The 120,672-nt window shown below is 36.1% G+C and overlaps 12 protein-coding genes across 25 annotated transcripts; 5 read left to right on the top strand and 7 right to left on the bottom strand.

The window, feature by feature from the left end:
- Nucleotides 1-498: 498 nt before the first annotated feature.
- Nucleotides 499-21,609, bottom strand: LOC105161985 (SH3 domain-containing protein). 2 transcript variants are annotated; one of them, XM_088880467.1, is made up of 27 exons: nucleotides 21,452-21,609; nucleotides 21,041-21,304; nucleotides 20,603-20,665; nucleotides 20,409-20,501; nucleotides 19,667-19,895; nucleotides 17,520-17,626; nucleotides 16,606-16,665; nucleotides 15,277-15,377; nucleotides 12,923-13,017; nucleotides 11,813-11,833; nucleotides 11,624-11,719; nucleotides 11,391-11,511; nucleotides 11,065-11,244; nucleotides 10,728-10,924; nucleotides 9,153-9,421; nucleotides 7,493-7,594; nucleotides 7,225-7,401; nucleotides 6,918-7,106; nucleotides 5,897-6,138; nucleotides 5,662-5,808; nucleotides 4,826-5,072; nucleotides 3,504-3,632; nucleotides 3,271-3,414; nucleotides 2,281-2,331; nucleotides 2,034-2,204; nucleotides 1,799-1,858; nucleotides 499-1,168 (listed from the first exon to the last, which is right to left on the bottom strand). In XM_088880467.1, the coding sequence occupies exons 1-27, from the start codon at nucleotides 21,455-21,457 to the stop codon at nucleotides 1,094-1,096; spliced, it is 3,636 nt and encodes a 1,211-aa protein (XP_088736593.1). In that variant the 5' UTR covers nucleotides 21,458-21,609; the 3' UTR covers nucleotides 499-1,093. The 2 variants fall into 2 exon arrangements, with proteins under 2 accessions (XP_088736593.1, XP_088736594.1); XM_088880468.1 differs by having other exon boundaries at nucleotides 20,603-20,662.
- A 1,340-nt stretch (nucleotides 21,610-22,949) lies between these two features.
- Nucleotides 22,950-28,597, bottom strand: LOC105161984 (serine/threonine-protein kinase STY13). 2 transcript variants are annotated; one of them, XM_011079876.3, is made up of 3 exons: nucleotides 28,311-28,597; nucleotides 26,645-27,639; nucleotides 22,950-23,504 (listed from the first exon to the last, which is right to left on the bottom strand). In XM_011079876.3, the coding sequence occupies exons 2-3, from the start codon at nucleotides 27,538-27,540 to the stop codon at nucleotides 23,165-23,167; spliced, it is 1,236 nt and encodes a 411-aa protein (XP_011078178.1). In that variant the 5' UTR covers nucleotides 27,541-27,639; nucleotides 28,311-28,597; the 3' UTR covers nucleotides 22,950-23,164. The 2 variants fall into 2 exon arrangements, with proteins under 2 accessions (XP_011078178.1, XP_011078179.1); XM_011079877.3 differs by lacking the exon at nucleotides 28,311-28,597 and adding an exon at nucleotides 27,999-28,182.
- A 2,629-nt stretch (nucleotides 28,598-31,226) lies between these two features.
- On the bottom strand, nucleotides 31,227-38,575 carry ECT10 (evolutionarily conserved C-terminal region 10). The gene is made up of 8 exons (XM_011079874.3): nucleotides 38,243-38,575; nucleotides 37,135-37,172; nucleotides 36,860-37,037; nucleotides 35,902-35,981; nucleotides 35,299-35,808; nucleotides 34,252-34,722; nucleotides 33,501-33,713; nucleotides 31,227-32,038 (listed from the first exon to the last, which is right to left on the bottom strand). The coding sequence occupies exons 1-8, from the start codon at nucleotides 38,295-38,297 to the stop codon at nucleotides 31,793-31,795; spliced, it is 1,791 nt and encodes a 596-aa protein (XP_011078176.1). The 5' UTR covers nucleotides 38,298-38,575; the 3' UTR covers nucleotides 31,227-31,792.
- A 1,006-nt stretch (nucleotides 38,576-39,581) lies between these two features.
- On the bottom strand, nucleotides 39,582-44,954 carry LOC105161981 (protein DAY-LENGTH-DEPENDENT DELAYED-GREENING 1, chloroplastic). Of its 4 annotated transcripts, none has more exons than XM_011079871.3 (7): nucleotides 43,864-44,954; nucleotides 42,851-42,936; nucleotides 41,768-41,941; nucleotides 40,898-41,012; nucleotides 40,646-40,743; nucleotides 40,219-40,406; nucleotides 39,582-39,971 (listed from the first exon to the last, which is right to left on the bottom strand). In XM_011079871.3, exons 1-7 carry the CDS (start codon nucleotides 44,476-44,478, stop codon nucleotides 39,964-39,966), a joined length of 1,284 nt encoding a protein of 427 aa, XP_011078173.1. In that variant the 5' UTR covers nucleotides 44,479-44,954; the 3' UTR covers nucleotides 39,582-39,963. The 4 variants fall into 4 exon arrangements, with proteins under 4 accessions (XP_011078173.1, XP_011078174.1, XP_011078172.1 ...); XM_011079872.3 differs by having other exon boundaries at nucleotides 39,582-39,994; nucleotides 40,271-40,406; nucleotides 43,864-44,953; XM_011079870.3 differs by having other exon boundaries at nucleotides 40,271-40,406; nucleotides 43,864-44,952.
- A 2,044-nt stretch (nucleotides 44,955-46,998) lies between these two features.
- LOC105161980 (3-ketoacyl-CoA synthase 10) lies at nucleotides 46,999-49,493 on the bottom strand. The gene is made up of 3 exons (XM_011079868.3): nucleotides 49,098-49,493; nucleotides 48,293-48,877; nucleotides 46,999-47,585 (listed from the first exon to the last, which is right to left on the bottom strand). The coding sequence occupies exons 1-3, from the start codon at nucleotides 49,491-49,493 to the stop codon at nucleotides 47,037-47,039; spliced, it is 1,530 nt and encodes a 509-aa protein (XP_011078170.2). The 3' UTR covers nucleotides 46,999-47,036.
- A 2,693-nt stretch (nucleotides 49,494-52,186) lies between these two features.
- LOC105161979 (uncharacterized) lies at nucleotides 52,187-67,601 on the top strand. Of its 2 annotated transcripts, XM_011079867.3 has the most exons (25): nucleotides 52,187-52,521; nucleotides 52,813-52,936; nucleotides 53,087-53,149; nucleotides 54,434-54,535; nucleotides 54,637-54,805; nucleotides 54,974-55,072; nucleotides 55,184-55,333; nucleotides 57,957-57,996; nucleotides 58,320-58,377; nucleotides 58,473-58,555; nucleotides 59,020-59,118; nucleotides 59,284-59,399; nucleotides 59,500-59,618; nucleotides 60,148-60,218; nucleotides 61,681-61,786; nucleotides 61,976-62,115; nucleotides 62,265-62,423; nucleotides 62,509-62,612; nucleotides 63,472-63,647; nucleotides 64,379-64,568; nucleotides 65,041-65,140; nucleotides 65,959-66,127; nucleotides 66,563-66,645; nucleotides 66,756-66,832; nucleotides 67,188-67,601. In XM_011079867.3, exons 1-25 carry the CDS (start codon nucleotides 52,450-52,452, stop codon nucleotides 67,357-67,359), a joined length of 2,841 nt encoding a protein of 946 aa, XP_011078169.1. In that variant the 5' UTR covers nucleotides 52,187-52,449; the 3' UTR covers nucleotides 67,360-67,601. The 2 variants fall into 2 exon arrangements, with proteins under 2 accessions (XP_011078169.1, XP_020549534.1); XM_020693875.2 differs by lacking the exon at nucleotides 52,187-52,521 and having other exon boundaries at nucleotides 52,856-52,936; nucleotides 53,087-53,145.
- An 868-nt stretch (nucleotides 67,602-68,469) lies between these two features.
- On the top strand, nucleotides 68,470-72,848 carry LOC105161978 (uncharacterized). Of its 2 annotated transcripts, XM_011079866.3 has the most exons (6): nucleotides 68,473-68,958; nucleotides 70,231-70,284; nucleotides 70,716-70,796; nucleotides 72,043-72,112; nucleotides 72,226-72,314; nucleotides 72,470-72,848. In XM_011079866.3, the coding sequence occupies exons 1-6, from the start codon at nucleotides 68,776-68,778 to the stop codon at nucleotides 72,602-72,604; spliced, it is 612 nt and encodes a 203-aa protein (XP_011078168.1). In that variant the 5' UTR covers nucleotides 68,473-68,775; the 3' UTR covers nucleotides 72,605-72,848. The 2 variants fall into 2 exon arrangements, with proteins under 2 accessions (XP_088736784.1, XP_011078168.1); XM_088880658.1 differs by lacking the exon at nucleotides 70,716-70,796 and having other exon boundaries at nucleotides 68,470-68,958.
- A 530-nt stretch (nucleotides 72,849-73,378) lies between these two features.
- Nucleotides 73,379-76,380, bottom strand: ROS3 (RNA-binding (RRM/RBD/RNP motifs) family protein). The gene is made up of 4 exons (XM_011079864.3): nucleotides 76,100-76,380; nucleotides 75,490-75,711; nucleotides 74,842-75,297; nucleotides 73,379-74,743 (listed from the first exon to the last, which is right to left on the bottom strand). The coding sequence occupies exons 1-4, from the start codon at nucleotides 76,292-76,294 to the stop codon at nucleotides 73,700-73,702; spliced, it is 1,917 nt and encodes a 638-aa protein (XP_011078166.1). The 5' UTR covers nucleotides 76,295-76,380; the 3' UTR covers nucleotides 73,379-73,699.
- A 1,288-nt stretch (nucleotides 76,381-77,668) lies between these two features.
- On the top strand, nucleotides 77,669-83,365 carry LOC105161976 (Zinc finger C-x8-C-x5-C-x3-H type family protein). Of its 5 annotated transcripts, none has more exons than XM_011079863.3 (11): nucleotides 77,671-77,831; nucleotides 78,767-78,980; nucleotides 79,150-79,247; nucleotides 79,348-79,443; nucleotides 79,687-79,780; nucleotides 80,120-80,349; nucleotides 80,452-80,558; nucleotides 80,635-80,848; nucleotides 81,151-81,226; nucleotides 81,499-81,668; nucleotides 83,078-83,365. In XM_011079863.3, the coding sequence occupies exons 1-10, from the start codon at nucleotides 77,788-77,790 to the stop codon at nucleotides 81,535-81,537; spliced, it is 1,212 nt and encodes a 403-aa protein (XP_011078165.1). In that variant the 5' UTR covers nucleotides 77,671-77,787; the 3' UTR covers nucleotides 81,538-81,668; nucleotides 83,078-83,365. The 5 variants fall into 5 exon arrangements, with proteins under 5 accessions (XP_088736328.1, XP_088736329.1, XP_088736327.1 ...); XM_011079862.3 differs by having other exon boundaries at nucleotides 80,632-80,848; XM_088880203.1 differs by having other exon boundaries at nucleotides 77,670-77,831; nucleotides 80,120-80,558.
- Nucleotides 83,366-86,202: 2,837 nt separating this feature from the next.
- On the top strand, nucleotides 86,203-88,720 carry LOC105161973 (leucine-rich repeat extensin-like protein 2). Its single transcript, XM_011079860.3, has one exon. The coding sequence runs from the start codon at nucleotides 86,307-86,309 to the stop codon at nucleotides 88,443-88,445; it is 2,139 nt and encodes a 712-aa protein (XP_011078162.1). The 5' UTR covers nucleotides 86,203-86,306; the 3' UTR covers nucleotides 88,446-88,720.
- A 366-nt stretch (nucleotides 88,721-89,086) lies between these two features.
- DET1 (light-mediated development protein 1 / deetiolated1 (DET1)) lies at nucleotides 89,087-99,530 on the bottom strand. Of its 3 annotated transcripts, none has more exons than XM_020693809.2 (12): nucleotides 99,146-99,530; nucleotides 98,073-98,500; nucleotides 97,749-97,977; nucleotides 96,973-97,131; nucleotides 95,893-95,961; nucleotides 95,690-95,746; nucleotides 91,070-91,150; nucleotides 90,673-90,837; nucleotides 90,419-90,514; nucleotides 90,122-90,221; nucleotides 89,894-90,009; nucleotides 89,087-89,419 (listed from the first exon to the last, which is right to left on the bottom strand). In XM_020693809.2, the coding sequence occupies exons 1-12, from the start codon at nucleotides 99,215-99,217 to the stop codon at nucleotides 89,396-89,398; spliced, it is 1,596 nt and encodes a 531-aa protein (XP_020549468.1). In that variant the 5' UTR covers nucleotides 99,218-99,530; the 3' UTR covers nucleotides 89,087-89,395. The 3 variants fall into 3 exon arrangements, with proteins under 3 accessions (XP_020549468.1, XP_088736558.1, XP_088736557.1); XM_088880432.1 differs by lacking the exon at nucleotides 89,087-89,419 and having other exon boundaries at nucleotides 89,716-90,009; nucleotides 98,073-98,321; nucleotides 98,419-98,500; nucleotides 99,146-99,526; XM_088880431.1 differs by lacking the exon at nucleotides 89,087-89,419 and having other exon boundaries at nucleotides 89,716-90,009; nucleotides 99,146-99,526.
- A 12,034-nt stretch (nucleotides 99,531-111,564) lies between these two features.
- Nucleotides 111,565-113,693, top strand: LOC105161972 (glucan endo-1,3-beta-glucosidase 5). Its single transcript, XM_011079859.3, has 3 exons — nucleotides 111,565-111,600; nucleotides 111,854-112,263; nucleotides 112,338-113,693. The coding sequence occupies exons 2-3, from the start codon at nucleotides 111,932-111,934 to the stop codon at nucleotides 113,518-113,520; spliced, it is 1,515 nt and encodes a 504-aa protein (XP_011078161.1). The 5' UTR covers nucleotides 111,565-111,600; nucleotides 111,854-111,931; the 3' UTR covers nucleotides 113,521-113,693.
- Nucleotides 113,694-120,672: the final 6,979 nt, after the last annotated feature.

Below are 120,672 nucleotides of genomic sequence, written 5' to 3'. Positions count from 1 at the left end.
AGTCGAGCAAACTTCGTCAATGGATTGACGATAAATTACCTGATATTGTGTTATACATAGATAATCATTATACAAATTTGAATCTGAATATGAGAATGGATTGGATTTATTAGATTTACATGATCCGAGAGTGTTCATTGTGCCAGAAACCGTGATTGTTATGTATATCATGAGATTCATTTAGATGTCATTTTGATCAATTCGAAATAGCTTTGCCTACCCAAACTTGTTGATATTGAAAACACGACTTAACACTGATAAACTTTGACTCCTCAATATCGTTTGTATTAAACACCGACCCACAAAAAACCAGAAAATCACTTCCAGAGAGAAAAACTAGCCTGAACCTGATTCAGTCGAACTCACATCCATATGTGAGAACCAAATTTACACTTGACATAACAAGGGGAAATCACAAGCCATTAGCATATTTGCAATGCCAACCTAGACTCGTATAACAATTTTGTTAGCCATTGTTCATAGTTCGTACAGCTCCAGTTCCAAATGAGACGACATTCAATTGATAAAAATTCAAAATCATACCAAGTAGTAGTTTATGACTAGTACATTTGGTAACTCACTCAATTGATTGAATATAGATACAAGCAAAATCCCACATGACGTGTGAGGCTTCTGTAACAATGAACTACTCATGTGCAGATGATATGGGAACAAAATTAGCAACACTACTCATCTATAGAGGCTTACATAAACAAGCTGACAAGCTGTCAATAAACATACAGGGGAGAACAAAATAATGAGTGAATTAAGACTGTTAGTATGAAAAACCGGGCACTTCCAAAGTAACTAGACGAAACCAGCAGAGTTAGAAGGCAACCAACTTGATGTGACCATGGTATAACAACAAAAGGGCGATACGAATTAGACATGCTTCGGCTTACTCAATATGATGGTAAATTGATCTCAGCTGACGATACACAGATACTGTAAAGCAAGGATCTGGTAACTATGGGTGGTTTCTCCACTAGACAGGCTTTGCTCCATGTATTTCCAACAATTTATAACAGCAAAGTGATCTTTGTGTAGTTTAATAAGGCATTCAACTTGGGCAAGACCAAGTGCAGACTCAGCATTAAGATGGACTGACATACAGCACAGGAACCAACCCAGCCATTTTCCCGTCCCGGCCAGGACGTTTCTTCTTGACCTGCAGCAGCAAACATATCAGGAAACCAAACAGAGGAACACCAACTGTTGTATCACATGAATAAGGCTAAATGAGAAGCAGGAAGAAACTTAGGCTGAGAAACAATTTTTCTCAGTTTAATGGTAAAAGGGATCCACATTGCGCAATCAAATAAAGAATGCATTTTAATGAATAGAACTAGTATTGTTCCCTAGAACCAACAATACTTGACTGATTATTGTTGATAAAGTCAAAACATGTACAATGGATTAAAATGGAAAATTAAATAGATCGGGCTAAAACTAGGGGGTTTAAATTAGTCGTGCTAACTGAGCCACAAACTTGCAGGCCTAACGCCTCAAAACTAGATTGGATATGTAAAATGAGCAACAAAAGTTCAAGATTTACTCAGACCCCTGAGCCAAATACAATGAGATTCAATGAAGCTCAAGTTTTTTATAGCACTAAAATTGACAAACTGAAATAGTTTAAGCTTATGTATCAGGTGCTGCAATGAACTCAAAATATCAAACCACAACCCTCATAATTCCAACAAGTCATCACGGAAAAAATGTGTTATTTTGGGAAATAACTCAAAAAGGAAACATGCAATCTGCATTGGGAATGTATCAACTTGCATCATATACTCACATAATACCAGCCATCTACTTCATACTCAATCTCAACTTCTTCACCAGCAGTAAGATTAAGCTGCAAACAACACAAAGCTTAACATTATCATCCTGCTAAAACCAAAACAAACACCTCGAATGTGTAATGTAGAACAGACAAAACAGTATCCAAGAACTGTTAATTTTCCGATCTTGAGCAACTGACATTCAGATTCAGCATATGCTGACACTAGATGCAGCTATGTTGAACTCACCTCATCATCGCCACCAGCACTGAAGTCATAAAGAGCTGACCCAAACTGTGGATTGCCTGAAGAAGGCCGTCCTTCATCGAGACTATGGGAAATAGGGCCAGCTAAGGGATTCTCAAATGACTCGCGTCTTTGATGATCAGGCGACGAATATGGAGGAGGTTCTTCTCTTATCTGCAAGAATGCATACGTTTAAACATCCTTTCACTTTACAATTAAACTGTCAACAAAAGAGGTCCAGAATATCAACCGGTGAGCCAGGAGCTTCATATGCACTATATCTACTTCCACTAGACCTTTCCTGCATGAGCAACAAAAAAGTATCATATCTTGTGCAGGCACATTTATCTAATCTTTTGCACAGACAGGGTCCAATTCCAGAGTGGCACTTTTTGATGTTGATATCATTTGAAAATATATGTAATTCATTTCTTGACAGGAACAAACATAAGATGTACAGAAATAGAAGTCCAGGGGCCAGATAAAAAGCTCAGATAGGGTAACTACATCCAGGATGATTGATATCTCCAGAACATGCAGGCTTTTTAGTTGTATAATAAGTTAAAACAAGATGGAAGCAGAACTACATAGGCTTTCTGAAAATTGTTTCAGATAATAGAAAATGAATCTATAAGGAGGGCAACAGGCGAAGGTATCTTTATGTGACAGTATACTCACAAGGGTCAAGGAGAAGTAGAAAGAGATGCAGCTTTGGGACTTTAAGATGTATACAAGATTTCTTGTGCAGGTAGGTGGGTGCTAGACCAGCACATTGCTCTACGAGAACCACACAATTCCAAGCTTAAGAGACAAACATAGGATTCAATCTCCAAGGAAAAACCCCTGTACAACTTTATGATCTAAAGAAATGAAACCTTTTCCAGGATCAAATATAAGATTCAATCACTATGCATCTGAGAACAGTCATTTGACCATTATATTGGCCTAAGTGAAACCATCCCACATTTCTATTAATTCATTTTTTTTAATAATTATTATCTTTTGGTGTGTCAGTCAGTTGGAGTGTGTTTCTTTTTCTTTTTTTGGTTGGGGGTGCAAGGTGGTGGTTGCGGCCGCAGTGGTGTGGATGGAGAGAGTCTGGTGAACAATAACTCACACTAGAAATGCAACCCCCATGTATGTAAATTTGAACAATCATCAACTTTGTCAGGCTAATTGTCAAAAGCCAATCAAAAATTATCTGAAGGAATCAAAAAGAGTTTGATTGTATTTCCCAGACCTTGAACTTTGAAGGCCCATGAGTAGATGGTTTTGAACTGAACAATGATGGATAGTTCATTCCCCCAAAATGGGAGGATATGGATGTCTCAACGGACCCTGTTGAGTCTGGAGATGAAGATCCAGATGATCTTGCATCATATTCCTGCAGAAATAAGACAGATATAAGCAAGAACTTGCTTACCAGGTTGGAATTAAGATACCAAGACCATGCAACATATCAGGATGCCTTACCTCCCTTTCTGTCGTTTCCAAGAGAGTCTTTGCCCACATATCATCATAACTCATAGAAGGTCTGGAAATGATGTTCTCTTCCTCAACATCAGGGGCATCAGTACCAGCACCAGCGAGAAATTCATTTACCTAATGTACAGCAAATATAAAAAGAATGTTAAAAGAGTTTTCACAGAAAAGGTGGGGGAAGCAGTTGATAAATATCTTCCAAATAAAAGAAAATTAAGAAGTTTGTTTAATTCACCAACGATATTAACTTCTGTGGTTGATTCTAATTTCCCCTAGATAATTTCCTTCAAGACAAAGGAGATAGAGTGCCAGTTCCTTAAAGTTGTTATAGTCTTATGAAACTTGTTGACTTAACCAACTTCAGTAAGAGTAGTTCACGAAAACCCAGAATGATAAGTAGGATTAGCTAAAAATAATAGAAGGTACAAAAGGAAGACAATGTTATATTTCTCTCGACCATATCGAATTTTAAACTGCACCTGCTGATATAACTGCCTTTTCCTAAGAAATAATTCCAAAGGCATTCTTCTATTGTTTCACAGAGTGTAAGTTGTTCAAATTAGAACTTCAATGTTATTAGAAACTCTGTGGATAACTGTGTAAGTAAATGTGTATAAGATAACAAACGATTTATCCAAGTCCATTCATTTTAAATTGTGACTAGTAGAGATGATATTCAAATAAATGGAAACATGCTTTAATTCTAATGAAATTTCTATGCAAGAAGATTATTTAAAAACACCAGCATAACCAAAATAATTGCCAAAGTACACACGTGAATAAGATGATCAGATCAGTGTCCCTCTTTTCATTTGCAAGACATTGTGCGCGTATGTTATCTAAGAGAACATAACTTCAAGGGCCCACAGTTACCAACCTATTAGCCATTATTAAAAGCAAGCATGACATAGCTCACCATATTAGCAATAAGATTCAGATTACAATATGATAAATGCCTTCATGCACTCAAATCAAGGATGACTAACTTCGTTCGACTTCTTAAAGTAAAAGAAGTAACTAGGCAACAATTTCTTGTCCAAACCGATCATGTAGTTTTCCAAATGAATCTAGAAAATCATTATGGCATCATATTTGCAAAAGTTACTCAAAAGGTGACCGGTCAAATTCATGAACACATGGCTGCCTTCAGCTGTTAGCAACCAGCACGGTAACAGAACTAGCCAAAGAGCAGGCAGTGACCCAATGCTTGACAAAATGCTAGACATTTTGCCATGATTTGCTGAATTGTTTTGCCCAAATATACTTAAATTCAAGCTACAGCAATCAGATTTAACAAATTGATCAGATCTTACCCTATTCATGGCAGGTGCACTATCATCACCAAGATTTGCAGCCCAAAAATTAACAAGGTCGTCATCAAGTGCATCTGGCTCAGCTGGCTTTGTTTTTGTTTTGGTAGTCTCGAAGAGAACATCTTGAATCCTCGTCTTGGAAGTTTCATAAATAAGGTCAGAAATCCCTGTGGCAACAGCAGGATCATTGAGGCCTGATGATGCACTAATATTATGCCGAGTGCGATATATGTCGATGAGTTTTGCACTGTTACAATTGTAAGATCAAATAAAGTGAGAAATAGTAAGAATGATTTCTCCTCCCTGGGCTTTCTGTCAATAACATAAACACAAACGGAAAACCACAGAGATTAAGCAAAACAAGGAACTTTAAAGGAGGACTTAGATGTATTAAAGAACACTGGTCTATGTTTACCAAAATGATGTCTAAGAAATAGTACATTTCAAAATTAGTATATACTCGAATATAATCCAACTCCAACTATCAATGAGATTGGTGGCCACATACAACTGATGGCAGAGAAAAGAAAGACTATTTGTTTCTTATCATTGTCATGAAATTTACATAACAATTCAATCGGATAACTCCCATGTTGCATTTTCTTATGATTCCTAAGTCTGGGATATTAGTATAATGATGATGGTAATTTTTCCATAACCACTTGTGTGCAAAAGCTACATTCCCTTCTTACAATTATGATATTTCTATCAGTTCTCCTTGAAGTTCTGATATATTCCACCTTTAAATGCACTTTTCAATATCTGAGACTCATCTTTCAAGTGAAAGATTAAAGTTCAAAATTACCAGCTATAAGGTGAAGCAGAAGTGTAAGTACCTTGTTGGCCCCAACGGAAGATATTTTGCTCTTGGGACATAACAAAAGAGCGAGACAAGATCTAACAACCTCTCATGAGTTTCATACAGCTTCTTGAGTTCCTCATCTGTCCATTCTTTTTTGGCATTGTCATGATTGCGCATCTCCCTGAGTATTCAAGTTTACAAGAACTTCTGGAATTAATTTTCATCAATATGGTCACAACTGAAAGAAATACCAAATTCTCACTCCTTACTTTATGAGTTCATCTTGTGCACTATACATTTCATCTAGGACTTTCAACATAGGACTTATTAAAGATCCAAGGCCTGTACCACTTGCTCCCTGATCTTCACCATTACTAGTATGCATATCTGAAAACTGGGACTGCACACCACCTTGAGCCAAAGTATGCAGAAATTCATAGATCTGCAGTCTATAAGGCTCACCAGATCTAATTGCCATAGTCGTAAGAGCTTGTGCAGCAATGATCCGAATCTGGGACAAAAGAATAGCATATACACAATATTTCAAAGGCAGTTTTCTCTGTTGAAGAATTGACGAATCATGTGCAGCAATTAGTACCTCAATCTTTTTTCCAAAACATACTTAATGGATCTAACTACAGAGAAGTCAATAACAAGTAACCTTTCGAAAGCAGGACTATTGAGTACTCCAATCATTTTCTCAGGACATATTTAATGATGCATCTAGCCACAGAGAAGTCAATACAAAGTAACAGTTTGAAAGCAGGATTACTTAGTAATCCACCTTGCCAGCTGAATTACAAGTCAGACAAGTCATTTGCGAATCAAACTAGATCATGTTAGCCTGGTTCCATTCTAACATGAGTTATCACTAAAAGTAGAGATGTTATTAACTTTATCAATCAAATCGTAAGCACATTGAAGGACCAAAAATAACACTCGGGCCATATTGGTGGAGAACTAAAAGGACTCGCTACATTCAAGCTCCTCCCTCCAATAGACCCAGACGACATAACTTGCAAATATTATGTCAGGTGTGTGGTCACCGGATACTTTTGAACCATTCCTTTCCAGTTATAATGCATAAGCTTTCTCATCAAATGCTATTGCCATGCCTAGGTTGTTAACCAATAGCAACCTACAATTAGTAATAAAATTATCTGCTAAAACAGCGCACATGCTTCATAGCTAATTATCACTGGATCTTGATGAAGATGGGTCAAAAAAGGTAACCAATTTCTAGAGCTGCATACAGGAATGGGGAGGAAAAGCAATGTACAGAATACACACCTCCCAGCTGCCACTGAAAGCACACCTTTGGAGTCGAGTCAGAGCACCAGCTAGTGTAGGATTTCGGGAGCTAGCTGCAGCAACCATTTTGTCTGCATCCAACATCATTAATGCAGTACCAGGCGGGGTTGCCGACTCCCAAGCATATTCAGAAGCAGCATAATTTGCATTTTCTCCAAGGAACCAAACCTACATGCCATTGAAAGACATATTCCCGGATAATAAAATCAATTGTGATTTGATGAAGATTGACATTTGAACTAGTAAATGAACGTGCAAGGTCATATTACTAGAGCAAATTACTTACCGCTGCTTGAACTAATCTCTGCAAAGCAAGCGCCGACTTTGGATCAGATGCAGATACCTTATCAATTGAGGTAAGTCCCAAGATTGAGCCAGGTTGAGGAGGCGGCAAATCAAGAACTATTGTAACGGCTTCCAGAGCTGTGTGTTTTCCATCTGGTCCAGCCCCAACCAAACAAGTCTAGCAAACATAAAACTATTAGACAAAGAGTTTACAATAAACATTACTGCAAAAACAGCTATAAGTTTTCCCACTGGGTAACTGAACATACTTTCCACAGAAGTTGTAGTACATCAGCATCAATTTTTCCTGGAACTTTAGTCGCAAATATTCTTGCAATTTCAAGAAGAGTGACTGCCATATCTGGTGTAGCCTAATAATCCAAAACAAGAAAATGGAGGTAAGAAAATAACATGTGCATATGTTGAGATAAAACAATGTTTAACTTAACTCTGGAGTGTTTAAAGCAAGCATCATCGAGCACAGGTACAACTACAAATAAGCAACTGCATGCAGAAATCTACTTTGAAAACAATGCGCCAAGTCAAAAAAGCAATATTTACGCTACCGAGGGATAAAGAATACAGATATATATATATATATATATTATTCGTGGTCCATCATATGTACTATCCATATTACCTGCATTTCATTCTCGATTGCAATCTTTTTTATTCTTTTTCCATATAACTTAAAATTTATAAAGGATCAATCATCTGGTTAAGACTATCACATGCTATCCAAGGGAGTTCAACATTCTCTACGTATACAGAGGTGTGAGAAGCTGACCAGATTATAAGCTTATAAGAGGACACTATAAAAAGGAAAGAAAACTCAGGAACTTTTCCTAAAATAAAAATCAACAGAAAAAATTATATTTCACAGGGAAGGTCAGCAAGGAAAACATATCAATCATGCGTGCATACATACATAAATGTCTCAAAGCATGCAAGGGTTTGTTTGCTGCATGCTTTTTGCTGCAAAAGCATCGCTAAGAAATGAACCTCAATCTCCCTACTGCCGAGTAAGAAGTAATATTCATAGCATAGCTACACAACAAGGCCAATCCTGCACTGATTTTGTTTTAATCTATTTTAAACCAGTTTCTCAACAGTCAAAGAGTTGCTACAAGTAATCATGTTCTCTAGATTGATCAACAACTCGCATTTACATTCTTTTCCAAACCAAACCATGCACTTTCAACTTCTTCCAAGCTCCAAAATTTATACAACATCACATTAAGTTAATTATATACTGCACTCTAAAGCTAGACATCCCGTAACACTTTCATACTAACACCTAAGATGGATAAATCCTCTAAAGCTCTTGTATTGAAGTAAATGTAATGTATAGTGAAAAATGGATCAAGCCAACAACTAGAAAATATGATCATGAATTAGGGGTTCCAACAATGGAGCATCGCCACAACCACCTCTTTTCCATTTGCCCAATTCTACAAGCAAGGAACCCTGTATAGACAAAGCTAAGTAGTGCACTCAATACATTAGATGTATCCAAGTGATACAACCAATGACCATCACAAGAAAAATAAATGTTGTGCAAAAAAGAAAAGCTTGAAATATGAGAGCACGATATCAGATCGTTCCATCTTTATAAACTACCATTCACTAATCATGATCAGAAAGGTGAGAATATTCCAAAGAACTAAAACTAATTGAACCAAGACTATAACAACTTGTGCCAGACATCTAAGAAGTTGATATGAAGATCTCTAATTAATTTTGTTCTTTTTCTTCCAAACTGAGATAAAAACAACCTAGAAAAAGAAGACAAGCAAAGATGTATTTAGCATACAGATGTGGACAACAGTAAATATACAAGTAACAATCAGGGTGAACTAAGAACCAAGAAGAGACCAAAAAGATGGTGTCCAAAAGGATAAACCAGGACTTTTATAACAGGATGCATACCTTGAAACGAGCATGCAATGTGAGTAATATATCATTCAACAAAGTTGCTGGCCAAGATGGATCAGAGAGCTCAGATGCAATGATGGATTCCAATTCATCAAAAGATTCATATGGACTTTGCATCCATATCAGTGCTTTAATCACCATTGCCCGCACATAAACACATTCACATGCAACAGTTGTCCGCACGACCTCCATAAGTGAAGCCAACATACCAGCAACTGTGTCCTTCTGACCCATACCACTAACTGAGGCGACTCTACGATGACCTAGCAGCAAAAGGTAGAAAACATGAAAATAGTATCCACTGGGGGCAAGAAAGAAAATTACAAAGCAGAGATGATTCATCTAATCATATCTTAAGCACATAAAAATAATTTAAGCACGCATGCATAAAAGAAATTCAAGCACTTGACAAAGACAACAGGAATGACTACTTTATGCTAGAGAATGATGGTTTCCCTTCCAGTACCAGCTTCACCAACTCCAGAACAGAATCAGCAATCCAGCCCCAAAAATCATGGGAAATGATGAAGTGAGCACAATTCAAGGCTCAAAAAGCAAGAAATATTCATTTAAAGGAAAGAAAGAAAGAAAGCACTTAGTCTTTTTAGGAAGAACATGAACTTTACACTGATGGAGGGGAGAGAAGTTGCTACATCCCCATATTAAAGTAAATGATTTAGGCAATCTCAGCATTATGAGGTCTGATTAAATTGAGATGTTCAGCGGAAAGACTGCAAAAGTAGGAAAGCCTGTACTATACACCGAGGGACAGGGAGTTGCTACTGAACTATCCGACAAGACATCCAGTCCCCATACAACTTCTATTTTACTTCAGTTCTGCGCAAAAAGGGACTTCAACAGCTATGAACTCAGCAACAGATTTCAGGACCTTTGACTATACACTTCAATATGAATTCAAAAAAATTTGGATGCTAAAAATTTTGAGATGGACATTATTTATTTACAATCATCTAAGACAACTATAAGGTTGAAATATGTACAGGACAGGATTTATGCATATCCAGGACATTCCTGCAGTAGGTGACAATTTTTAAAGAAGATAAGACACGCATCCACTTTGAGCATTAACATCCCTGCTAACCCAGCTTTTATCAACTTGTAAGCCATAGCAGCTGCTTCTTAGAGGGTATATCTTGCATTCATCATGTTTCGAATGTCACAGAATAGAACTATAGATCTTTCACTACATTTTTATACTATTTGTTCAGGTTCTTAAAAAATTCAATGGCACCGTGATCCTTTCACTTCCAATTTTATATGTGCTTGTGGTCTAATAGAAGCCTGCAAGCATACATATCAAGCTATGTGAAAGCCAGCTAACAAAGAATATGACAATAGCCATGTCATGAACCTGTACAAACAGGCATGTGGAGACTATAATCACCTCCTCAAGTAGCAAAGTGAGAGATTATCAAGGATTGGAGACATTGATATATCATTTAAAAAAAAAAACCATGATCAACTAGCTTGATGCAAGGAAAACCTGTCATCCTATACTCAACAGTTTACACTTCCAACAAAATATTTACAGGCAATTGCAAAAACTACCTTCAGATGGTGCAGTTGGATTTACATCTGAATCATATGAGTCATTGTTTTCCGAAAAAGTATTAACTTCAGCTCCTTCATCAATATCCTGTAAACCTAATGCAAAAGCAGCAGCACGACTTTTTCCCATCTCCTGTACAATCCTTGCTGCTGCATGCAATACAGGCCGTGAGAAACTTCGGAAAGAGCTTTCCAACCTGTAAATAAACAGAAAAAGGAACCAAGTACTGCTCAACGCTTATCCTATCAAAGGCTGACTTTATTATGTATAAAAGCATTTAAAACTTCTTGTAGTTCTGCAAATTTATCAAGGCATGCAGTAAAAAAGGACTATGACCTTCGCATCACAAGTTTGATCAGTGGTTGTGGACGCCTCGTCTTTGATGATTTATCTTTCGTGGCCTTTGATGGAACTGCATCTTTTTCCTCAGAGCTTGAGTCCTTAACAGAAGATGAATCTGGAATCCTGAGAATTTCTCTACTCAGACGATACCAGCCAGCAGCTCTTTCCTCAGTACTTGATTCAGCGAAAAATAACATAAAAAATCAGAGGCATAAATGGAAGAATATGCAGTTATCAGTTATACACACAGTTAATCATCATAAATGGAAAACCAAAACTTGGGGGAAAAAAGTTGAAAACTGCAAATGTATCATATGTACCTCTCCGAATTATCAAATTTACCAAGTACACAAAGTACAGCCTCAAAACAAACTCTTTCACTGGGATCCAAGAGAAGTTGATACAGCACGGCATTAAACTGAGACTTGACATCTGGACGTTCTGTGCTCATAAAACACAAAACCTCATTAGAATTTAATCAAAACTTGTACTCATATTTCTCTGGGATTCTGAGACTCATGTTAAACCAAAGTTCAGGATTTAACATATGTACCATCTAATGCTCGAGCTCGGGACACCGTATGGCACAACTTAGCAAGTGCAACTCTAGCAAGTACGTCATGCAAATGGAGAACATCCTGCAGTGCCCCTGATTTATAGAAACTCTGATAAAGATAATTGTACAAGGAAATTCAAGGACGGTTTTCACAAAAGGAAAGAATCCATGGAATATCGACCATACCACCAGGTTGCACATGTTTCCCTGCAAACACCATAAGATATAAAGATGAAAAAAATCAAAAACACTACAGTGAGACAATCAACTGTATGAATGTAATGTCATACAAGTACGAAAGGTCATTTTGCAGCTAGGCACCAGACGTCAACAAAACACTTAATGCAAATTAGGTCATGTCATTGAGAGTTCAAGAATATTCTCCCTCTCAAATCTGCAAACTATAACTTTACTAGTAATCCAGACAACTTAACCCATCTGCAAAATATAAAAAGAACTAATATTATGTACTTGGTTATGATTATATTTCTGTAAAAGAATATATCAATCAAAACTTATAAATTGTTTCAAAGTCAGCAAAGAAACTTTGGATTAAATGTTGAACACAAATGAAAATGTCAAAATAATTATAGGATATTAAGTTATTACCAAATCAAACATGGGTAGGTAATCTCCACGTGTTGCTCTATCAAACAGTATAGATTCTGAAAACTGATAGTAGGCATGCCCAGGCTTGGCCAACCTCGTGGACTCTATCAGATTGTCCTCATGCAACAATGGCTTTTCACTAAGAGGGGCCATGCCATATGGACAGGTATCCCAACACATCAAAATCAAGTGCAAAAGGTGGTTCTGAAAAAATATGGCTTCCAGTTTCTTTCAATAAAATAAAGATTATCCATGTGGGCATAAAACTAAAAGGGGGCACTAGTGGTTATCCAATTTAGAACTTATGGCTAACTCAATAAATTCAAAGAACAGTAAATGCAAATGATTTCCGGTGCATGAGCAGGGAATTGTTTTGTCAGTATCCAGTTTGAATGATTTCTTTGGCTCTAATTAGTTTTTCTTCTCTCGAACCACCTTCTACAGTGTTCCATTCAATTCTAAGATAAATTAACATGATCTAAATGCAAAAGTAGCATGCATCTTCCAAAATCTTTGAATAAATAGAACAATTACTAAAGAAACTTCAGAAAATTTCAAGCATGTTCGCCTACTTGACAATGATAATTCCAAGTCAAAAATCACTAACAGCTATCACACTGACATTATCAAAATATAGTAGATGATCCTGGAATAAGATTCACTGAAGCTTCAAAGTGATCACTTTACCTAACGCCATTGCAACTGCATATGGATCTTTTGAGGCCAATTCAGATAGAATTTCCAGCGAATGCCTCACTGCAATTGGATCGGAGAACGAAACACTGCAATGAAGTATGAAATTATTGCAAATTGGTGTCAAAAGGTACAACAAAATGAACATCCAGTGGCATAGAAATACTAAGTTGCTGGCATGTCCCTGGAAGACTTCATATAAGGAGCAGCAAGACCTAAAACACATTGTCTCGATATAATTGATAAAGGCAATCGAGGGGATAATATATCAAGCATCATATTGCATTTAGACTCTGTTCTGGTGGCTCAAGAAATCAAATGTTACTGAATTTGAAAGTTCAAAATATACTTTACAATGAAACACCAAGTTTCTCTTAACTCTCATACAAATTATACCCAATGCCATTTTAAGGACTGGTTTCTTCTCATTCCATCGTGTCTCAACAAGTCCAAGTAAGAATTACCAAAATATAAAAAATCAAATAGCTACATTGTGTTATTTAAAACAATGAAAGGGTCCTCATCGTCATAATGACTCAAATTTTTCAGCATTAATACTGATTGCAACTCTTTCTCAGAGAACATAAGATTCTTGCCTGTGTGACTCTTCAATATGTCCGGTTGTCCAGATCTGATTATACAGTTATAAGTTCATTCAGTCGTCATTGTTCTTTCGGAACAGCATTTGCTATTTTGAGAAGTATTAGACAATTTCCCAGAAACTTCAACTGTATAACAAATCTATACAAGATGCATAAGTAGCCAGGAACAGAAGAAACTCTACCATCGCACAGTGAGAATCTTGGACAAAACTTACAACTTTGGAATCAAATTGTAGAATAGGATCTAAAAATTGATAGAGAAATAAGTAACAGAAGAACATTTACGGACAGATAAGAATAAGAAAAGGAGATATACAATTACAACAAGCCTTCCCCAACCTAATGTTCAAGCCTACCAAGCTTATACATATGTTCTACTCTAGCTAGCCAGTTTCTAGTTCGGTCTATATATCCAAAGGTAAGATTGATGGTCTAAATGCTGGTAAGGTATTCTAATGGGATGAGTAGTTACACTTATACTGATCTTCGATAGTACCTCGAGTTTAATATTAGATTCACTTCTTTACGGTGTTCTAATGATGATAGTTCGCCCTGTCAAAAGCTTACAGCATGTCATCAATAGGAGCTTTTTCATGATGAGATGCCAAATAAATAAAACAAAATGCACAAAAGACATGAATAAGTTCAAAGAAAACATTATTAAAGATAAATCTTATTTGGATTCTGGAGTCAAATTAAAGGAAATTATGCGCAAAACGATAACATGAATGAATAAGATGTTACAAAGGCGTGACTAATCATGTCCAGAGATTTTCTTTTCCTTTTGACTAACTCCTTAGTCATGTTCAGAGATGACAGATATGCATTCAACTTCAGCGTAGTAATTTACTTCAGGTTGGAGCTGAAGCTTGGAGTGAAGCCAGGCGCACGATGAAAGAAAAGGGCCTGGGCGGCCTAGGTTTTGACTGGGCTGCCCAGGCCCATGAATTAAAAAAAATTAAGTTAATAAATCCTAATTTCCTAAATATAAACCCTAAAAAAAATTAACTTAATAAATCCTAAGTTAATAAACCCTAATTTCCTAAGTTAATTTTTGGCGTGTACAGCAGTACAAGCTCTAATTATGCTTATTGAATCTTTGAAATTGATGTGATTTTATTAATCTTTGACTGCTTTAATTGTTCTGTTAGTGTTTTTTTTTTTTGGATGATTTAATTATATGAAGTTTTGTTATGTTCAATTTGTTGTTTTATATGTCTTATTTAACTCCTTATACATTAATCTAATCAAAATAATACTAATTATATAAATACTTAGATTATTTCTTATATTTGCGCCATCCTTTGAAAAGGCGCGCGCCGCGCCATGCACCGTGCGCCATGGCTCCAGGAGCCCTTGGCGCCATTGTGCGCCGTGCGCCGCTGACTACAAGTTCCTAGACAGTCAACTAAGTTCATCTTGTCCTTCAGCAGTACTCCTTTCTTTCCACAATCCCGAAACATCAGAATTGATTGACGGTGAGAGTATATATTAGAAAATTATAAATACTCCAAAATAAGATATCATATGCTAATATATATATTGACCAACAACGGCAAAAGGGCAACCAACATTAAGGTGGAAAATGAAGATGCAGAGAGCTTCATCAATCTGAATCAGGATAAAGATGATGAGATGCCAGTAGCAGATACCACATAGCAGCCTTAATACAAGACAGATAATTTAATATATGCTAGCATCTTATGAATCTGTGTACGTGTAATTAGAGTAGTAAGCTAAGCTAACCCTTGCGCAGCACGTTGAAGAAATGCCGGATTTCCTGGATCTAAAGGGAGTCTTCTCAAAGCGCTTAAGGCTGCATATTGCAAATTGCTCCGAATGATAGACTGACAAATTGCCATCCACAGGGAGGTAAGAAGAAGATGAACCCATCACTTAAATAGCCATGACAACATCAAAAAGAATTATAACATCATTGGAGAACATAAAAAACAAGTTTATTAATGTGCACATAGATATAGTTAAGAGCCAAAAATAAGCCAACAAAGATCTCTCCAATTAAATACGCATTTAAACAAAGAGAGGTTAAAATAATGCAGCATACAGCTGAACTCACAGAAAGCATACAGCAATTAGGTACTTAACAATCCAAACAGATAGTTTTTGCATTGAGATGAAAAATTCAAAAACCTGACACAATATATTAATGAACTTGGAAAACTTTCAAATGGTATTAGGATAAATAATAAAGATCAAAGATGGGATGAAAGATAAAAGAAATGGTTCAGGCTCATCTTTTATTCAGTTCTACGTGAGTTGCAGATAATTCACGAAACACCAGTTAGCTATCTGAGAACCCATGGGATCCCAGAGCACAATTTAGAGGAATGGCTAATTGTCTTACGCAACCAATTGTTCCAGAAGGCCAAATTAGGAAGATCCTACCATGTCTTGTTTGGAGACATCTATTATCCACCATGAAGAAAGAAACTGTGGAGTTTATTAGACCACGATAGGCTGAAGTGATGCTTCCTTTGTTCTTGCAATAATTAGTGCGTAAAAGATGTGCACAAGATCCTGCTTTGTACAGTGGATGGGAAACCACTGAGACCGCATTCTTAATACTTAATAGGCTTGATATCTCTTGCATACTTTTTTCTGAGGACCATTACTATGAGTGAGACAAGAAAAGCAAAAACTTTTGTGGGAGTATAAAATATCTTCATGCAGTCCTTACACACCATGTCCGTGAAGACCAATACATGAGTCTTACAAAGAGCAGTGATGAAGAAATGAGGGTTTAAGAAGCAATCTGTTGAATATAAGAAATCAAACCATTTACAGTAGAACTTAAGTAATCACTAGCCCAGAGGAAGATGTGTGCTCTGAAATTTAAAAGCTGACGATGGTCAGTTGGATCCAAATTCACAGTATGACGCAACTAAAGCTTGGTTTCAGGCTATCTTATGATGACAAACAGTAAGCATGTCTAAACCAGAGGTGAACATAGATAAAAATGAAGTATGGCAATGGCAAGATAAAGAGATGAAATAACCAAGAAAAATCCAGAAATTAAAACCTAAACTGACAATATACTGAGAAAAATAAGATTACCTCCTTATCACCTCCCTTTGTCCCAAATATACCCTTTTTTCGCTTCTGCGGTTCAGCAACCTGGCAGTCAAAATGTTATGTTACTATGCAGAAACTGATGTTTTGCTCTTAGCTTCTGTGGTACTTACACTGATCTCATTGAATATAATATAACCTAAGAACAGCAGGTGAGTAGTATATAAATAACAGCAGCACTAATAATGACCACAAAAGGATCAACAAGAAAATAACCACTGAAGCAAAATTTCGAAAACAGCAGCAGCAATCAATGTTAGTTACAAAAAGTTCACTGATTCACTCCATTGTAACTGTTGCTGAGATGGAATAATGAGAACAAAATATCAAAGAAAAGCTACCCTGCTAAAAGATTTGCAAGACGCATTAAAGTTTAGCCCTTTGCTTCTCACATTTAATCATCATTCCCATATGGCATGTCCAGCATGTGAGAATAGATTAATTCATATGAACTTTTCGAGTTCTTCTTTTTCTTTTTGTAAGTGTTTTGGGAAATAGATCTACATCATTATTTATTATCAGCGAAACATCAATGGTTAAAAATTTTAATATACATATATAGCATGCATGGGTGTAATGGGTTAGATGATACAGTTATGTTTTGTGGTGATTAAATACTTTTTATGTATATTGTATGTGTGTAACTGAAATTATTTAAATATATATAAAACAATACAGTGAGCTAGCATATTTTAATCTTAGCCTCTATCAGGCATGATTGAACAAATTATTGTAATATGCAGTAAGAAATATTAGAAACTAATTATTGCCAAATCAAAAATGATTTCAATAGAAAAGTTATCAAATGTTGTCGTATATTTACAGATTAGAAAGTAAGATACAAGTTAAATGACTTAATAACCACAATCTGGATAAATAGGATAACAGATTGAACAAACCTTGTCCAGAATGCTGAACACAATTTCGTACAACCTGGATAGGATTTCTGAGTTGCTAGAAGGAGCATAAGTAAGAGCCTTCAATGCTTGCAATCTCCGAGCATGAACTTCAAGAAAAAATGAAGAGAAGTTATTACCAATCTTCAGATTCAGGTAAAAGGCTTAAATGAAACTTGAAGATTTCAGACTACCGAAGTTATCTAAATGAATTAACAAATTATGAAACTCATAATGCCTTTTATTATGAATATCTATAGAATTTGAAATACAGGAAACTTCAAAGAACAGAAAAAGAAGAAGTTTATTTCAGGAATTAATTAAGTGACCATATAAGTTAATGTAATATCAAATCACTAAACAAGCCGATTGAGGAGCATGGCATGTCAGACAGAAGGTTCAATTGGTGCCTTAACAATGTCCATCAACTCCATTCAAATAAAAGCTCCTCACTCGACCACCGGGCCACCCCGCCCCCCCAAGTCCCCCCCCTATCCCCATGCAAGCCAAAGTCTCAGCTTCTAGAAACTACCCGCCAGAAAGAGTGAAAGACGATTCTCCCATTCAAATGCAACCTTGCAATTTGGATTGTTCAATGTGATGCCAATTTCCAGTACCCTCTTCGATAGCTTTTCTCGACCATAAAAATACTAAGTCATTGACTATTTTGTTTTTTTCCTGCTCACCTTTTGGACCTCCTACTGTCTCACCAAACATCAACCCCGCTGGAGGTTAACAATCCTCCCACGGGCTCCAAGGTCCATCTTTCACCAAGACACCAATAACCAGCCTGATACATGGCTTTGCCAATACCATGCTTCTTCTTCCTCCAACCACTGCATACTCTCATTGAAATTTCCAGTAACCCTCTCCATAGCATTTCTCGAACATAAAACTACTGATTCATTGAAAATTTGGTTATTTCCCTGCTCACCTCCTGCACCTTTTACTCTCTCACCAAATATGAACCCCACTAGAGCACCAGCATCCCACCACAGGCTCCGAGGTCCATCTTTCACCAAGACACCAAATAACCAGCCTGATACATGGTTTTGCCAATATCTTGCTTCTTCTTTATCCAACCACAACATACTCCATATTACATTCACCAGCACAGACCCCCACATCCAGTCCCAGAATGACAACTTTAAACAGTATCACATCCACCATCCTGGTAACTCAAAGATGTCATCTTTTATTATCCCTCCATGGCCCCACAACAAACACAAGCATCAGATCTTAGCTCCATAAGCAGCACTGGTGGGGCTATAAGATCTAAATGGAGCAAGATATTGTCTAAACACGGTGGAAGAAAAAAAATTATCTATGCCACGGGTCTGTGATTCTGATTGCTTCTGAAGTTGCTGCACGACGGGATTTAATAAACGAGTCTCTCCATTCAACCTAAAATGTCAATTGAGGCAAATTAATGACCCTCTTACCAGTTATTGCAATTGAATTTATTCTACTAGTTTGTGATTTCTCTTACATAGAGTTGACCTAGGGGGATGAAATTGACAAAAATTATTTAAGCCAAGGTTAAAATTGGCAGCTAGGTTGGTAATAGGAGGCTAATGGAGCTAAGCGGTTGCTAGAGATGCTTTAGAGTAGAAATGACAGCATTATCTCTATTGGTTGAATAAGAAAGCCACGCTTGCTTACAAGCAATAAAACATTAGAGAAAAAGAAACACAGTGTACGTACATCAATGCGAATGACTAATCCCAGAGTGATAGTCAACAAAGTGGATAACAGCACAATGTCTTTCCGTAGGTATAGCTCTATTGGTTGAACACAACAATGATCAGCTGTTGATGCTGAATAATTGGGTCCAGAGTGATGGTTGACACAGAGAATAACAGCCCAATTTCTTTCTTCACTAATAAGTACTGGAATTTAGGTGCAAGGACAGCCAACTTAAAAGTTTCTATTACTATTTTAAAGTATTCAAGATAATCATCTAGCATTATAGGAATGGAAATTAGGTGAACCAGTTGCCTATCTCGGAATCTAACGAATCTTTGAAGAATTTAGCTAACAAAATTTTATTGAAACATGTGATGTTGTATGTAAAGAAAAATATAAATAGAAACAAAAGGTAGAGTTGCAAAATGCTAGGAGAATAATTGTGAAAAGGGCTCATCACTTACATTCAACTTCTTCATTTAAAGCCTCTGAAGTTAACCTGTCTACTACTCGAGGAACAACATCAGCTCTTGTGACACCACCACCTGCATCTATGTCAGCCAAAGCATCCCAATTTGGAGTAGGTATGCCACCGCCTGGGCTTAAACCTTGTGCCCCAGAATCTGATAAAATTCTTGCCAAGTAGTAATAAACATACCGCAGTACAGTCCTATCCTCACATTGCTGGTCAAGCTAGAGTTTACAAAAGAAAAGGACAAACCAGTTACTTTTCATTCTAAGGGGGAGAAGTTTATCAGTATAAGCAACTTGCAATACAATTGACAAGATGCACCACAACGCAAAAGAAATACCATGGTTTTCTAGAATAACTTCTTTCATCACCAAGTGTTGTAACTGAGTGTTTCATTACAGTTAAATCAGTAGGTGCCTTCCATAACATGACTTTGTCAATCAAAATAATTTGGAGCTCTATAGGTAAGAACTCGAAGAAAGCAGTCAATCTCAAAGCTCAAGATCAAAACTGATCATTATTGAGCCAGACAAACTAGTGCTTATAAATATCTTATTTCAAGCTTGATCTGGAAAATCTCGGCAAGTCAGTTTGTATGTCCCTAGTCAAAGACTTAATAACGACTGCTCCCAGAAGCAATTTATGAAGTCTATATAATAGAACAAACCCTATGTGCACTAGTTTTATGAATAGAACATAGAAGTCAGAGAAGACTAGCTACAGAAGAATCATACCATTAAAAGTGACGGGGCCAATGACGGGTCAACAGAGTTGTACACAGCAAGCTTCGGAAATACATGATGAACCAATTGCCTCTGGGAACTTTTCTACAGATACAAAGAACAAAATAGAAAACACTATGAAAATAATTCATCTGGAAGCAAGAGAGAATGCACTAATAAAATGAAGAAATAGAAACAGCTAATACTTGATCAGACGTAGCTGCTAGCTCATGAATACTCCTTGCAAGTTGTGCATACGACACAGGCTGCTGAAACCAGATAAAAGAGTCAACTATTGAACCAAATTGTTGCATCTACACTGAGTAATTATCACTGTGATCCAGCACCAGCATAGACATATATGACTGATTAATGTGTTAAATCTCTGTAGCACAAATAAACACAACAGATTTGTAAACTTGCAACTTTTACTTAATTCAGAATCAATAAGCCAATAGGTCAGAAAACGAAATTAAAAAGTTCAAAGCAGATGAATACGTCCCATCCATAAAATCTCAGGTTCATTTCAACGTTAACGCATTACACATAAAATAAACCTCTCAAATTCAGAAATCACCAAGTAAAACGCAATTGCACCGGCACTGTCTAGTTCATTGTCCAAAAAGACACACGCCCAAAAATACCTTTTTCTTTTGTCTTTGGGGCATAATGTTGGCTCGGACTGGGTGGAAAGCAGCCTTGGCGGCAGAGATAGTGTCACTCTGGATCTGCATCAGAGTCCCCCTCTTCGACTTCCGCTCGACAACCATCGGCATCGGCGCCCCTGGCGCCTCCATGTTCACCGTCGAATCCATGGGGGGCGGCGCCGTAGCCGAAGACGCTGGTGGAGGCTTGGACGACGAACCGTCCGACGTTATCAGATCCATGAGCGTGGTGCCCGATGAATCCTAAAAATAAGGAAAGACAGAATTACACAATATTCCCAAAAACATAAAAGCGATCAAGAAACTGGAAATGGCTATTCTTGATTCCTCTGTTTTGCAAATCAAGAAAAATTATGAAACGGAAAAGGGAGAGAGCTCTCAAACAATTACCGCCATGGATTTTCGCCTCGATGAACAGAAATCTCTTGGAAGAGCAGAGATAGTGATGGAGTTGTTGCTCAAGTGATCTCTCTTCTTCTTGCTTGCTTTTGAATTTTCAAGAAATCGAAAAATGTTACTAACGATCTCTCAGACTCTCAGTAGAAGGAATATAAGTTAAACATTTAACATTGTTTTTCATGAATTTGTAAATTACCATCTTCTCCCTTCACTTGTAGAAAAAGTATCCAAATACAAGTAAATATTAAATAAATTAGAACGAGCTCTTTTGAATTTAATATTAAAATGATATTAAAATATTAATTATAATTTTGTTCATGTAAAAAACAAAAAATATATATATTAGAATAAATTGATAATTTTTTTATAATTTTTAAATTCATCTATTTCGTTCGATTTTTATAATTATAAAAAAAATTACAACAAATTTAACAATTTTAAAACTTCATCCAAAAAATTATATAATTTCATCAAAAATTATAAAATGTTCGTAATTTTTCAAACAACAAAAAAATATTTGTAATTATATAAGATTCTCAAGAGAACTCGTTGTAATCTACACCACTAAATTTTCTACAAAAAGTTGTCTTTTTCCAAATTATAGTATGTTAGCCCAACTAATTGGTCCGAAAGAAAGGATTATTCGACGTCAACTTTTGAATTCAACATGACTTTTGCTCAAAGTTACAGCAAAACTAAGGAAATCTACATTTTGCTATCAATATATGGTACTGCTGTTTCTTGAAAAGTTGTAAGGTTTTCAGCAAAAGAATAAATTATGATGAGATCTTCTAAAATCTGACAAAATTACGAGCATTCTTTTATTTGCATTAATAAGTTTTCAAGTAACAAGAGAATATATAAAATTATGTTAAAGTTTAAGAGCATTTGTTGTAATTACACTTTAAAGAAAAAGATGATGATACTAGAATATTTTATTTATTGTTGTTCAAATTCAAGTAGATATAGTACTCCAAGACCTGAATCAAACTTGGTCAAAGGCTATTACAAAGACGAATGAATGATATCTGACCATTAAATATCATTACATCAATCACTAATTTCACAAAACCAAAAAGATTATTAAAAGACAAGCTCTCACATAAATAAAACAAACTCATCTAAAAATACTAAAACTAAAAACCAACACCTCATGCTTAGAAAGTCATAAAATCTAAGCATCTTGAAAACTCACTTCCTACTTAACTGCTAAAAAAATGCAACAGGAGATCACATCTTTGTGCAAGTGCCAGAAGAATAGATCACCTATACTGGTAGACGACTCATATATGAAATGATATGATTGCAAGTACGGAGCCATATATTAGAGGTGTGATATCAATTGACAAGAGTCGCCGAGAATAGACCTGCAATATCCAAGATCAAAGAACAAGAACGGGCACTCGCTGGAAGCCTTTCCTGAGACACCTGCTATAGTTGCTCAACATAGATGGAACTAAAGACGGTAACTATTAGATACAACACAAGATGCATAAATACACATCAAATCTCCTCTATTAGCACTAATTCAGTATCTTAAATCCAGAATTTTAGGAAGAAAAAAAGACAACACAAAACAAGCAGTTATCATAGACTTTCTCCCCTTTTTCTTTTTCTATCTTAAGAAACAAATTAAGCCTGATACATACACAAAGCTGACACAAAATCAGTTCCCCTTTCCAATTCTTTACTTTATTGTCTGCATCAATCAGTAGTCATCGGTTGGCTCATGCAGCACCTGAAACGAGCCTTTCTGACGGTCGTCATGATGTCAGTCTCCGCAGCTTCGAGCATCCTGACTACTTCACTGAAGGAAGGCCTAACATCGGGATTCCCATCCCAGCAACGAGTCATGATCTGGCTTAGAACCGGAAGGCAGTCATTGGGAATGGTCGGCCGGACACCTTTGTTGACAACAGCAAATGCTGCCTGAACAGCAGTCATATTCTGGAAGGGAAGCATACCAGTGATAAGTTCCCACAGCACGATACCAAAACTATATACATCAACTTTCTGGGTGTAAGGCCTATGCTGGATCATTTCCCTGCAATTTGGAGCACCATTTACCAAATGTGTTGCTGAACTAGAGACTTATCACAAGTGCTAAGAGTGCCCATAAGATAAATAAAAGAAAGAACATGGCAGAAATTCGAATTATCCATGTTCAGACCAGTCAGTAAAAGACTCAATAAATCCCCACTGCAACAAGAAGTTCAATCCCCAGAAGACACTTTTTGTAAACAACTATGCATGATTGTTTCCAGTACGGAATGAACAAGAGATTTTTCTGGAACCTATGCTTAATATTGTTACAGGGTGAACTTATCTCTTCATTTAATAAAATCTAGGAACACAAGCCAAATAACTAATCACAAAGCAAATATGATAGTTACTGCTTATGATGTATCAACATGGACCAATACACATTAAACCATGATTACACCAGAATGACACAGAAAGGAATAACAGTAATAGAAGAAGCCCGGGACTTGCAACAGGGAAAAAGATATTATACTTGAGTTCTGAGCAAGGCTCAGCGTACACGTGCTGAGATTGTTCTCTCCAGTTGAACGGCAGGCATCTTTCAGTACTTCCATTCTACGCAACATAAACTAAAAGGAGCTGTAGAAATGCTAGAAATGTGTTCCAAAATGCAGATTGTGCAAATCTCTATGAATTTTCTATAATTCACCGAGTAGGTAAAATGTAGTTGGTTATTTCGGCAATGTGAAGAAACTAATTTGGACGAGACAACAAATGCCAGCTTCACACCAAGCGCATAGGATACTCCAAAATTCCAAACAAAATCATCTTCTATCGCTGTTTCAATAGCTAGACAGTATCCACTCGCCAACATACTTAACTTTTTCATATGTTATTCTTACTTCTGTTCCCTCTAATAGAATCCTCCTCATATTAGACAATATCCATATCTCCAGTTAACCGTTCAAGCTTTAGGTTGAACCTTGGTGTATTAATGACCAGAAGAAAGTATATCATTTTGGCTTTGATTATCTCCACATTTTCTACAGCATCTTCTCCCACATCAGTCAGTGAGATGTAAAAATCTCTTCGAAGTCCAATTTTGATTCCTCTTATCAAATAAATTTTCCTTCTATGAAATCATAAGGGGGCAACAGAGGTTAGCTTAAGACAAAAACTTCACCAAACATCTGTCTATTCTTAAAATGAATCTAAAATTCAGAGATCCTTCGTTACGAGATTAGATATACTTACATCCTTTCCTGAATTGCTGCTTCTGTATCTAGTAGTTCCTTTTTCTTTAGCCGTGATTTGGCATCCCTTCATTCTAAGTGTATGCACAAGCACGATGGGTTAAAGAAAAAATATCTGGTGAATCTTCAATCTTTCAATATGCAAATTGTTTCTATGTTCATAGAAGAGTCAGACAAAAGAATCTGCATCACTCTTACAAGCTTCTGTACATATCTTATCAAGATGCATTGTATTGGGTCCAAAACCTTGTAATTACCTTAGGTATATCTCATCAAGATGCGTAATCTCAGGTCCAAAACCTTGTACTACATCAACTCAGTGTCTTTCTGAAAATCTGAAAGTTACCGTAGACCATAATCTAAAAAGACTAAATACAATTTTTATATTTAAAACTACAAGACAGTCCAAGAGGAGATTTGAGCTGCATCACAGCTCACTTGAAAGCTATCCAGATGTATCTAGCACAGCACTAAAAATTGAAAATTTTCTCATGGGCACGTTCAATACATGCAATTTGTGTCAAGGATAAGTAATGCATAATATTCAATGTACTATGTTTGAATCCGGTATGGCCATTCAGGAAAGACACTTGCCTATGGGGTAGAACTTGCTTAAATCCCAAGCATGGGAGGAAAAGCTGTCCAATTATATGGGTAGCAGCCTATATGCCAAAATTTTTATGCTAGTGTTGAATTAACATGCTGCATGAACCTATCATATTTTTTAAGCTTAAACTTAGGCGTTCTAGTTCCTCATGCCCATGGAAACAAGAGTAGAAGCCTAAAAAACACAAATTGAGGTTGAGCTAAGAAAGATTAGTGTCACTGAAAAGCATGCTGGTTATCCAGAAAGAATGACTTTGTGCTGCCCATCCACCAAGGCATCTGACTCCTCAGCAAACTTATACTTTGGGTATTCTAAAAGAACTCACAGCATGCAAGTAAACCATCAAATATAGCCCATAGCTCTAATAGGATTTCCCTCAATCAGATGAGGAGACCGCAAATGAATAGGCTAAGCAGAAACCACCAGTAGAACAAGAAAGCCTTCATCCTTCACAAGACAACCCTGACTTGCGACTCGCCAAAAATGCAAAGACATGATCGTGGACATGCATCACTGTCATTTTGCAGTTTGATTTAAAATTCAGAAGCAGTTCAGAAAAGGAGACTATTCTGACAGCAGAGATACACTGAACTGTTTTCATACCAACGCACCAATAACATATATCAAGAGAGCAAATTGTCAGTATTTCCCTGCACTTAAACTGCTTACCAACTCTCTCACTCCCATTCAGAAAAATAATGTCAGCCAACCTAGAAGCCATACAAGAAACAATTATATGCTCTTCAGTCTTTGGACCATTGCTGGAAGGAAATACCTGGATTTTACAGAGCAAGTGCATAATTCTAAATTATCTAGCTCATTGGTTAGATCTAACTGCCTGACGGTAAAAGGCATGCAAATTGATTGTAGAAAAGCATATGCCAAACACACTTTGGAGATTTAAAACCTTTCATTTTCTTTCTCTTTGAAGGGCTACAGAAGAAATTTAGTAAAATGGAAAATCCAAACGAAGAACATACCAGAGCATATATGTATGTATGTACACACATGCAAGCTCACCACATTCTTACAGGCAACAGTGGAGGTACAAGAACATGGAACTACGACATGTATATGTAAATAAAGGCATGTCAAATACATTTGATTAGGAAGACTTAAAATAATCTTCTTAAGAGAATAATGAAACTCTAGGAATGAGGAAAATATTCAACAGTCTTCTAAGATAGCATGCATCGAAATACATGGAAAATTAATGAGTACAAGCAGAAAAAAGGACAGAACCATTCGGTGCACAAAATGGATGCAGGTGCTAAGACCAATAGCATAGCAATAAAATGGAAGAATGCACAAAGGCGACAAGAACAAGAATTGGACACTTACGGGGCCATCCAGCGGTATGTGCCTGTCTCTGGTGTCATTCCTTCAGTCTGTACTTCAATACGCGCTACTCCAAAATCCGCAATTTTAATAGACTTGTCAGCGGCAATTAGAAGATTGTCTGACTTCAGATCCCGGTGAATCAAGTTTAACCCATGCACGTATTCCATCCCTCTCGCAACATCCAAGGCCTGCTTTACAGCCAATTTCAGGGGCACCGAACGATTCTGCCGCTTTGTCAAGAATTGACGCACTGAACCTCCCTTAGCATATTCAGTCACAATACACCAGACCATGGGTTTGCGGCATGCACCAATAAAGCGAACAATATTCGGATGCCTCAGCCTTGCCAGCATCATTACCTCCTGTTGAAACTGCTGCTCCATCAACTGTGCCCTCTCCACATCATTCTCTGGCTTCTCCAAAAGCTTTATTGCAACATCCTCACCATTATATGTGCCTCTGTAGAGTTTCCCAAAAGCCCCCTGAGCAAAAGCAGGCCCCATGTTCAGTTTCCTCAAGTCAATCGTCCACTCGTCATAATTACCAAGGCCCTCAGTAGGATATCGGGGGTCCATCAAAGCTTGAGCCAAGGCATCATCACTCAGCCCATGAGACACTCTCCCATGATTGACGCTAGCAGCAACAGAATAATTTTTAACACGCTTGAGTCCCTGGTGGCCCAAGATGCGAGTGTGTGAATCATTAGATCCAACACTGCTGTTGTCCATCGACATGGCAACAGAACCTCCACCATTGCTCATCTGCAGGCTCCCGTAACTATCAATTGACATATTTGACCCCTCATTGAGCTTGCGATAAAAATTTTGGGAGAAATCGTAATTGTCATGGTTATTGTTTAGGCCTATAATTCCAGTAAATTTTGGACCCTCCAACATTGTCTAATCTTCTATCAACAAGTAGCTGTAGTTTGGAACCCTAAATACTCTATATCTTCTGCATCAGCATTTCCCAGTTCAGCATCACTCACCAATACCCTACAAATAATGACAAGGAAAAACGTTAAGTAACAATAAAATTTCTACTGTACCTTTTATCACAGAAAAGGTACACGCCGATCAACAATGAACTAGAACCCTCAACGTGAAACTAATCACGCATAAATTATAATCTCTACGGAAAAAGTTTAGGAGCGTTCCCAACGGATGCCTTTAACTCCAAAAGCTTCCTAATATAAAAAACTACAAACCAAGATTACATTAAAAGCCGCCCAAGATATCCTCCAAAACTTCATCCAGATTAAAACCTAATTAGACTTATTGAGCTTGCAATAAATTTCGCACAAATAAATTTGAAGTTAAAACAAAGTGAATGATCCAGCCCTCGTTACATGTACCTCTAATCTCTCTCCCTTCTCTTCAGTTGACTACAATTACAGTCAACTTCAAGTCGTTTCACCATCAAAACTTTCACTAAACAAAGCAAAAGTCAAGATTCAAACTTTAGCCCAAAAACCAAACTTCTCGACAACCACAAAAGCCCCCGGACAAGAAACAAACCAGCTAAAATCCTCCCAAAATTAAACCCCATAAAATCCCACACAGGAAAGAGAAACGAAAAAAAAAAAAAAACAAATCATAAACCCTCCAAATTGGTAAAAGATTCAATGATCCGAGGCCAAAATCGAGACACGAGCACAAAAACACACCTCGATAAACAAGGGCTTGACTTTACTATTTTGACGGCTCCAGACAACAACAAACCCGATAGAGCTCAGCGGGAGTCCAAGCGAATTTACCACTCTGCCCCCCTACTCCCCACACACCTCCAGCTGCCACAGAGCAAACACGCAAACGGTGAACACAAAACGACAGCGTCCCACCGGCGACAGTTTCTAGAGAGAGAAAATCGAAGCAGGGAGAGAGAGAGAGATGAGAGACGAGATAGAAATGGAAGTGTATGCAGAGCTCTAGTCTTCGTCTCCTTTACTTCTTTCTTTTTTTCCTAATTTATTTATTTACTACGAAGGGGGAAGGACTTCCAGTGTACCCGCTCGCTCACATAGTTACCGTGCACTCAGTGGGGCCTAGTGATAAGCCTCATCCTGGCCGTTCAATACAACGAGTGTAGCTCAGAAGGGGTGACGGGTGTGGGACCCGTTAGTAGAACCGCCTCCCACGTGCCGGTCAATTAGTCTACTACTGGTGTGGGTCCCGGAGTATGGTCAATTTGACTGTCCATGAAGAAACAAGAGATACAACTAGTGTAGCTTAAAGTACATCATCTAGAAGCATGAGACCACTTGTTTTGCGAATGCCCATTTTTCACACGCTTTATATTTATACTATTAGCCATCGTGCCAAGCTGTTTTTATACTTATATAATAAATACTTTTTTATATTTTCAAATATATAATTCAATAAATTATATATAAAAAAAATTAATGTAGAATATGATCGATACAATAAATAAATTTGTACAATGATGGTAAGATGATGTATAATCACTTTTGTGGGGAAAAAAGTAATTATAATTATTTTTTTAAAATTATTTAATTAGAAATATAATTATCGTATTTTCTGTCTTTTATAAAATTAAAAGTATACTTCCTGACGTCGTTATTAAATTAATAAATTATAATTGCACCCTATGTTCAGTAGCCATTTTTTATACAAGCACTCCATCTTGATGCATTATATTACACGGTAACACTTTCATAAGGGGGTTATTAATAATTTTATAAAAAATTCAGTGCGTTTGAGTAATTGAGCATAACATTAGGGGTGTTATATAATTTAGATTGACCTTTATTTATATATATCTATATTTTTTTATAATTGAAGAGCACATATTTAGTGTCTCGATTTTTTTTTGTCCGTCATTTTTTTATTTATTTAACTGACTTTCTATTCCATCATTATCCTTTGATAGTTATTGTTCTTCTTTTATATATTTTTATTCATTTTTTTTATCACCATTTTGTTATAAACTTAATATTAACATATTATTTGGTATATATATTTTATTATGTAATACAAAATTTATAAATAAATTATTTCAATAATACCAAAGAATTACGCAGACACACACGGTGAACCATAACTTACTAGTTTATTAAGTGAGAGTACCCTTCTGATGCCTTACTTGTTGGATTGATTTTATTATCATAATTTTCTTCTTCTTTTCGTAACAGTCAAATTATCAGTTCTTCTATTTAACTTCTTATAACTTTTTTATTATTTTTTTAATATTTTGAATTTATTTGATTAAAATTAAAATATAATCTTAAAATAAAAATTAGTTCTTAAAGAAAATTATTCAATTATGTTCATTCAATTGAATGTGCTACAAGCACTACTATCATATAGTTTAGTGGGATCATTAGGTATCTTTGTCTGTTATCTAATTTTTACGTCCAAGTTTTCTTTCATATCTCTCTCCAGTTCCTAAAATTTATTTTATTTGTCTCACCAATACTTAATTTAATTTATGTAATCTGCTTTTCAAAATTAGTGAAGCTTTAAGAGAAATGCCTAAATCAAAATTATATTTAAAAAAGAAACTAACATTTTTGGACTACTACTTAAGCATTTGAGTGGAATAATTAACTCCTAAAAAAATAAAATAAATAACTGGTACAAACACTACTCTCGTTTGGTTGGATTACGATGACTTGCATTTTAATTTTTCAAATGTGATATTCCTAACCCCACTCTTTCTTGATTATTTGGTTATGAATGTATTTCATTATTGAACTTGGTTTTTAATTATGGTAAATTACGACGAGTTTATGTAAGATTTTTCATAGTTGCAATTACCTCTTGTTGTTTTGAAGCTACATAATATGTTTGGTATTAACATTTGTGTAATAAATACCCTTTTATGATAACCCACTATAAAAAGTATTTGTTAAACGATCATTTAGTATAAGAATATATTTATAAATTTTTTAAATAACAATAAAGTATTTATGATTACAATAAACTTAATTTATTTGGGAAATAGAAAAACAAAAAGGGGAGGGGAGGGTGTTTGGACATTTGGTGAGGGGTGTGGGGAGGAAAGTTAGCCAAAGAACCAACCAGAAAGATGCCACTTATCCAAGAAGGCAGCTTTAGAAGCTGTGATTGAAGTCTTGAAGACAGAACAGGAGACACATGCAACAAGGCCTTTTGAGCTATTCCGTGCTAATGTATAAAAGCACAATCACAAACCAAATATATTGGGTGTTGCTTTTTGGTGAATTTTGAATTTTATTAAGGAATAAATTTACCCAAAAAGAAATTTTAAAAAAATTCCATAAAGGGTTTATTTTGTTTAGTGAAATGGTGACAAAGTTATTGAAATCTTTTTATCTTTCCAAATTGTTTGTTACCTAAAGTAGATTTTTCACACTTAACAACTAAAAGAACTCTGAATCCAACTATTATATCTTATTTTGCCCTCAATAATTAGATACAGGAAATGAAGGGACTAAATCAAAACGCACCAAACTACTGATCAAATTCAGGCCGAAATACAGTGTTCTATCACATAAAGAACACACATAGAGCAGGCTGGATTGAACAAAGCAGATCACTAGAGATTCAAAGAAGAATAGAACTGTAAAGGGATCCTAATCAAATAGTGCACAGAACTACAAGGTACTCTTTCATCTTTGATAACTGTAACAGGGTACAAAGTGCTCATTTGTTGATTTCTGTAATCATATATACCTGCATTCCTCATTTAATTGTCACCTATTCTGAGGCTTATACAGATTGTTACTACAGAGCAACTGCAAAATAATTGCCCCGCACTCAATAAAGAAAAGCTAAAAGCACAACCGGTAAGCATCAGGCATCAGAGATTCATAATCCTCCTATGCCTAACACCACCTATCTCAACTAAACAACAAATGAGAAATGGCAAAAGAAAGAAAAAAAAACTAAAGAGAAGAAAAAGAAAGAAGGATGAGGTCCTTTTCCCCGATATCAGCATGCTATTTTCACCTACGAACAAATAGTTACCAACTACTTGGACACAGCTATAGAACAATGGAAAGGATGGAGGAGCAAGCAACTGCAAAGATGACAAGCATGATTGGGATGAAAATTTCACCTCACTAACTCCAGTCAGCTAAAAAGGGATTCCCAACTCCTAGAAGCAGTTGCAGCCTGCTATCTTCTGAAGATATTGTTACACCAAATCTCACTTAGGATGGTTTTTACCCCCCTCCAAATGAAGAGTGTTAGCCAGGTTGTTCGACAATTGATTTATTGTCTCCTTAGCAAGTGTTACGGTTGGATTACCATTTGCACTGGCTCGCTGTTTGGCCTTTCTTTCCATCAAGGATTTCTCTCTCTCTTCATAATAGTTGAAATCATCAAGAAGGGATGTCTCAGCTTCATGGCTGTGGAAAATTCTTAACATTTGCATTCCCTGCTCAAGTTTGACCTGAAATGACAATTAAGTCAAGAAGGCATAACAGGAGTCGTGATAAGGATGTGAAGAGTTACTTTACTGTAACAAAAAGCAAGAAAATGTATAAGGCTAATAAACTTTCAACAACTAGTCTTGCGAGAGATAGGTAACACTTTATATTGGTGGTGCATATGTGGAAGATGAATGAAATAAACAATCCAGTGAGCAGAGATAACATAAAGATCCTACAGCTGGTAAAAGGCTTCTTCCTGAACTACTAATGCCACAAGGCTGAAAAACAAGTAATGTGATTGAGATTAGTAAGCAAATTTTACCAAATTGTCATGAATGGTAAGAAATGGTCATCCAAACCCTCAAATGCAACCCATTTAACTAGAAGTTTAGATTCTGGTAGGATGACCTCATTTGTCCTTTTCAAGCATAATTCACTTAATTTACAATAATTCCATCTCGTCTCCTTTCAGTAACCTCAAGTAAAAACAGTTAGCTTTAGGATGAAAATGGAGCATTTTATGTGTGCTAACACCTCAATATAAATGTATACATATAATTTAACGTGACTTAACAATTATAGCCCACCCCTTCAATAAATTTCCCATAGACCACTTTCCTTGCCCCCCAGTTCGCACCAGCCAAAGAAGAGTCCAGCCATTTTGCCATTTTCCCCCTTGTTATCTCAAGTACCGAGCAAATGTCCCATTACCCCCTCCACAATTCCATCCAAATCTCCCCTCATTTTGCAATTCCAAACCAAACCCACTCTCTTCCAAGCACAACAAACACACACATATAATGCATGTGGTCGCATCTATAAACACACATAAATATGTGCGAACATGCTTTTAGTAAAACATCAACTTGAGATTATCATAGAGATTTAGCAACAGAGGGGAAATTTTGGAAGGAATGCATATACAATTGGCCTCATCATCTCCAATAAAACCTCCGAGAATTTTGGGAGTGGAGAGTATGAAAAACAAACTGATGCAATGTATAAAAAAGAGGACATGATTTTTTAGACCAAGAAATTTCATGTAAGAAAGGAGAATATATAAAATTGGCCTTCTTATGTCCCATGACAAACGCTGGGAACAGAGGGAGAAAATAGTATGAATAAAAGAATGATGCAATGTATGAAAAAAGAGTGCCCAATTTTCTTTTAAGAAAAGAAATCTCATTTAAAGAGAGGAAGTCTATAATGCCTTCTTATTTTCCTCTTACTTGGTCGATCTCCTCTCCCCTTAATTCATCTCTAATCATTCCGGTGAATATATTTTGAAACAAATAGGAAATCGACACAGAAACAACTTAACATCCCCAACTTGTCTTGAACTTAAGTAATTGAGATTGAAGATCATCTCGGTTTAACAGTTTTGAATGGCTTACAATTTCTGGAATAAACATTATAAGCTACATGGATCTGGTTATCTAATAAAAACTCGATAGAGTATTGTATTTTAGAAGATAACAATACCTCTTGTGAGTCTCGACTGTGAGTAACAGGCTTGTTGTCATTATTTACAAGAAGTATGTGCCTGAAGCAACTATTTGGTACATCCTTGATAATATGCCATTTGATAGGAAACTGCCCACTCCACCTATCCTGCTGCCAGTAATCAGCATTATTCTCAAAGTCAACTGGCCCAATCATTTCAGCTACCCCACAAAACTGTCCGCTAGCATTCACCTGTAGGTTTTGAATTAATTTCAGAAAGATGAAACAATAAAAGTCACCTATGCACAAGCTTTAACTGACAAATGATGTGACACCAAGCAATTTCAGGCTAAATTTATAATTTAAAATGAAGTGAAAGTATTTGAAGTGACACCGCAATGCTCAACTCATCATGGAAAAAGAAACTGTAACAGTATGCACATTGATGCAATCCATAAATCACAATACAGCTCAAAGGCACCCGTAGATATGAATTTATCGCATATTAAACCTAGCAGAAAAAAAGATATAATTATTAGTCCATACAACAGTGGGGGCCTATAAATCATTTGAGCAACACTATCACAACCGCCATCAATGAGCAATGCATGTTTCAGTCACACAGAAGAACTCTCTGAGGACAACACTGCCATACACTTATATTCAGCTCATCTTGTCGTAAGCGAGATATATGTTTTCCAGTTCTAATTTATCTCTCTCCTCAGGAGATTACAAGTAGGAATAGGTTCACGAGTGCAAGTACAGTCCCTTAAGAAGTTCAAGAACTTACTGAAAAAAAGAGGAAAACTGGGCAAATGTCTTTCATTTCCTTTGCTTCCCGATAGGCAGCATCCAGTTTTCTGTTTCCAAGTGGAGTGCTGGCCCAGATGCTGTATTTTATACTTCTATGGATATTGTCCTCGCTGAAAGACTTAATAACAAAAAATTTTGCATGTTCATAATCAGTTACAAAATTTGGGGAATTAAAATGATTAACGTGAAGCCCGGAAGCGGATTCGACATCTCTAATGCCAGATGAAGATCCCTTGCTTTTTGGCCTCAAAGCCCTCGGTCCTCTGTTCCGTTCACTTGACATGCCAAGGGCATTGGTAGAAATACTGACGGTTTCCTGATCCTGTTCACGTCTTCCACCTCTATCAGTAGCAAACCGGATCTGGCTATAACCATAAAAACTTGGGCTTTGGTAAGAAGCACCATGGCCAAATCGTCTAGCTGAGGAGTTTGGTGTCAGCCCAAAACCCTGAAATGGAGCCACCATTATACTAGCATGAAGAAATCAAGGCTAGAACAGAGACCCTCTCCAGTTGGTATAAAAACAAACTTAACTTTCATTCATTGATTAGACATCCTTGTTCCCGACAAGTAATATTGGCGTTACATATGAATATGAAAAATGAGGAAAGGAAAAAAAATGAATGAAAACTACAGTTGTTGTAAAGAACTACATAATGCCCGGCTGAGCAACTGGTTGGCAACACAAAAATCAATAGAGGCAAAAAATTCACTCACAGTGTCCCTATTGGTTCTTTGTTAAAATTTCCATTATGCTATGCTGTGCATAAAACAGCTACTGAGGTAAAAGAAGGTGATATTCTGCATGTATGATTTATAAAGCAGAAATTTATTAGTTTGCTCTTCCTGGCGTATCTCGTGAACAAGCCAGTGAAATTAATTTGAAGCTTCAATGTAGATACTATGTTCACAGTGCAAACATAATCAACAATATAACCAAAAAATAGAAAATGCACAGTGTTCTTTCTCTCTCCATGTATGTGAGGATGTACTATATACATGCGTGTATAAACATCAAACTAACCTGTCCAACATTTTGTTCATAGGATCCAAGTATGCCAGTTGGTTGAGGGTATACATTTCCAGTAGGTAAATGTGACATGAACTTGCTAGCATCTAAGGAACTTGTATGACTTGGCAATGGTTCACTGGATCCATGGACACCAGGGAACTTATAAAATCCAACACCACTACTTCCAGAGAGATCCCCTCCACCAAAAGATCCAAAAGGTACATAATAACCCGATCCAGGCCCAAAAGTTGCACCATCAATAAAATTTTCTTGGCTGCTAGTCCCTGATGGCAAGAACTCGGTCTGTGGAGCTGGAATTGCAGAAGTAGCAGGTGGTGGGCCAGGTGAAACTGGAGGGTAGTATGGTGGTGTTACAGGCATTTGATGTGGAGAGAACAGCTGACCATCAAACATTATTGGAGATAGAGGGCTAGCAAGTGGAGGAAGCTGTCCATATGCCATTTGGGAGTCAAACCCATATCCCGGGGGAAAGAAGAGTGAAGAATTGTCATTGTACATTGCCTTTAAAAAGATTAAAAACAGCAATCAGTATTTGCAGGCTTAGAAAAAAAATAAAAAATAAAAAATAATGAATTGTAACAAAATCATCTATACCCCCGGAGGTATGACATGCAAGTTGTTGGGATTAACATAGTTTGAGTGTTCATCCCAGTTACCGCTCCCATTATTATAATCTGGACAACAGAAAAGTCAAGATTATAACCCAAGCATGGAAGTAGAGACAAAAAAATTAAATATGCACTAGGCAACAGAATAGTTTTCACTACGTGGCGCCTAATTGTCCCCACTTATGCTATTCTGCTTTTGCCAACCTCCCTTTGCTGCTCTCAGTTATTGTATTGATGCCAAGCAATAGCTACCTTCCTCCTTTCAAGGCACTTCTTTAGCCATTAAGCAATGAATAAAAAAGTATGTGCTGCTAACTAGCTTTTCCTATTTGATTTTTCCTTTTCCTACCAGAGGCTTGAGAGAAAAGTTAAGCCCCATGACAAGGAATTACTCTGTTAACGGGAAGCTTCAATCGCCATTTCAGCCTAGCAGTTTATTTATGCCTTATTGTTGCACATATGGAAACTATGAACTTTGAAATTGCCAAATTTATTAGGATTCTTGTATTTTCTAGATATTATAAGTTCTTGCGTTATTAGGAGCTGGGAAAATTAAGTTGTCATAAAGTAGCAGTTTGCCGATTCTGAATCAATGAGGACTTTGTACAGTCGAAGGCAAATAGCCCTGGACAAAGAAATACATAAATAAATAAATAATTTGAATTAGATTTTTTTCCTAAGACCACGCCAAGTAGCCAATATTTCTGCTACCCAAGCTTACATAACATCAAAGGTTATCAACAGAGGAGAAGAAAAGGAAAGCTTCAAATGCAGCAAATTTAAGGCAGTTGATTATGACAGGGTTTATGCATCACTAACATAAATGTCATATTTTCATAAGTCACAGGATTGCTTAGATAGTTATCCAGCAAAAATGAATATGTTTAATGTTTGCATAACTTCTGTAAATTAACCAACTGGGTTGAAGACTACTAAGAACTAACCTCCATAGTAATAACTCTGCTCCTGATGTGTAGCTGAATTTAACGGATATGATGTGATAAGAGCTCCACTTGTTTCTGATGTTGCAGGCTGCTCTTTGGCATTTCTTGAAGCCCCTGAGATGGCTGCATCCGGAGAAGGATTTGCTGAAACAATCCTTTCATCTTTTGGCGAAATTGACTGATAAATAGACACAAAGGGATATACTAATGAAGCACAGAATATACAGATCTAACCCACAAAAACCAATTAAACTTATGAAACTCTGATAACAGACCTGTTCCGTGACATCATGCAGCTCAACAGCTCTGTCACCTGCATCCCCCAGGGCAACCCACAGTTTGTCAAAATATAAGTAGCACATTCACTAGCAATATCCAGAAATACTACATATCATAATCATGAAACTGAACAATTAATTTCCAACATACTGCTCTAATGACTAAAAGTATTCCAGAATAGTCAGTCATTCATAGAACGTGAACCATCTAATGGGAGATGATGAAAATGCAGCTGAAAACAAGAACAGACGAATGGAGAAGTGGATTAAAAGTGCAAAATAGATCTTCAAACCAAAATAAACCTGTCAAGTACATAAACATATCAAAATAATAATTTGCCACTCAGAACGAAGATATCATCTTATAGAACAAGGATGGCATGTCAGATGAGATTTCCCCCACTGGTGGTTAAACCAACTGTCGTAGAAATCCACTAATATGCAAACACAAGGCATTAAAAATTTATGGATCAGGTATACAGCATAGAAGAAACAAGCTCATCGAAGCGTTTGAAAATTATGATCTAACATTAGACTCAGTCCTTCAACTTCCTTTAACTTTAATCTTTCATCTATTGCCATATATTCAGTTCCTAGTGAATTAAATAGTTCCCACCTGAATCACATAAGAAAATCAAATTACTAGTTTTATTTACATATAAAAATTTGCACTGCTCTACCACATAGGTGAAATCAGAATTGTTAACATACTAAAATTTATCAGACTAAACCCAGTAAACTAAAAGTAAGTATAAATCACTCTTCTGACAAAACCCTAAAACGTAAATTTCACAGTGAGGAACTGAGCACAAGCAAAGCAAATTAGTCAAAGAAAATAAAGCATTAATCCAAATAAAATGAGCATAATTTTCCAGTCCCTCGGAGTATCTTTTCAGCCCCTCGATTCAGATCCGATTCACTTGTCAGTGCACACAAAACAGAAAACCCCTAAATTAGACACTTGATATCCCATACTCATAACACCCAAAATTATAGAAACTACCAAACAACTTCAATTGAAACAGAGAAAAACTTATGCAATCATCCAGACAAAAAACATGTAAAATACAAACAACCAGGAATAACAGTAGAAAAAGGAACGAACCATTAGACGACAGGGGGGCTAATGGATCGTGACCACGCTGATTCGCGTCTTCCATTGAACCCAAACCAATTACACCGAATATAATTCCAATTAAATTAAACAAAAAACAAAAAACAAGCAGAACTCAGATCTATCCCAAATGAAGTTCAAATTGAACCTCAACGAAATCACTTGAATCGATCTTAACTATCTACGCGTGACAGAAACAACTCTTATCCTCCAATAATTGTTGGAATTCATTCAAGTAGCGTTGGAATCTTGCAACTGAAAGGTGCTTCGCGGGAGGTTTTTCTTTTTTAAAAAAAAAAAAGAAACAGGCAGGAAAGGGTTTTAGATACATGAGATATTTGTTTAATGAATATAAGTAAAAATTAATCTTGATTTTCATTTTATGGTAATAATAATTATTTAAAAGACACCTGTGCAATTTCATTTTGTCCTTTTTACAGAAGGTCAAAGGAATAATAATGCAATAAAATTAATTGTCGATTGATAGGTGAATAATAATGCAACAATTTTATAGGCACATGTGAAAAAGAACAGTTGAATTATCTATATTATAAAAGAAAGTAAATTTTGAAATTTAGTGTAATTAGACGTAAACATATAGTTTGAAAAATTACATTTAATACTTATCAAGTTTGCTTCAGTCTAATAAATATATTCTTTTATTAGTTAAAATTCATTAAATTTATTGATAGTAATAAAAAAAATTGAATGAAAATCGATGTTTACCCTTGACTGACTTATTAGGTGAAAATCGATGTTTACCCTTGTCTGCATCAAAATTAACAATCAGGTAAACAATCTTGTTAGTACTTTTTATTTATTTAAACTAAATAGTTTAGAATAAACGAAAAATACTCATTTTGATGAATATTTATAGTATATAAAAAAACATTATTATTCTTATTTGATAAATATTTTTATTATAAGATTTTTAAATTTTGTATACACTAAAATTATATTAGTATAATATTAATTTATTTATATTTTAATACAAAGTGAAGAGAATGGTAATTCAGTAAAATAATAAAAGTTAGAATTTTCTCATCAATTTGTTTTTTTCATACTAAACAAAGAAAAATATTTGAGATTTAATCCACTTCCAATCATACCAAACAACTTAAAAAAAAAAAAAAATTACAATTCTTTTCGTCGCCCTCCCACTTTTCTATTCTTCTCAATTAAACCAATCGAACCCCTAGCAAGTGAAAAATCAAATCCTCCAAAGAGAAGGAAATACTCTAGTATTGACAATTCAAATGAAATTTCAGCTATTGATGTTCAATCAAATATTGAATTATTTAATTTATTTTCAGATAAGAGGTGAACTGAATTAAATAAAATAAAACCATTTTATATTTGAAAGCTTAATAACTAAAGTGATCAAATACATTATTACATCAACCTATCAATTAATAAATAGATAAATACCAATTAAGAAATTATAAATACGACCTACTAACAATTAACGACTGTGGAATTAATTAATTTTAGATTCAGACATTGGAGGCCATCTCCACTTTGAAATTTGACTTCATTGGCACCCAAAGACTCATACTACATTGATTTAAACATAGGAAAGATATCCCACATTGCACGTGATTTTTTGGTTTTGAATGACAGCATTGCCCCTCGAAGATATAAAAAATTCCTCCTAATGTCGCTTCATTTCCTGAAAAATATTGGCCACCTTCGGGGATAATCTTGGCAGAAATTTAAACATCTGCAGAACAATATGTGTAGTTACTACACAGTGTTAGAATAACTGTAGGGGGGAAAGCAAATGAGAACTCGAGACGACATAGTAAACGACATTACTAGCACTACATATCTTTGTTCATAAAAAAAAATATATATATATATATATATATATAAATATATCATATATATACACCCACCCACCCACACACATACATAGCATATAAGAAACCCGAAAACCATTTGTACTTTCACAGGTCTGAGTTACACACAATGAGCAAAGCGTTGCAAGTCTCGAAGGATTAGTACGGACAGGAGACATACCCAAAGCTTCACACAAGCATCAATTATAACTGGAACTAGGCAGACAAATATGGTTATGGCAGCCTGATCCACCTCAAATCCATAATGCTCAACTATAATCTCTAGCAACGTCTGCCAACCAGATTCAGAATGGTATCTGCAAGTTTTAACCGAGAACTTAGGCTTAAATTAGAAAAAGCATTGATCGTCCTGGAAACTCACTGCATTATTTTACTAGAAAATCGGACAAATTTTTGGAACAGTGTCAACTATCAAGGCAAGTTCTTCATAGACTTCGACACTTTTGGAGCATGTACAGTTATTGTAATGACAAAAGCAATTAACAGAGGGCCATAAATTGCTTTATTTGGAAAGGAAAAGAGCATAGCTTATTACCCTAAAAAAATATCTGTAATGAGTATTATAAGAAATGCCTTCCCGGTGTCTGAAACGTTGTTCACTAACTTATAGCCCGTAAATTTCAACAAAGCTACCTGCAGAAGTTTAAGTGAAGTAATAGACCTCATCAAAAGCAATATTTGTCACTTAAAGATATAGCAATTCTGTCTCTCATACTTTGGATATCATAATTTGCAAAGAGAACTTGGAAGTGAAAAGAGAATATAGGAAAATTTGATAACGGCTCACTTGATTTTGATAGAAATATAGAAGAATGAATAATGTGACACCAAACACCATATCTGACCAGATGTTAGCAAATGCTTTACGGTTCTCTAACCTCCACTCATCTCGAAGCTCTATCCTGTCCCAAGAAAAGCATAATCAAAATAAAAATATTGGGAGAAGATAAAATGTGTTAATCAGCTATTGGTTGAGGAAATTAATTCAAGGGCATAAAACTGCCAAGGTGATCAGATATTTTCACTGAAGTTATGTACAAACTTAACGGATTCAGTGGCACAAAAATATAGCTACAACTATTAATTCTTTGTACAAAATGTAAGTTATGATTCGTGTTACAAAATTATTATGGAAAGTATGCCAATTTCTTTTCTTTACCGCAGCCAACACAGAAAATTTAATAAAATTGAGACCCCACATGCTATGCTCTAGAGGATGAGGAATTAATCTATACATTTTAAAATTGGATAAGTTCATAATTCTGGGAAAACATAACCGATTTTGTCCAACTGGCTTTTGGATAATTATAAGATGTTTTCAATTTCCACGGTTCAAATCCTAGAGTGGTTACGACAGAATGAAGATTGCAAAGAACATGTAAGACCCAAGGCATACAGAATAATAATCAACATGGCAGCGTTAGGAAATGTTTTCCTGGCATGACATTTTGACTCCTTTCAGAATTACTAGTGTTTCAACAGAGACAAAAGCCTCCCACTTTCCAAAAACTTGGTTAGGATCACCTTTACTTCATTAGTTTGATCTTTCATATTTTTAGCCCAAGTTAACTTTCTCGTGAAGTAAAAAATTTAGAATGACTGTAACTGCAAAAGTATTCTTGAAAGATAAAATGTCAGAGCACACCATAAAACTTACGCTTTATTTCGTAGCTCCAAGAAAAGCTCCTCATCAGAAAGAGGTGGAGATTTTCCAATCTCTACTTCAAGCCGATAACGTGCTTTCTCAGTATTCAGAGCCCTGACCATTTCAAGCTTTTGATTTTTCCTCACATCAAGCATCTGTGCAGCAAGTGGTACAGTCTTGACATATCTGTGCAAGATGGAGAGGTGAGACCACACATAATAAATATAATTACAAGATGTGAGCAGATTTTGTAGGCCCTGTTAGTTGGACATAATGCGTGACAAATAGTGACTCTACAAAGAGGATAACGATACTATATAAGATACTGTCATGAAAGTTGAGCATGAAACTTGGTTAAAATCACATTTCATGATTTGTCACAGCAGACATGTAAATAATTAAATTACTTAAGTTCACTTTATCTATGATTGGAAACTGGATAGTTTTGATGTTTGGGGGCACCCCTGCAGCTGATAACATAAACAAGTCCATGCAGTGTATAATTCTGAAAGTATCATAAGGAATGGGAGTAAAGGCCGTTAAGAGGAATTTTTGGTTTTTGCCACCCTACATTAGCAATTGCAAGAAGAGCAATAAGTTCCCACAAAACCAATGTCTTGATCCGGAACACATGTTGAAAATCACAACAATAACAGCAGAGTAAGAATATATGAACTAATACAGGCGCTGCATGAGCGCTCCACTCAATTTGCTAATTTGCCCTTGAGTATTATAATCATAAAAGTCTAACTATATGCCAGTTATAAGCTAGCAAGAATACTAAGATTTGACTTTGATGCACAAAGTACTCTGTTTACAAAGTTTATCTATGCTGATAGTGACCTTTTTTTTTTTATCAAGTGACATGACTGCTCTTCTACAGCTACTTTTCATGGTAAGAACCATCTTCGTGAGATTAAGCCATTGACTGCGTTACATTCACTAAACGCATTGATTAGGTCATTTCTTTCGATGAATCAGGGTATTATTGACGGATTTTCTGATGAGAGTACGAACTCTCTTCTCATCCTCAAACAGTGAAAAGTAATACTTTACGGAAAGAGAACTTAATATGAGTCGGACAATAATACATACCTGTCCAAGAAAGGCACAAGAACATAGTCATGAACCAAGAAATCCAAAGTCCATGGCAGAATGACCAGCACTGCTAAAAACTTAGCCTGAAACAGGAATTGTCATTATGAAATTGGCCAAATAAGATTCCACCAAAAGATGCAAATTTTACGGGTGATCCAAAACACTAAAAACTAAACAGTATGACATGAGATATGATGACTTAACTCTTGAGACCTAACACTGGAGAAATGAATTGAGATAGTGCATTTAGAAATATATGACGGAAAACTATCATTATTTAATCATAGAACAACACAAAAGTAAGTACTTTGATGCTTAACAGCTCAGTTCGGACATTTTTAAGAGGCTACATATTTAAGCGTCTTGTACATCTTTCAAAAATGAGTTTTACTCATATTATAACAACCTTCAACATACCATAGACACTGAACTTGATTAATCTCATTAATTTATGCATCCCTCTAGCAAATAAGTTAAAAAGAAAAAGAGAACGAAACATTTTTTAAACTTCAGGTCGTCCACCGAGTTTCACCTTTCCAGTGTACAGCTTTGTCTAATGCTATATATCTGATTGCCCATGGAAAAATGTAGCAAACAGCCACATTATCAGCCAAATCTTCAAAATGGACAGGATTTGGAACTGTCTAGTAACTACAATTATATTTCAGCATCCACATGTTCATACCGTTTCCAAAGTGGTGAGAGTGGATACAGGTCAGGTGACTACAGTGAGGATTTCACTTAGTTTCAGAGTCAATACAATAATCTCCAATGAAGTTAATTTAGGTTTCAAACTAAGAGGTTGAGATAATCTGGTTAGAGAACTACTGTACTTCGTTATTTACTCAGATGTTGGATGATTTGAAAATTTGCTTATAAATTATGACCTAATCACGTCGCATCCAACTCGGAAAATCTTAAGGTCATCTGCAACATTAATCTATACATACATACAAAAGTTTAATGGAGTTTTGCAATGCCAATAAATTAATTTCTTCAAAATCGCTCACCGATTTCAGCGAGGCATAACGGAAAACTTGATCTTCATACAAAATGTCATCATCTTCTCTGCCCAGAACTAGATCCCCCACCGACTTAATCAATCCTCTCTCAGAACGCAGTTCAATAAATGCTTCCCCCACATCATTTCCAGGTCTTCCAACTGCACCATTTGAGTTTTCAAACCAAGATCCCCCATTACCAACATCATCACTATTTGCATCCACAAGCCAGTCCTCCCACTTCCTATTCTCTTCATTCTTTACCTCTTCCTGCGCTTCCCTCAATTCCACCATTGCCTCAACTCTCCTTTTCCAAGCCTCAAACTTCTCATTCTCCGACGAGTCATCATCACCAGAGCCCCTCTCTGATTCAACTGCATCGAGCATAGCATCATCCTTCAAACCAAGCCAATTCCCATCCTCATCAAAAAAGAATCTCCACCACCAATTTCTCCTCTTCCCTTGACTTTTCCGAGCATACGGAACCACCCCACCACATCTTCTCCTCCTACAGCTCAATTGAACCGAAGAAGCATTGCAGTATGAAACACAATTCCCAGAGACCCTTTTCTTGTCCAACATTAGATGTTGGCATAAGACCGTTGAAGTGCTCATGAAGAACATGTAAAGAATTCCACATCTTTCAGCCTCATAAAGCAGTAAAGACGCAATCTTGCTCAAAAAAACTCATCAAACGTGCAAAAGAAACCATTGCGTCAATCAATCAAGCAGCTGGTATATGCATCATCACATCCCAGCAGAGCACCAAAATTTCCAACCCAAAGGAGAAGCTATACTAGTTCATGTTTCTTGAGAAAAAAAAAAAAAATTAGAAACGTGATCCTGTGAAGCTGGAAATAAGAATCAAGCACATGAATAACCAAAACAGGAAAAGAAAAGCAAGTACAGAAGTTGAATGAAAGCAACAAATTTGTCGTGGGCGGGTTTATGTGAAGGGGTGGAAGAGGATAAACGACTTTGGCTTGATTCTCTTAAATAGAAATCGCTTTCTTCTGTTTGGCATTTTTAACCTTTTCAGAACGAGGTTTTGTAGCTGCGGTGTAAGCGTGACCCAAACATCCACCCCTGCTGTTGTACCTGACATTTTTGCTATCGCGTAAATAGAATGACCTTGCTTTCTGGTATTTAAAAAAAACGTAAATTACATTAATACTTCCATGAAGCTAGGTTAAAATATATAAATGTTTTTTTTAATCTTTTTTATAAAATTAGCAATGATGGCACACGGTTCTCGCACACATAATTTTATTTGATATAATACGAGAAGATTGTAGATCTGCAATAATCAAATAAGATGGAATCAAATATAAAATTTATATATATTTATATTTTTAACATTTATCTAAAACTCAAACCTGATCAAAATATCATAATTTTTTTATAAATTGGAGAAAAAAGTGTTATCTATCTAATAAGTGAATATATTGTGTGAATCTGTCTAATATGGATAATAATACCAATAAAACAACTGAATAGGTGCTCTGAAAGCAAAACAGATGAAAGATAAAAAAATATATGCATGTCTAACTAGGAGAAAAACTATATTAGGCATTAGCTGAGTTACCTTATTCCATGCACAAGAAAAAAAAAAAAAAAAAAAACAATCTATAGGCATTAACTAAGTACAACTATTGGAAAATATATTTTCTTAGCAAATTTTTTCTCCATTTTCAAGTAACCAAAATGTAAGGTCATAGTTCTCTTTTATATTTCATTTTGGTGTTCAAATAGATTGCTAGGTACTACATCTGAGTAGCAATTGAAAGAGCTACCACCTAAAACGATTTTTTTTTTTATGAATCATTCAAAAGCCAAAATGAGTAGTAGAAGCAACACTAAAACAGGAAACAAACTTATATATATCCTCCTCGGAGCCCACATCAAAAAATGCCAACAACCATATTACTGTAACACCAAATTCAATACTCTAAACCACAAAACAACAAAAAAATCAATCCCATATTAACACATACCTAACGTCCAAGCACAACAGGCCACCACAGTGGCATTTAGCTTCAAAATTTAGTTTAGCTTTGGGTTGCTTTCTTTGTGTTAGGAATATTTACTTTTAGATTGATAATGACTTTAGGTGCTTTTCAAAATAGTTGTTGAATCACACTCAAAATATTCAAATTTTGAAAAGTCGAAGATTGATAATACTATAGACGACCACAAAAATTGAATGCAATATTATAGAAACAACATATTAAAAATAACATATACATATATAACTTACATTGACTAAAGCAGCATATACTAATTAAAATACCTTTACCCAAAATTTGAAGGCAGTCTGTAAAAAGAAAGAAACGAAAAAGGATTATCAGGCTATAAACAGGGACTTTCTTTGTGGGTGAGGGACTTTGTTCTTCCCTATCAACATTGAGGCTTTTGCTTGTATAGGCAACCTTCATCAATTTAATAAAGAAAGACCCATTACAATTGACGTACTTTCATGGTTAAAAAATAAAAATAAAAATCAAAAGTTAGAAAATTAGGGAAAAACATTCATAAAAAAATTACACAAAGCCAATGAAAATAAGTGAACATGTCTTGTAGATCTCAACAACCACGCCTGCTCCTCTTTGTTTTCCTTTTCTATTGTCACAACTGATGTGATTAAATTTCAAAGCCACCACGGAAGTCGATTTAACAACTCCTAATGTGGTTTTGGCTCATATCTCTCCCCTTCTTCTTCACCATCATTTAAAGCACCGCCATTAGAGATCAAAGCAAGATAATTCAAACTCCACTGCAAGAAAGAAAAGGTTAGCTTAGGAATGTGGGTTTGGAAACTGATATGACGTGAAAGAGGCTTTAGGGATATTTGATAGATATGACAGATAATGGGGATATTTTTGGTAGTTTACAAAATTTGATGTCATTGTGTCAGTAACTTCTATTTGTGAGTGTAAAAGCGGTTTCTTTTTTAGAATAATATAGATTATAGCTAAAACTACTGATGTTGTAGTTGTAATTACAATATTAATACGAAAAGCATGAAAAAATTCTAACTAAATATTTGTGTTTTCCCATAAATTATATCTGAAATAAAATAAATCTTTCTTCAGCCTTTTTTCTAATTAATTGATTGTATTTCTTAATTTCTTTCCAATGTTTATAGTATAAGATACATACGATCCCCTCACAAGTTGATGTATTTAGTTCTCATCCCACGGCTTCCTTTTCATTTGCCTAACAGTTCGAACAGCCTTCCACACCACACTATTACACTTCAATCCAGACCCAAGCGCCAGTTGCCAAACCCTATCTCCATTCTTGATCTTGTTTTTGGCTTCCAAATAAGCCAGTTCATACCAAATGCTACTGCTTGAGGTGTTGCCGAATCGTTCCAACGTCTTCCTCGATGCTTCCATGTACTCGTCCGTCAGCTCCAAGTTGTTCTGTATTTCGTCCAGCAGTTTCTTGCTCGTCGCCAGTATGCAGGCGTGCTCGAACGCTAGCTTGTAGTCGGGAATGTAGGGTTTGTCGGTGCTGGTTTTCTTGAAAAGTAGTGACTTGAAGAAGTAGAATTGCTCGGAAACCGGCAGCACTAGAGGGCCTAGTGTGGTGATGTTGGCCTTAAGGGCATTCCCCCCTTGTTCTATCACATCTTTGCTCACTGACAGGCCCTCCTTTCCTTCCGAGTCTTCCTTGAGTTGTATGCTCTTGAAGCTTCTTTCATCCATTGCTTTGTGAGTTCTTACCAACTGCAAAATCAAATTTGGATTGAAATCTACATCCTCTTAAAATAATAATAGATACAAAATCCTTCTAAAAAGAATATGATAATATGATGTTTGAACTTTGAAAAAAGAAGCTCACTGCTTCCTGCTACTATTTAACTCATTAGTATTGGAGTAAATTATAGCTACCTTCCTTGAAATTTGATATAATTACACTTATCTGCTCGTTGTTTGAAAAATTTCAAATACTCCTTAAATGAAAATTGATTATGTATTCCCCAAACGATGAGGTATATATTACTACTTTACTTTGCTGTATTTTTTTTAAAGAAGAAAAAAAAATTGTTTGGACAAATGTCAAAAAAATTGAGAGTGGGTAAAGTAAATAATCATAAGACATATTATTCCATAAATATATTTTAGAAAATCTAAAAATATATATATAAATTATAAAAAGAGAATTTTAGTGCGATAATCATAGAAATTGGATGAAAATATAACATAATGAAGTCATTGCTCGAGATATATTAAAATTAACAGGTATTTATAAATAATGAAAAAATATTTATACTTATGCCAAATTTATGAGAAACGTTTGTAATTTACCATTGATGTTCTTATGACCAGCATTGCTGCACCCTCCATACATTTGCTGATTATTTATGTGTTATGTAAATTTGTTAATCATAACCAATTGTGACAGGTTTTAGGGCAGTAAATGTATAGATTACCTGTTTCAACTCATACTTGGAGCGCCAGCGATCCCGACGGCGATTCGAGAGCAACACGGCGGCGGCCCCCATGCGGAGGAAGCAATTCGGGAGCAACATATCCAGCTCATTCCCACCATACCAAGTGGAACCGATAACTTCGGTGCTTACTATCAAGGCGTACGAGCCCGGGTAGGCGTTCAAGAGGTCGTCGGCGAGATCGACGGCGTTTATGCCAGCGGCGCAACCCATGCCGCCGAGATTGAAGCTCTGGATTCTGTGGCTGAGCTTGTAGCGGTTGACCAGCATGGCGGAGAGAGACGGGGTAGTGTTGAGGACTCCACAGTTGACAACGAGGATCCTTATATCTTTAGAGCGGATGTCGGTTGCGGCGAGGAGCTCGTCCACCACCTCGAACATCGCCGCCGCCGCCTCTTCCCTGCCCTGCTTCAGGTTTCTTTTGTAACCGGGCTGGAAGACTACTCGGGGCAGGTAGGTTTCGTCGCCTAGGCCGGAATTCTTGAGCACTCTCCATTGAAATTTGATTGATGTGTCATTGAATTGGCCTGATTTTTTGGCTAGCTCTATGTATTCTTCTTTCGTTATCTGGTTTTTAGGCCACAAATTGAACAAATAAAAGATACTCAAATGGTAACGTTGGAAAATTTTTATTGGAATTAGGTTTAAATCAAGCTCTAAAATTCATACATACAAATATTATTAAGTTCTCTATACGGTAATTACTCGTGCTGTAATATTTATTTCGATTGATCGAACTTAATTGTGTTGAAATTTTAAATAAATTAAATAGGTATCCGAGACATACCTTAAATTCATTTGGTGGAAGGTAGCATGCAAAGTCAACCAAATAAGTAGAACGAGGAGTGAGATCAAGACAAACATACACAAGCAAGCACAGGAATCCCAACAAAGGAATCATGTTCATTGAGTTGTAATTCTTGAAGGAACAAACATCCCATGTCAGCTTTCCAATTTGTGTACCAAAGGCCACGAGGAGAATCGAGACGCCCGTGAGATACATGCCATGGTTAATGAGATAGCCGTAGCCAAGCTTCACGTGCTTTAAGTTGACAGAACTAAGAAAATCGGGCAATCCACGATGGACCCGCACTGAGAAACTTGGGGAGCCGGCGTCCGGACCGGACTGCTTGATGCCCCGGTCAAAAATTTCTGGTGAAAGGAACTCCTGTGTTGTTGCCATGGGCATGGGAGCTAAAGTCTGGTGCAAAATGTGTTGCAAGTATGAGGAATGTCTAAAGCATGAGAAGGGAATTGGAAGAGCGCCCCAAATGTCATAAAAAACAATGTTGTTTATGAAGTGTAACGGAATGAAAAGGGCATTGTTGCATGAACCCCTTCGCGACAGCGGGTTTGTAGGGAAATTATAGAATTCGTGCGTGTTGACAATGTTTCCTAACCTTACATAGCCAGAGAATATTTCATCTCTTTTATGGGTAAGTACTCTTCCTAGATTGCCAATCCCATATAGAGCTTAATTTAATTGACCCCTCTAATATTGCAAAACGAGCAAATTACTCTTTGATGATAATTTATCTTTGTATATTTTTAAAATAAACCAATTTACCTCTTTGTCGTATGGTGTAAATTGTTATTTTTTTTTTCACAAGAAAATAATTTGTTCATTTACAATATCACATGAGGTTGCTTACATTTATCCCCATATATGTATATGTTGAGTTCGAGTTCGAATATTTTATTGGCAAGTTGTTTTTGTGTACATATAATAAATAATTTTTTTATATTTTAAAATATATTATTAAAAAATATATATAACCCAACAAATAATGTTTCCAAAAAAAAAAAAATTAACTTACGATATTATAGACACAACAAAAGATTTTTGGTGTACTTGTGTTAAAATGACGCAGAGTCTCTTTTGTAATGCAAGAAAAGGTAATTAATTACAATTAATTTTTTAAGATAATCTAATTAGGGGTATGATTCTCATATTTAAAAATTTATGATGCAGTCTCACTAGCCATCATTTGTGAGTGTAGGTGATTTTTCTTTTTTATACTAATCATCATGGTACACAACTTCTGCGTGCATGTAATAAATAATTTTTCACACTTTAAAATATATTATAAATAAGAATAAAATTATTAATTGAACAGTTGAGTTAATGTAAAACTTAAGGAGCTAAATAAGTTAGTTAACTTATCATACGACAGTCAATTTTTCGAATTACAAAAAACAAAAAAAAAAAAAAAAAGATATGCAGCGATATCAAAACCGTCATTTTTTGTCTATAGCACTTTTTTTCTTTTTAGTAATAGTATAGAAATATAGATACCATAGTGTTATATTTTGTGGTTATTTAATATATATATAGGTACCATATATATAAAAAAAATAAAAATACAGGATTTTTTTTATCTTTTATTTTCGACTCATTACAATTATAGATATAACAAAACAAATACTACCATAAAATTCATCAACTTAAGACAAGATTTTAACTAATTGTCTTTGTTGCACCAAAAACTACACGAGACACTCTGTAGAATATAGTCAATGTTCCACCATAAAATATATCAAAATAAAACAAGAATTTAACCTTTAAATTAGAGAATAATTGTAATGTCTCAAATACAAAGGCACCGTAATATTTAAAGTAAATTATAACAATCTCTCTTGAGATTTGTTATAATTATAAATATCATCTTGTTGTTTGAAAGTTTATTGATATAACATTGATTATAACGATTGTTCAACAAAAAGCCTAGTCCGTTAGTCTGTGCTAGGTTTTCATTCAATTTTTGTTATGAACTAACCAAAATGACCTTATGAGCTAAGATTTATATTTTACTTATTTTTTAAATTTTTTTAATTTTTTTTATGTCTTAAGTGAATTTTTTTTCATTCATCTCATTCATTTTTTATAACTTAAAATTCAAAACATCCATGTAAGGATTACATACATAATTTCGTAAAATATCATGGAATATTGATAATTTTTCAAGCAATAAAAATATTTCTTAATTATTCTAAATATCAAGAGAACTTATTGTAATCTACTCTACATGCTATTTGATTCCGTCCATAAATCTGTTTAATGACGGTTATTTAGTAAAAATCCTCTAGAAAATCTATTTGCCTTGGGCAAACTCACTGAATAAGACGAAAATCCATGCAACTTTACCTAGATCGTGTGCGACTCGATCTACTAACCTACAACGATAGTCGTTGATGTTTCATCTAAGGACTCCAAGATTGTCACGTGAACCCGTATGGTCAATTATAATTAGCTCCTATAAGTACAGGCTGTTTCAATTTATAAGGTATGCATTAATTACAAAGATGTCTATCTCCGGGACCCCAATGATCCCAAAAATCAAATTTAGCTTAAACACCAAAGTATTATATTTATGAGTCACGCCAACAAACCTAACGATTTGCATTATAAACCAACCCAATTAATCATCCTGATCAAAAGGTGTAGGAAATCAAACTAAACTTCACTAAAGTTGTTAGATCATCATCGACCTCGACTCGAATCAATATTAATCCCTTAGTTTATTTTATTCATGTGATTTTTCATATGTAGTTTCTTTTGTCATGTGATCTATACCAAATAAAATTCAATTGTTACTCATTTATTTCAAGAAGATACAAATTCATAAGAAGTCTACCGTGTTATATAATTAAGGTTGCTTTTTGTTTTTTTATCTCATATTATGCATTTCGAGTGTGATGTGCAGTGCACATATATCGAAGAAATGCGCTTTAGTAAGTAACACGACAACAATGGATTTTGATTGTTGCAGTTTGATCTGTAACTAAAATCGCAATTCACAGACCTAAGATGTTGCCTGATTGAGGATTGTTATTTTCGGTTCTCAAGATGTGCCAAAAAGATGCAAGTCGGTAATCAACTTGCCCAAAAGCGAGTTTATTACCACACACTGGTACACTTCAGATAATTGGAGGAAGAGATACCGGAGAGGAGCGTGGCCTGTTTTTTCTGTTCTCTCTGGTCGCTCTAGTCTTTCTCCAGTCATTCCTCCCTCGCATCGCTCTCTGCAAAAACCCCGATCCATCGCTGCATCGATTGAATTCTGGGTTTTCTCCACCTACCTAGATTCTATTTGAATTTTTCAAAATTTCAGAGCTAGTAGAAGGTGAATAAAAATTGAATGTGGAGATCCGCTTCCATGTTTGCCCCGCACATTTCTCGCTTTCTCTCCCTAGTCCTGCTTTCCCTCTTGGTGAGCATTTTCTTTTACATTTTTTTTTCTTTTATGTATCTTTTGATGACCTTTTTTTTTTTAATTGTATCTCAATTTTGTTGGAATATACTAAATTTACACTAATCTGAAATGTTGTATTGTTTTCTATAAGTGTGTACTTGAGTGTTTGAATATAGGTATAAGTTAATTACAACCATTTAGTTACTGAGAAATGGATGGACGAGAGAAAAAAAAAATGAATGTTGAATGCGTTTGAGTGGAAGTGTTGATACTGTGATGATCTTTGTTGTAATATCTTTTTGGTGGCAGTTATTGGGGGATAGGTCAAATGGGGCTCCTTTCCAGAATCTTAGAAGCGGGAATTCATCCGTATTTTCTCTGTTTAACCTCAAAGAGAAAAGTCGGTTCTGGAGTGAGTCTGTCATACGCAGTGGTATGATTTTATTCTTCTGTGTAAAAACCTTCAATATTCGTATCAGCATGTATTATCCTTATCCTTTGGTTCAGTTCATAATAATACACGGCATCTTCTTCTTCTGTTTTTTTTTTGCCACTATTTGATTGACATTGATGGTGAGTACAGACTTTGATGATTTGGAGTCATCTAGCCCGGGCAAATTTGAAGCCATCAACTACACCAAGGCAGGTACTTATTCTATGTAGCAATACATCTCTTTAGGGAACGACCAAGTTCCACAAGATTGTATTACTTGAGCATCATGGCAATATGATTGACCTCTCATAATTGTGTCCTTTGAGATGTTTGAATTCAATGATTGAGCAGTTTCCGTAAATGAATTGTATGCCAAAACCTTTTATTTTAGCCAGAATTTTGTGATTCCTTAAGTTATTCTTTCTCTAAAGTCTGAAGCCTTGATTTGTTCCTTGGAGCTTGGAGCTGCTGCTTCTTCTTTGTATTTAGTTGAATTTCACTGGCATGACAGGAGAGATACATCTATGAACTTATCAAAAATTAGTCCTAAAAAGAGTCCAACTAACGAACCAGGGACATTAACTATGGGATTGTTGATTTGGTGACTAGTTGTTTGAAACATTGTTCAGATTTAGTTTCAACCACTTTTTCCTTCTACAGTGAAGAATGATACTTGTCACATGTGTGCATATGCATGTGCTACCTTTTACATTGAATTGTAATCTAGTTTAAGATGGTTTGCTTATTTGTTTGTCTCCGAAGGAAGTGAAGAGCAATACCTTAGTTCTGGTTCTGTTTGACATTGCTATCCAAATTATAACTACAAATTTTAAATTATTACTAAATTAAAAAACCTAGTGTCCATTAGTTTACATCAGGCAGTGCAGGATTTTGTGTATGGTTTAAGCAAGGTGAGCTTACTGCTCAGCAACTTCCTGAAAATAACTATAAGTATGTGGTGCATTTAGACACAATTGTTGTAAGTATGGCAGAGAGAGGGTTTAGCAAGATCAGGTTGCAGATTTAGGAGCAGTCTCTTATTCCTTTTAGTTTTAGCCTAAAATATGCTTAAGAGAATTTGGTGCCAACAAGAGAAGAGTTGTTTACTGCATAATAAAAATTGTTATACAAATTTGTGGACTGCATGTTCCAGAAAGGTCAACCGGAACTCTTTGTCTACTTCGCCAATCTGTTAATGGATCAAGGAGGTTGAACGGTTACCTCACCATGTTCCATAAGGGATCATTTTCAGGAGTTCTGGACTTCTGGTCATACCATCTTCCGATGCATTATTCTGTCTCTAGACTGATAACTCAATTTACAATTTAATCAGCATTTTTGCAGTTTTGATGTAGGGTATTCTGTTGCTCAAATTTTACTCATTGACAAACAATATTGAATTTTGCATAATTGGTTTCTTACTCATGCATACTTTTCATTGTTATTTCACTTAAATTTTACTTCATCTGAGCTTAAAGTTTATTTTTCTTGGATCAGGTAATATTGCAAATTATTTGAAGCTTTTGGAAGTTGACTCGATGTACCTTCCAGTGCCTGTAAACTTTATTTTTATCGGATTTGAAGAGAATGGGAACAAAGGTACATTGAGATGCTACTCAATACATTCGGAAAGCTTCACTTTCAACCACCCTGCCATTTTCAAAGCAGTGTGTAACTTTCTCCCATTATTTCTTCTTCAGAATTTAAGCTAAACACTGAAGAGTTAGAGCGCTGGTTCACAAAAATTGATCATATTTTTGAACACACGAGGGTTCCAAAAATTGGAGAAATCCTGACACCGTTTTACAAGATCAGTGTGGATCGAGAACAACGTCACCATCTTCCCCTAATAAGTCACATAAATTACAAGTACTGCTCGCATATTAATTGTATTCTCCTTCAATTCTTGATTTTCCTTGTATATTGATTGAAGAAATTGCATGCCTTCTTTTCTGGAACCTATTGTTATTGGTATTATTTATTATTGTTTGTAATGTATCTATCTATCTATTTATTTATTTTTATATGGAGCTGTAGCTTTTCTGTCCATGCCATCCAAATGGGTGAAAAAGTCACATCCATATTTGAGCGTGCTATTGATGTCCTTGGTCGCACGGATGATATATCTGGTACCAGGTACTTTAACGCTCCTTGAACTAGGTCCAGACTTGAAATTTTGAGGTATTTGTTTATAAAATAATTGGTTTGTCCTCATTGTTTGTACTCTTTGTTTGCTTCTCTGCAAAGGGATGATGGAGTAGGTCATTGGCAAGTTGATGTTGATATGATGGATGTTGTCTTCACTAGCCTTGTGGAGTATTTACAATTGGAAGATGCATATAACATCTTTATTTTGAACCCAAAGCGTGATGCCAAAAGAGTTAAGTATGGTTATCGGTAAGTCTTCTTGAAATAGCTTTTGCATGATTATGAGATTTGAGCAGTGGCGATCAAGTTTTAGCTACACTAGATACCATTTGCAATTTTGTTACTTTTGAGCAATGGCAAAGACATTTTAGTATTTTCTCCTTCAGTAAATTATACAAAAGAAAGATAAAAGGTCTAAATTTTTAAACTGAAAAGACTCACTTTATTAAAAACGTGATTTGAATCTGGATGGCATTCTTAACACGATGATATCTGATTAGCGCATAAGATTTGAGTTGGATATTCATTGAGAGATTACCATTTTGTAGGGTAATGTGAATATCCCGGTAACCAAATAGACAAAATATAGAGGTGGCAAATGGGTAACTGGGCCTTGGCCTAAATGAGTTGGGTTAAAAATTGGTTGGGTCCAATATGGGTTCAAATGTATGGGTAAAAAGTAGATAGGGTTGGAATTTAGAAATGGGTTGGTTTGGGTGTGGTTGGGTTCAATGCAATATATTGAATTTTTGAAAATTGCCATCATTTTCGTATACTAGTTTAAGAATATACTAGCGTTTAGCAAGTTATGATATCAAATTAGATTTCAATATAATTAAAATTTTCAAAATATTGCACGGATCAAATAGAAGCAATAAGAGTGTTCAATGTTTGGTGAACTGACTTGACTGAAACTTTAACTGAAACATTTGAGTTTGTATTCAATTAATTTATAGAAATCTTGAATTTTATTTTGGTTTATCATACCATACCAATACTAAAATATTATATATATATATTTTATTTAATTTTTATGTACACATATAATTTTGATTTATAGTGTTTAATTAACTGATTCAATTTTTAGTAAAAAAATTGATTTACTGGAATATCAAACTAAAGTAGCAAAGAATATTTAGTAACTACCAAAACTGAACTGAACTCGTTATCCGGTATGGCATTTTTTCCAGAATTTTTTATACACGGTCGATTTGATTTTACTCAATGAATACCTCTAAACATTAACTTAATAGTTAGAAATTTGATGTCTCTCATGCCATTCTTTTTAAGTCAAATGAAAATATTATAGTAGAATCTTCCTTCAATTGCATAGTATTATTAAAATTCATTATTCATTGGTTAATAGAAACTAGATATGACGAACCCATTTAGAACAATTAGGAACCATATAGGACGTATGATCTAGTTTGACTTAATAAAGCACAATCCATATTGACTTAAGAGTCCTATACACAACCCACATTGGGCTCAAGTTACATTTTGTACCTATCGCAATCCAAAACTAGGTGGGTTGGGTTGGAAGCATGGGCCTCAACCCATTGTTATCTTTATGCATGCAGGTTGCTGCTGTGTCTGAGACCTGATCTGAGAAGACTTGCACCCCCTTGCAATAGGAATTTAGGCTTGATAACAACGTCTTTTGCATGGCCTTTACCCTCAATTCTGTTTTTTATGTTATGTACATCTTATTAGTCGAAGCTCAGACTGATGAAGCTGCTTTCTTCACAGCTCTTCTTATGAATAGCTTGAAAAATCACGCTTCTGGATACATTTTCTAACATATTTATTTGCAATTATGGTAGCCTTTGGACAAAGGATATCATTAGTGACATTATATGGCATGGGGCAAATGAGTGTATGCTTATCTTTGAGGAAACTGGGGAAGAATTTCCTTCTACATTATGCTTCCATCCATTCTGAGCAGGTGTATTATGTTGAAGCTTAATACTGTACGAGTCTCACCCGATCAGTTATGAGTCTAATTAATCACAAATACTGTCCACACAGTGCAGAATTTCCTTCTAAGTTATGCTTCCATCCAAACTGAGCAGGTACACCTGTTGAAGCTTAATATGAAAAGAGTCTCACCCAATCAATGATGAGTCTAATTAATCACTAAAATCTTTGTTGTCTTAACATTAAGTTAGCATTTATGTCTGCTTGACAAGTAAAGCGCTCCTCTCCATCTTGGGGCCAATAAGGAAGAATGACTATAAATTTAGATGATTCAGGGGTGCATGGCTTCCTTGATCATATACTGCAGTTATTCTGAGCTTTTACAGCTTGTTATGCTACTATGGGTGTGTTAATAGTGACATATTTTTTTACCATGTTCTATCACTCTGTGTACCATATGATGCCTTCATTTTGGACATGCTAAGACATGATATTAATCTTTCCAGGCAAATATCTGAAGGTGTATGCTTAATGGGGGATTACACGAGTGGTTAAGTCGGTTATAATATATTTGGCTTTAAAATGAGTCTTCAAGATGATTTTTAGAGTGGTTATGGTGATATGATGCCAACATCTGGATTTAGTTTGTTGTTTCTTGAGATTGTAGGATTTTTAATGAATAAATTGTATTTGTGATAGCTACCAAAGAAAGAGATCTCATTCCCAGCCTTATAGTTGCAAGCATGAATTCACTTATTTTATAGCATCTCTTTGATTTGTTGCCTGCATGTTAGATGGATGTATTACTCTTTAATTCTGCAGGTAATTCTGTTTTGACTAATCTTTGTTCATATACTTAATATCCATTGCTTCCTAAGGAAAAATCTGTGTTGCACATATTGGTGTGTATTTACTTCACCAGGTGTCTTTTGTTTACTTTGATTTCATTTTACAGGAGAGGCTTATCTGAGTCTGAAATAAACTATCTGAAGGAGGTATATTTTATGATTACGTAGTGCACTTGCTCTCCCTTTTCATTATATATATTCATTACACTCTCTCTGTTTTCCATTTCCCTTCTGATAATGTAGCACAATAAATTTTTACTCCAAACTCATAGGATCCACAAATTATCTATATATCAAATTACTGTGAATCATTGTTGTATCTCAAGTGAGGAACCCGTTTTCTACCAGTTTGCTTGGTGTTCTGCCACTTTGAGCTACCTATTTCGACTTTTGAACTATCTGGCTTTCGTTCCTATTTCTTTCCTTTATGCACTATCTCATTCTATCTCTCCTGGTATTAATTTATGCAGAATAAGGCCTTGCAGGCAAGAATTCTTCAGCCTGCAAGTATTCCGGAGAGTGTTCTTGGTGCGTAGAACTTGCCTTTGCATATCGGTCTTTCTCTAGTGAGATGAGATACATAGTTTGCAGTTGCTGATTTATACATTTGATAATCTTGCCAGCTCTTGATAAGATCAAAAGGCCTTTGTACGAAAAGCATCCTATGGCAAAGTTCTCCTGGACTGTAATGGAGGAAACTGACACGGTACATTATACTCCTGCATAGCTTTGTCATGTATCTATCTGTGACTTACATAAGGGAGAAATTCCAGAACTCTAACTAACTAGTTATACCTTAATTAATTAACTATAAACTTGTAGACCTTCTGAAGTGGCAATACAGGCAATATCCCCTTTTTCTTTGCATGAGATTTTTTCTTAATTTGAATGCTGGCTGAAAATCTATTGATAGTGCAATATGAGTGTAGCTTTCATCTGTGTGTTGATATAACACTTTGTGGCAACTCCTGCACCATTGAGGATAGTTCCATTTGATTAAGTTTCTAAGAAACTACTGCATATTATCTTTGATAAATTTGAGAAAGCAAAATGTGAGGAAACAGATAGAGCACGTCGGTCCATGCTTTCTTCCATTTTCTGCAAAAAATCTAGCTTTCCATGTCATGGCTTTAATTTGTCTTTCTTGGATTTATCTGTAACAATTTTCAGATAGAGTGGTATAATAAGTGCCTGGATGCATTGAACAACGTCGAGAGGCTGTATCAAGGGAAAGACACAGCTGATATAATACAAAGCAAAGTTTTGCAGGTATATTCCTTTGTTTGTTCTGTTTTAGGGATGAAATATTCATCACAAAAGGCAAATCCTTGCTTCACATCGAGAATTGGCTGTGCCTGCATGGATGGGATTCTCTAGGTCTTTTAGCCATTATATTAATGAAGTTTCTAATTTGATCTTTTCAATTTTGTGCAGCTTTTGAATGGGAAATATAATGATTTGAAGCTTATCTCAGAAAAAGATTTGAAGTCTGGGGACTTTAGTGGCTTTCATGCTGAATGTCTCACAGATACATGGATTGGAAACCAAAGGTTAAATACATTTGTTTTCCTCCCTCCCCTCTCACTTGTTTATTCTTCTTCTTTTCGGTAGGATTTCAATTCTTAATTGTTTGCAAATGGTATATGTCAGGTGGGCATTCATTGACTTGACTGCGGGCCCTTTTTCATGGGGACCTTCCGTAGGCGGAGAAGGTGTACGCACAGAACAAAGCCTACCGAATGTGGAGAAAACAATTGGTGCAGTTGCAGGTATAAGTTAATCTAGTGATTCTGTCTATTAGGTGTAATTAGTTGAACTAATTGATCGCATGGTGCTGGGATTTCCACCTGCAATATTTCTGCTGCCTTCCGTGATCATATTCATTTCACACGAATAGTTATCTGGATTTTTTATGGGCCCCTGTCAGTATGGAATTTGAGGTTCTTAACATTTTTGTTTCATTTCCTTGTACGATGATGGCTATTTTGAGTTGCCTGCAAATTCTTTGTGTCAATCACATACTGTGGGAGGCGCTTCAGATATTAGCGGTCCCTAGCCATGTTATATATATGTAGTAATTGAAAATGATGAAAAATGTCAGAGTTGATTTTTCTATTAAGTGATTGACTATGGTAAAAGAATGTTGGAGTTGATTTTTCTATTAAATGATTGACTGTGGTTAAAGAATGTTGGAGTTGATTTTTCTATTAAATGATTGACTGTGGTTAAAGAATGTTGGAGTTGATTTTTCTTTTAATTGGTTTTGACCTTTCAATATTCCTTTCCTAATACATCCAGAAATTTCCGAAGATGAAGCAGAAGATCGCTTACAAGAGACAATACAGGAGAAGTTTGCTGTATTTGGTGAAGTATGCATTTATTCGATTTTATTATGGTATTGAATAATATGTGAAGAAAATGCTGTGCATATAGTCGCTGGTGATAACGATGATAGAATGTACAGGAACATTATTGCTTGCGTTCTATGTGAGATAAGGTTCTTTTTCAAATATACTTTTCCTATTAAAATACACTATGTCATTTATGGATGTCATCCTTGTGGCTGAGTTTAGTAGTATATGAAGTACATACACTATTTAATTGAGGAACTCCTTAAAGAAATAATGTCAGAAAAAGGGTATAGCCTTTGCACGCATTTTTAATGGCAGTCTTCGAGATTTCCAGCACAAGTATAAAGAGTCGAGAATTTAGTTCAGCATCTCTCTCTCTCTATATATATATATGTCTGTGGTTATGTGTTTTCTTTTTTCTTTGTTGGTTTTGGAATAATATGACACGTGACCTCTAACATGGCCTTGTACTTAATAATCCTTCTGTCCCGAACCTAGGTTCTTCCTTTCCTGGATGTTCTCAAACGAGACTGTTTCCTAACATAACTGTTATTGCCCAAAACTATCCACTGAACTAAAGTAACAAAATAACATCATCATTATCCTTAACCACTATTTTTGAGGTCTATTAGTTAGAAGTTAGAAAATACACACTCTTCAACCCTAATATACAACCCGTGCCAGGTCAAACTAGCCTCATAATTTTGGGATGCAGGGAGCGTGTTGTATCATTCTACCTACCAGGTAGACATACGAGCTGATTTTTAAACTTAGGATGTTAGTCCGACTGGCCATGGTGAAGTACGATTGTCTTGAGTTTTTATATATCAGAGTGTAGTTGTTGACATGAGATGAACCTTTATGTCATAAGAATACTGCATATTACCTCTGAAATCACTGGCATTAACCATCTTATCTGCGAGGGCAACTGGTGGTGTAAGTAAAGAAGTTACTTTGGATTGGGAAGTTGGTCAACAGCTATTTGATGAATTGATGGTGTAAAGGGTTGACCAGACACAATGTGGCTTCTAGAGAAAACTTGAACTAAATTTATACCTATGAAGATTCTCAGAATTTTCTCGTTATCATTGCTTTATAAAAATTATGGATGGATATATTTGAGATTGAACATTGTCGTACTCGCTAAACATTGTTATCAGGATTGCTGAAGGCTGCATTTTGCTTTATGGTTATTGTTCTTGCTATATTTCAGAAATGTCTGAAAATTGCCACACTTGTAGATATTGTTACCAGGATGAATATATTTTTCTGGTTATTATTCTTTGCCATGTTATAAGAATTTGTGTAAACTTCTATTCAACTTTTGTTGTTGTTTGTAGAGGAGTATATTTTTGATTTCTTGGTATTTCTGTATAAATTTATAATCACTTGCTCATTCTTTGTTTTAGATGTAGTGACAACTGATGAGCTATGAGTTTAATGCAAATTTTGACCATAGCATGTTTGTCATTTGTTACAGAAAGAACATCAGGCTATTGATATCCTTCTTGCTGAAATAGACATATATGAGCTATTTAGTTTCAAACATTGCAAGGGAAGGAAGGTCAAGCTTGCACTTTGTGAAGGTAATGCACTTTTGCTTGACCTGTAGCTTTCACATTGGCTGTCTTGGTTTCTTGGTATTAAAACTACTTGGATAAATAAGCTATTTTGCCAGTCAGTTAAATTTGTGCAGTGTTTATTTTACAGTTTGGCATAGTTTTTATCATGGACCAGCCACTAAACTAATAACCAATTCTATTGTAATTAAACAGAGCTTGATGAGCGCATGCAAGATTTGAAAAATGAGCTCCAGGCTTTTGAGGGTGAGGAATATGATGAAAGTCATAAGAGAAAAGCTATGGAGGCATTGAAACGCATGGAGAACTGGAATTTGTTCAGTGATACTCATGAGGTTTGCTATTCTATTTCTTCTATATTTGTCATGTTCCCGAATAATTTATGGTGGTCCCGCTTGAGCTCCTGTTAAATTGCTGCATATCTTCCACCCTGTTCTGTCACTGGGAATCAATTTGTCATGCTGACAGCCTGTGGATCGTGTAGGACTTCCAAAATTACACGGTTGCACGTGATACTTTCCTTTCACATCTGGGGGCAACACTGTGGGGTTCGTTGAGACACATAATTTCTCCCTCTCTTGCAGATGGTGCATTCCACTACTATGAGACAATTTCCTTTCAGTTGTTTTTCATCACTCAAGAGGTAAACATATGTGGATAATTAAGTATTCTGGAATTTAAGAGGGAGGCATTTCAAACTTATTTTTCCTCTGGCTTTATCCATGCAGAAAGTAAGACATATTAAGCAGTTACCTATTGATCTGAAGAGTCTGATGGACGGCCTTTCATCGCTGGTGTTACCTTCACAGAAAGTTCAGTTTAGTCCACACATGTATGTCAATTTTGTTGGTTCTTTATGGATAGTTTTCAGTATTGTATGATTCCTACTGTTTATTGTCATTTCCTCCATAATAAGTACCTGCATGTTATTGAGGGGTACAAATGTTGCAGGCATGGATGAACCAAAGTGCCCCTTCAATAGTGAGCCATTTATGGTTGTAAAATCTGCACAAGAAATGTAATATTCCATAATTGCAAGCAGCAGCAGATGAAACATAATAGACAATACACTTTAAAGAAATGTATAAGTGTATATGACTGACCTGATGAATTTCTAGTACCTAGTTCTGACAGTTTTTTCTTGAAATAGTTCTACATCATATATTAACTGAAATTGAAATATAAATGCATAATTGGGTTTTCCCATCTAAGTGAGTAATTCATTTATGCCTTTCTGAGAACTATTTTAAGAAAGCATAATTTGACTTATATATTTATTTGAAATATTTAACATGAAATCATATTCATTTGATGAAGAATCTTATGGAAGTAGATATGGTTGTTCAGTTTGAGAAATTGGCGAGAAGTACATTCCTGAATTTCTTTTGTCGGAGATTACCGAAAGTTTCAACCTTTATCTTGCCCAAGAGAAGAAGAGATTTATGACGTTCATCATGAAAATATAATATGAAATAAAAAGTATTAGAGCCTGCAATGTATTATCATATATTCACTCAGCAAAAACCTTATTCTACACATATCTATGAAGTTCTTGAACATGAGAAATTGTTGATGTTTTGAGCCTGCTGCTAGATTATTTGTTGATACCTTAATGATAAATTTTGAATTTTTATGGTGATTGTGATAGAACCAACTATTGCTTTGCTTAGTTGATTTACTGTTTTTCATAGGTTACCACTGTCCGAGGATCCTGCTTTGGCGATGGCATTTTCAGTGGCTAGAAGAGCAGCTGCTGTACCTTTGTTACTTGTGAATGGAACATATAGAAAAACTGTTCGTTCATATCTTGATTCTTCTATTCTTCAGCATCAGTTGCAGAGGCTAAATGATCATGCTTCCTTGAAAGGTTTAATTGCGTGGCAGTTTACTTGTTTGTTCGAAATTTTATTTGAATGAGCTAGTTGTGCAGAAGCATATATGTATACTAGTTTGCCTGTCTACAGACTACATAATAGCTTTTTGGCTTCCATGAGATCCCTCATTGCTTTCTTCATTACCGGAGAGAAAGAGATAGGAGGTTGGTTTGTATTTTGGTCTCCCAGTTTAGCTAATTGTATGCTTCAGAGCAGTTTGGAACATAATTTATCGCATGAATGGTGACACTGCGATAAAAATGAAAATTTTGCCCCTATAGGCAACTACTTGGTGATGTTAATTGATTTTTTTCCATCTGAAGCGTCATGCTTCTTTTTGTACAGTCTGAGGAGATTTACTTTCTTGTTAAGTGCATGCTTGCATCTGGACACTGAATTGGTTATGGTTGTCAATTCTGGTCATTTAAATGGCATGAGATAGTTCTGGATGATTAGCTTAAAATAGCTTCGACTCTGTTTTAATCAGGTAAATAGTAGATACATTCCCAAGGATCTTGGTTTTGGTATGAGACTTCATTTTTCTCATATGATTATGTGTATTTGGAAGCACATTTATATTTATTAAAGAGATGCTAAAGATTTTGTATAATATTGCTTTACAACTGTCCTATGTTTCTAGCTATTCAAAGGTTATTATTATCATTTAAAGCTTATGTAATCATGCTATTTTCAGTAATGTACTGTATTTTGTTTGGTGATGTAGGGTCGCATGCACATAGCAGGTCTACGCTGGAAGTCCCTATTTTTTGGTTCATTCACGGTGATGCTTTACTAGTCGACAAGCATTATCAGGCAAAAGCGCTCTCTGATATGGTTATTGTTGTCCAGTCAGAGCCATCATCCTGGGAAAGCCATCTGCAATGCAATGGACAGTCACTTCTGTGGGACTTGAGGTTAAGTAAATTTACTTAAAACTCTCATTGGTAGAGTTAAATAGATGAGTAGATTCACCACTCAATGACTCTGTCGAAGTTCAGAAATTTGATCATTGCATCAAATGGAAGCATTTCTTTACACCTCTTTGTGCTGCCCAATGCATAATAAAATGCTTTACTTTTGATGATGAAGCATGAATTTGTAACAGTAAATTGACCTTGATATTGTCAGCCTTCCCAGTATTTTCTTTCTTGAGGCTATGATAAGATAGTAATTGGGTGGATATCTTTGGTTGTTCTATTGCATATTGAGATTCAATACAATTGAAAGACAATTTCTCACAGTATATGATTTTCTTAATTTTTATATCCCTCAAGGCTGTTCACCAAAATTTCCATGGAGGTTGGTTGGAATCTTGTATTAACTTACAATTTGTCTTTGCTAGTAACGAATTTGCAATAAAGCACAAGCAATTCTTTTTTGCTACAGGAGGCCTACAAAAGCTGCTCTAGCTGCAGTCTCGGAACATCTCGCTGGGTTGCTTCCTCTTCATCTTGTTTATAGTCAAGCCCATGAAACTGCAATTGAGGTAATAACGTGCTTGCTGCACTTCATGTTAAATGTTTGATAGTTCTAGATATTGCAAAACGACTGCTTGCGTTGAACAAAGTTTGCAAACAAACTTTGAATTGTATGGAAAATATTCATGAGGTTATAAGATTACATAATGTAAATTATAAACATATCTTATGAAAATAAGTACATAGGTTCTTTTCTCTAGCTTGGTCCTTTTAGCAAGCTACATATCCAAAAACCACCAGGAACAGGAAAACAAAATTGCAAGGAATCCCAAAAATGGAAAAATTGGATCTATGTTCAACGGATCACACCTAGCAAGAAAAAAAGTATTTTGTTTTGGTTCAGCCTGTCGTCACATGTGAAATAACGGACGGTATATCTTTAGCAACCGCTTTTCCCCCGGGATCTGTTGCAGGAAAGGGATAATGTGCAACTTTGAGTTGTCAATTATATCCTTTATGCATTTGATAGTATCTTATTACCAATGAAGAAATAAACTTTTTAGATTCATTGCCAACATCTGCTTTCTTGGCGCAATAGCACCACTGTTATGCTCAATTTCAAACCCTCGATTTTATGTTAAATGTCATGCCAAGTTGTATAGAACATCAATTTCATTTGCCTCTAGTTCTCCGTAAGATTCACAAAAATTCTATGAAAATGCTCCAGTCCTTGGTTGTTGTAATTATATGGTTCATTGTGCTCACTTTGCTCTAAGTCTGTTTGGATGTGTTTAACCCTAGTGTGTATGCATGTACACTAGACAGGATTATTTTTTTCTTGCTTGTTTATACTAACTTTATTTCTACACATCTTGTTCTGCCTCAGGATTGGATATGGTCAGTGGGTTGTAACCCATTGTCTGTCACCTCCCACGGGTGGCATATCTCTCAGTTCCAGTATGATACTATAGCTAGGAGCTATATACTCACAACTCTTGAGGAATCAATACAAGTTGTGAATTCAGCCATTCATCTTCTTGTCATGGAGCGTACTTGTATCCTTTCTTGTAGTCTTGGTAGAAGCCAGGTTCATTAATTGAATTAAAAATCCTGAAAAATAGCCAAATTTCTCTAGATCCTTTTGTATATGAGTGTTCATGAAAATGCTTTTTGCTATAACCTAATGCCACAAAGAGGAGTTATAGAGCTTGACCTGTACATATAAAAAGTGCCACTAGTGCTGATGGTAACGCTGTCGTATATGATTATCGCTAAAGCTTTTTCTTTTGAGTGCAAACTAGGCTTCATGCGTGGTTCATCAGCAACTCTTGAACCATGGTAGTTTGGTCATGACAAACGTGGACCTTTTTAATACTCTTAAAAGCAAATTTGGTTTTTAAGATTGTTTCTGGATTTCTATATTTGGAGTTCCTCTTAAATTATCTGTTTTGGAATAAATATTTTCATTGTTGATACTAAATGAAATTCAGCAGAACAGACTTTCAAGCTCTTCCGTTCCCAGGAGCGTGAGTTGGTGAACAAGTATAATTATGTTGTTAGTCTCTGGAGAAGAGTAAGTGCCTCTAAAACTGCATTAGATTGTACATACTCCAGATCAGCAGTACTGTTTATAGCTAGGCAAATTGCTAGATATTTCAAACTTCCATTTGGGTTTTCTTTCAGATATCAACTGTTACTGGCGAACTACGATATACCGATGCCTTGAGGCTGCTTCACACTCTAGAGGATGCATCAAAAGGGTTAGCATACAAAAATTACGTTTTTCTCTCTCTTCATTACCAATGATATCTGTTAATATTTAAAATTAGCTCCAGTTATGCAAGTATCCTAGTTTTATAAATACTCGATCTATGTCGGGCTTCAAGTTATTATATGAACAAGTTTTACTTCTTCCTTTGACTGTTGGCATATTCAGTGATGGAACTTATCATTTAAGAATATTGATGGATACGGTCTTTTTGCTGCCCAGTCTCCCACCCCTTATCCAGTATTTTGCTTTTCAGTCAGCAAAGAATAGGGTGGAATTGTGCATGAATCAATGCAGTCTACTTTAATTTGCACTACTATTATGCTCACAAGATTTTTTGTCTGCAGATTTGCTGATTACGTGAATGTAACTATAGTGAGCCTGCATCCGATTCACTGCACTAGGCAGAGGAAAGTCGAGGTTGAGTTTGACTCGACTACAATTCCTGCCTTTTTGGTTGTTATACTTATCCTTTGGTTTGTATTAAAGCCAAGACGACCAAAGCCGAAGATCAACTGACAACATCACTGAATATATGCCGCAAAGTCGAGCACATGTTCTTTAGGCATCAAAAGGGGAGAAGAGCACATGCCACCTTATAGTTGTTGAGAACAGAGGATAGGCCTAGTTAGATTTTCAGAACTGTTCTAGCCGTAATGAAGGGCAGCTTCTCTAATTGTAAAATTTTTTCATCATACAATATATAGATTTTGCATTCCTCTGGTGAAAATTTTTAAGAGATTTTGCAGTTTTGTGATTGAGGGCATGCCTCTTTTACTGCGGCAAAGCGTTTCTGTGTATTGGTTGTGATTTCAATCATAATTCTCTAATGCCAAGAATGCAAGACGACTCCTAACAAACCCACCATCTTCCCAAGATCCAAATGCCTCAAACATTCAAGTAATGTTTTTTAATGGTTTTGCCAATACTATCTTCATTAATCTTTATCCACCTAATGGTTTTGCCAATACTATCTTCATTAATCTTTATCTACCTTTTTTTCTTAAAATTTTTCAAAATATATTTTAGATCTTTCTAAATTAAAACGAGGGGTAGTTTAGTTGTCGAGAAATTAAGGTCGGGAATGTTCCCAAACAATGTGTACATATTAATTATTTTAATAACAGTTGATAATTTAATATAATAATAGTTTTTGAATTATATATATATATTTAATATAGGAAGACCAACAGTACTTTTTTTCTTGAATGAACCAACAATAGTTATTGATTGATCATATATATATATATGTTATAGGTAATCGGTGTATATTATTACTAATTATTAAAATTGATGATGTAATATTCACCAAAAAAAATCAAATGAAATCAAACAAAGTCTATAAATTCTATATGTCTGGTGGATAGATTTAGTCATTTGGCTAAAGTTTATTTTTTTAAAAAAATTATATTCTCATATATAAGATGTATTTATAGTTTATAAGACATCAAATGTTATTTATAAATAATTTAAATTATTTGGATAAAATAAGATAATAAAATTTATAAGATGTTGTTATAAATAAATTTGTAGTTAATCTTGAAGGTATTTGTTACAAGATGGTCTAAATTCTTAAATTACATATATTAATTATCATTTGAATTTGATGAAAAGCTTATAATTATCAGTTCAAGTCATAATGAAAAGCTCTCCTCAGACATGACAAGAAAGATCCAGAAGCCTCCAGCATTTCTCTTGTTGAACTTTTCTGAGGATGCAGTCTTTCAGATTTGTGTCAAGATTGACGCACAAATCTTGGAAGCTGCTGCTGTCGCATTCTCTCTTTTCCTTCGCGAATCACAGCCTTTCCCCGCTCCTTAATCTTTCAAATTTCTAACAATTAATTGATTAAAACAATCTGATTTATTGTGATACTTGGTTGTTTCTCTGTTGTTGTCTTTTGTCCCACATTTCATCTGTGATCGAATTTGAAGAATGGAGGGAGGTGGTGCGGCGGCTGCTGTATCGGCGGAGAATGCGCCGAAATCAGCTTCATACACGTACTGGGTCCGGGAGGTGACCCGTGATGCCGCACCTTTACCCGTGCCCAAGAAGATTGACCCGACGGACCTCTGTAATCAACCAAACCAAACCCATCTCGGCTCCGCGTGGAATCGGGTATGATCTTACCCATTTTTGTTGCTGTTCTTCGGAATGCGTTGATTGGTTCGATTTGAAGTCCATATGATTTTTAATTGTGTGAAAAAGTTGTAACGAGAGGCTTCTAATGTGATCCTAATCGTATTTTGAGTGTTTGAATGCCAGTGATGAGGAGGAACAAGCACAAGTCCTTCCTATCTCAATATCTTTTCGAAGGAAAAATAAATGATATTCCAATTTACAGATTTCCCCAGTTTACCAAGTGATTTTTTCATTATTTCCTCTATTCCCTTCATTGTGAAATCTCCATTTGGTTGTTCAATTCTCATAGGAATTTAAAGGAATCACAACCTTGATGAATAGTAAAGGAGTTGAAACTAAATTTGTATTTGGGTTGCTAAAAATTTGTTATTAACATCTGTTGATGGAGGATTCAGCAGAGAGAGGTGAGAATGAAATGATAGATGCATTCATCAAGGAATTGAGATAGATACCTGAAAACTCTAGGATGGTTGAGTGGGCATGAAGAGAAGAATTGAAATAGATGGACCATTAGAATTTTTTAAGTGCTATACCAATAAGGACTTCAACAAATGGCCACAGGAGCTTTTCTTGGCTCTTGCTTCATGAATTTTGAAGAACTTGAAGCACTTTGTGATCGTTCATCTCTCTGTGCATGGACTCACCAAAAAGCAGACGCATAAAAAATACATTCATGCATGCACATGGTGTCTGTACTTAGAATGGAAATGATGTCTTGTTGCCATAAGCATATGTTCAGTTTAGGAGGCAGAAACTATCTGTTAGTCAGCTCTTAGCTGCTATTTTCTTCTATATGAATTTTGCCTTGCTGTTTGTGTAATGTTTGGGTTGTAGTTCTTGTTAGGATGTTATTATTTACATATCTTGTCTTCAAGAAATCACCAAACCGTTGCCAGCTAATGTCTTCTTCAGCTTTTACACCTGGTGTTTGCCTCATGCATGTTTTACGGCTCTTCCTACGAACACTTAATGTGCATTCCACTTATATATGACTGCATTTGTATTAATTTTGTCTGCACACATATAGGTGGTATTATGCAGAAAACAATTGTTCATGTTGACCGATACATTAGTTCTAGTTTATGTCTCAAGGGTCTGGGAATAGCCACAGTGTTTTACATCTGTACCTGCATGTCAAATTCATGAGCATTAATTTGACCGCAGGTTTATATGTTTGTTCTAGTCTCATACTCTCATTTTGTTTATCTTGTACTTTGAGTTCTTATTCAATTTAATTACTATTTGCAGGCTGGAACATGGGAGGAGAAAAATCTGAATAAATGGGCAAGTGATAGGATTAAGGTTTGGACAAAGCAAACTTTTTTTTTGGTTTAATTTCTGTGGATTGGTGATATTCAAATATCTGTATAAATAAAAATTGATTTCCTTTGGTCAATCCTAGAAGTCTTTTTTGAAGTCTTGCATGGACTATAGTAAATGACATTGTGCATCGGTTACGATGGACTATGATTTCTATCAAAGTTGTATAAACTAAAGCATGAGGTAATTGAAGAATTATCTAAATCCAGAGAAGGAAATCACCAAGGTTTCCAATTCTAAAAGTATTCTAGGATATATTCCAAAATCAAGTATAATCTTGTAAAGCTACTATCACATAAGCAGTTTGAATTGTATCGACTGTTATTTCTAGTAACTCTCTATTTTAAATTGTTTGTTGGTATTAATTTCATAATAACATATATAATCATGACTTTTTCGCCGTTTCATTGTAGGAGTTGCTTCCATCTATGAGGTCCCTGGAGTTCTCTAGTGGCAAGGCCGAAATAGCAGAAGTCACAAGATGCTCCGGGGATGTAAGTGATCATTAAATTATGGGATAATTATACTCTCTTTTTCTGAGATTTGTTGCAATTATACATAGACCCCATGTGGTTTGGGAAATTATATCTATCAATTTTTAAGTTTGCTTTTGTCTAACAAATATGTCCCTTCATTAGTTAAAATTTACCGAATTTGTTGATATTAACAAAAAAGTAAAAAAAAAATCTGTATTTACTCTCGATTGATTTATTGTTGATTTGTTGCAGGTCAAATAAATCTTTTTATGATCAAATTACTTTCATACGGTAATGCACGTGAGGAGTTACATCTTCACTATTACAAGGGTATTTTAGTCAGAAAATAATTATTTGACTTGCAATAAGTCAGTAATAAGTCAATCGAGCATAAATATCAATTTTCATTCACTTTCTTTGTTAATATCAATAAATTCAGTGAATTTTGACTAGCGGATGGACTTATTCGTTAAATGGAAGCAAATCTCAAGAGTACTAAATTTAATTTTCCAACCCACAAGGGGTTTAAGTGTAATTACACCAAACTTCAATGGAGGGATGTGTAATTAGCCCTTAAATTATTAGATGCAGAAAGATAATGTTTGTTCTTGTAAGCTCTGGGGATTTGTTTCCAAGTAAACCTATCGAATGTCAGTTATATTATGTTCATATACCAGCCATCTGCAAAGTTTTACTCCATAGAGGTTGACGCTTTAGTGTTTAAAGTGTTCTTGACCATTTTCTTCCTTACCATTCTTAGATTAACTATAACAAGAGAATAGGTGTGGTTGTTTTTGTAGAGTATGCCAAGAAACCATATAATAAGTTTGGAGACAAATAACTTGGTATGTTCTGTGTACATTTTTTAATTATATCAGCACTGCAAGCTGAGAAGTGAATGTAATCGCTATATGTGATTATTTTTTCTTTCCACCCTTATATATTCTATAAATTTAAGATTTTTGGGGGTCGAAAAACCTAATTCAATCATTTTGAGATGCGTCTTGGCTGTAATTGACCAAGATGCTCATTGTTGAGAAATTGGATAATGATAAAACACATACCTAATTATTCGGTTTAAATTTTCTTAACCGAAAATGGAGAAAGAAGAGAGGAGGAGATATGATTTAATTGGTGAAAGCATTGTAGAGTACATTAACATATTTGGTAGAGTAAACTGTTGGGCAATTTAATATTAGGTTTCATTACTATCCAAGGATGATCTCTTGTTGATCAGGCAATAATATTTCAGTTTATCTTGCAGGCATTTTTGGTTACAGTTAGAAACAAGAAACGCGTGGGCTATACCTATGAGTTAACATTAAGAGTGAAAGGTAACACTTCAAAAATTTCCTGGATTTTTGAAATTGTTTGACCTGTTTCTTCCTGGTTCTATAATATTATCTTCTTCATAACACTCTATAATGGCAAAAGTATGTAAACTTAGGGGAATGGTGTATTGGAGGGGAGAAGAAGAATGTGAAAGGCCACATAGATGTACCAGAATTCTCTTTTGGTGAGCTGGATGACTTGCAGGTACCATTATATACTGGAAAGAAGAGGGAACTTAAGGGTTCCTGCCAGAGAGGCATTCCATGCTTTCTACAAAATAGTTTGTGGCATATCATTTTCCTCTTTGATGCCAGGTCTCCAGGAATTCAATTGTTGTAAGACTTGGTTTTATTTTGCAGATTCAAGTAAAACTTATTGAAGACAAGGATATTCCGCAAGAAGAGCGGCAGCAAATTTGCCAGGATTTAAGATTATTTTTGCAGCCTCTTCGAGAGAAATTGCTTCAGTTTGAGGAGGAACTCAAAGCTCGGTAGGTTGATGAATCCCATTACGTACGGTGATAAGACCGCCGGCTCGCACGACAAATTAATTCACTTTGCTAAATGTTGTAGCTTTTACAAGCACTCTAGAAGCAGGAGTGTGTGTTGTTGTTCACGTCATAGGATCTTCTCAGATTCTTGTAATGGACAATGGAGCTTGTGATCACTTTTGTATCCACTAATTGGTTCGTGCAGAAATACCGTCTAATTTAGGGAGAAGTGTATTTCCTGTGGTGTTCATCCCGTTTTTTACATGTTCTTGCATAGCCTAAAATCCTCTTCCCTTTAACATAACGAGAGTTTCAATCCTGCTTTATGGTTTTAGCAAATATTAGAATCTGATTCTCAGAATGTGTGAGCGTGTTATCAAGACTTGTTTCCTCTCAATTATGCAACTTTGTCAAACAGAATCATTTCATTAATCATCTGGGGCAATGAAATGATGTATCCTACAATTAAATTCCCATCATTCTTATATCAGGTGAAGTGCAGTGAGGTTTCCATACCAAAGAAAAAAAGAGCTGCAGTGAAGTTCAGGAGACCACAGAAGCACCTGGACTATCCCTGTATGATATAATTAGGAAAAAAGATGCAGTGGTTCGAACTTGATTTTGCCATGCAAGCTATATCTGTTGTGTACAAGAACAAAGTTGCAGTAAAACACTATAAAAGATATCATGTATGAAAAGGTTTAATCAATGCAACGAGTTGAATTCTAGACCATTAAACTGCTGTGGCACCTCAAAAATAGCAGCACTGAGACACCGATTTTCCCTGATGGAAGACTAAAAAATCCACAATCACTATATTTAATTCCTTGATGTGGCTTTGATATGATACAAGTGGCATAGTGATTTTCATACAAATTAGTGAATACTTTACCACTTGACGGCTGTAAACACGACAGGATCCGCCAGTGTTTCCCTAGGAATGTTTTAAATCTATTGACTGCCAACTGTTGAAAAATAGCTGATGAAGTTGATCATCTAGATTCAAGTCTCTCAGTTATCAACTTTACGAAGCACTGACCAGATTTTCCTAGACCATGGCCTTTCCTTGAGTGAATCTCTTTCCTTCCCCAACGTCTCATTAATTCTTAACCGATTCTTTTCCCTTCCCTTTTTTCTTATAGGAGCTACTCAAAGCTGCTTTATTTTTCGCCCACTCTTTCATTGAAGCAGCACTCCTCATGAAGGGGCAAGTTTCACTTATAATACTGTCTCCCAGAGCTCTATTATTTGGAATCAGGTAAGTCTCATTCTCTGGAGCAGAGACCTCATCATTCTCTTTGACTATTTGCTTCGAATCAGAATTAGGTGGTTCTCCATCTGGACCAGCATGCTTCTGCTCCTTGGCTAAAGTATCCACATTTCTTGGAGTAACATGAATATCTTCACTAGCTCTTTGTTGAGGTTTACCAATGTCATCAATGGGAGAGTTTTGATCCTTGCCGACAGATGTTAGCTGCTTCACATTTCTCCAACTTGAAGAATCAATGCCATTGAATTGCTGCAACTCCTGTTTTCCAGAAGTTACACCAGGCATAATTTGTGCGAGGTTGAATTCCCTGTTGTTTGTATCCCCAACCAGTTGTAACCATGATGACTTGTGCCGCCATGAAGCCCCTCTGCCTGATTTATCTTCAATTTCACATGGGTTAGTAGATTGAACATCAGAAAGTTTTTCCAATTCATTATCTTCACTTGATTGGTCTTCCTGGCCATCCTTCTCATCGAAGTGGGGTGAGGGTGAGGCAGTAAGAAGATCAGATCTAGGTTTGGCTTCAACTTCTGGACTGGGCCCTGGAAAAATATCGGATATATGGAAAGCAGTACTCTCCTTTTCACTGACCAGATCTTTCCATGCTGTCTTACCCGAGCTTGCCACATCACAACCTGATGGTATGGAACCTGACTCTGTGTCTGTTGGTTGAATGTTTAAAGCAAACTGATCATCTGTGCTGTCATGTGGAGCTCTTTTAGTTGCCTTTCTTTTAGAAGGTACAGAATCGGTTGAGCAACTTCCATGGACCGATTGCTTCCTCTTCTTGTCAGAAAGAAGCTTGCCTTTCTCACTTCCATGCTTTTTATGAATAGAACTGCTTAAAGACTCTGATTCTCTTGCCAAAGAATCCTGGAAATTCACAGCAGAAGAAACTCAATCATCACAGCAGATGCAGAATTGCAGAAGGAAAAACAAACATAGGACGGTAGTCATGCTTCGAATTGTACCTGATTTGCAGCAATTGTCTTCTGTCCCCAATCCCCAGATAATGCAAATCTCTTACGTGGCTGGCCCACTATGTTAATTACAAGGTTATCTTCATCACTCACTTGATCTTTATCATTGTCATCAACTTGGAATTCATCAGCATAAGCGACATTACGGTTTACTTCCCCAATAAATTCATCCTCATTGGGAACTGTCTTTGAGCAGTTCTCCTTCTCCAAGAGCTTGTCTAGTATTGATTTCATCATATTAAGCTCATCCTCATTCACCCCATAAGTCTCTGTTTCATTCGCCCTATAAGTCTCTGTCTCATGGGCATCGGTACAATTTCTCTGGGCTGACTCAGGAGTTCCAGAATGCTCCTCACAATCACAGAAGTGGATGGGAAGAGGAGGAACTTCAACACGTTGGAAACTGTACTTGTGCTTGCCTGACCCTCTAAGCGGAATAGGTTTAATCTTCAAAGAGAGTAGCACAAATAGTAAACGTTGTATCAGCATATGAACAGTTAATGAGTAATGGTATGATAATGCTATAACTCAGTACCAGGCCTAGACTACCAAAAAATCATGACCCCATAGGAAAAATAATGCAGGGAAGTCACAAAGAAAAACAAGAAAAGCCATATACTTTATGTTTAACCAAACTACCTTCCGTAATTTGGGAAAGAATATATTGAGTTGCATTTTTGCAATATCTTGGTCTTTCAGGGGTTTCTGCAATGTATGCACACTTTCATCAACTTCAACATTGCTGGACAATTTGGTCTCAAGCTCTGCATCTTCTGCCCATTCACGTCTTAAGCGAAGCAGATAATGTTCTTTGGCCTTTTCGAGTTTAAGTCTTCCCCCTTTCCACATGCAACCATTATACTGCAGCATTTACATGTTCCAATGACGAGGCATGAGCACCATTACCATGACACAAATTCAAGAAAGTGAAGTAATTGATTATGCTATAGCAGACTTAATAACAAGACGTCTGAGGCTAAAGTATCCACTCAATTCAAAAGAAGTCGTTCCTCATATTGTTCAGTCTCTACAACATTTCTCACAGATAGAAATCATTCAAACATTGAGCCACGAAAACACAGAGCAAGAAATTAAGCTAAATAATTATCAACGTATTTTGCTCAACTATAAATTTGTACACGCAACATCGTATACACGCAGGAGACACCCACATTATGACGTATCAATACATCATAGTACACACATATACATGGAGAGAAAGAGACACATATACACACAGCAAACATACCGTACTGAAAAGCTTGGCGAGGCCTTTATCTGAAGCGGGTACGAAAACCAAGTACGCAAAGCTCCGACCTTTGCTACGAATAATTTCTACGGATTCCACGGCGCCCAACAGCGGCGAGGTGAAAGTCTTCCTCAGATCATCTTCCTGCACACTCGATCCCAGTCCCCCTACATATATCCTCAATCTCTCTCCCATTCCGTCAAAAATCAAACGGTCTTCTATTCTCTTTCCTTCTCCTCTTCTTTAATCCTGTAAAACCCTAATTCCCATATTTCAATCCCAGACCCAAAATAAATAATTATCTTTTAAAACAGAAAAAAAAAATTAGAGTTTGCTGAGCACGTGCATCTCACGTGTTCAGGCCTTCATGCTTCAGTCATATCTACCTTATAATCTCTTGATTGAGAGGTGATAATTTAACCAATTATTAAATATATTTAATCTTCCATTGTGGATTCTTCACTTTGTATACACATAAAGTGTATACATTCAATTTGGTACTCATACTAGGTTGTAATTTATAAACACAATTATGCCCACAAGTTAGATGAAGTCAGAATCAAGTACCTCAAGGTTAAATGTCTCTACTCATATTATTATTTTTTAAAATTTCATATATTTACAAAAGGAGTTTATTTTATTGGTTCGTTTGATGAAATTCTACTATTATTACAAGGTTCCCGATAAAAAGTTAAATAGTTTGAATTTTACGCGTATAAATAGCTTGAATTTCTTTTTATTTTTTTTTCTTATATATATTTTTTTAAAGTTTTGGCTACCAACTTCAGGGATAGGAACACTGTGGGTAAAGTTATTGCAATATTTGCATAAAAATAGTTTTCATAGAGTAATTATCACTGTCTATGAACCATAATCATATATATTTTTAATTACATTTTAATGTCCATTTTATGCAGAAGACATGAAAAAAAAAAACCATAAAGTAAAAAATACATGTTTAAGAAAAGAATATGATATTTGTGCATTATATCATTTATTCAATACATATAAGTAAAGAATACAGCATAACTATTACTAAACATTTTAATTTTATATTTAGTTAGTTATTTATTCCATACATAATTTTTTAATATTATTAAACTTTTTAGTTAGTGTATTTTTTATTTTTATTAATTAATATCATAAAGTTTTTGTTTGCAATTTGCCCCTGCCATTGAGCAGTTTATCAATTTATCGAGTGCAGACGTAATTTTTTTATTTCGTCCACCCCATCTTTTTCTAATAACTTTATGAATTAAGATTTCTTGAAGACTACGTTGTGATAAAAGCTAAAATTTGTAACTTTCGATCATACTATTATTATTTTTTTATCTAATTATATATTATGCCTGATAAATAATATCCTAATTAATCCATTAATCCTAATAATAAGTTAGTTTCGGAGTTGAGCTACAACCTACATTCGTATAATCAATTATAAAATAGTAAACTCAAGAAACACTCTTTTTAAAATTAATTATTTCATAATCAATTATGCGATGATCGAGCCAATTGGGCAAATGCATTAGTGATATAAATCAATACCATAATTTTAATTGAATTTGTTATCAGCCCAAAGGCCCAACAGTGCGAGCCAGTTTTCTCACAACTCTGTACTACCCAGTTTCAATATTCCCTCCCAAACTACACTCGATTTGACTGAATCTTCCAGTTTAAACCCTAGAATCATGCCTCCAAGGAAGGAGCTCTGTAGGAATTTTCAGCGTGGCAGGTGTGTGTTTGTGTTTTCTAATTAATCATCGTCTGCACCTCTTTATGTTCCTAATTGTTTCTGGGTTTTGGATTCTGTTAGTTTAGATTGCCATCTTAATCTGTGATTGAAGATATCAATATACTGTTGGTGGAAAATTGAACTTTATGTTTCAAGAAGGATTAAGAGCTGTTTCGATGTTACTTTGTCAGTACATTTGTTGCCGGATTCTTTGTTATAACTTAATTGTAGTACTATAAAGCTTTGTATTTTTCTTGTTTGCTAATGATGGTGATTGAATCGTACTTTGCTTACCTGGGCAACTTATTGTCTATCTCCTTTTGTTGGGAGCTTGATCGGTAGGAAATTGATGATATCTACACTAAGTCAGTGGTCACATAAAGTTTAAACTTTTTTGCCCGTACAGTTGAAATAACTGGATGGGAGGGGGTTTTGGACCAATAAAGACTCATAAACTTTCATGAATGTGCTTTGATGTTGAAGGATTCTGAATCTTTCAAATAAAAGATAGTATCACTTTATACTGCAAAAGAGCAATATCTCGAGGTCAAAAGGAAAAGGCCTTCAGCAACCGCAGCACCATCTTTATTCAACTAAAAAGTTCAAAAGAAGGGAAATTCCTAGAAGACTTCATGCCTTATACCAAACTAGCCAACTATCTATCTCCAATATAGATTGTCACTAAACAAAGATCATAGAAGAGTGAGATATTGGTAGCTATCAGTTTCCTTTTGAATTTGTGTAGCATGAAACTATAGTTCTTCATTGCACTCTGTTACAAATTTTCATCTTTATGGTTTCTATGTTTCCTTTATCAGCTACTTAGATATTTTATATAGTATGTTGCATGCTATTGGGGACAAATATATGACTGGTTTCATAGGTCTATCGATGCATTCATGTGGCATAATCTAATTTTTGGGTGTTTCTTCCAGTTGTCAGTATGGTGATCGCTGTAAGTTCCTTCATGCCTCACCCTCGCCCCAACAATCAAAAACCAATCCTTTTGGATTTGGCATGCAAACTAGTGCAACATTTCAGCGCACAAATCAGCAACAACAGATGCCCAACCCCTTTGGTTTTGGTGTTCAGAACAATAATCAGCTAAGAGGGGCCAATAATTTTGGATCTCAACCAAATCAATTCAAGGTTCTCCCCTGCTTGATTATCGCTTCTTATTGCTCTTGTACTTGGAAATGACATGTGAGTTCGTGGCAGGTTAATCATCTTTTAAATTGCCAAGAGATTTGGTTTCTAATACATTGGTGTATGCCATGTACTCATAGTTGTTGGTTTTTGTTGATTTCTTTGGCTCCAGCCATTCGAGAATAAGTGGACTCGTTTCTCTCCCATAAACAGCAGTAGTGCCTCTGCTTCACGGCAATCTGAAAATCAGCCACAAGCTCCTAATCATAAGTGAGTGAATCTATTTGGTCTTCAGTTTTTAAAGGTTATTCATTTCTCTATATACTTAGCTTATATGGGATTGATGGATGTGGTTTTGATGCATGCAAAGGTGCACGGATTCTGAGTCCTGCAGACGCGTGATAATGGAAGATCTTGAAAATGAGAAGCCCCTGTGGAAGCTTACTTGTTATGGTCACAATAGAAAGTATGTTCCAACTTGCTTCATGCCTTCATCCTACATGACATGCATTAATGTATATTTATAGATACTTATGTTCTGGCAACTTATTTTGGATGACTTATATTTCATAAAACAGGAAAGAAACCTAATTACTTTGAATATTATTAGCAGTTTATCGTACATCTCAACTTGCAATGTTTTTGCTGTGATTTTAAGTTACAACTCTGTTTTATATTTTTTATGACTAGAATGGATTTTCATTTGCAGTGGTCCCTGTGACATTGTCGGTGACATCAGCTGCGAAGAGTTGCGTGCGTTAGCATATGATGATGCAAAACAAGGAAAAAGCTTGCAGTTCATTGTAAGACAGTTGCATTTGCTTACTTGTGATTTCATCTCTCAAGAAGCTTTCATCTTGAAGATATTGGTAGTATACATTAATAGAACTATGTAGTAATATAAGCAACTATAAGTATCCTTTTGAGAGAGTTTGGACTTCAAATTCAGTTTCAGTGGTTTCATTTTTTGGGTTTATGTTTAACATTTTCTGATCTTAACGATTTTGGCTAGCATGCCCAACTTCTTTTAGCAATTTCCTATATTGAGGTCTTATCATACTTGCGTTGACTTTCTTTTCTTCTTTTCATGTTCTAGAATCAGTTAATTTATGTTCCTTGGTAAAATTGGTTCTTGCTTTCAGATTGAGAGAGAAAGGAGCTTGCTAAATTCCAAGTTAGTCGAATTTCAGAACCTTGTACAGAAACCTCACACAGTTTCCCCTTTTGGTACTCCTAGCACTCAGAATCCATTTGGTACTCCGAGCACTCAGAATCCATTTGGTGGAGGCAGTTTAAATGCTCCTAATATCAACAATGTTGTGCCTCCTCCAGCATCAAATTTTGGTCAATTGACTGCATCCCTAAATACAGGGTCTGAAAGGAGGGAACTACTTTTTTTTTATTGTTTCCATTATCCATTTGTTTGCATTTGTTTGGCTTACTTTGAATTGCTCTCTTTTCATGCTGCCTCTAGGTCTGCTGCTGTGCCTAATTATACCTTTGGGCAATCAAGTATCTTCCAGAACAATAGTCAGCCGTCTAACATGTTTCAGATGAACAATTCACCTTTTAACAGTTCAGGTACTGTTTGGCACCATTTTGTGCTGTCGTAGTAACTTAATCTTCATGCACTGATCTGCTGCGTGCTATGTAGTAGGCACCTCCGGTAGTCAAGTTCCTCAACAATCGGTTCAAAGGCCCTTCTTTGGTTCAGCAAGCTCCACCAGCAGTGCAATAAATGCTCACAGCAATCCTTTTTCAACTTTTGCGAACATACCGACAGGAAGTGCGTTTGGTAAACAGTTGGACTTTGTCTCTAATGGACCCAATTCGGCTTCAAGTGCTATTGGACAGTCCAGCATCCAGCTTAAGTAAGTTCTCCCACTGATCTTTTGAACATGCTTCTCTTGTATAGTTGGAAACTAATTATAATGAATAGACCGACCGCATTAAAGTGCTACAATCTGAACTTGTGCGCCAATGCTGCATTTGGATGCAATGCAAATAGAGAACTTTTCATCTTAAGCATCTTTTATTATTATGAGGGGCACCATTTTGTCCAATAATATGGTCACATTGGATTTCCACAGACCTGTGTACTGAAAATAGTTAGTTATCGAAATACTAGTTTCTTGCTTTTTATGTGTTATAACTGCTTTTATTTCTCGTGCAGTGATAACTTGCCAGCAAATCCTAATGTGGATGATAGCATTTGGACAAAAGCTGAATGGAAATGGAATGTTGGAGAGGTGAACAGTTACATTATGCTTTTATACATGGATCGAACCTGATCTTAGGTTTCCTTGCTCGGGAAATAGGGATAGATTATTAAATTGATTGGGTGCAGACGCAAGAATTGTGAACCTCATCCTAATACTAAAGCATTGTAGAACCTCCATGCAAAATTTTTGGATTGATTTGGCATCTGATGATATCAAGCATCAAATTCAGGACTTTATACTGCTGATGATCTGTAAACAATCATATTGAGTTTAATATACATCCTAATTTAATTTTTCAGATCCCTGAAGTACCACCTCCAGATATTTATATTCACTAGAGTTGGTGATTGGACCAATACCAAACTTCATGAATCATCCAACGGATGCAAACTCCAAATGTTCTTGAAGACTGGATGGGTGGAAGGTTGCTGGATTGAAAAATTATGCCACCCAGATGATTCCGATACAGGTACTAGTATGTCATCTTTCACACATGTATGTGTGCCAGAATTTGTCGAGTGGGGGGTGGGGATGTATTCTAAATTCTCCAAAATCATACATAAGCTGCAGATTTATGCATGGTATGATTGGAAACTGAGGAATTTGTGGTCTAAGTTTGGTAGCTGCTAATTGGTGATCTTTGTACGTAATATCAAATCAAGAACGACACAGGTTATGCATGTTCATCAAATTTACAGAAAGGCGCACATTAGCATTTGAGTTTTTTCGTTTAAAATTGAGGCTTGGAAATAATTGTATCAGTATATATTCATGTGTTGACGTTTATAAAAATGTGCTAATTGTTATTTTGTTCAAACAATAATTGTGTGTTGTAGCTCAAGTCTGGTATTAAGATTTTCTAGTGTTGAAAAATTACATTGAAATTTGTCCCATTCGTGCTAAATGTTATCTTTATTTTTCAATTATAGGCATGGTTTTATTGTCATTTATTGCATAGTAGTCAGTGGTGCACGGCGCACAATGGCGCCAAGGGCTCTTGGAGCCATGGTGCATGGTGCATGGCGCACGGCGCGTGCCTTTTCGAAGATTGTCGCAAATATAAGAAATAATCTATATATTTATATAATTAGTATTATTTTGACTAGATTAATGTATAAGGAGTTAAATAAAACATATAAAACAACAAATTCAACATAACAAAATTTCATATAATTAGAACGACCAATGTTGAACCATTGAAGGATAGAAAAGTCCTAAAGATTCAAATGAGTCCTAAATAGTTTATCAAAAAAGAAGGAAAATAAGCGGAAGAAGAAGAGGTAGCCGCAGAGGAAGAACCGAAGAAAGAAGAGGCAGGAATGAACAGGTTACTCATGCATGCAGAGCAGATTATTTATTTATGCTGGAATTCCCTTAATTATCAGGGTTTTTTTTTATTTGATGGGCCCTGGCTGCCCAGGCCCTTTTTCACAAAGGCGCGCCTCGTGCGCGCCTGGGCAACACCTGAATGGCGCCCAGGCGCGCGCCATGGCCTCGCCAACCGCGTATGGTGCGAGAGGTGGCGAGCCATTGACTACACACACAGATTTATTGCTTAGCAAGTAGGTTGGAAACAAAGTAGTGGTAGAACATAAAAGAGAGAGGCCTAGAAAGAATTGAACAATTATGATGATTAATTATTTAATTTTGACCATAATACTTATAAATCATCATTAATCACATTTTATGAGTTTTATGAGACTATGTTATCAAATATTTTGAAATTTTTTATTTTTAAGCTAAAATTTCAACTTAACTTATAATTATTTGAATGCATTGTTTAAAAGTAGTTCAGAGTATCTCTCTCTCTCTATATATATATATATATGTGTATGTCTGTTTTTCCTTTTCTTAATTGTTTGTCTCTATTTTGTTTAGGGGAAGGTGTAAAGTAATAAAGCAGCACTGGGGGTTTGAAGCCAAAAATTATGAAAAAAGATCTAAATACAAAACCAAATGATGGTTTTGGTCGGCTGGAACAACACTCTGTCGAGGAGAGCGGTGATTTAATTATAATCTAAAATTTGTGAATTATGCCGCCTATATTTAAATTTTTGGGACATCCATAAATATTATTCCCAGTCAATGATTGAAATTTGCTGCATATAATTGGAAGCAAACAAAATTAAGGGAATTCAGCTTGAAATATATATAATTGTTTTGTAACTTTGATCTTTTTGGGCAGTTGTGTATTTATACTTTTATAGTGATGGCTGATTTTGTACGACCCAGTGTGGTTTATTGATCTATAAGAATGATGAGATGGTCATTAAGATTGATGTTGTGAGCAGGTTGGGTTTTGAGTGAAAAACATACAGATTCTTGAAATGTTTGGGTAATTTACTGAGCTAAGGTATGGTATTGCTACCCACATCATATATAATTGTAAATAGAGACTTCAACACTATTATTATAATTAGAAACAAATTCTAATCCACGCTAACAAATTTGTACCTAAAAAACGCGGTTTGAATTTAAACGAGAGAGTGATGGCGCTTAAAGTAAAGAATAAGAAGGGAGATGAATTGATGAAAAAGTTCTGGAAACAACCTGCTGACAGACAGACAGACAGACGTGTAATTGTGGTCTCTCTCTCTAGATTTGTACATTTATGTGTGAAATAATTGTTTCGATTGAGATGAGGCCCCCATTCTCCATTTTTCATACCAATCAATGTAGCTACATTACACACATACACACACAGAGATGGATATGTCTTTTCTCATGATTGGGGTGAGAAACCGACTCAGACTCAGACTCAGACTGGGACGCAGTTGTCTCATTTTTAAACTGCTGCTACCTTGAGAAGTTGACAACTCTCTTATGATTGAGAATGAAGTATATTATGACTGTTTGCTTGTTTTCAAAGACAAAATTGATCTTCTTAAATCTAGGCGATGATGACTCGTGCCTTTTCCATTCCTTCACAACCAGATTTCTATAATCCATTTATGTTTTCCGCTCCTGGTTGTCAATTTGTTTGTTGCTTGATATGTTCTTGTTCCATTCAGAAAAAAGTAAATATTTCAATTGTAACTCTAAAGTCGTCAATCACGATGATGATTATGAATGTGTAATTTACATTTTACCCTCTGAGGTTGGATTTAAATATACAAACACTTTTTAAAATTATGAGGTTACATTTTTTGATTGTAGTTGTTATTATAAGTGCACCCTGCCAATTTAGTGACAAACGACATGAGGTGTTTTTGTGTTTGAACTTAACCCTAATGGTGTCAATGTAATTTATCCTATCTTACGTCGGAGGACGAGAAATTTGCACCATACATAAGCTAAAGTTCTCTTCTCTCTCTCTCTCTCTCTCTCTCTCTCTACGGCGAGTATATTACCTTCCTAAATCGAGCAAAGACGAGGGATATTAGGAGGTGTGATATCAATATGTGACACGAAAGTGTGATAAAAGATCCACAACAGTATTTTCTTGTAAAAATCATAGCCAAAATAGACAGTTCTTTTTCATATTTTCAAGAATAAAGTCTCACATGGCACACCAATCAAAATGGACCATTATCCTATTTATAACATAGTACGCATCTAAAAACAGATCGTAAAATTTCAATTAAAACATACAATATCTCATATAAGTACATCAAATCCAGACGAACAAATACAACCACATAAATTATGTTTAATCTAAAAAAAAGTGATAGACCTCAAACGTTGAATATGATGTAGTAAATTGAAATGTATTGTGGGCGACTGGAGAACCATTCAAACACAAACAACGCGCAACCAACAAACTCAAAATCCACATTAGCTGTCTGTCTCCGCCCAAACTAATAAAACCTCTACTCATTACTTAAACCATTATCAATCAATTAATTTAATTAATTCAAATTCGAGTTTCTCTCTCTCTCTCTCTCTCTCTCTCTCTCTCTCTCTCTCCAAGTTTGAAAATTATTCTCTTTCTCTCTCCTGCAACGTGCTGCCCTTGTCCTAACGTATTCTGATAAAACACACATATTATTTTTTAAAGTACAATTTTTTCGAAATCTTTCTATAAAAGAGTGATTAGTTTTATTAATTTTGTAACAGCACTGTCACTGTCCTACAACGCTGCCTCTCATTTATTTATTTATTTTCTCTATTTGAATATTAAAATGTCAATAACCCAACTGGCACAGTGTAAGAGAATTTCTCTCTTTCTTAATAAAATGCGGTTAATTTCGTCATGTAAATTCAAATATGGATCAAACATACCATCAGGACAAAATTATAATTAAAATAGACATATATTCATATTCACCATTACCATAACAACTTTTCTTTATTTTCTTGATAATTATACATCGTTCTTCCCCAAGGTAATTTGATCAATTATATCTAGTGTTTTCTGATTTTTATTTTTGTCTAACAAATAATTTATTCGTCGGTTCAAAATTCATCGAATTTATAGATATTAGCAAAGAAAATTGAATGAAGATTTATTTTTTTTTCTCCGATTAACTTACTACAGGTCAAACAAATTTTTTTCTGATCAAAATATCCTTATAAGCATGAAGATATTCCTCTTCATATGCATTAAGGTGTGGACATATATATGGATAATTAGATCAGAAAAAAATTTATTTAATCCGCAACAAGTTAGTAATAAGTTAATTGAAGATAAAAATTAAATCTTCATTATTATTGTTTTTGCTAGTATCAATAAATTCGATAATTTTGATTAATTAAGTGATTTATTTATTATATCGAAACCAAATATAAAAAAAAAATATTTTTAAAACTAAGAAAAAACTTATATGTAATTACACAAAAAGTTGCAAGAGGAGGTGTAATTATCCTCTATTTTTATAAAATTGATGGCGTAAATGCAGTTCATGGTCTCCCATTACACACTTTGATACCAAAACGATGATGAGTCCCAAGATTACCAACAGAATAATAATACTTAAATGTAATTAATTATCATTATTTCAAAAAATGAGAGTGTGAATAAATTGAGGCAACTTGGCTGTACCTATTAATTGATCCTACACAAACACAACACATCCAACTCCACAGATATTACACTCTCTCTCTCTCTCTCTCTCTGTTCCCTTTCAAATTTCCATCTTCTCTCCTGAATGTGTTCTGCTTCCCTCTCATGACTCCCACATCCACAGCCGCAATGCCGCCATCCTCTCGGCGGCGGCGCCCCTCATTCTTGCTTCTTGCAGCTCTCCTTATCTGCCTCTACGCCTCCCATATCTCTAAAGCTTCCGCCGAGGAGCATGATATCGACTTAGATGACATCGAACGCGCCGCTGACAAGTTGAGCTTTGAGAACCCGAGCCTCCGGCGGGCCTACATTGCCTTGCAGGCGTGGAAACAGGCCATTTTCTCTGATCCCTTTAATTTCACCGCCAACTGGACTGGCCCTGATGTGTGTTCCTACGGAGGAGTTTTCTGTGCCACCTCGCAGTCTAACTCCTCCGTCAGGGTGGTGGCCGGCATTGACCTCAACCATGCTGATATCGCCGGGTACCTGCCTGACGAGCTTGGGCTGCTCACTGATCTAGCTCTCTTCCACATTAACTCTAACCGGTTCTGTGGTGTGGTCCCGGAGAGTTTCGAGAAATTGAAGCTTCTGTTTGAGCTTGATTTGAGTAACAACCGGTTCGTCGGGGGGTTCCCGACGGTGGTGCTGTCGCTGCCGTCTTTGAAATTCTTGGACCTCCGGTTCAATGAATTCGAGGGGGGTGTTCCGGCGACCATTTTCGATAAGGATTTGGATGCACTTTTTCTTAATGACAATAGATTCCGGTTTGGGATCCCGGAGAATCTCGGGAACTCGCCGGTTTCCGTACTGGTTCTGGCCAACAACAATCTTGGGGGGTGCATTCCGGGCAGCATTGGGAAGATGGGCAGAACGCTGAACGAGCTGATTTTGATGAATGATAATCTGACCGGGTGCCTGCCCCCGCAGATTGGAAGGCTGAGGAAGCTGACAGTTTTTGATGTGAGCTTTAATAATCTGCAGGGGCCGCTGCCGGCGGAGATCACCCGCATGAGGAGCCTGGAGCAGCTGAATGTGGCGCACAACCGCCTCACAGGGGAGGTGCCGGCCAACATCTGCCAGCTGCCGCGGCTACAGAATTTCACTTACTCTTACAATTACTTCACAAGGGAGGCGCCGCAGTGCAGTAGATTTGGTGGTGGGACGGTTTATGATGGGCGGGAGAATTGTATTCCGAATAAGAGCAATCAGAGATCTGCTAGAGAGTGCTCCTCGGACGCTGCTAAGCCGTTTGATTGTAGAAAGTCTAAGTGCGGTGGCAGCGAGAGTAGGAGCCGGTCTAAGCCCACTCATAGGCCTAGGCCGTCCACCAGGCCTTCACCACCACCACCACCCTCGTCAAAGTCTTCCCCTACTCTTAGATCGCACCCCCCTCCTCCCAAAACCAAGTCCCACCATGCAGCACCGCCGCCACCACCTACTCACAAAATCTCTCCCATAACTCGTCTTCCGCCACCTCCACCTCCACCTCCACCTCCACCACCAACTCATGAACAAGTGACACCACAATCGCCCCCGCCCCGACATGAATATCACTATTCACCACCACCACCACCATCACCTCACCATAAATCGTCGCCTACAACGCACTATAGATCACCACCACCTCCACCACCTAAGATAGAATATCACTATTCTTCACCACCACCTCCACCACCTAAGATAGAATATCACTATTCTTCACCACCACCACCACCACCTAAGCACAAGTCATCACCAGCTACACACTATAGATCACCACCGCCTCCACCACCATATGTATACTCGTCACCTCCGCCACCACCTTACGTCTATTCATCACCTCCACCACCTTCACCATCACCACCACCACCTTACATCTATTCATCCCCACCACCACCACCACCTGCACCATCACCACCACCACCTTACGTTTATTCATCTCCTCCACCACCTTCACCATCCCCGCCACCCCCATACATTTATTCATCGCCACCTCCACCATCACCATCATCACCTCCACCACCATCCTCCCAGTCTACACCTCCGTCTGACTGTTCACCACCACCACCTCCCTTGCCATCACCAGAACCACCTTACAAATATTCATCATCACCCCCTCCCTCGCCATCACCACCGCCACCATACAGATATTCATCACCACCACCTCCCACACAACCACCACCTCCACTAGAACATATACCGTTGCCTCCAATAGTAGGAGTTTCCTATGCATCTCCACCACCGCCAGTCATTCCATACTACTGATATCTCTTAATGCTACCACGACATGCCTCATTCCCTTCATCTCTGCACTCCTATCAAAATCTTCAAAGGTATAAAGAAGAAAAAACAGGCAACTCTTCTGATGATATATGGTTTCATTTCAAGGCGCTGCTGCCACAACAATTAGTATAGTCTTAGTTACTTTTCAATTAATAACTTTTTGGGCATCTTTTCTTGATTTTGTTTTAATCCAATGTATTGATCTTTTTATATTTATCTATACTATACAATGGGTGGGATAATGGGGTTAACAAGCATCATTTGTTCATTTTTATACAAGTGTCTGTTGTGTATAATACCAAACTTTATTCTTTTGCCATACCATATATCTACATAAAACATGCTATATTTACGAATAAAGATGTATCATGTCTCACTTTTACCTCAAAATTTCGTACTGGCTTGGTACGTTACATGTTGAAACAAAGGGAAGAGCAATCACAAGATAGCATAACTTATCCCACCATTCCAGAAAAAACATGCCACATCCAGAAACACTCAAAAATTTTCTGATGTTGCAATGCTTCTTGCTGGAAAGTTTATGCCTATCCATGCATTTGCCAGGGAGAGATACTCTTTTTTGTATTTCTGGGAAGGAAGAGTAAAGCAAACCACACAAAAGCAGAACCAACTAAGCTGTAATCATAAAAATGCCCAGCTGATGTACTCAGAATCATAATCAAATACAATAGGGGAACTCAAACTTGATATATGAGTGAGCTGAGCAATGGAAGATATAAAACCATCTACCGAAGTAATTCCTCAAAGCAGCAGTATATGTTTCTCTAAATCCAGCCGAATACATTGTCATCAAGACATATTCAGAAATTGGCAGTAATAAACACAATAATATAAACTGACTTTCCACAAGCCATAACGTGCCAATATAATTGTACTTTACTCGATGACTACGAATAGATCAGGCTTCAAACTCAAATGCGCTTCAAGATTTTCATCTACAAATGGAAGTGGAGATTCACTTGAGGAAAATAGAAAGAAAGCTAATCATAATAGAATCTAAAAACTTGAGTGCTAGCTCCAATTATACAGGTAATGGTTCAGTAGTTCTAAAGATCTGGTGCTCAAACATACATAGCTGAATTCAAGCTCAAAATTATTGATATCCCGTGTATGCAGCAACAAATACATAAATGTGTATATATGTACATATATGATGGTGAAGGAATTGATACTCAAATTTATTTCGTAAGATATCTAAAACTATGTTAAACATTCAGCTCAGCAGCCAATCTTGGCTTTAGCAACCCTAATCACATTAATGATTCATGCAATAATTAGTATGAATGGTCCATTATTGTACAAATGTGTTAAATGTACTTAAGTGCTACTAATCATCCTTTTACCAATTGAAAATATAAAAACTTGTGTCAATGGAAACCAAAGTTTTATCTTCGGAAGTGAATATTTACAACTGCTGGCTGCAAAAATAGGGTCTGTTGGACAGAGATTGCCAGAGGCAAAATTGGATGGAATAGAAACGACGAGATCTTCTTCGTCCGCGTATCAGCATTGCCAGATTCAGGTCCTTCACAGTTTATACAACAACAATCAATAAGCTACTACAAAAGGAGTTAACAGCAACCACAAAACTGCAATTAAAGTTCAAAGTTTACGTTAGTTTTACGTAAAAGATATACCTGGTTTGATTTTGAATTTAAGAATATTAGGTTGCCTCCTTGAAATGAATTTGATGGGATGGTCAGTGCTCTGTCTGTGTCGGTCAGTTGCTGAAATCAACTGCACAAGTCGGTCGGCAAAGTTAAACACAGCATTCCATGGATAAAAGATTACAAGAATAATAAACGTTCTCTAGACTTCCCTTGGACAATAAATAAACCGCGTGAGGATAATGGGTGGCATCACCATTGTGCCTGATGGTGATATGTCCGTGTTTGTTCAAAAGTAAAAATAGAATGTGGAATGTAGAATCAAACCTTGTCATCATATCGAAAGAGGGAATGGTCAAAATAGGGTGAAGGACTCTGGGACTGACAATTGAAAGGCAGAGTGGATAACATTTTCTTCACAAACTGCAACATGAAAGAATATGCATCACAATTGAGGAAAGCATACAGATAATAGTCGCAAAATTTTTAGATTGAAGTATCAGAAAACTGAGAAATAATAAAGGAAAAGCAGATACTAGTTATCCATTTCAATTTGTGGTTCAATTTTCCAAAGGAAATACCTGTGGCAAGCTGCTTGCTTTGTTTTTATTGCATCTTAACTGCTCCAGGGCATGGATGTTGTTTGAATGAGTAGATAAAAAGTTCATGTAAAATGAATTCTTGGATGAGGAATGAAAGTGGTCGCAGAACAGCTCAAACAACGTATAAAGCTCATCCGCTGAGTTCTACAACAGAAAAACGAAAAAGAATAGGGAAAACTCATTCACATGTTCAGGATGCAAAGAAAATTTTCTAATCCAATTCTGCCTGATTCTAATTATGAGGCCAATCATATTCAATAAACCCAATGAATTAATGATATGCAGTTAATTGGTGAATCTGGACAGAAATCCAATCACTACAGGCATTGAGGGTAATAGTAAAACGGTGGAACACTTGAAATAAGAGTTACGACACCTGATAAAATGATATAATTTCGGTTGTCTCCATATTATATACAGCAAAAAATGCAGGATGATTATCTGTATTTCGCGCCACCTGTAGCATAGGGAGTAAAATTTGTAAAAAAATCAATCTTACTGACTTCAGTGTAAAACTATTAGATAACAAGTGGTAAATAAACGATAGCATAGCTCAACTTGAAATCATAAGCTGTATCACTTTGTTATCAGGCTACCCCAAAATCTAAACCAAATCAAATCAGTGGTACCTTTATTGGTTCATAACACTCCGCTTTCAAAACTACAGAAGACATTAGTAACTGAGAATCCTGAGGGGGGCCTGGGTTGCATGGATTACTGAGCAAATAGACACCATGCTATCATTCGAAGTACTAGGAATCAAATAATAGGCACATCAGCCAACATTAAAGCTATATTCTTAAAAATCTGAAAACTATTAATGATGAAACAAGTAAAGAACATTTATTTGACTTTATCAGTTCATTTTGGTTCTTTCTATGATGTACATATCTGAAATTTGTCTAAGATTCAGATGAAAATTGGTGTACAAAACAAATAGAAGTTAAAAAACATGTATAAGAAAAGGTTTTATGATTAGTCAGGGAGAATAAATTAAATGAAAAGATCCCTCTGGCTCCTAATTTTGTTTCCCTCTAGAATAGGATAGAAAAGTGGAAGTATAAGGCTAAAACACCAAAAAGTAAACATTTCCTTTTATTTACAGACATAATTTATCTATAACAAGAACTTCTTCATTCGAGACATTGATATTCAAGAACTATTTCATTGTTCTTGTTTGATGCATATTTTTTTCACTAATAAGTTTAACAGGTTTAGTTTTTGAAAATTCTTAATAATTTAAAATTATGTAGTATTAAATTATTTACTTTCTAATACAAAATGATGCTTAGGAAAGGGTTAATTGGTAAATTACCAAAATTAGTCTTTCATTCACAGTTTATTTTGTTCATACCAAACATGTGAAAGTATTTGATCATACCAAACATGTGAAAGTTTTTGAGATTTACTTCCCTTTGTATCACACAAACAATTCAAAGAAGAGTTATTATTCTTTCCCCCTTCTCGTTTCACTTCCTTTTCCCTTTCCTCTCACTATCCAAACGAAGCCAAGTAATTATGGCAATTAAAGAAACTGAATAGTTGTAGAAGTAGCAACCACAACTATAATATGCCACTATAAAAGATTGGTCTTTTGATGGTAGAAAAGACAACCTTCCAGGTTTTCGGTTTACCATATTGGCTCCAAATACCATCATTAGGAGAATAATCTAACTAAACTATAAAAAAAAGGACATGAGTTAGTAAGGAACACAAAGAAACAATTTACTGGATACCACATTTATAACATGCTCTTGCCCTTGAAAGATATGGCACAAATACAGTTCAGAAAATCTTAATGGAGCAATTAATGGCTCTTAATACATAAATGGATATAAAGGAATAACAAAAAGGATTTACAATGAATGAGGCTGTGATTTATGATCCATTACTATGCATAATGCAATAACACTTCATTTTCAACAAAACTTTCAAATATACCACCAGAAAAGCTGCATTACTAGAGTAATCGAATGTGAAGTATTCAAAGACAATCTTTTCTATAACAACTATGAAACATTAATTAGCTACATAGTGTCATAGTGAAGTGCCATGATTTTCTCAATTAAAAAAAAGAAAAAAGAAAAAGACCTCTTTCAAAACTGATACAAGAGTTGAATTATTATTTGGCCATATTACATACGCAGTTTAAGACAGCAAAGGAATAATTTCTATTTCATTCTGATTCTCTCAAGAAAACCTAAAACATATGCAAAAATATTACAATAGTTTCAAACCTAAGAGGAAAATCATATTAAAAAAAGATAGGAGTTTTGAGTTGTTTGACCAGAATGAAGCATATTTTTATGCCATAAGATTATAATAATTTTAACATTTATCTTAAGAGGAAATTTCACTCCAGAGGGAGAATATTTTTAAATGATGAACCCAATTGAGGCATTAGTCAAACAAGAGAGCACCGGATAAGAGATTATATTATTAGGGACGGCAATAGGTCACGAGGTATGGGACGAGTTTGCCTAAAGCTGCGTCCAAAGCACCATTGTATTATTGGAGCCGAAACCTAATCCACCCCCAGCCCCAATAATTGGCAGGTTGAACCAATTAGGCTGCTAACCATTTTGTAATTCTAAAAATATTGAAATATATTTTTTATATTACAATAACTTTTAAATATGATAAAATAATATTACTAAGAACAAACTAACCATAGGCAAATTCATATTTTCATGTTGCAATTTTTAAATAATTAAAAGTTTCAACTATATCTTTGTTGTTTTATATTATTATCTTCAAACTTTAAGATTATTAATGTATGTGTTATATATAAAACAGACATCATATAAATATACACATCGAGTTTGAATCCAAAAAGCCAAAACCTAAGACCTACCTTGAGACTCGTTTGTGGTTTTAAAACCCGCCTTCTAGGATGAGTCCTGGTTAACGTAGACCCCTTGCCATTGGTATACATTATATGTCCCAAATCAAAAGAAAAAAAATCCTCTTAATTTAGGATATTTATTTGAAATTAGCTCAAAGTGTTGAAAGAAAAAATGAGCAACTAAAGTTCTGTTTCAAAGGTAAGGTGCAGACAACATATATTAAAACATTTTGGAAACGCCATAGCAAAACTGTAAAATTAAAAAAAACATAAAGAATGACCGTAAAAAATAAAATAAAAAGATTCAATCACTCAATTAATTTATGTATATCTATTATAACAATACCTTATTCTATGACAACCAAAATAATTAACTTTTGAACTTCCCAATTATTATGATAATCATTTCACCAGAAAATTAGAAAAAGTAAAAAATTTCAGAGGAAACTAAAAGATTTCATAGAAAATTAAGAAACAAGATAATTTTGGAAACTACCATACATTTTCATTTCCACTGAATCATAGTTGTCAGAAGTGCACGCAACATCATGGCGCATGGCGAATGGGATGGCGTGTGCCTTTCTGAAGCACGGCGCATGTTTACTATATATATTCATAAATCAATATCCTTTAAAATTAATACTGCACAAACAATTAAGTATTATTAGAAGATTGGTTAGGAGATTTGTGTATATTTGCCTTGTAGTTGATATTTTTGGTAGATAGATCCAACCATGTTTGTAATTCTATTCTAACCCTAACACTATATATTATATATATTTATTTATTAAGAATTAAAAAAAAAGCCTTAGAAATCCTAACTCACACCCGTCCTAACCCGTGTTTGCCGTAGCCCAACTCTGTCCACCGAATTTCGTCCCTTCGCGCCGCTACCTCGTTGTCTGACTAAGCAGGCCCAGACACCTTCATCTCTCCGTTGCGCCACTACCGCACGTAGCCCCTCCCCTCGGAATTCCGCGATTGCACCTCCACGCACCACCCCTCTCTACATTTTTCCAGCTCGCCCCTAAAGGTAGGACTCGCAAAAAGCGTGCTAAGCACACAAAAAGGAGCATATTCACGGCCACTTTTGCTTGCGCCATTAATAACTATGCAATGAATAGAAAATGGATATTTTTCCATTATTTGGACGGATACATATGAAGTTTAAATCTACGTTGATATTATAAAAAACAACCAAACTTCCGTAATGGTTATATTTATCTTCTATTTAAAAGACAAAGGGCTCGTTTACTACGTGTGATAGGATTGTGATGTGATACATTAATGAATATAGTGAAAAGAATAAGTTGTGGTAGGTTAATATAATATTTTGTTTACTTACTTTGACCAATTGTAGGATTATTTTGTGTAGTATTTACTAGAAATGGTGTTGACTTGTGATAAAGGCCAAAATGCCCATATAAAGGACAAAAATGTCGCTATCAAAGTTACCAGCCATATCACATGCATTTCGTTGCTTTTCTTGTTCTTACTTACCCAGCCCAAGCTTTTGATGTATGGGGCCACTGTTTACTTCTAACAAGAGTTCTCACAGAAAATCTTCCATACCCTATTTCGGAAAACCCCCTCAAAATCAAGCAACTCTCAGCCTTTGTTAAAGGCGCTTTTTTTTTTCTTTTTTTTGCTATTTTGGAGAAACTTACATCTCGGCCCAACGTCAGGTATGTTTCCCCTATTTATTTTTCAATTTCATTTTTTCTTTATTTATTATGCACTCTTGTGATACAATAAATGCAGCTGAAGGTTTGGTCTGGTTTGAAAATGGCTCCCAAGGCTTCAGATCTTGGCTATGGGAGAGTAGATGAGCTCAATTTCTACTTCATTAATGTCTTGCCACACTAGTCAAAATTAATGCTCTTGTCAACTTGCAATTTTTGCCTCAGTCCGGGATATTTAGGTCAGTTACAAGGACAAGATTGAGTGCTATATGGCCCAGCAACCTAAGCTTTCCTAAGCTAAACAATCACGACCTAAGCTTTCGTAAGCTAAACAATTCCTTAAATCTTTAGAAGCTAGTGAAAACTCTTTAAATGACAAAAAGATACTCCAGAACAATTACCCAGGGGAATAGCATTAAGATCATGTGTGAGTGAATTGAAGAGTATTAAGCAAGAAAAGAAGACTAACCCCACCATCAACACTACCAAACTTGATCAATAGGTGATGACGGTCTAAGAATTGCACCTGTACAATATAATCAACTGACTAGTTGTCAAAAAACTCTAATAGTAGAGGAAAAAACAAAGCAAGAAAAACCATATACAGAAAACCAGAAACTAAATGGATTCTCAGGTTGCACAAAGCTTATGTAACAAGAAATTAGATCCTACCTTCCATATAACCAAATCAGCATAATCTTGGAAATGGAAATAAAACTTCTTTTTCAGGCACTGCATTCTCTGATTAAAAACAGGAAAGAAAAAAAAATGAAAAAGGTATCGCCATAAAAGAATAAATAGATAAAATTTGAGACAATTCCAACAGTTTGCAAGAACTGATTGGACAATCCATTGGCTACAACATTACTGAGAATCATACGGATAAAAGTTATTCTGGAATAATAAATTCTGAAAGACATATCAAAATACAGATACAATTCAATTCGTCCGATAGCGTTCAGGAAGTTTCAATTCATGAATGGTCTAAATAAGAGTCCAGCCACCTTATATGAAATTCCCCATTTTCTTAAGATGCTAAACATGGTGAAAACAAAGCAGAACAATCTAAAAAGTCTTTCCAAAAGCAGCTCAATCAATATCATAGTGAGATTTAAGGTGGATCAAATGCCCATGGTACGGGTTAGAGATTATTCTTTCAAACAAAGGATGCAGTTTCAGTGACTTTTCAGAAATAATGGAAGCAAACAAGTGACACCTTTTATACACCCTTTTCAGGAATTTTTTGCTGATACGACTTTTATCTGATACAAATGTGCGGGCGCTATAACATATCATTTTTTATATGAACATTGAAGCAGAACATTGAACTTGTAGAGAAGAAACATGCTCCACTAGAGGAAAAAGATACAGAGAGAAGACAGGAAAAACAGATGAGAGTGAAATAACAAGAGGGTTTTATCCATGAAAAAAAATCTCAAATGCTTGAGAAAAAAAAAAAAGATTGAAATTTACTGAATTAGAAGATGATACAAGCATATAGGGATGTAGACGAAATTGACAAACTATTAAAACTTTCCTATTACTAATTTCAATATAACTGGCAGGTTAAGGACATAATCTGCGTCTAGCAATTATCAGAAGACCAAAATTCCTTTGACTATAACAACTCTAACAACATCTAAATAAAATAACTATAACAGATTTATAAAATCATAGAAAGAAAGAAAAGAAAAAGGAAGATAACTAGTTCAAAAAGTCCCTATTATCTTCATCAGTAGTAATATGACTTACCATTGTTGGATCATCTTCTTCATTCCATATCCCTCGAAATATGAAGGAAAGTAACCGCTGCTTTAAACCACTCAAAAAAGAACCTTCTGGCATTTGGTTGGTATGATCTGGACCATTCCCAACATTGTGGTTTCTGTTTCTGCCTGGGATTGACATACACTGTGATTAATAATAAAATTGCCGGTCAGACCTACACTTGTTTACAATCCTCAAAAGAAACCATAAAATAAAATAAATAGCTACAAAGAAAAGGGTTAAGCTACTTTCTATTTTTTGGTGTCAATTCTTATTAGGACCTACAACCCAGCACCACCCCCTTAATGGAGTAGTTTTTTGTAAATAAATCCCTTTATTAACTTCTCCGATGCCCTTCAGGGATGTCCATAAATAACTCTATTTTTCATAAATGGTTATTTACCCTGACAAGCATCACTGAATCTCACTTCAAGGATGTGACTGGCTTTGATTCGAGTTTTAGGTAAGAAAAGAAAGATGCCTAAGATGATTATTCTTCAAACTCCTTTAAAATTCTCTGCAACTTCAGACAAGAACATTGATACATGGGCAAATGGATTACTAGATCAGAATGCAAGAAATAAATATGACCTCAAGGCAATATCAATTAGACAATTTGAGAAATATACATTCAAAGAATATCTAGTAAAAGCAAAGTCATAAATGAGATTGTATTTGGTATTTAACAGTTAGTAGGATTAACAATCCACCAAAAGATTTTAAACATAATTTTATCAAGATATTGTGGAAGTAGCACTTGCCTGAGTACTGGAATTGAGGAAAAGCTCATCATCTTCACGGCAATATTCTCCAATTGACCGCACATCGACAAGGTTGCCAGAGTCCCTTATCTGTAGAATGTGGATTCTCTGATAACGTAGGGACACTATAGCCACTAAATCATCATACAGAAAAACACCCATGCTGTGCGCCAAATTAATATAATCATTACAGAAAACCCTCTCATCGAGTATAACTCCATCTTCCAATCTAATTAATTCAGAGGAAACGAAGAGAATCCAAAAGTTAGTCTTATAAATTTTCATAGCATAAGAAACTCAGAACCGAAGAAATATAATACAGACCTTACAAGGTGAAAGGTTATTTTTTCAATTGATGGGATTCCTTGAATTGCACCTCCAACAGCAGGTGCATCATGGATTTGTGCAGTTGAAGATGCAAATATTCCAAATTGATTTTTCTCTGAATAAAGGAAGAAATCTTTGCATATGAGCTCACCACTACAAGCGAGCGTAACACTGTACAATTGGGTAAAAAAACTCTCAAATTTGTTGGCTTTGGAAGGAAGATCATGATCTGGGCAATCTTGCTCTCTGCATGAATATGACAACCAAGTTGGTCTGTAAACAACGAGATCCTGGTGATTCCTGCTGAAGGTTATAAGATACTGTCCATCGTCACTGAACTTACGAAAAAGTATGTCTGGGCATTCAATGTCAAATATTGTATGACATGGAACTATATTCTCATAAAATCGTCTGGCACAGTGAACCTGGAAGAATCAACAGTTAGATGTCACTGCAATGGTTGAATGGATGTAAAAAAATGATAGAGATCCTACAAAATTCTCAATTTAGTATCTAGAAACACTCTCTATTTGTCTCTGATTTCGCTCAGTAATTTTTACTCTTTTATGTTGGTTTTCTTCTTCCAGGCCTCAAGAATTACTACCCATGCTCTTGTTCAAATTGGTTTTTAACAAAACGCTGAGTCCTCTAGAACTTTAATCAAAATTCACTTCTTGGACACCCAAATCCCAGAGTGGCAATGTAGTAGATTCAGGTTAATCCCAATTTGCCCATCCAACTCTTGCAAAACAATTCTACTAGAACCAATTCTCCAAAACCTGCCAGTAAATTCAACCAAATACCATAACATAAAGCATTTCAAATTGAAAAGCAAAAAGGCAAATTAAGCCCCAAGGAACACCCACCAGTCTCTTCAATCAAAAGAACCGATCTTGGCCAAGCCTACTACTAATCAAACCCGAATTCATCTGCCCATCTCACAATCTCAACTCTAACACACACAGAATAAATCGTCCCCCGCAAAAAGAAAAGAACCAACAAAGTTACACATCAAACATGAGCAAGAACAAAGGAAAAAAGAAACAAAGCCCAGAAAGAAGAAAGCGTACGCTGGTGCCAGGAGCAGGGCTAGAAATCTGGCGCTCGAAGATTCGGGCGGTAACATTATTGCTTCTAAACATCAAGTATATCGATCCCCTCTTCTTCCTCTATATAGTAAATTAAAGTCTTGCGCTTCCTGAAACCATGTGGAGAGAATCCTCTCTCAGTCGTTCATGGCTGGCTGTACTCAGTCTTGCAAGTGGGGGGTTTGGGGAGCTGGGGATGGGGGAATTTGAGTGGAGGGAACACAAAGGGGAAACGACGAGGTGAAGAAGAAAAGAAGATAGAGAGAAGTATATAGAAATTGGAGATTTACGCTTGTACAGTGTATGTAGTCAGCAACAAGACATGAAGCAGCAAGGACAAGAGGCAGCGTTGTACACTTGTAACCACGCAAAAACTATTACGCCGTACTTTCTCAGGGGAAAAATGAAAAACAAAAGGAGTTAGCGATTATTTTGTGTTTGTGTTTTGCGAAAACTCCTCACTCAAAAGTGAAACTATGTCCGGATAAAATCATACTTGATAAGGGTGGTGATCCGGCTAGAAAACTCAGATTCTTTCCAAGCCCGCGATCTGCTCTTCGTATGTATTTTGGGGAGGTTCTCTGCAAACAAGAAACGAACGTCACTTGGCCGGGGGTGGTCCCGGCGGAGGCACTCCGACGCTCAAGTTAGTATGGGTGTATATGTGAAATAACTCTCAAGGTTAATTGCAAACGATAAACTCAAGAAATGGGAAAAAACCTGCCTTGGCTTCCTGCGACCTCATCCCTTATATAGTGATATCAGTGAGCTTATCCGGGTATCCACGTTCAGTATCCTTTATCCGTGAATGGTGTTCAAGTATCCTCATTTTTAGGAGTCAAGTACGCTCATATAACCACCAGGATTTTGGACTCTGGGTCAAAGATCTTCAAATTGTGTTGACTGTTTTACCCGCGTCCGAAGGGCATATTGGTCCTTTATAATATTACTCTCATCATTACTCCCCCACTTTTCGAATGACATCACCCTAGCATTCGAAAAGTCTCGTCCGCCTGCTGAAATGATCTCGGAGCGTTTTCGACCTTACACGTGTCGCTCATCAGTCGCTTCTGCCTCGCATACCTTTTTTTGGGAATACAGATGTCATTTACGGGTAGGCTAACGGTCGAGTTTTGAAACCGCCTTCCTCGTAATATATATACAAATTCCTTTCAAATTGCCCCTTCCTTCCTCTATACTCCTATTGCTGGCCTGAAGAACTTGCTTCTGCAGCCTTCTTCCGGTGTCGCATTTTCCTGTTCGTCCTCGATCTCCCATTCCAGGTACTATGTCTTCTCCTAACCTCTCTGATATAGGATCTAATTCTGCTGCTGTCTCTTCTTCGTCTACCCCCTCTGATATCCTCCTTAGAGACTTAGTACCTTCTAGACGGGGGTCTCGCCCTTCCGCTTCTTTGGTTAGGTCTGAGTCTAACCACGCTCCTGCACCCGAGTACTCCCCCTCTACTTTACCGCAAAACCCCTGGATGGAACTATCTAGTACTGTGAGGCTATCGATTCAAAATATAAGAGAAAAATTTTTTATCCCTTCCAATTATGAAATACTCATTCCTGGCCCTACTGATCGTATGCACCAACCTCCACCTGGTTTCTGTTCGTTTTCCTTACAGCATTTTGAGGCTGGGTTGCGTTTTCCTTTAGCTCCTTGCGTAGCCCATATCTTACGCCGTCTAGACATATGTCCTATGCAACTATCCCCCAATTCGATTCGACATATTATCCTTTTCGTCATCGTTATGCGGGTACATAGGTTTGAGCCAAGTTTTGAAAATTTCTGGTCTTTGTACTCTTTTACCACCTCCGCACGGTCTGGGGATGCCGGCTTTTTCTACTTAACTTCCCGTAAAGAATGTAGATTTCTCGACCCTCTTGCTTCTAATGTTGGCCCTTGGAAAACCAAATTCATCTTTGTCAAAACTCCAATTGGTCGTCCGTGGCCTTTTTCCCTCGATTGGAAGGTAGACAAACCAACCCCCCTGACCGAAGGTGAGGGACTAGATGGGGATCAGATAAGCAACATCACCACCTATCGGTATAACCCGAAGAAGCTTTTAGTAGAAGAAATTCTTTGGCTTGCTCACTTAACACCTGCTCCCCTCCAGGTGGAGGGTTCCTTAGGTGATATAACTTTCCATATTTTGTTCTGTCTTGACTGTCACTTTTTCTCTATTCATCCTCCTATTCTTGTGTGCAGTAAGTATGGTAAGCCAAGCTCGTCTCAATCGTCGACTTCGAGCCCAATTCGAGGCTCGATCTCGTGCTCGGAGTGCCGTACCAGAAACCTCTTCCCATCCTACTCCTGCGGGTTCCTCGACCCCCGATGCAGATGTTCCCCCGCCCACGGGACCCACTCCCATTGAGATAGGTAGCGAGGAAACACCCTCTAGAGGTTTTCGTCAACCTGCCTCCCTTATCCCCTCCTTCAGTGCGAGGTCGCACGACAATCCCTTGCCTGTTGAAGACCTTGCGGAAACATCGAGAAAACGGAAGTCCCGTGGTAAATCTCCCCTTCGTCCCAACTCCATTCGATCACCATCTCAATCTGGCGAGGGGGAGATACCATCCGAAGAAATAAGGCGAGAGGAAGAGAGGGATATGAACGTACTGCGGAGTGTGACAGAATGTTGGAGGACTGCCCGGTTAGACCTACGAAGTGCAGATCATCCTCGAGCTCACCTGGAAGGTGAAAAATGGGTCCCTGACTGGCAGATATCCCCTCGAAGTTCTGTCTTCAAAACCCGATCAGGGCAGGATTCTTGGGAGTTGTATGATGCAAGCTGCCTCCCTATCGATCAAGCTGCTCTTCTACACACACCTTTCACCCGAATGGAGGAGCATTGTGCCCATTCCTTAGTTCAGGTATTTTTTCTTCTTGTATCGATTCTCGTTTCTTTTCCTGCCTCTGACCCTCCTATCTTCTTGCTAGACGGCAAATTTTATTCGAGGTTTAACTCTGAAATGTGCCGGTTTTCGCCAAAACTATCTCCGAGCCGATCATGCTAACCGAGAGCTGAGAGCTCAGATGTCAACTTTTCGATCCAAGGAAGAAGAATGGTTACGGTCGAGGTCGTCGATGGAAGCCCGCCTTAAGGAGTTAGAGACTCAAATGGCTTCTGAGATCGAGAAAGCGACAGCTCTTGGGGAAAAGAGGGGATTCGAAGCTGGTCATGCTGCGGGGAAGATTGCGGGAACTCTTGAAGGTCGCGAATCCTTCCTCCAATCTGAGGAATATACACAGAAAATTCGCGAAGCTCGCCTTAGTGGCGTTCGGGACTTCTTAAAAACCTCGACCTTTGACACGGCCGTAGAAGTTAAAGCAGCCGACTATCTGATGCAAGGGTTTGACCGGTGTAAGTCTCAAACGACTGTTCTACACGGCTTCGCCCCTGGTTTTGATACTTCGCGTCTGAATCCTTGTCTTGATGCCAACCTTCAACCTTTACCTGATGAAGACGACTCCCCCACTACTGAGGATGAATTTTCTGTTTTGTTAGACGAGATAGAAAAGATGTAAATCTTTGTGAACTCTGCCGTATGTAATTTCCCTTTCTCTACTCGTATGATATCGATCTTTCACAGATTCAGTGTAACGTTTCTATTTCGTTGCTTTATATAGAAGATTTTGCTCACAAATTTCATGAACAAAAGAAAAAGAACTTTCATTAGCCTTTTCCAGGCTGTATTAACAAAAGAAAAAGAACTTCCATTAGCCTTTCCCAGGCTGTATTCTAACCTTTCACAGGTTATAAGACCTATCGGTCTTTTACAGAGTATATGCTTTGTAATCTTTCACAGATTAGTCTACCTCAAAGCTAACATTTTCGAGCTAACGTGCCTTTCTCAGGCTTTCCTTTCAAGGAACTTTCAAACATAGAATTTCTTGAGATTCTGTATGTTCCATGGCCTGGGTACTTCGCTGCCGTGAGCGTCTTGCAGCTTGTATGTCCCTTTTCCGACGATCTCAACAACCTTGAAAGGCCCTTCCCAGTTGGGGTCGAGTTTTCCCACATGCTTCGAAACTTCCACTTTCCTTAATACCATATCTCCAACCTGTAACGACCTGGGTTTCACGCATCTATTATGACCTTTCAGCATTAAGCTCTTATGGTGCAACATCCTGATTCTTGCTGCCTCTCTTTTTTCTTCCAGTATGTCCAGGTCGAATGCTCGCTGTCCTCCATTTGTCTGTGGATCGAAGTTTGCAATCCTTTGCGATTCTTCTCCTATCTCTGCAGGAATTACAGCTTCAGAACCATAAACTAAAGAAAATGGGGTCTCACCTGTTGAGCTTCTAGGGGTTGTTCTATAAGCCCATAGTACTCCTGGGAGTTCCTCGCTCCATTCTGTCTTCGATCTCAGCCTGGCTTTTAGATGCTGTAATATGGTTCTATTTGTGACCTCCGTTTGACCATTCGATTGGGGATGTCCGACCGCCGTGAAATTTTGCTGTATCTTCAGTTCCTGTAGCCACGCCGTTATTTTCCTTCCTTGAAATTGGGTTCCATTATCGGATATCAGCACCCGAGGTATCCCAAATCTGCAGATTATGTTCTTCCATATAAAATTTATTGCTTCCTTTTCCGTGATTTTTGAGACCGCTTCTGCCTCCACCCATTTTGAAAAGTATTCCACAGCGACTATGACAAACTTCTTCTGAGCTCGAGCTGGAGGAAAAGGCCCCATTATGTCTATACCCCATTGATCGAATGGGCATGTGATTGGAACTGGGGTCATCGGTACCGCATGGGTGTGGATTTGTGAAGCAAACTTCTGGCACTTCTCACATCTGCGTACAAACTCCTTGCAGTCTTTCATCATTGTGGGCCAGAAGTATCCCTGTCGGGTTACTTTCTGGGCTAAGGATCTGGCTCCCGAATGATTTCCGCAGTTCCCTTCATGGATTTCCTGTAGAACATACCTGGCTTGGGCGTCCTCTAAGCATTTGAGGAGGGGTCCTTCAATTGTTCTTTTATACAATTGGGTCCCTATTAAGGTAAACCTTGGAGCTTTGAACTTAATGCGTCTTGCCTGCCCCGCATCAGTAGGCAAGATCCCTTCCCTCAGGTATGTCGATATATCTTCTATCCACAGACATCTTGGAGTCACTACATGGGTTTCGATCACTTCTGAGATCGCGGATCGCTCCTTTACCATCACCGTGATTTTTCTGTCCTTTATTCCTGCTAGCGTAGCCCCCAATTTTGATAACGTATCGGCTCTTTCATTCTCGCTCCTGGGGATTTGCTGGATATTGCATTTGGAGAATTTCTGCATCCTCTCCTTTGCTTTCTTCAGATAATCTGCCATAGATCTTTCTTTAGTTTCATATATTCCCTCCACCTGCATAGCGACTAGCTGCGAGTCAGTGTAAACTTCGAGAATATGTGCTCCAGCTTCCAATGCTAATTCCAAACCTAGGAGTAAGGCTTCGTATTCAGCTTCATTATTCGTAACGGGAAAAGACAGCCGAACAGCGACCTCGATCTCCATGCCTCCTGGTCCTTCGATCAATATTCCTGCTCCGCCATTGTTTGCATTGGAGGATCCATCCACATGCAACATCCATGTTTCTGTACATTTTTGAGCACTAGATATCTCCACCATGAAATCCGCCACTACCTGAGCTTTTTCTGCCGTTCGAGCCTGATAAGTGATGTCGAATTCTCCCAATTCGACCGCCCATTTTATCATTCTACCCGAAGCCTCTGGTCGAGTAAGAATGTTTCGGAGTGGATGATTAGTTCTTACCACTATTCGATGCGATTGAAAGTATGGCCTTAGCTTCCTGGCCGTCACCACAACCGCCAATGCTAACTTTTCGATCTCCGCATATCTAGTTTCTGCTCCTTGCAACATCTTACTCACATAATACACCGGGTTCTGAACCTTTCCCTCTTCTTTTGTCAATACCGAACTAACCGCATCATTAGAAACAGCCAAGTAAAGATATAACACATCCCCTTCTCTAGGGTTCGCCAAGAGAGGCGGCGATCTCAAATAAATTTTTAACTCTTGAAAAGCTTGCTCGCATTCCTCGGTCCACTTAAACCCTTTTACTTTCCTCAATATTTTAAAGAAATGTAAATTGCGATCTGCCGACCTAGAAATGAAGCGATTAAGAGAAGCAATTCTACCTGTCAACTTTTGAACTTCTTTGATGGATGTAGGAGACTTCAGATTCAGTATGGCTTCTATCTTTTCTGGGTTAGCCTCAATACCACGTTCGCTAACCATGTATCCGAGAAATTTGCCTCCATCTACACCGAATGTACATTTGCTGGGATTTAGCTTCATCCCATGTTCTCTCATGATCGCAAAGGCTGCCTTCAAATGCTCCAAATGTTCCTCTGGGTGTTGACTTTTAACCAGCATATCATCCACATACACCTCCATGGTTTTTCCTATCTGCTGAGCAAACATCTTGTTAACCAACCTTTGATACGTTGCCCCTGCATTTTTCAATCCAAAAGGCATAACATTATAACAATAAATCCCACGGTCAGTTACAAAGGAGGTTTTTATTCGATCTTCGGGTGCCATAAAAATCTGATGATATCCCTGATACGCATCCATCATGGAAAATGTCCTATATCCAGCCGTCGAATCGACTAGGATATCAATCCTCGGTAATGGGTAGGGGTCTTTCGGACATGCCTTGTTGAGATCCGTAAAGTCTGTACACATTCTCCACTTACCGCCTGGTTTCGGCACCACGACCACATTAGCCAACCAATCCGTGTACTGTACCTCGGACACATACCCTGCTTTAAGCAATTTATTTACCTCTCCTTCAATGATCGCGTTTTTCTCGGCTCCAAAGGTTCGCTTCTTCTGTTGGACAGGTCGCATGGATGGGTCCGCATTTAGTCTATGTACCATCACCTCCGGGTTTATACCCCGAAAATCGGACGGGTCCCATGCAAACATATCCACATTACACCTTAGAAAAGTAACCATCGCTCCTTCGAACTGCCCCAAGTTGGTTCCTATCTTGGTGACCTTGGTCGGGTCTCCCTGTATCAACTCCACTTCTTTCTGGTCAACTGGTTCTATCCTCCCTGCTTTCAGTGTCTGCCAGTCTTCTTTCTTCATACTCTGAGGCTTTCTTTTCTCCTGTTTCTCACTCTTTCCCAGAGATACACTATAACACCTTTTGGCTTCGATCTGATCGCACACGACCTCCCCTATCCCCGATATAGTGGGGAACTTCATCTTGAGGTGATACGTTGATACCACCGCCCTGAAAGAGTTAAGCCCAGGTCTCCCCAGGATAACATTGTAAGCAAAAGGCATATCAACAACTAAAAATTTTACCATCAACGTTTTGCGTTTTGGTTCTTCTCCCAAAGATACAGGTAACTCCACTGTCCCAAGTGATGCGACCTCGCTTCCCCCAAATCCTACCAAGGGAATATTTACTGGTTCCAACCTTATATTATCAAGTCCCATCTTATTCAACACTTCCTTAAATATTATATCTGCTGAACTCCCGTTATCTATCAGAACCTTGTGGACTGTAAAATTTGCTATGTCCATTCGTATCACCATTGGATCATTATCTGTCACGATCCTGGTCCCAGCATCCTGATCTCCGAACACGATCTCAGGGTTGCTTGTCGTGTGTACCCCTTGCCTACGCCGCTCCCACCTAGTCTCCCTCTCAAATTTTCTTCTAGCTCTTCTCGACCATCCCTCTGATCCCCCAGCAATGGTGTGGATGACGCCTTTCACAGGCGCATTCTCCGCCATCGTCTGGTTCCTTCGATCTTCTGCCCAATTTGATCTATGATCTCTACTTCTCGATCTGCCTCTGCGATCATGTCTTCTTTCAAAATTATGGGGATTATGTCTCCGAAAATACCCTTGTCGCACCAATCGCTCTATCTCATCTTTCAGTTGATAGCACTCTTCGGTATCATGCCCTCTCTCTCGATGAAACCGGCAGTACTTGTTCGAGTTTCTTTTGGCTGGAGTAACCCTTGTATGCTTCGGCCACATCAATATCTTATCCTTTTCTACCATCATGAGAGCTTTGGCCCTGGTCATATTTAAAGGAGTGTACCTGCTATATTTCGGCTGGTAGGGTGGCTCCTTCTCCCTCTCCTTTTTTGGTCGCACATCCCGATCTCTAGCGAATCTTCCATCTCTTGCCCGTTCTGTGGCAACTCTCCACTCCTCATCCTTCATGGCATTCATCTCTTCTTCATCAATATATTTTTGTGCCATTGCCATCAACTGCTCTGTATCGACGGGCGGGTCCCGTGCTAAAGCCGAGGCAAAGACTCCTTTTTTCAGTCCATGGATTAAGATACTCGTCATCATGTCTATCCTAAGATCCTGCACCTCCAACGTTTCATTATTAAAACGTCCCATGAAGTTTTTCAGGCTCTCACTCTCTCCTTGACGGATGGTAAATAAATGCGTGGCCGATCTCTTCTGCTTTTTCTTGGAAGCAAAATGGAATGCGAATTTCTGCACCAGATGTTCATATGACTCTATACTACCCGGTGGCAAGTTCATAAACCATTCCTGGGCTTTTCCTGTCAATGTAGTAACGAACAGTTTAGCCATTATGGAATTGGCCTGCCCGTATAAGTTCATTACCATGTCAAAGGCTGCTATATGTTCTTGTGGATCCCGGGTTCCATCATATTTTGGGAGGTCCGGCATCCTAAAACCGGGATTCACCGTTTCAATGAGGATCTGATTGGCAAAAGGTGAATTCCGGTGATGTGCCACTATCTCTCCTCTTTTTTTAAGTTCATCAATTTGCTTTCCCAGCACAGCAATTTGTTTACTAACATTATCTACCTCTGCTCGAGAGATAGCGGGTCCTCTGGGACGACTTGGAGCCCTGCTACTGGACCCTGCATCTGAGGGCAAGGGACCCTTCCGGTTCGCTCCCGGACGGCTCATTCCTTCATTATCTCGGGCATCTTCTCCTTCTTGAAACAGCCTTTTCCCTGCCACTTCTCTTTCTAACGGAGTTGCCGTTCTCCGCTCGTAAGCCACCAGGGCTTTTCTCCCTGCCTCTTCCATCATCTGCTGCAGTTCCCGCCGTGTCAATTGTACCGTTCCCTCTCGACCGGCCACGGGTGTATCCATTTCCTGTCGGGATAGATGGACAATTGGTGTTGAGTCTCCTGCCGGAGTTTCCATTTCTCGACTGTATTCTTATCCGTCACCTGACGTTCCCACAGACGGCGCCAAATGATCCGGCTAGAAAACTCAGATTCTTTCCAAGCCCGCGATCTGCTCTTCGTATGTATTTTGGGGAGGTTCTCTGCAAACAAGAAACGAACGTCACTTGGCCGGGGGTGGTCCCGGCGGAGGCACTCCGACGCTCAAGTTAGTATGGGTGTATATGTGAAATAACTCTCAAGGTTAATTGCAAACGATAAACTCAAGAAATGGGAAAAAACCTGCCTTGGCTTCCTGCGACCTCATCCCTTATATAGTGATATCAGTGAGCTTATCCGGGTATCCACGTTCAGTATCCTTTATCCGTGAATGGTGTTCAAGTATCCTCATTTTTAGGAGTCAAGTACGCTCATATAACCACCAGGATTTTGGACTCTGGGTCAAAGATCTTCAAATTGTGTTGACTGTTTTACCCGCGTCCGAAGGGCATATTGGTCCTTTATAATATTACTCTCATCAGGTGGATTCAATCTTAATTTATTATTACTAGTCGTTGTACCACGATGTTTGTACCACGATGTTCTAATGTCCGTATGCATTTATATTATTATTAAAAAAAACTCATAGCATTGTATTAACTTTTAAATATTTAAATATAGCAATTTTAATATTTTTAATAGATTCAATAAATTATTCCATAAGTTCGGACACAATGTAATTATGTATTATTTTTAGATATTTTTGCACACACATTGCTTGTGATTTGTGCCACTAATATAATAAATAATTTTTCACGTTTTAAAATATATTATAAATAAAAATAATATATATGATCCAACACGTCACACATCACATTTCAAAAAATCGAAAAAAATTAATTTAAGAAGTATAACAAAAAAAAAATTGATATAATAGTATCACAAATTGTTATATGTGAGTGAAAATCAACTTTCCTTTCTATATTAGTTACTACTTATATCTATATTACATATTAAGGGACAACACTTTTTTTTGCGTTTCTTCCTTTTTTAATATTTAATTTTTTTTAATTTTCATCTAACTTCCCACCCCTATTATCTTTTGGTAGTTTTTTTTTTTAAAAAAAAAAATCATTCTTCTTTTTGTCACTAATTTTTTTTTAAAATTTAATATTAACTTATTATTTTGTATGCATTTTATTAAATAATAAATATTCTATTTTAAATAATATTTATAAAAATTACACATATATAGGGTGTTCCACAAATTATTAATTATATATTAAGGAAGAGTACATTTTTCGTGTCTCTAATGGCCTTCGGCTAATAGATAACTAATTCATCAACTTTTTAAATTTTATATTAACTCATAAGCTAATTTTCTTTTCTTTTTTTTTAATTTTTTTGTAATATAATATTTTAGTTTATATATTTTACTTTTATTTATAATATATTTTAAAATATAAAATATTATTTATTATATGAATGCATGAACTGCATACCACAACGCTAGTCTAGTCTGTACTACATATTTTGGGAGAGTACAATATTGGTGTCTTCCTCCTTTTTTGGTTTGACTTTTTCTTTTCTCTTTTTTCCCCACTTACTAATTTCAATATTCTTCCACTGTCTACACGTGGTAAAAACTATTTTTTTTAATATTTGTTATTTTTAGTTAATATTTTTTTCCTCTTTCTCCTACTCCAAATATCCTCTTTCAAAATTATTTTTTTGTTATCGTAATCGTTCCAAATTACATTTTTCTTACAACCAAAAAATTTAACAACTAATGTTGAATTATTTAGATTTTTTTAAAATTTTTAGACATATGCATCAAATATGCCACGTAAAACTAATATTTAATTAAGTTTTTTATTTATTCATCAAAGTTCTCACTCCTCCACTATTGATAGTTACTTCTTATTTTTAATTTTCTTACATCTCTTTTTGGCACAATTTTCTTATATATTGAATATTAATTTATTATTTTGTATATACTAGATTAAAATAATAAATATTTTAGTTTAAATAATATAATATAATTTTTAGGATATGCCACAAATTATTAGTGAGAAATGATTGTCCATTGGTAACCCTTTAGGTTTTGGATAAGATTTTGACAATTTATCCAATCTTGAAGTTGTGATAGTATAATTCAGCTATATTCAGACAATTAATAAAAACCCTGCAATCTCGTCAAAATTACAACTCTTGATGGATTTTCATTGGAATTGTTGACATGAATTTTGATTTTGCAAAAATAAATTAAGAGACAAGAAATATTGGAAAAAAAAATGAAATTTTATAATCTTAAATAAAAAGTTTAATAATATTTGAGAATGAAGATTATCTCCCGATTTTTTGCTTTAAATGTCATCCAAAAGTTTGGACGAACTTTGATCCGATTAGTTGATCCAAAATAAAAGAATAACTTCATATGCTATATTGGATTAATCGATCGAAATGCATAAGACTCAAATTTGATACGGACACTTATTGATGATACGTAAAGCCCAAATTTGTCATAAACTTTAATTAATTATCAACCAATTTATTTGATTTTTTAATTGGTAAATTATTCTAAAATATTAATGGAAATAGTAATAAAAGCTGGAAAATGAAAATAAAATTATAAAAACAAGATAATTGTGTTTCCCTAATGGAATGTTAAGATCGAAGCAATGTTTCATTTTATTTTCGTTGTCATTTTTCAATTTTTCAAACATAAATGTATTTTAGTTTTTCTTTTACTAATTTATATCTTAAAATGAGAATGTATATATTTTAATTCATGTAGTTGTGTCTTATATTATTTCCGACGTAATATGGACTTGTTTCTGTTTTTCTATTCAAAACATAAATAAAACTATATAAATAGGGGTAATTAATAATGAGTTTTTCTAGTCAAAATATAACTCTAAAAAATCGCAATTTTTGGAAATGTCACTCTTTTCAAAATTAATATGATTAACATTATTAAATTTATCACATATTAAAAATATAAAAAGTGTATTATATTTTTCGTATAATTAAATTTTGATATCATAAAATTGGAGGGGATTAGAATTTCCCAAAGTATATATTGCCGTGGGAAGAAAGATTTTTCGTTCAATTTCGTAGGTTGAAAATTTCATTTTCCTTTTGTGGCCTATTCTTCATGTACAACTCCTCAACCTATTTTACAGCATATTTTCACGGAATATCACATATTTCCACTCCCTCCCACGGCTATAAATACCAAAGCATTTCATCATAATACACAGCACAGTGCACCAATAATCAGTAGAATAATCAGAAGGTGAGAAATAATTATGCTTACAACTCATCACTTTTTTCCCTTTCTTTCCCTTTGCGGAAATGCTTATTTTGATTGGATCGGGTCAGACCCTGAATCAATTACTACATTTATTATGCGAATATCTAGTCATACGACAAGTGTGTCATTCTTGACGAGTGTGATTGGTTTGGTTGATCAATTAAATTTGATTTGCATGGTGCATGAATTACTTGTTATTAACCGTTTCCATTTGTTTGACATGCTATGTACTCAGGTGCGTGCGTGAATAAGCCACGAGACTAAAACGAGGAAGTCAAATAAGTGAGTACGTAGCACTCCTGAATTGATCAATATGACTCCTCGTTGCACGTTGGCCATCTTCTTCTTGCTCGTTTTCATCCGACACATAGATGGATCGGGCTTTTGTTGCAACTTGGGCACGCAGACGACGCACCTGCTTGACCCTAGTATAACTGTGCAGTTAATGAAAGATAATGGATTTGAAAAAGTGAAACTCTTTGAATCTGATGGCACCTATCTGGAAGCTCTTGCGGGGTCGAAACTCCAGGTCATGGTTGGAGTCCCTAATTACTTGTTGTCAACCATGGCGACTAAACCTGAAGCAGCGGAAGAATATGTTGCCAACAATGTTACCCACTGGAGATCCAAGGATGTTGACATAAGGTACCTGCCTTATCTTTCAAACACATAAATGGAAACTTGTATATTGAATGACGTAATCCATGTTTATATATCAGATACGTTGCTGTTGGGAACGAACCATTGCTCAAGTCGTACGGTGGAAATTTCACAAATTATACCTTTCCGGCACTCCAGAACATCCAAGGAGCCTTAGAGAAGGCGGGTTTAGGCAAAACCGTGAAGGCCACAATTCCATTCAATGCCGACATTTTCTTCTCCCCTACCGGCAGCCCTTCTGGTGGAATTTTTAGACCTGATATTGAAGATCTCATGGTTTCGATAGTCAAATACATGAGCGACCACGGATGCCCCATCACCGTCAATATCTACCCTTTCATCGCACTTTACTACGATCCCAATTTCCCAATCGACTACGGGTTCTTTGATGGCGGCGTCGCACCTCTTGTCGATGGCAAGTATACTTACACCAATGCTTTGGATGCAAACTACGACACCCTGGTCGTGGCCCTGGAGAAAAATGGATACGGATCATTGCCAATCATCATCGGGGAAATTGGATGGCCGTCAGATGGAAATCCCAATGCCAATGCCTCCCTAGCCCAGAGGTTCTACCAGGGACTTGTCAAGCGCGTCCGGGCCGACGTCGGCACCCCCCGACGATCAACCGCCCCGGATATTTACATGTTCTCCCTGATTGATGAAGATGCAAAGAGCATTGCCCCTGGACCTTTCGAGCCTCACTGGGGAATCTTTAACATCGACGGGTCCATGAAGTTCACCCTGGATTTGGGCGAGGGGAAGAACCTGACGGGGGCGAAGGGTGTCAAGTATCTTGAGAAGCAATGGTGCGTTGTGTCGCCTGATGCAAATGTGAACGACGAGAAGTTTGCCGCGGCAATCACCGAGGCCTGCAGCCATGCGGATTGCACGGCTCTCACTCCGGGCTCATCGTGCGGGAGCTTGGACCTTAAGGGCAACGCTTCCTTCGCATTCAACATGTATTTCCAGACAAACGACCAGAAGAGCGGGAGCTGTGAGAAATTCCAGCCATACTCGACGATCACGAAAACGGATCCCAGCGCCGGAACATGCAAGTACCCGATCATGTTCGAGACGGAATATCGAGGAAGCGAACAAGGACACGTGCAACACGGACAAGGGTCGGGATCGGGATCGGGATCAGGATCGGGATCGAATTCATCGGCTGGAAAGATCAATTCCGGTGTTCTTGGGGCAGTGATGCTGGCCATGATCATGGTTTTCGGCTATCTGAATTGAGTTGGGAACGGCAATGAACTTGTGCGATTTGCTATATTAATCGCTTTAATTTGTCTAGTGCATTTAGTGTTTTTTCTTTTAACCGATTAATTTTAGTGATTTAATTTTTGATAAGGAAATATAAATTCTTTTTGTTTTTTCTAATAAATCATAGAGTTCAGTTCCAGCATGTTTAATTTCGTTTGAATTTGGGATATTTTTCATTAATTAACATGACAACGACAATCATTTCATATTTTGTATTTCAGGTAGATAATTGATTTTTGTATTCTCTATCTATATATATAATAAATGTCATATGGTGTATCTCTAGGAATGACTACTAAAATGGCGAAAATAATTGTGTGAATAATGAACATAAAATAAATTAAAATTATTTTAATCACTAAACTTAGAAAAATGAGTGAGATTTTTGGATGAAATAATTAGTGGTGCACTTATCTAAATTTTAAAAAAAATGAAATTATATTCTTAAGTGGTAAATTAAATGGGAAATATTTATTAAGTATTGTTTTACATTAAAATGAAATCCAAATTGAAACACTAGCTAATTCATCCAAAAAAAAGAAAAGAAAAATAATAGTGAATCTTTTAGACAAAGATAAATAATTATAAACTTATCTAATGTAATAAAAATTAAAAAAATACGTGGCAAAATAAAATTCAAATAGACTATCCACGTATGTGCATACATAACATTTACTTGGCAGATGAGTTACGCCTTCTTTTAGGGCAGCTAGCAACCTCTTCTAGTGAGAAGTAAGGGTGGCAGCGGGGCAGGTATAGGGTGGATTCAGATCTAAAACATATCGGGATGGACTTTTTTTTTCTCTTTTTTTAAAGTAAATTACAGCAGGCTCTCTTCCCTAAAATTTGTTATATATAATTATAAATATTCTATTGTTGTTTTAAAAATTATAAATACCCCATGAAAATTAATAGTCGTCTAACAAATACCCTTGTGACAGCACATTGTAAGAGGGATATTTATTAAACAGCCGTTAATTTCAAAGATATTTATAATTTATCAATAATAAAAAAATATTTGTAATTATAACAAATTTTAGGAGAGATATCGTAGTATACTTTTTTTAATGTTACATGTTGAAATAAAATTTGGAGAAATGGAACCAAAAGAAAACAAGAAAATGAAAAGGCTTAGATATATAACAATCACAAATAGAAGATTAAATTAAGAGCTTCTACAACAGAATCCTATTTTCTGCAAAGCTAAATTAGAGAATTTTGCAGCAGAATCCTATTTTCTGCATAATATGTCTGCAGTGGAATTCTTTGCCGTAGTAAGTGATTTTGCTGCACGGATTAAGGGCAATTTTGGTCCTTTAATTTGAGGCAATTATCATTTTAGTCTCGTAATTTATTAGGACTTCATTTTAATTCTTTATAACTTAAAAAAACTCAATTTTTGGTACACAATTGGTTGGAAATTTGCCTCAGTCATCGGAAAAAATCACATGGCCTTCACGTGACTTTTTAAATTGGGGGTTTCATTTTTATTGGTTTAAAAAGTCACATGGCCTAATGGATTAAAGGCAATTTTAGTCACCTAATTTCAAGCAATTCTCATTTTAGTCCCGTAACTTACTAGAGTTCCATTTTAGTCCTCTGTAACTTAAAAAAGCTCAATTTTGATATACGTTTTTATTTCCACGTCGTCGCCACGTGAGCATCTTCAACCAATAAAAACGAAACCCTCAATTTAAAAAGTCACGTGAGTGTCACGTAACTTTTTCCGGGGACTAAGGCAATTTTCCTTAAAATATGTACCAAAATTGAGTTTTTTTAAGTTATAAAGGAATAAAATGGAACTCTAGTAAGTTACGGAACTAAAACGAAAATTGCCTGAAATTAGGGGACTAAAATTATCTTTAATCCTTTATTGCACTAGTCTTGGCCATAAATTGGGTAGGAAATATATAATAAATTAGTAAAAGAAATATATATATATACCAAGAATTGTACCGGGCAAGTCTTTATGAACTCGAAATCCATCCTGGCTTCGGCATCATGTACATATAGCAACTAGTTGTCGAAGTACACTCAAATTATGCGCAGAATTTAATTTTTATTATATTTATTAACATAAAAGCGAAGAAAAGTAAAGTAAACACATATCAAAATTAATAATTTCTTAAATAATTTTGAGTACTTTTAAATGTGAGTCCATATAATATTATTGATAGAATAAATAGTATGGATTAGGGAAAAGTATTAGTTTAGTCCGCTAAGTATGTCTAATTTTAATTTTAATCTGATAACTATGTCCATTTTTATTTTGGTTTAGTTACTTATGAAATTGCTTATTTTTAATCCTTTGGCAGATTTTCGGATAATTTTACCCCTATGAGTGCATATGGACTAAAATTGCCTTTCAAAAGTTGCATGAAGGGTAAAACTGTCCAAAAATCTGCTAGATGACTAAAAGTAAGCAATTTCGTAAGTTACTGGACCTAAACAAAAATAGATATAGTTATCGAATTAAAATTAAAATTAGACATACTTAGCGGACTAAAATAATACTTTTCCCTATGAATTATCATTTTACGTAAAAATAAGGATGTCTCCAAGTATTTTAGTAAATATACATATTGTCAATTAAATGTAATTATTCTCATTCCCTCATATTTAATAAATAGTATTAGTAATAAGGATTACTCAATATGTATGAAAGAATAAATATTATTTTTACAAACTAAATACATATCATCACAAAAAATAATTTAAAATGCATATTTTAGTTTGTGACTAACAAATTTGTGCTTTATACAGATTTTTAGCAATGTTTCTTTCATTTTTTGTAAATCATTTTGGACTTTGAAATGAGTCAACTTTAGTGATTTCTTCAGGTCTACAAAAGTTCCTTACTACGCCACAATAATTAGACAAGAAAAAGATTTGCGACCACAAAAAAAGGAAAAGGAAAGAAAATCTGATTTCTTTCATAGTTCAGTGCCGCATTAAATTGCCGTGGGCAACTTTCTTTGTCTGGGAACTCGAAATCACCCTTTAATGGAGCACATCAATTTCGTTTTTATATAATATAAAAAATTCTTGTTCGAAAAAGTTGATGAATTTGATTCATACATATGGGCTATTGATCAATCCCACTTCAACTCTTTTTCTACATATCATTGGATTCAGATTTCCGGTGCTGCGCTCTCCGTTGCTGGACCGAGGGCCGATGTTTGAATTAACCCGGCATGATAAAGAGGCGTTCTTTGTTGGGATTTACATCCAACATTGATTCTGTCAGCCGATTCCGACAATCAGGGGGTTGTTTTATGACGGCGGCGGCGGCGTCAAGTTTTACCGGCGGACAAAGGGATTTGCAGATGTTGCTTTCATCCAATGCCTCTTCGTCATCAGCCGTTGATTATTTCAGCACCGGAAAGTTTTTGAGTAATGGGTTCAGGCTGAAAGGGTCCTGCTCTGAAAATTACGGCAACATTTTGCGGAATGATAATGGTTTCAAGAATGATCGATGTAATAGCATTGTACTGCAGAAAGCGAAGGATTATGGGCCGTGGCTTCCGCAGTTGCTGCGTGTTTCTGAGGAGTTATTGGGGTGAAGGATCAGCTAAAGAGGAGTGTTAATGTCGAAGGTGATGCGAATAGAGGAAGTTCTAATGGAGTTCCAAATCAGTTCTTGTCCCAGAAAATCATGGTTGCGGTTGATGTTGATGAGGGTATTTGATTTTATTTCGTAGTTTGAGGTTCATGGATTCTTGATTATTTTTGGTTCGAGTGTTTATAGTGTACTATGAGGAAAGTAACTTGCATTGCCTATAGATAGTGTTTGATGACAATTGTTTCTCCTAGGAGTTGATATATATGCATAGTCAATAGGTGTTGGCTGTGAGTAATCCATTCCATAAACGCTCTGGTTATTGTGTGAGCTGCAAAGTATTTCTTATGTCGTATCTTTTTGTGATGCGTATGCTCATGTTCTTCATCCTTATCTTTTTCATTTTGATGCTAATATGAGTAAACATAGGCAGAAACTAGTCCTCATGAGCCTATAACATCTTATTACTCCATAGACGACAAGACATAATTACCGAGTAGGAAATGACCAGTATTGGGGCTAAAAGATGCCCTTTACCGTATTTGGGATAATTGTATTTGATTTTGTAAATATATCCCTGGTGTTGTCCTATGCTTTTACGTGACCATCCCGTGATAATTGTTACTTCCTGGCTTTTCCCAAGCTCAAATTGTTTTGAGGACTCTGACAACTTCAGCCTTCCTAGTTTGAAGACTCATCCGAGCCTACTTCCTGTTGTCTGAACCAGAATTTCCTAGATTTGAAGAGCTGAATTTCTGCTGATTTGATGATTTCGCCAGCATATATAAAGTTGTTTATATTTTATAGGATTAATTTTTATCCTACGAAATACAAAATATTACCATATTTATCCTATAAAACTAAATATACTAAGCTTGTAAATTATGAGACCAAAAATGCACCGTATTATATGGAACAAAAAATACAATTCTTCTTAACATAAACAAACAGGCTGTAATGACTTGCTTGAATGTCATTTAATAATGGTTGACCTAAAGGCTAGCCATAAGTTGAAATAGGTGATAACTACCAAGTTCAACAATATAAAGACGGGACGACGAGGTTTGGAGCCAGGCCCCTACCTTCAAAGATGTTAGAATCCCAAGTACTTGTTGATTCATTGATAAATTCCGTAGTTTGATTCTTGGAATTTAATGGTAATTAGATATAAATATTTGATGTTGATAATTACTATATATCGATATAATTATATTTATCAGTAATTCGGATGATGACGTGAGTTGATTGTGAATCTAAGTTGGAGTTGTCTTTAATCGATTCAAAACCATTATAAAATAATAACAGAATCTCAAAATTAAATGTGTAATTGATAACAAGTCCTTTTTAGTACCCCAATTATCAAACATTTAGTCAAAATTGTTGTGAGCTTCATACTTAATCATATGACAAATTCATTAATGTTGAGAGGGAAAAATATAAATATTGCAGTGAGAAGTATTCAATTCAAATTCAATTGGGTGATTCAGATATCTTTAATATATAATTGATTTGGATAGGACATAAACATTGAGGATGCCCTAACAGCCCTTTCCAAGAATTTAATGTTTTCTTGCAACTTGCATCAAGTATTTGTCTTTTCCAAATTTTGTACATAGTATTTCATTTATATTTATTACTTCATATTGTCTTTGAAATGATGAATTTTTTTGAATACTTGTGTGGATTTCAAATTTTTCGATTTTCATTGCCCCTCTATTTTGTAAAATATTGATAAAATTCAAATTCATTTAATTATAATCAATTAGAGGTCTTTTTCTGAATTCTTTCATCGAATTCAGATCCTTCTATTCAAATGCAGCAAAAAAAAATTTTTATTTTAATAACGATTGATGCATTCGTTCAGCCTCTACGAAGTGAGCGATACGAAATTTCTCATATAAGAAATTCCGTAATGATTCCTTATAAATTATTTGCAATTTTTTTTTTAAAAAAAAAAAACCCCTTAAGAGTTGTACTAACCACAATTAACTATGTGGAAACCAATTCTCCAAGAGTCAAAATCAAGATATCCTTAGTTATAAGTCAATTTCCCTAAAGTCTTGTCCTATTTTTAATATTCCTCTTTTATTTAAAAATAATGTTCTAAATAATGGGAGATAAGAAAAGAGTGATAGAAATTTGCATACAAATTTAATATCTACCAAAATAAAAGGCATTGATGATATGCCAATAAAAAGAACATTTCATTTTTTCTTAAGTTACTTAAGTAAAAATTGTACTAATTTCTAGTTGGTATATGTTTGGTCAGAATGATTGGATTCGGCATGATGAAATTGATCCATTATTTTTTTTTTTTATTTTGTACATTACAGAGTTCGATATCCCACATAATAACACAGTCTTATATTTGATTGAATAAATTATGAAATATGATAATATTAGAACAAACAATACGGGTAACATTTCTAAAGTTAGTTCCGTCTGTCAATGCTTTCATCATTTATTGAAGTAATATAATTTAAAATAATGTTTGTAAATTTTTTTTTATTATCTTTTGTTCAAATTCATAAAAGACAAGAAAAAAACTTAATCTTATTTAATTTTCATGGAATGCCATTTCCAATCCGTGGGATAACAATTTCATGTATCTCATGGAAAAAATTAAAATCATGCTCTAAATAATTTTGTCCAAAAACTCGGCGAAGACAAGAGCAGAAAAGAAGACATTAATGCATTTTGTCTTCTTGTGTACAGTTTATGGGCATTTAGTGAAAAAAAAAAAAAGAAATATCCCGAATATCATTATCACTTGAAGAAAAATTACAATTTTAATGGCTATACTAAAGTCGTGGTAAATAATCATAATTGATTATGGTAAGATAAAATCGATCTAAAAATATAGCATATCCAGCATAAAAAATATATTTTTGATATGATTTTGAGTCAAACAAAATAATATTTTAGACATACACGCAATCGTCATGATTAACGACTGCTTACTATAACTATTTATTTAAACTATATTAAATATTATAATTCTTCTAGCGAGCATGGACTGTCCTTATGTGAAGATCTAAAATCGAGTACAATATCTACGCTGGCTCCAAGCAATTCAACTAAAGAAGTGATTATGCGCCATAGAAATTTATAATGCATGGATGCGAACACAAAAATGAAAATAAGCACCCGATACAGACACGACAACATGAAAAATTTTAAAAAGTTAGAATCCGACATGACGCTGCCACGTACATATATTCTCAGCTTTTTATAAAATAATAAAAATAAACATGTTGGAAAGTGAAAAGAGCAACAAAGGATGGAGAAGTGACAAGAGAGTGGATATCATACAAAGCGTGAGAGGCCATTATTGGATAAGCATGGGACCTTCCTAGCTAGCTCAATGAACACCGATTTGTCACATTTTTTTTCTTTTTTTATTTTTTTTTTGTCAGTTTCTCCCAAGTGAGGCAAGCAAGTGAAAATAAGAGTATATTATATTCATACTTTCTAAAATTAAATGAATATTTATGTAATAAAAAATTACAAACTATATCTTTTAAATATGAATGTAATTTTTTTACTTTTGAGTATAATTAATAAAA

Source organism: Sesamum indicum, linkage group LG5 (genome assembly GCF_026168435.1).
Source record: "Sesamum indicum cultivar Baizhima isolate 11 linkage group LG5, ASM2616843v1, whole genome shotgun sequence".
Classification (NCBI taxonomy): domain Eukaryota; kingdom Viridiplantae; phylum Streptophyta; class Magnoliopsida; order Lamiales; family Pedaliaceae; genus Sesamum; species Sesamum indicum.
The sequence above is the reverse complement of the archived record's forward strand: the minus strand, read 5'-3'. Positions and strand labels throughout refer to the sequence as shown.

Excerpts from the sequence above, each read along its gene's own strand:
- LOC105161985 (XM_088880467.1), bottom strand. Across the intron at positions 20,666-21,040 it reads CCCAAAGACAAAAGAAAAAG|CAGCCTGTGTCGTATGCACA; the intron begins GTATTTTTGGGC and ends ATCTGGTTTCAG. Across the intron at positions 9,422-10,727 it reads TCCAACTGCACCATCTGAAG|GTCATCGTAGAGTCGCCTCA; the intron begins GTAGTTTTTGCA and ends TTTTGCTGCTAG.
- LOC105161984 (XM_011079876.3), bottom strand. The coding sequence starts at position 27,540 with ATGTTGGAGGGTCCAAAATTTACTGGAATTATAGGCCTAAACAATAAC. Across the intron at positions 23,505-26,644 it reads ACATACCGCTGGATGGCCCC|GGAAATGATCCAGCATAGGC; the intron begins GTAAGTGTCCAA and ends TCCAAATTGCAG.
- ECT10 (XM_011079874.3), bottom strand. The coding sequence starts at position 38,297 with ATGGAAGACGCGAATCAGCGTGGTCACGATCCATTAGCCCCCCTGTCG. Across the intron at positions 35,982-36,859 it reads GCAGAGTTATTACTATGGAG|ATTATAATAATGGGAGCGGT; the intron begins GTTAGTTCTTAG and ends TCTGTTGTCCAG. Across the intron at positions 32,039-33,500 it reads ACAGTCGAGACTCACAAGAG|GTCAAACTTGAGCAGGGAAT; the intron begins GTATTGTTATCT and ends TTGTCATTTCAG.
- LOC105161981 (XM_011079870.3), bottom strand. The coding sequence starts at position 44,478 with ATGTTCTTCATGAGCACTTCAACGGTCTTATGCCAACATCTAATGTTG. Across the intron at positions 42,937-43,863 it reads GTTATGCCTCGCTGAAATCG|GCTAAGTTTTTAGCAGTGCT; the intron begins GTGAGCGATTTT and ends TTCCTGTTTCAG. Across the intron at positions 39,972-40,270 it reads ATGCTTGTGTGAAGCTTTGG|ATGTTTAAATTTCTGCCAAG; the intron begins GTATGTCTCCTG and ends ATTGTTCTGCAG.
- LOC105161980 (XM_011079868.3), bottom strand. The coding sequence starts at position 49,493 with ATGGCAACAACACAGGAGTTCCTTTCACCAGAAATTTTTGACCGGGGC. Across the intron at positions 48,878-49,097 it reads TTCCACCAAATGAATTTAAG|ATAACGAAAGAAGAATACAT; the intron begins GTATGTCTCGGA and ends CCTAAAAACCAG. Across the intron at positions 47,586-48,292 it reads CCAAGTATGAGTTGAAACAG|TTGGTAAGAACTCACAAAGC; the intron begins GTAATCTATACA and ends TTGATTTTGCAG.
- LOC105161979 (XM_011079867.3), top strand. The coding sequence starts at position 52,450 with ATGTGGAGATCCGCTTCCATGTTTGCCCCGCACATTTCTCGCTTTCTC. Across the intron at positions 60,219-61,680 it reads AGTTTGCTGTATTTGGTGAA|AAAGAACATCAGGCTATTGA; the intron begins GTATGCATTTAT and ends CATTTGTTACAG. Across the intron at positions 62,613-63,471 it reads GTTCAGTTTAGTCCACACAT|GTTACCACTGTCCGAGGATC; the intron begins GTATGTCAATTT and ends TGTTTTTCATAG.
- LOC105161978 (XM_011079866.3), top strand. The coding sequence starts at position 68,776 with ATGGAGGGAGGTGGTGCGGCGGCTGCTGTATCGGCGGAGAATGCGCCG. Across the intron at positions 70,797-72,042 it reads TCACAAGATGCTCCGGGGAT|GCATTTTTGGTTACAGTTAG; the intron begins GTAAGTGATCAT and ends TTTATCTTGCAG. Across the intron at positions 72,315-72,469 it reads GTGAGCTGGATGACTTGCAG|ATTCAAGTAAAACTTATTGA; the intron begins GTACCATTATAT and ends TTTATTTTGCAG.
- ROS3 (XM_011079864.3), bottom strand. The coding sequence starts at position 76,294 with ATGGGAGAGAGATTGAGGATATATGTAGGGGGACTGGGATCGAGTGTG. Across the intron at positions 75,298-75,489 it reads TCTTTCCCAAATTACGGAAG|ATTAAACCTATTCCGCTTAG; the intron begins GTAGTTTGGTTA and ends CTCTCTTTGAAG. Across the intron at positions 74,744-74,841 it reads AGACAATTGCTGCAAATCAG|GATTCTTTGGCAAGAGAATC; the intron begins GTACAATTCGAA and ends GTGAATTTCCAG.
- LOC105161976 (XM_088880201.1), top strand. The coding sequence starts at position 77,788 with ATGCCTCCAAGGAAGGAGCTCTGTAGGAATTTTCAGCGTGGCAG. Across the intron at positions 77,832-78,766 it reads AGGAATTTTCAGCGTGGCAG|TTGTCAGTATGGTGATCGCT; the intron begins GTGTGTGTTTGT and ends TGTTTCTTCCAG. Across the intron at positions 79,444-79,686 it reads TGTTATGGTCACAATAGAAA|TGGTCCCTGTGACATTGTCG; the intron begins GTATGTTCCAAC and ends TTTCATTTGCAG.
- LOC105161973 (XM_011079860.3), top strand. The coding sequence starts at position 86,307 with ATGACTCCCACATCCACAGCCGCAATGCCGCCATCCTCTCGGCGGCGG.
- DET1 (XM_020693809.2), bottom strand. The coding sequence starts at position 99,217 with ATGTTTAGAAGCAATAATGTTACCGCCCGAATCTTCGAGCGCCAGATT. Across the intron at positions 98,501-99,145 it reads GCCCTGCTCCTGGCACCAGC|GTTCACTGTGCCAGACGATT; the intron begins GTACGCTTTCTT and ends TGATTCTTCCAG. Across the intron at positions 91,151-95,689 it reads TTGGTAGTGTTGATGGTGGG|GTGGCGCGAAATACAGATAA; the intron begins GTTAGTCTTCTT and ends CCTATGCTACAG.
- LOC105161972 (XM_011079859.3), top strand. The coding sequence starts at position 111,932 with ATGACTCCTCGTTGCACGTTGGCCATCTTCTTCTTGCTCGTTTTCATC. Across the intron at positions 112,264-112,337 it reads TCCAAGGATGTTGACATAAG|ATACGTTGCTGTTGGGAACG; the intron begins GTACCTGCCTTA and ends TTTATATATCAG.